General features: G+C 42.4%; 1 protein-coding gene and 1 pseudogene across 1 annotated transcript; both read left to right on the top strand.

Annotated features, from left to right (window-relative positions):
* The first annotated feature begins 50,121 nt into the window (after nt 1–50,121).
* LOC147451117 (uncharacterized) lies at nt 50,122–56,426 on the top strand (annotated as a pseudogene).
* A 13,554-nt stretch (nt 56,427–69,980) lies between these two features.
* Nucleotides 69,981–106,213, top strand: LOC147451116 (uncharacterized). The gene is made up of 11 exons (XM_086520083.1): nt 69,981–70,229; nt 101,980–102,118; nt 102,297–102,322; nt 102,499–102,631; nt 103,343–103,431; nt 103,512–103,634; nt 104,495–104,685; nt 104,775–104,869; nt 105,190–105,385; nt 105,556–105,594; nt 105,924–106,213. Exons 2-11 carry the CDS (start codon nt 102,040–102,042, stop codon nt 106,015–106,017), a joined length of 1,065 nt encoding a protein of 354 aa, XP_086376209.1. The 5' UTR covers nt 69,981–70,229; nt 101,980–102,039; the 3' UTR covers nt 106,018–106,213.
* The last annotated feature ends 37,966 nt before the right edge of the window (nt 106,214–144,179 follow it).

The following is a 144,179-nucleotide window of genomic DNA, read 5'->3' as shown; positions in this document are numbered from 1 at the left end:
CCCTAAACACCTGAGCAAGGAGAAAGAACTGTGGGTAAGAGGTAGATGAGGGTAAAAGAAGTACTTTTCAAGCAAGAGAATTGGTATTCCGTATACACTTACTCAAGGGCAAGCTCTTAGCATAGCTTATCATAATAGAATAGCATAAATAAAGAAGAAGAAGCTTTCACTTATGTGGATTTTTATCCATAGCCAAGTGCTTGAGCATAAAAACCACCCCTTGAGCTCCCATGTGTGAGGAAGGAAGAAAGCTTGCCTTTTTTCCACTCTTAGCACTTGAGATAATGATAATGAGAATGAAAAAATGAGAGAAAGGAGAATTCAACAAGCTTTTCCTTTTGTATTCTTGAGAACTTGCTAAGAGTATTGAATTGGAATGCTTACCACATGTACCAATGCGAAGTGAACACTCTAAAATGCAACTCATGCATGCTCAAACACTTGTCTCCATTTTCAAAAGGATCTTCAAATGGAGTGCTTATTGGTTGAACCAATGAGTATTAAACATTCAAAAGTGGAATATTTTTCCATAAGCTAACACTTGTATTCTCCTTGCCCTTCTAATTTTGCAGAACTGATCCCCTCTCCTTTTTAACTTGAAATTGGTAAGGTAGCATTCACACGCGCGCGCATACAAACATATACACACACACGCACTTGCTAACTTCCCCAAAGGTAGGTGCAAACTACTTTGGACATGTGGCATAGCCAAACTTGGTAAAGAGGGACTAGAGCCAACTTACTAAAATTGGCAGGGTTAATTTAGATTTAGGCTTTTAATTTTTCAAAGTATTAATTAAAAACCATTGACTTACCTTTAACCAAGAAGGCAAGCCTGGTTAAGCCTGGTTGAATGTTACACGAGACCAAGAAGTAATGATTAGGATGATGCTTGATCACCTAAGCCAAATCATTGGCCAGCCTAAGACGCGCTCTCAAGAAGTGGATGAAGCCAGAGCGTCCTTGCTCAAGAGTATCAACAAGAAAATCTCCCAACTTCAAGACAATCTTCTAGAGATGGCCTTCTCTAAAGAGGAATGCTTGCTTGCTTTGCAAGATTTTGGCAAGGAGAAGTCCCTTGGTTGGGATGGTCTGACCACTGAAGTCTTAAGGCAGTTATGGGACAACCTAAAGGCCCCACTAACGTGTATGGCTAATGGGGATTTTTTCAAGGGGTCATTGGATCTCATTGTGAAAAGAGGGCTTATCAAGCCTATCCCAAAACAAGTTTGTTGCTCACAGCTTAAGTTCGAGCATCCCATAACTATGATGTATGTGGCATACAAAATCATTGCTAAAGTAATCGCTCTTATAATGGCCCCCCTCCTAGATAGAGTCATCTCCCCTCATCATCACGTGTTTATCAAAGGAAGGTCTATACATGATGACAACATCTTAACAACAATGGTTGGCATTGAGTACGTAGCCTTCAGGAAATAGGAGTGAATTTTGTTGCCACTAGATCTGGACAAGGCTTATGATAGAATCATGTGGTCCTTCATTGAAGATGTCATGAAATCATTGGGCTTTGGGCCACGATTGCTTACACACACTCTGGGTAGGCAGCCAATCTGAGCTCTTATTCAATGATAGAATTGTGAGCTCCTTTGAAGCCAAAAGATTGATCAAGCAAGGATGCCCCCTAACCCCTCTTCTCTGTCATATTGGGTTGCATCCTCTTATATCGATGCTTGAAGTTGCTGTTGCGCGGGCGGAAATACAAGGGTTAACCTTGTCAGGTAACGACCAGCTCTTGGCAAATGCAGATGAGTCCATTATCTTTTTGAAAGCTTGCCCTTACGTGCTCAGGAAGGCCCTTTAGATTGTGCAGTCATTTGTTGTGGCTTATGGGTCGAATGGTAGTATTGAGAAGTCAAGACTGATCTCCCTGACAAAAAATGACTCACTTGACGAGATTGTGTCTAAAGGTAGGACTTTTCGACATCTAGGGGGCCCTTTAGGAGTGGATGTTACTCACAACCAAAGGTTCTAGTGGGCCCTAGAGAAGATCCAAAGGAAAATGAAAAGGTGGGAGTGTGTGTCGCTTCCCTTCTAGAGTCAAGTCAGAGTGATCAACTCATTTATGCTTCTCCTTATATTGCCTTCACTAGCCAGCTCCTCAAAATAGCCAAATGTAACTAGAAAGAGTTTTTGGAACATGTTAAAAGATTCCTATGGAGGAAAAACACTAAAGCCTCATCGCCATGGCAATGGGAAAAGTGGGAAAATATTGCTCGACCGTTGGTCCAAGTTGGCCTTGGAATTCTCAACCCTTCTATTCATGTTGAGGCCATGTGCGCCAAGTTTGTGGTCTCAATTGCAAAACAAGACTAATATTGGGATATCATGACCAAGGATATGATAGACAAGGAAAAACTTTGCTCTGAAGGTGGTCATTAGAAAGGGATCAAGGTGCATGACAAACTATTAGCCCTGAGGTGGGCCAGCCTAAGACTAAATGGCATCATGAGAGAGCTGGTCCAAAAGTGCAATAGAGCAACATGGGCACTGGAACGGGGTGAATTAACCAGATACTTCCAGAACTCCATCGCACACTGGTCTTGTTGGCTGTTTAAAGCTGTTGGAATTATCATGAATCCTTATTGGAGAGAAACTGCAAGAAGGATGAACAATAAAGAACTTCAACAACTGAGCCACTTCTGGGATAAAAATAGCAACTGCTGGAAATCCTCTGACGAGGTGGCTGCCCATTTTCAACTCAATGGCACTGAGATGGTACTTGTCAACAGGGTTGTAGAAGGCATGGCAAATGTTTTGATGTCGATCTATGAACCTACCTTTGAGTGGAAGGCTTGGAAATGGCCCATGAGTAGCCGATTCTCTAAAGCCCATACCAAGGGCATACCAAGTGTTACTACACAAGGTTGATTGGTTTGCCCCTTTAAACAAGCAGTGGAAGAAGAAAAGATCAAAGGCTTGATGGGTAGAGGTCACAAAGAACATTTGGAATCCATACAGTGGCCTTAGCTTATGAAGATATTTATGTGGAAGGTACTATGGGGGGCCTTGCCAACAGGAGTCAAGATTCAAGAACGTGGTATTGGGCCCAATAGATGTTCAAGGTGCAAATTGGCTAGCAAAGACCTTGTCCACCTTTTCATGGAATTCCCGTCTATTAGAGGCTTGCAGGAAAGACGTGCAAATGGATACAAGGATCGTAAAAGATAGGGTTCTTCAAGAAGGATATGTGCCTTGATGGCAAATAGTTTTGAAGTTCTACACTCATTAGGAAGTGAATGGGGTATAGGAGGGCCTCTTTATTTGGCAGTTTAAGGGAATGCTTAAAGTTTAAGCCAAGTTTGACCAAGCCTAAAAGAGAGGGCAAAAAGGCTTATGCTGAGATTTTAAAAAAAGCCATTTCCATATTTTGAATTTGAAAATAGTTTATTTAGTAACCCAAAAGAGAGGGGGGTAAATAAATTTTCAAATGTCCTTTTCCCACCCCTCTTCTCTCTCTAACATATAGAACACTCTCTCTCACTTAGAACTCATTAAAGGAGACACTTTTTAGCCCCCTACTAAAAAACAGATTTTTCACATTCTCTCATTGCATTCTCTCTCTAAAATATGAGCCAACTCTCTCTCTTTCTTTCCCCCCTTTTCTGTCATGTCACTTCCTCTTCCAATCATTAAGAAACATTATTGGTGGCTGCCTCTTTCTGAAAAAGTGCAGATCCACCAAGGTTGCAGATCTGTCCTCTCTCCCACTCTCTCTTCCTTTATTCTCTCTCTCTCTCTCTCTCTCTCTCTCTCTCTCTCTCTCTCTCTCTCTCTCTCTCTCTCTCTCTCTCTCTCTCTCTCTCTCTTCATGCTTCTCCCACTCTAGCTCCAGCTGAGTGTAACGGAAAACTCCATTACCTCTGTGTGTTGCAAAATTTCTCTCTCTACAGTCATGATCAACAATTCAAATTCAAACTCCATTGAGCTGCACTCCCTCTCTTTCTTCCCTCCACAACATAATCTTTTTCTCCTAACTCTGAGTACTCTCCATTTCTTTCCTCCATAGCCACCTTCACCTGCTTGTTGCAGTCACCATTACACATTCTCACTAATTTGATTGATTAACTAACACAAATGTCATTCAATCCCCTACCACTGCAAGACATGAATAAAAAATCAAAACGATATCGATTAAATGCTGATTTAGAGCAGGAGTATGCAACTGTGTGACTTGGTATATCTAATCCCAATGATGGAGACCAGCTATATAGAACCATGGATGCAAGGCAATCAACTTGTGGGTTGATGGCCATATTTACCTTGGCGATCCAATGACCAATGCATCACGGCCTTGCTGTAATGTCACTAAGCTATTGCGTTTTATTGGAGATGGGAGAGACGGACTGCTTGGCTACTCCTGGCGATTACATTCAGCTTTTTTCAATGAAAGGGAAGCAAGAAAACATCTCTGTGCTGCCTATTCATCATTGCAAGAGAAGTACGTGAAAGACAATCACCAAGTTAGAGAGGAAGCCAATGAGAAGACGAAGCAGCTTCATGGCAAGATGTCAAAGCTTATAAAAAAGGTAGAGCATCAAAAAATGGAGCAAGAGCATCATCTAGACAATTATGTTCAGCTACAACACACTACATGTAATATACACAAGCGAATCAATCATCTCACACAGATTTCCATTGGGCTATCACATTCGCAAGTGTAAGAGACATGGGATGTCTATGCTATCTTCAAGCAGTGGAGCTCGAAAGAGACGTATCTATCAAACTCGGTAGGAATACAAATGCAAGCTTCTAATTTCATACATATTTTGTATGTTGCCGTAATATTATTTCAATATGTAGGAACTTGGCTCGAACAATGATGGGAATCGAGTCCAATGCTGAAACGATCAGACATACTTTGCTGCAGCATATCATCAAACCAAAGGAGTTGGTGGAGCTATTGGATGATCCATCCAATGCTGGCATTGCTAAAGTTTTGCGCCAGAAGTCTATCAATGAGCTAAAGAACATTGTTTCACCTCAGGAGATGATGGAGGGGTGTGACAGTACATGAATAAGCTTCAAGGCCTACGAAGCTTTGTATAGACTTGTCACACTAGGTCACAGAGAAAAAGGTTTGTTTAGGTTGTTGCCAACACCTTACAGTGTTAGCGTCGCAAAAAGGTGCGCCAATAATGATGTTTCAAACTTGTTGGGTGGATTTCAATATGTGGAGGATGTCCTGCCATTAGAAGAGAACAAATCTTTTCGTTACAACAAGTAATAATGTCTATGTTGACTTGTTGAAGCTCCAGGAGTCAATGATTAGATTTTATGGGTTGACACAGGAAGAGTGTGATGGCAAAGTTATATTTGTGATGAAGCTTGATGAGTGCCAGATTGTCAAAGGTGAACGGCTTGAAAGGATAAGTGTTACGCTTATGAACAGAGCCTTGGTGGGCGTTGGTGTTGAGCTAAATGCCAGGGAGAAGGGAAACCCCTGTTTAGGTGTTCAATCCGAGAAGAATATTTGGTGGCTGGCAGCTTTTCATCTCCCACATGAGACACATGAGTCTCTCAAATGGTATTTTAATCACACCCCAATCATTGACGTCATTCGGCAACAACAAGAAGGACAAGGATTGCAGGTTTAGGGTCTGGGTACGTTCCAAGTGGAGTGGCATTTGGCAAGAGACTTGAAAACTCTCAAGTGTATGTTAGGATGCAAGCAAGGTGCAATGACCCTCTTTCCATGCATTTATTGCTGCCACAGTGAAGTCTCATTAGGAAGTGAGGGCAAGGGTAAGGGTAAGGGGGGCAAAGCTATAGTCAACTCTGCGAAAGGTAAGGGTAAGTGTAAGGGTGGCAAAGTTGCAGTCAATTCTGTGAAAGGTGTGACCACTACACAAAATTGGGTAAAGCACTCCAACAATGGTTTCAAGGTATCCTCAGTTGTAACCAGAGTGTACCCCCTAATCGAGACATGGACGATCCAAATTGGGATCCTATTCTACCGATTCTTGTGATAAATGTGCATGTGTGCACTCTTCATGCCGGTCTACGAATTCTTGACAAGTTGCTGATGCTTCATATTAATTATGATTGGAATATGGAGCCTGTAGAAAGAAGGGAAGAGTGTATCAGAGAACTTGAATCTATTCTATCAAGCGTTGGCCTGCATGGCAGTGTAGTAGAGCTATCAAAGGATAGGAAGGCATTTGGAAGTACATAGGATCTTCCTAATAAAATTGTATGGGTGGTAGTAAAGCTAGGCATATGCTTTCAGACTATTCTAACTCCCAAAGTCCCAATGAGTTCCAACTGTGGCAAAAGGTGTGTGACATTACCACCTACAAAGGTAACGAAGCAGCCCTAGGAATTAAGCGTGCTCGTGTGTGGCAGTATGTAGATAAAGTTTTTTGTTTTCTTGAAAAGGCAAATCTAACTTCTGCTGAGATATCCATTTTAAAGTTTGTAATCAATAGTTTCACAGCACAAATGGTGGATGCCTGGGGGGAGACACACATAACACATTACATGGTGGGTTGAACACTTTGTCTTTGGAGTAAAAACATGCCTTTGTGAAAAGATTTGCAAGGTTGTCCTGTGTTGGCACATTAGCCAAGCTGATCTTTCCTGTTGAGAGCCTCTCCCTGACATAGTGGTAATGCACCTCAATGTGCTTTGTGCAAGCATGAAAAAATGGGTTCCTCGCAACTGCCAATGCGCTCTGACTGTCAGTGTTGGCAGTGTCCTGCATGTCCAACACCCAAATCAGCCATAAGACGTTGTCAGGAGTTTTTTGGAGCAACGGATTGCGCATATGTACATACACATGCATGGTGCATCGAATAAAGGATTGCCCAATTTCCATAGCCAGGTTACGTGGGGCCCACGTGTGTACAGGTAGGACAGGGTGTACATAGTGCAACGATTTTCACTATTATCAGCACCAGTGTGTTTTTTCTACAATAAGGAGGAGTTGGTAGCGCATAAAACTTCTCGAGGAAGCTATCCGCGGGCCGACGACATGAGGTAAGCAGGTGCGTCAGATGGCATCTAGTGGCGTCAGGAGGCCGAACGGGGTCAATACTTGCACGTGGATGAATACGGACACAACGTGGGTGTTTTCTTGTGAGAGTTATGCAGGACGGTCATCATTAGGACCACTTTTTGGGGCCACTTCACGTGGTTTTGAGACGCATTATTGAAAAGAAATGAGTGCCAGGTGTGCGCATGGATGCAGCAGGGTGACAACTATGCACTACGAGGTCAGTTTTTGGCATGTTCAGGGTCCGTTTGAGGTCATCTAAAAGGCCAAGGGTGCCCAACTAATAAATCTAAGTGTGGGAACTAAAAAAACATGGAGAAGAGAGGAGGAACAGCCGCAAGTGTGTTTTTGCTATTTTTGGAGCATTTATTGGCCCTAAACTGCTCATCCGAGGTCGGATTTGAGCACTGTGACATTGTAGGGTGGGGTTTTTGGGCGTTCCGGACGCAATGGAACTGTCCATTTTGCCAAATTCCTCACAGATTTTCTATTGTTTTTCTGTGTAATCTTCTCCGGTGAGTGAAGCCTCTGCTTAACTTTGTGGTTGTATCTGGTGTATTTACTCAATACTGTGTAAACTATTTGCCCCATTGGTGTTGGGCTGAGCTTCATTGAGCTGAATTGAGAGTGTGTGTGTAAGTGTGTATGTGTGAGTGTTGAGTGGGCAAGTGGGAAATCTCTCTCTTCTCACTCTGTGTGTTTCCTGTCTCAGCCAGCCTGGTTGTGTAAGCCGAGTGGTGCCCCATAATGTGTGTGTGTATCATCTCAAGAGTGTGTGTCGGGTCATTATAGAGGCGTTGTGTGTGTTTCCATCCCGCTCACATTCTTTTGGCGCCCCCACGGAGGATCTTCTTCGAGTACCTTCTGCTTCGAGCTTCGAGCTTCGAGATTCGGGATTACAGGTTGCAGGTTGTAGATTACAGGTTACAGGGACAGGTACAGGTACAGGTGATTCACACAGATACAGGTAGCTGGAGTACAGTGATATACTAGCATTGGTGTCACTTGCAGTTGTTGTGGGTATGCATCACTTGGCGCCTGTTTGAGCGCATTGTCTGTTGGATTGTACGTTACTTGTGGAAACTTCCATGGTACGCCTTTGTGGAGCCATATATGGTTTTATTTGGCAGTCCCAGCCATTTCTGAGACTTGGTCTGGAAGATAGTCATTTCTGAGACTTGACTATACGCGATTTGCATTAGCCTTCGTGTGAGGGTCGATAGCGTGAGGTTTTATTGAGCTGGGGGATTCTCAAATGTGGAGATCCTTTCGGTGATACAGGTAGTTGGAACACCCTTTTCGTGACCTCGCCATAGGCTATGTACTAGTGAGTCCTATTTGATGCTCGGGTTCTATTGTTGACAGTTTATGCATACATATACAGTCTATATTTTGGGTTCCTACTACTCTACTTCTAGGGAAACTCTACCAAAATTTTTCCAAGTTATGATGGCTGGTTTTTTCATCTTTTGAGCCATTTATGTTGTTATGCTGCTGAAATTGTGGCAAAATCAGAGGATAAGACAGGTGTTCGTTCTTGGGAGCTGCATGGTTGACTTTAATGGATGATCAAAATGGACCTCAGTTCACTCCTTTTCATTTAACTCAAAGAATCCAGATTAATGTTCATGTGTCCAGGAAGATTTTTTTCCAACAGCGTATAGTCTTTATGTTCGGACCAAGAAGATTAAGGGAGATACTGGAATGTCCTTTGCCTGTTGTAATTCCGATGATTAACTATGAAAACTCATTTGATGTGCATGTGTTTGTCCTTATCTAAAGCTGAGCTCCATTGAAGTTTCTGGGGATTGGGTAGTGAAAAGTTTTGGGTTCTTGCACGTGTGTTTGAAGGGGTTCTCAAAGCATTGTAACTTGGGTAGCCATGGCTTTCTCTTATCCGGAGTTTCATGGAAGAAGTGATGAAGATGTGGAAGAATTTTTGGAAAAGATGGAGGTTGCCTGTATTAGCAACCAGATTCATGACCCGGCACAAATGTTACGTCTTCTCCAAATTTGTTTGAAGAGTGATGCAAGGGTTTGGGTCCAAGGCATTTGAAGAGGAGTTGCGTATGGCTCATCCACCTATAAGATTGAGTTGGGACAATCTAAGGCATGGATTGGAAGTGGAGTTTGTGAAGATAGAAGATCCTGACAAAGTGTGGCAAGAAGTACAAGGTTTGGTGCAAAAGGAAGGTGAGCCAGTAGATGCGTACATACGTAAGTTCTCATTGGCATGGGAGCGGATGTGCAAGGCCTTAGCACCACAAGTATCCCCGCCTAACATGATGAAGAAGGACAGGTTCTTGGCTAGTCTTTGGGAGAATATACGTTGGAGAGTGGAGCTAAAGAAGCTTAGGACATATGAAGATGCACTAGAGGTAGCAAGGAACAAAGAGTGGAAGCTGAGGAAAATGAGTCAGCTAGGGGTGGAGTCTTCATCCAAGAGGCCTGAGTTTCAGCCTATGGATTCTTTACAAGGTCGCATGCCAGGGGTTCATCATGAACCAGTGGTTCCTGTTACTACTCAGGTTATGCCAGCAGTGGTCACTACAGCAATGCAAGATGATGGGCTAAGGCAAGACATGAGGCAAGTGGTAGATTTAATGAAGAATCTCAGCCTAAACATGCTAGGTCAAGTGGGAAATAATCGAGGTCGAGGGAGGTATGCAAATCAGCCAGGAGGTGAAGAAAGACCTAGGAATTGTGTTGGACAAAGCAATGGTAGGTTTTGGAGGCAGACGCCCACATGTTACAATTGTGGAGAGTTGGGTCACATCAGCCCGCAATGTGATAAGCCACCAAGGATGGAGGGAGACATGTATCCATTGCCAAGACAGGTGTTAACTAGGTCAAATGATTATGGCATCGAAATTAAGGGAGATGAAGGAACCAGTGGATTAACCCAAGAGGAAAAGGGAAAGACAAAAGTGTTAAGTGTAGTCACCTTGGAGAAGGCATCAAAGCTAGAGGATACATTAGTGATGCCTATTGGGAAGAGGACCACAGAGGAAAAGGAAGGAAGAAGTGCCCCAGGTCCTAGTAAGAAGAAAGGAAAGAGCCATGAAGCCGAGGATGTCAAGGCCAAGAGGAAAAGGAGAGCTCGTCGAAAGTTTCATGTTTCAGATTTTCCACTAGGGGATGGACAATTAAGCTATGACTTGAAGGAGGATCTGACGAGCAGGAAGGCAGATGTTACTTTTGGGCAGCTTATAGAGATGGTGCCTAAGCTAAAGCGATAGTGGAAGAGGATGGTTAACCCAATGGAGAAAGAGCCAGAGAGAGGTTCAGTAAAGGTGTTGGCAATGGATGAGCTACCAGACATTTGTCCAATAGTAGATGTGTGGCATAAAAGGAAAAATTTGGGACAAGGTTATGTGGATGGCAGAGCCCAAATATGCGTCATAACACACTCATGCATTGAGAAGATGGGTCTCACAGTGGCTGGGGTGTCAGGTTTTCGGATCAGATTGGCAAACCATCAAAAAGTAAAATGCTTGGGTGTTGTAAAGAGCTTAGAAGTGGAGGCATATGATGCAAAGGCAGTGGTTGATTTTCATGTGATGCCAGCAGGGTTGGGAGCATATCCTATTATACTAGGCAAACCATGGTTACGTGCAGTGGGAGCTGTTCAAGATTGGCGACATGGTACGATTAGCCTCTATGGAAAGACAGGTACCAAGAAGCTTTATAATATGGACACAAGGAAACGATTAGAGGAGCTTTATGAAGATGAGGATGAGTCTAGTGATGAAGACTCTTCCACGGTGAAAGATGAGGACAGTGATAGCACTACTAGCAGTGATGAGGATGCTGATGTTGCATTTCTTTTGATGGACAAAGAAATCCAGGAGTTTGGTTTAGTTACATTTGCGAATGAGGTTGAAGATGAAAGTGAAGGGCCTTATGAAGTGATTGAAGGGCTGATGCAAACCAAGGTTGAGTTGTCAAAGAAGCAGGAATTGATGACACAAATGATCAGTGGAGACCTCTTAGCTATGGAGAAGGATATATATTTGCACATGCTGGCTAGTTTTCCTGATTTGTTCATTACTTCATATGAAGAGATCAGAGGGTTCAAGGGTGAAGAGATGCATATAGAGCTGAAAGAAGGTGCTAAGCCAGTGCGGCAAAGGCTAAGAAGGATGGTTCAAGAGCAAATGGAAGCCTTGCGGGTAGAGGTGGACAAGTTATTGAAGGCAGGGTTCATAGTTCCAGTAGAGACCACAGAATGGGTGAGTCCAGTAGTAGTCAGTCCGAAGAAGGATGGGAAGTGGAGGATTTGTGTAGATTTTAAGCCCTTAAATGCAGCCACTAAGAAGAACCCATATCCTCTTCCATTCATCGATCAGATCTTGGATTCAGTGGCTGGTTATGAGAGGTACAGTGTGTGTGATGGTTTTTCAGGCTATTTTCAATTGAAGATTTCTCTTAAAGACCGCACAAAGACAAATTTTATTACGCCATGGGGCTACTATTGCTACACAGTATTGCCATTTGGGTTGTCAAATGGACCATCTTTCTATCAAGAGAGAGCAAATTGGGTATTGGAACCATTCATTGGTAGTTGTGTTAAAGCTTTCATGGATGACTTCTGTGTCTCCAGCGGTAGGGTTGAGCATCATGAGAAGCTGCAGATGGTATTGGCTCGATATAATGAATGTGGAGGACAACTAAATCCAAAGAAATGTCATCTAGCACAGCCAAGGGTGAAGTTATTGGGCCATATGGTGTCAGAAAATGGCATTGAGGCTGATCCAGATAAGGTTAAGTCTATTATTCTTCTTCCATCACCTACGAGTACGAAGCAATTGGCAACTTTTATACACAAAGTGAAGTACATGGCACGGTTTATTCCATTTTCTTCGCAACTTCTTTATCCATTACAGCAAGTAGCAAAGCATGATCCATTGCAATGGGATGACAAGTGTGAAGAAGTGTTTCAAGAGGTGAAAGCAATGTTAGGGGGGTTGTCAGCCATGCAGGCTCCTGATTGGGAGAAAGTGTTTTATGTAAATCCATCAGTAGGGGATGATGCCATTGGAGCCATGCTATTGCAAAAGGGGAAGGGCAGCCATTATATGAGGCCAGTGTATTGTGCAAGCCGAGTGAAGTTGGTAGCAGAGAGAAAGTTCTCGGAAGTAGAGCTAGTGATGGCCAGTGTAATATTTGCTTGTCGACGATTTCATCATTACTTGCTACCACGGCCTTTTTTTTTCTTGACGAGTTATGCCTTTTTGCCACAATTAATTAATGGTACTAACATGTCAAATGTGGTGAAGAAATGGGTAATTGAGCTGCAAGAATTTGAGTTCTCTTTTCTAGTGGAAGATAGTACAAGGGCTACCCTAGCTGATTTGTTGACCTACAAGGAGAATCCCCTTATTGTTAAGGAAGAGGTGGTGAGAAAGGTAGTTGAAGAAGTGCCATAGATTAGCAATGCACATGTGTTGTTCTTTGATGGTTCATACAGAAAGAGCCATGATGCGGCTTCAGGGGGTATAGCACTTTATGATCCAGAGGGGAAGCTAGTATGCAAGAGAGGGTTCAAATTGGATGCTCATAGTAACAATGAGGCTGAATATGCTACTTTGGAAGCCGGATTACACATTTGTTTGAAGCATGGGGTTCGAAGGTTGAGCATAAAAGGTGATGCCTTGTTAGTGGTGAAGCAAGTGCTGGGTGTGTGGAAGAGCAAGAACACCTCATTGAAGGAAATGTGCTTCAGAATTAAAGGCCTGTTAAAAAATTTTGAAGCATGGAGCATCAGACACATTGAACGTGCTCTAAATGGAGAGGCACATGAAGCAGCTCAAGGCATGATTGGGGAGCTATTCGTGTTGAGGACCACTTTACCTCTTTATCATGGCCGGGAAAGTTTGGCTCAAGAAGAGGAGTTTTTGCTAACAGGAATTATTCCAAAGGAGATTCAGAAGTCTAAGAAGTATGGTTTTGTGCATAGAGCATACAGGTACAAATTGATTGGTGATGTCTTATACATGAAAGGGATTGATCTCGTGTTGAGACGTGTACCTTGGCGAGAGGAGCTTTATAGAGTGTTGGAAGAGAATCATGAAGGCGCATGTGGTGGCCATTTTGCAATTAAGATCACCTTGCATAAGATTTTGCAAGAGGGGTATGTATGGCCTAGTTTGCACAAGGATGTTCACCATTGGTGTAGGTCTTGCAATAGGTGTCAAGCATTTGGGAAGAGAGTGTTGAAGCCAGAGCTACGAAAAACCATTATGGCGTTTGATGTGTTTGAAAAGTGGGGGATTGATGCAATAGGCCCGTTACCTATCACAAGCAGGGGCAAAAGCTATATTTTGACTGCAGTGGACTATCTCTCTAGATGGGCAGAGGCTATAGCAGTAAAACAGATCACTGCAAAGGATGTGGCAAAATTTGTGTATGATGAAATATGTTGCAAGTTTGGGGTGCCACTGGAGCTACTTTCAGATAAGGGGCTTGGCTTTAGAGCTAAACTGCTAGATTTTTTATGTGCAAAGATGAAGATTAGGCACCAGCATACCACTCCTTATTACCCACAGTGTAATGGCTTAAATGAAAGATTCAATGGTGAGTTGGTACAGATTCTTTCGAAAGTGACAGAGCACCAAGGAAAGAATTGGGATTTGGAATTGCCTAGTGCATTATGGGCTTACCGTACTTCGGTGAAGACAGGTACAGGGTTTACTCCATTTCATTTGGTGTATGGAAAAGAAGCATTATTGGCTGTGGAAGTAGAGTTGCCTACAGTAAAGATGCTAGAGAAGTTGCTTGGGCCGCCTAGTGATGCATTCAAAGAGAGGCTCTTGCAGTTACAAGAGGTCCAGTTGGATAGGATGAGCGCATTGGAGCATTATGGGCAGATGCAGGATAAGGATTTGGCAAAGATAAATGAAAAGGTCAAAAGTAAGGGTATTAAGAAACATGACTTGGTTTTGCGCTACAACAGTAAGCTGGACAACACCTTCCAAAAGAAGTTTCAAATTAAGTGGGAAGGCCCTTTCAAGGTAGTGGAGTGTTTCCCGAATGGTACATATCAGTTGGCTGACCTGGATGAGTTTCTACATAAGTCAAGGGTAAATGGATTGCGTCTTAAATTGTATCATGCCAGGTTGATGATGGTCGAGCAAGATGAGCTGTATGTGGATCAAGGAGTGTTGGTGAAGGATGAGGAGACTTGTGACGCTGCGAGTCTCATATCGCTTTTTGCTGCTGCTGATCATGAATGATCTAGCAGGCTAGGGGATGGGCAAATTATGTCAGGAGTTTTTTGGAGCAAGGGATTGCGCATATGTACATACACATGCATGGTGCATCGAATAAAGGATTGACCAATTTCCATAGCCAGGTGGTTACGTGGGGCCCACGTGTGTACAGGTAGGACAGGGTGTACATACTGCAACGATTTTCACTATTATCAGTACCAGTGTGTTTTTTCTACAATAAGGAGGAGTTGGTAGCGCATAAAACTTCTCGAGGAAGCTATCCGCAGGCCAACGACATGAGGTAGCAGGTGCGTCAGATGGCATCTAGTGGCGTCAGGAGGCCGAACGGGGTCAATACTTGCACGTGGATGAATACGGACACAACATGGGTGTTTTCTTGTGAGAGTTATGCAGGACGGTCATCATTAAGACCACTTTTTGGGGCCACTTCACGTGGTTTCGAGACGCATTATTGAAAAGAAATGAGTGTCAGGTGTGCGCATGGATGCAGCAGGGTGACAACTATGCACTGCGAGGTCAGTTTTTGGCTTGTTCGGGGTCCGTTTGAGGTCATCTAAAAGGCCAAGGGTGCCCAACTAATAAAGCTAAGTGTGGGAACTGAAAAAACTGAGAGAAGACCAGAAAAAACGTGGAGAAGAGAGGAGGAACAGCCGCAAGTGTGTTTTTGCTATTTTTGGAGCATTTATTGGCCCTAAACTGCTCATCCGAGGTCGGATTTGAGCATTGTGACATTGTAGGGTGGGGTTTTTGGGCGTTCCGGACGCAATGGCACTGTCCATTTTGCCAAATTTCTCACAAATTTTCTGCTATTTTTCTGTGTGATCTTCTCCGGTGAGTGAAGCCTCTGCTTAACTTTGTGGTTGTATCTGGTGTATTTCCTCAATACTGTGTAAACTATTTGCCCCATTGGTGTTGGGCTGAGCTTCATTGAGTCTAAACAACAGTAATTTGCCTCCTTTGAGCTGAATTGAGAGTGTGTGTGTGTGTGAGTGTGTATGTGTGAGTGTTGAGTGGGCAAGTGGGAAATCTCTCTCTTCTCACTTCGTCTGTGTATTTCCTGTCTCGGCCAGGCTAGTTGTGTAAGCCGAGTGGTGCCCCATAATGTGTGTGTGTATCATCCCAAGAGTGTGTGTCGGGTCATTATAGAGGCGTTGTGTGTGTTTCCATCCCGCTCACAACGTCTAAGCCATACACACTCAACTGTAGCTGCGAAGACTGCCCCGTACTCAGCCTCACAACTTGAAGTGGCCACAGTAGGTTGCTTCTTGCTCGACCATGATATACATGAATTGCAAAGCATGAAACAGAAACCACTTGTGGACACTCGCATGTAAAAACAACCAGCCCAATCTGAGTCCGAAAAATCATGTAAGTCTGGCGGCAATGATCCCCCCTTGGGATTAAAAAAGCCAAGATGTAAAGTGCCACTAAGGTAGCGGAAAATCCTCTTGACATCCTGCCAATGCTTAGACCCTGGGCTATGCATAAATCTGCTGACCCGTGAGACTGCAAACTGAATATCCGGCCTCGTGTTGCATACATAAATGAGACATCCAACAACAGTTTGGTAAAGAGTGACATCAGCAGGATCACCAGCCTCATGTAGACTCAACTTCAAACCTATTTCCATGGGAGTGGCAATAGGTTTGCAATCCTCAAGTCCAAACTTACATAGCAATGTCCCTATGTAACTTTTCTGACACAAGGCAATACCACCATCAAACTGCTTAAACTATATACCCAAGTAATGATGCAACAGTCCCAAATCTTCCATCTTGAAAGTAGCATTCAAATCACCCTTAAATTCAGCAATATGTCTCTCATTTGGTCCAGTGATCAACAAATCATTGACATAAAGAACCACGATGAGAAGTACATCACCCTCACGCTTTACATACGATGTGCTTTCTATTGGATTGTTACGAAAGCCTTGTTTGACCAAATGAGTGTCAGCTTTCTCATACCAAGCACGAGGAGATTCCTTTAACCCATACAAAGCCTTCTTACATATGCACACTTTATCCTCTTGTCCTTTCTTGACAAAACTGCGAGGTTGCATTACATAAACTTCCTCAAATATGTCACCATTCAAGAAAGCAATAACAGTGTCAGATTGATGTACATCCCAACCAAAATGAGCTGCCAATCCACATAGAAAACGCACAGTAGTCATACGAAAAGTGGGAGCAAAAGTCTCTTCATAATCTATGCCTTTTTGCTCTGCATAACCCTTTGCAACAAGTCGAGCCTTATGGCGATCAATCTCACCACCTGGTTTGCGTTTTATCTTGTAAACCCACTTCATACCAATGGCCTTTTTGCCAGGAGGCAAATCACATAAAGTCCATGTGTCATTTTCTATAAGTGCATCATATTCTGATTGCATGGCAGCCATCCAATTTTTTGAATTCCGTGCGTCATCAAAAGAGAGAGGTTCCTCAATATCATGTAAGTTACACATAGCCAAAGCATAACAATCTGATGCATAAGATGCATGGCGAGAGCCTGAACGAGTACGACTAGACAAAGGTGCATCCAATTTACTGTCACGCAATGTATGCACCAACCATTCTGGCATACCTCTAGCGTGGTCATTTTCAACCCTTTCCTCATCAAGTACATTTGCATAAGTGATAGGTTGATCTGTAACATTTTTGGAAACCCCCATAGGCTGTACATTTGCCTCATTGGAATTTACATTCGTATTTCCACCACTGAAAAGAGGCAACAAAGTGTCATAAATGTCCTGTGAGCTTACCGTTACTGTCTTTAGTACATGACAACAAGGCCTGAACAGAATTTTCCACAAACAGTACATCCCGTGAAACCAAAATACGCTTTGTTTGTGGATGATACAATTTGTAACCTTTGCTTTCAACACTATAACCAACAAAAGTACATTTGACAGCGTTATCATCCAATTTTCTACGTTGCACTTGTGGCACTAAACCATAAGCCAAACAACCAAAAACACTCATGTGCTCAATAGATGGCTTTCTATCATGCCATGTTTCATATGAAGTCATAGACTTCAACGCTTTCGTAGGACACCTGTTGAGTACATAAGTGAAACACATGATAGCCTCGAGCCAAAACGAATGTGGTACAACTTGACTCTTGAATATACATCTTGTCATTTTCGTAAGAGACCTGTTTCTCCTCTGAGCAACACCATTTTGCTGAGGCATATACGGAACTGTACATTGGTGTTTTATCCCACGACTAGCCAGAAATGCATTAAATTCATGAGACATATACTCCCCTCTCGATCGGAATGGAGGGTGCCCATAGTACATTTAGATACATTTTCAGCCATAGCCAGAAATTGTTTGAAGCACATAAAAACTTCGGACTTCACTTTAAGCGAAAATACCCATGGCATACCTGGAGTAATCATCAATGAAAGTCACAAAGTACAGGTAATTACGCAAGGATGGAGTTTTCATGGACCCACAAACATCACTATGCACAAGCTGCAACCTGCATGTAGCCCTAACTGAACCATCCTTTGGAAACTTAGAGCGCTGCATTTTACCCAAAATATAGCCTTCACAAACATGTTTGACAGGTGCTTCAAGAGGCAGCAAAGAAGCAACCATATCAGATTTCTACAAACGCAGCAAACTGACACAATTCAAATGACCAAAACGTGCATGCCAAAGTTTTGCATTTAAAATAGCCCTTGAATCTGCAAGCGCATTTGCAAAATTTTTTCCACACTTGTCATACAAAGTGAGCTTATACAGCCCACGGCACAAAAGCCTAGATGCAACAATTTCATCACCAAAATTGAGATCATGAACTGTACATCTATCATCCACAAATTTGACTACAAGTCCAAGTCTAGCAAGTGCAGATACAAACAAAAGATTCCTCTTAATCCCAGGTACCTAAAGTGCATCAACAAGTGTAAAAGAACTGCCATTTGCAACAGTAAGCACAATCTTTCCAACTCCCTGAACCGGATAAGAGGCATTGTTGGCACGAGTGACTGATTCCTATGAGGGACAGACTCGAGAGGTGGGAACAATTCATGATGTGAGGTAATGTGCTTTGTATCACCACTGTCAAAATCACATGTGAATCTGCAACAACCGATAAGCATGCATCATGAACAACAAGATTGTAAGTGCACTCTGCACTAAAAGCCCATTCTGCATCAACATTAACATCACAGTCTCCTTTTACAGAAGAGTCAACAATGGCTGCATTTGTAGTGGAACCAGCATTTACAGTGGAACCACCCTCTTTCTTCTTAGCCTCTTTGGCCTTCAACTTAGGACACTTCTTGATCAAATGATCATTGGCTTTACAATAATGGCAACGCATCTTCTTTTTGCCCTTATTACCAGAATTTCCAGACGAATTGCTACCAACAGAAGCATTAGGAACAGAATTTTTGCCACTCGTAGCAAAACCATAAGAAGTGGCTGCATTGCTATTACCACCCTTTCTTTGAGAAACAATAAAAGCATGTTCAACTGCACGCTGCCTAGTCCTGTTTGTTCTAGAAAGTGACTCTTGCAAGAGCAATGTGCATAATGCATCAAACTTGACAACTTCACGATTTCCTTGGGTCATAAGTCTCCAAGTATAGCAAAAGTCTTGTAAGAATCTGGTAAGGCATCAAGAACAGTCTGCACAAGGGAACTTTCTGAAATGACTTCACCTGCAAAAATAAGTTGCTCATTGATATTGTTGACACCAGCAAGGAAAGTGTCCATATCATCTTCCTCATGCATAATCTTCGACTCCAGCTCTTTACGCAACAAAGTAATTTTAGCTTCATTGCGACTTGCATAAAGACCAGCCAAAATATCCCACGCCTATTTTGTAGATTTTGTTGTACAAATGTGAGGAACAATGGTGCGCTTCATAGACAATGCAATCAATGCATGAGCATGTGCATCCTTGACATCCCAACGAGATTGTTCTACCGTAGGCAAAACAACTCTAATAGCATCAATTCTTGAAGCAAGACCTACTATATCCTCAACATTGCCTGCATCCTCAGAACCAGGACGTACATCAATGTCGTGCACAATATTCCAGACGCCCTTTGACACAAGAAGATGTTGCATCATGTAAGCCCACATAGGGTAATTGTCCCCATCCAATCTGTCCTCAACAGCAAACATCTTGAACACGTCTGTGTTGTTATTAGCCATGGTAAATGTTAAGTATGGAGCCTGATTTACCCCTTGTAATGTTTTGTGTTAAAAACGCACATTTATAAGGCCCCCATTATGAGGAGAAGCCATCGTGCTTAAGAAAAATAACTCGCCGAAAATCAAAATTTTCACCGGAATATTCCTTTTCGCCGGAATATTATGGCCAAACGGCGATCAGAAAGTGGTCGAAAAACGATCGGTCGGTTGGCCGGTTGGCCGGTGGCCGGTAGTCAATGGACGATGGCCGAATTCAAAAGCGGACTTGTCTTCTCAAGGCCGGCCACACATGGGCGGATTGGAGGGTCCTATTTGGACTTATCTACACAAGGGCGGTTACACATGGCTGCCTCTCATGAGAGAGGGCAGCCCTTTTGGCCTATAAAAAGAGGCCATTTCTACACACATTTAACAGTGTGAAGTTGATGCAACAAGGTGGGTGTGAGGTGGTGAGAGTGAAGCAAGGTGGGAGCTCCAAAAGGGTACAATCCCTTTGTAACCTACTTCTTGTTTTGAAGTACTAAAGCCATTGAGTGGATGCTTTCCCGTGGACGTAGCCCACATTGGGTGAACCACGTATATCGTGTGTACTCTCTCTCTCTCTCTCTCTCTCTCTCTCTCTCTCTCTCTCTCTCTCTCTCTCTCTCTCTCTCTCTCTACTCTATAATCTCTTGTGTGCTAAATTATCTCTCTCCATTAAGTAATCTACTCAATTATCTACCATATTTCCTAACAACTGGTATCAGAGCAAGGTTTGCTCGTAGCTAAATTATCTCAAGAAAAGGATTCCTTGAATTGAGTGGGAGTAATGGTGGAGGAAGGAAAGCTCAAGATCGAGAAGTTCACGGTAAAAACTACCAAAATTGGAAGATGCAGATTGAAGACTATCCCTACTAGAAGGACCTTTATTTGCAACTAGGCAGTCTTGCAAAGAAGCCCGTAACGATGGCAGATGAAGTATGGATTTTCCTTGACCGAAAGGCACTTGGAACAATCCGGTTAAGCTTGGCGTCATTTGTGGCCTTCAACGTCTCGGAGATGAAGACCATGGAGGACTTGATGAAGCCACTTGACGACTTCTATGAGAAACCATCGGCATCCAATAAGGTATTTCTCATGAAGCGCTTATTCAATCTAAAGATGGCAGAGAATGGTTCAGTTTCAGAACACCTAAATGATTTTAACACAAACAAAGTCAACTTCAATCGGTTAAAATCAATTTCGATGATGAAGTGTGAGCTCTCCTTATACTATCATCTCTACCGGATAGTTGGGACAACCTTGTTATGGCTGTAAGTAATTTTATATCTAACACAAATACTCTTAAGGTTGATGATGTTGTGGATGTTCTCCTAAGCAAGGAAATGCGAAGGAGAAGCACAGGAGACTATCAGTGGAAACAAGAGTGAGGCCTAAGGAGAGGTACAAAAATCAAAAGGGTCGTGATTGCTCAAGGCGGAGCAAGTCACACACAAAGTCAGTTCTTGAATGTTGGAACTACGGCAAGAAGGGCCACGTCAAGAAGGATTGCTGGTCCACGAAGAAGAAGGAGTCGGAGTCTCAAGATAACAAGCCAACACTGAAGGCCAATGTGGCAGGTAAATTAGAGCAAGATGCTCTAATTCTCTCATTAGACAATGTGTCTAATTCTTGGATAGTAGATTCCGAGGCTTTCCATGGAACACCGCATAAGCAGTATTTCCAAGATTACACCAAAGGTAATTTTGGGTATGTATACTTGGGAGATGATGAAGCTTGTGAAATCTTTGGCAAAGGTACAGTTTGTGTCAAAACTGCTAACGAAAATGAATGGAAGCTTAAAGATGTTAGGCATGTTCCTCCTCTTCGCAAAAATTTGATCTCTACAGGACAATTGGACGATGAAGGTCATAACATTGCATTCAGAAACAAACGGTGGAAGATCTCAAAGGGATCTTTGGTGGTTGCCAAGGGAGAAAAGGTCGGTACACTTTACTTGTGTACTGTCAGCACGCAATCTTCAACTTGTGCAATAGCTACAGAAGTCGACAGTGTGGTGTGGCACTATCGGCTTGGGTATATGAGTGCTAAAGGAATGCAAATCCTTCAAACAAAGAAGCTTCTATCAGGTTTGAAAGAAGTGGACTTAGAGTTCTGTGAAGATTGTGTTTATGGTAAACAAAAGAGGGTAAAATTTCAAAAATCTGGAAATGAAAGAAAGTGATCAAACTTGTACTCTTTTATACAAAGAGAAAATCTTTTATAAATTCAAAAAATGAACTTTTCTCTAAATAGTTGAGTAAAAACCAATCCTTTCTCTCTCTACTGGATGCTAGTTTCTCCCCCCCTCTCTCCTAAAAGGGGGTCCCTCCAAAAACGTGATGATCATTCCCTCCCTCTCTCTCTATTGTACCATCTCTCACTTCTCTTCACTTCACCTTGTTTCTCTTTCCTTCCTTTCAGTTTTCCCTACCAAAAGCTTTGTAGCAGAAGTTTGAACCTCCTTTCTCTCCTCAAGCTTATTGCATTCTTGAGGGCTGCATTCTCCTCAAGCTGAAGTTGTCCATTACTCCATGGGCTTTACTAAACACCTCTAGCTAAAGCTAAAGTCTACAGCATATCCTTCTGCTACATCATCCCTCTTTCTCTCCTCAACAGGTTTCTTTCTCCTTCTCCATTAAGCTCTCTAGAGAGGATCCACTTCCATCTCAAGCTTTGCAACATTATCTTCCACATTAAGCCAACAAGCAGGTTGAGTAGTATAGCAGTAAGTGGCATCCTTCATTTGTACCATCAAGATTCTTGCTCTTTATATAGCTGAGGACATGGATGTACAATGTCTAATCATAAGTGTTTGTGTGCAGGTTGTGCTACTATTTCCCATGGCATCATCAGGTACTCGACAACGTAGGAGTGTCATTGACTCCATTTCATGCAGCAATGTACAAGACGACAATGGGTATTGGGTGATGATGAAGTTAAAACAAATGATGTGGGTGACAATGCAGCCCAGCTCAAGAGGTGCACACAAGGTCTCAAGGAGACACATGGATTCTTGAGCACACCATTGGAAGGGAAGAATCATGGAGTTCAAGCAAACACAAGATGACAAGAGGCTTGCAAAGGTGCGGCATGTATATGTTGCTTCACAATTGAAGCTAGAGACAACAATGGCTCCATCCAGGTTTCCTACAAAGTGTAAATTTTACTCCTCTTGCAAGTTTTTCGGTTATCTATTTAGTATTTCTGCCTTTGTGTTGCTTTTGATGACTGTAAGATTTCCATCGCTTTTTGTTCATGTTTACATATGTTTTTCCATCCGATTTTGTAGAGTGGGAGCCAATAGAGTCCTTCAAAGGAACTTTTGAAGCCATCCACACTGAGCTTGGCAAGTTGCTCTATGCTGGTTGTCAGTTCTCTGAGCTTGCCTCACGTGACATTTTTTTTTATAATCATACTTATGTCACACCTAGGTGAAATGGATATGGTAACCTATCTCTGGTTCACTCGCCAACCTTGGAGAGTTTGGAATGGCCTAAGCCCGACAGTGCCTTGATCGCAGCAACCAAAAGGAGAATCGAGGTGGATGTGCAAGTAGCAATGAAGTGCACCTATGGTTCCCATAAAGCCACGGTAACATGGTTTATGTCTCTTCGTGTGTTTGTGTTTATATTTTGGCTTCAGAGTGTTCACAGGACACCAACAACGTGGACTTGCAAAGAGAGAAGTGCGATCAACGGGTTTCTTGCAGCTGGATGGGAAACTAAGGTGGTCAACCACCAAGGAGATAGAATCAAGTGCTCTGTAGTTGCTGACAAGGTGGTGTTCAGATACCATATTGGCGAAGCAAAGCTTGTCGATGGTCTTTCCCAATAGAAGATGGAAGCTCACGGTGGGAGAATGGGAGGCACTAGACTCTGAGTTGCTACTAGAGAATCAGTTGATTTGCAAATACATCTCCACGACGATGCAATGCACCACATTACAGTGAACAATGACTGGCATCTTAGTCACCTTCATGAGTTTTAATCTCCGATATACCTTGCCCAAGAAATATCTCTTTGTAATCAATGAAAAAATTGTTCGCTCCAGGAAAGAGAAGAGCTTTCTGTGTGAGAATGTTCCATTTTCACGATGTATTTTTGTAAAAGCTTGTAACTGACATGGATTTTGTCCAAATTAATACATACGGTGTTTTGAATCTTGTTTCTGCGCATACTTGTTTATTCTCAACTTGTTCAAGTTTTCGATTGAAACGTGCAATTTATTTGTTGTGGAGCATAAATGTTTTCAATGTTGGTGTCTTTCAATGCTTTGTCGCGTGATTTTGTTTAAAATTAAAGTTTTATGTTATTTTGACATTAATTTAAATGCTTTTTAAAAAGTGACTTTGGGTATATAAGTGACTTTCTAGATCTTAAACTTCATTTCTCACATTCACAAAACTCTACCTCTAAGCTCTCTTTGCATCTTCTTTGCGAACGAACCCATGGCAACATCTACTGATGCACTTCTCACACAATTAGAAAAGGTAGGACTTGCAGATCAAGCACATGAACTACTTAGTGTGTTCGAGGGGACAATTGATATGCAGGCCACTGCCAACTTCATGTAGAGGTATTCATAAGCTTTCTTGACTACATGGCACAGCACATGGAGGAATATGCCATAATCTTCGAGGGATCAGACATGGCGTGGTTGGTAGTGGATTTCTTGAAGCATCTCTATGTGGCTGACAAAAACTTTCGGTTTTGCTTGTTGAGGTTTATTAAAGGACTCACAAAACGGGACTTCAAGATAGAGGATGAGGATGATCTCATGGATTTGGGCATGGGGTGCATAGGCATCCAATTTATTTCATGGGACATGGTTCTGGCATTACTTGTGCTTGAGGGCATGGACAAGGGAAAATCAAAGGAAAAGTTCAACCAAAGACCTCATGTGACCATTGTGGAGGAATCAAATGAAGTTATCGAAGAGATAGATGAGCAAGCCGAAGCATCTATGACACTCGTACTCTTGCAAGATCCTAGCAGCACTGAGGAGGAAGATCGAATGATAGTGGAGATGAGGTGATGGAAGAGGTCCCGAACCTCAAAATTCTAACTTTGCATCCAATAGTGGTGGATGATCGTCAGTTTTTGTTCCTTGACGACATTGCCAAAACGTTAGGACTCAGAGAAGATGAGTCTCTTGCAGTGCTTGCTATCTATGCGGGCATGAAGGATCCCAGTGGGAAGGAAGAGAAAGTCAATTTTCAAATTGATTTCAAAGACCAAGATCTCCCAGCAAGCCTCTCTTTCCTCCCCAGTGAAAACGAACAACAGTTTCTGCAAACAGTAGCAAGTACACTAGTGGAAATAAAATCATGTGCCTCTTTCTACAAAAGCGTGCCAGAGAGCACATTTCATCCACACAAACCACTGATTGCAATTGGTAGAGATGATCGATCTAGCATTGATCTTACAATGAAAATTATTGAAGAGAGGGATGAAGAAACTGAGGTAAATAAATATTGACCTGGTAGAATTTCTAGTATACCTTACTACAAGTGTTAATATCAATTAAAATGCTTTGCAGACGGCTTATTATGTTGATAAGTTCGCAATGCAAACTGGAGGTTTGCACAATGTCTCCACGGGTAGGGATAGCTCTCTTTGGCACTACGTGAGCCATCTGGGGCATCGATTCTTAGAGTTGCTCACACAGAGTTCTCCAAGAATGGTTCTGCAGAGCTGCTAAAGTGTAAGGCATTAAGTGGCATACTCGTTGAAGATTTTCTCACCTTAAACGCTCACAAATGTATATTGGTGGACCGAGAGGCAGCATTGTATGCCTTTACAGGCAGCCACCCAGGCTCGGTCCTCTTCCACTGCGCCTTGAGCCTAGGTCAAGGGTTGACAAACCGAGAGGAAATTGTAGAATCCCTTGGTGTCAAGTCAGCCATTCGCCCAATACCCAAAGATGTAATTCGTAGGAAACCAATCGACCATGATGTAATATTTGAATCAATAAAGAATAAACGTTTTTGTCAATGATTTTTGTCACCATTCAGTAATTGTTTTTTTATTCATATTGTCCACTAATTTCCATTTTTGGTTGTCGATGCACACACGTGCACAGAACCTTGAACATGCAACGGACCAGGCGACCGAGGGGAGCGTCTCGAAGATAATTTTGCAAAACGGGGCGACGTGGGGGACATATAGGGTCAAGAAGGACACGTGATGCATTGGCGGTGCCGGACGGGGCAAAAAAAGCCCCTCACGGCACGCTGTTTTGCAAAATTATCTCCGACCCCGTCATGTGCTGCCGATGCGTCACATGTCCTTCTCGACCCCGTATGTCCCCCACGTCGCCCCGTTTCGCAAAATTATCTCCGAAACTCTCTCCCCGGCCGCCCGGTGGGCTGCATGTTCGAGGTTTTGTGCATGTGTGTGCCTCGGCGGGCAAAAATGGAGCCATGGTGGTGAACTTAAATTTAACATATCCAACAATTCAAATACTTATAAAAAACAATGTACAAATTAAAATTGAATAATTGCACGGAATGGTAGAAATTCGCCATTTGATATTATAGAAAAAGATTACAAATCTCATGAAGAGAAAGTACATGGGATAAACTACATCTTATGAAGGCATCCTTCATTTATTGTTAAGACTAAATCTGTATTTTTTATAGCTACACGCTTTGCATGCGCCATACAAGAGATGCCATCTTGAAAAAGCTGCACCAAAATGTCTTCGGTGGCATCCTGTAGGGCCAGTAAAGCTGCACATTGTATTCTTGTAACGGAGTCACTATATTTATCGATCATCTCTCTCACCACCCGAGAGAAGGCCACTTTGGGTATGATTGGCTCAGTGCTCTTTTGATATTTTCCGATCTCACGCAGAGTCATTGTGCTTGGCCTCCGTCTCCGCTTTATTTGTGTTGTTGATGGTGGTGGAGGAACCGCCTGCCTAGCCCATTGAGGAGGATCATCTTTGTATTTTCTCCTCCTCTCCTCTTGGGTTTGTTGCTCTTCTGGTGTCACCTTGTCCCTTTTTCTTTTTGTACATTCACTACAAGAGGTTGTGTGCTCTTGTGACGCTGTTAGCAACGGAAATACACTGGGTTTTTATAACCCCCGGCGTCGCTAATAGCGTCGCTACGAGAGCGTCGCTATATGCGTCGCTATATAAAGACGCTCATAGCGACGGTCATATCGACGGTTATAGCGACGTTTACACAGAAGTCTATAGTGACACTCATAGCAACGCTCCAGAGCCATAAATAGCGACGGTTATAGCGATGCCCAAGAGAATTTTTTTTTGGGTGAAAGGGCATTGAATGCCCTGCCACCCATCAACCATATTGTACTTGATTCATTTTTAAAAAAAAGTGCAAGGGTAGATAATAGACCCAAAATAGTCACCCACAAGACGCATTGTTTGCAAAATTGACAAGCGTAAAATTGACAATTGTACACATCATAGGCAAAATGAATTGATTGGCAAATGTAATAATGACAATTGTACAACATCATAGGCATAAAGAATTGATTAGCAAAATGAACTGCCGTGACAAATGTAATAATATACATGGTTCAAAAAGACGTATAAAATCTGTCTCATGATACATAAGCTATGAGAAACCCTAAACTAATGTTATCTAGCTACGGCTAAACTGACGTCGTCTAGTCAGACGTCTCATCGCGTCCAAGCGGCGTATCTGTCGGATTCTGCAAAAAAAGACAATAAGACAGCTTTCAGTAAGTATAAACATATAACGACATTTATAAAACAATACAAAAAATAGAAAAGAGTAAACCCTAATACTAACCATGCCGCCGCGAGAACTGAGAATGTCCATCAGGGCGTTTAAGCCCTTCCTGCCTGCGTACTCGCGCTCGTACGGTGTGGGATCACGTCCTGTCATCGACCACTGTCAAAACATACAAAGAATTCATTATGTTAGAATTAAAAAACTCATAAACCCTAAACTATCGAACATAAAGAGCAATGCGAAAACACTTACAAAATCGGCCTCAAATGATGCCCATCCACCGCTCCCCAAGTGGTGCGAGCTCCCTGCCTCTACTCGCGCTCTGGCTGCATCCTTTTATTGCTTCCACTTGTCGGGATTCTCGCGCGCTGCTTTCTTCGCATTCTTCCAATCTTCTTTGGCCAGCCAATCTGGCCTGTTCCACCCATGCTTGATTGCTTTTTGCACTTCGGAACGCTTGTGTTTGCAGTATTCGCGCATTCAAATCTTCATCAGGTCTTCATTGAAGCGCTGATCCCGTGTTGGAAATGGAAACTCATCATGAAGTATGCTGATGACTCTGTTTTTTAAATCACTTGGTACTTCACTCCATTTGTTTAGTATGTAGTGTCTAAACAGCTGAGAGCAAAGACCACGCATGCGCGAGATCACCTTCTTGCCGTCATCATCCATGATGATGCCGCCGCTGTAGTCGACGGAGTAAGGCAAGCCCTTTGGCCGGTGACGCGTGAACTTGGGTGTCCCGGCAGGGGTCTCTAGCGGCGTGTCGATGGGGGTACGGACGTCAGGTGTCTCCACCGGCGTCTGGGCCCCGAAGCGAGGAGTGTCGAGTGGGGTGGCTCCTGGCGGAGTAGGTAGAGGTGTGTAGCTGCTAGGAACAGTCAGCCGTGCAAAACCTGGCGTAGATGGCGATGTTGTGGCTGGTGTGGGGGCGGGCAAAGAAGGGGAGGGTAAAGAGCCTCGTCGAACACGAGGCGGTGTGGAGGCATCGGTGGCGGAATCCCCACAACAACCACCACCGCCACCACTAGAGCGCCGGTGTTTAGACGATTGTGAAGCTCGTCTCGTCGACGCCGAAGCTTCGGAGCGCGCCGAATGCTCCGAAATAGAGGGAGATGCGGATGGAGTAGGAACGCGCGATGATGCGCCAGAGCGATGACGCTCCACGTACCACTATCTTTGCTGCGGTGACAAAGAAGAAAGAAACTCCTCATCATCCATACCTGCATTAAACACACAAATATTTAAACTTAATATTGAATGAATAGAGTAGACAATGACGCAAAGACCATTAAATACAATGACGTAATGACGCATATAAATACAATGACGCAATGAATTGAGTGATAGAAGAGGCAAGTCGAAAACTCGGAATTTTCAATCAAAAGATGTGAGCGCGAGTAGAAAAGAGCGTTATACACCATGGAAGGTACTTAGAGAGCCAGAGCTTTTACAACACGAAGCAAAATTGTTCAAATACAATATTTGTGGCTTTAAGAGATCTCTCTCTCATCCTCGCATAACTCCGCATAACTTCCTATATCTATATAGAGCTCTCCGTTTAAACACATATCCTCTGTTTCATTTTGTAGCTCCTCTGCATGCACCCCATATAGAGTATTAGCATCTTGATGCTCGTCTGGCACCACCGCAGCGGCTTCTGATTGAGCATCTTCTCTGATCTCCTCCATTGATGCCGTTGTGATTGGCACATGGTAGCCTTCATACGTCCTTGCACTACGAGGGGCTACCTCTATGACGTACCACCAGTTTGATGTAGACTTTGTAGGATGAAATATTACCTGCCAGAGCCACATAACTTACATGAGAGCTTTCAAGCACATAACTTGTAAAAGGGGGATGTTAACTATTTACATACTTACTTGTTCACAATGCTCGGGTAGTACGAAAGTGTCTCTTAGGTCAGTCCATTTCTTAGTAGAATCCACCTCAAGAAAACCAGAGTCTCCTCTACGCACGGTAGCGTTGCGACCCTCCATGATTATCTTGAACCATTGCACGTCGAACAAGTCGACAAAAAATCCTCTGTAATCGATCCTCAAAATCTCTTGCAACGTGCTGAAGTAAGTGGGTTCCGCCACCACAGGATCTGCATCAGAGGAACGTCGTCGACTAGACTGTTCAAATTTTGCCATGATTCCACAATCTTGAGTAAAACGCTTTTTGTCAATTCGTTCCACCCTAAAATGTCGACCTTTACACCATGCTGCTGTGTATGACTTATACTACAACGAACAAAGATTATGAGTGGCCGTTCAAACGTTTAGAAATAAAGTCACTAGCTAGTCGTACATTGCAATCTTACCTTGGTCGCGCAACCCCGAGAGTACTCCCACTCTTCCTCAGTCACTTCGTCACCGCATTGTTGTGCGCTTTTCAATTGGTTGTGCAGCCATCTTAAGCTCATGAAGGTTGGTAGGCTCTCCAGAACCGTCGGATAGTGCATCGGTGGTCGTCTTCCCCGTCTCCACTCGATTCGTGCCCTTTGTCACTCTTGCTTTGCATCCTCATATTGTGAAATCAACTTTTGCATCACTGGATTGTGAAGCATGCAAAATCGGTTGATTTTAGCCTCTAGATCTTCCGTCATCTTCTTCTCAACACCGAGATTGCACATGACAATCCCAGATATGCGCTCATCATCTATGGTTCGCCATAGCGTGTCCCGGGCTTTATCAAATCCGTCTAGCCACTCTCCAATGTACACTAGGGACTCTGATACCAACCAACCTTCTGCCATGCTACCCTCCGAACGTGCCTTTTGACACACATATCCCTTAAGCGTTTTCATGAAACGTTCTAAGAAGAACTTCCATCTGGAATGAACTGTGCCAGCTATTTCCACCTCATCAACTATGTGAACAAGAAGATGCACCTGAATGGTTAGCATGGTAGTAGGAAAATGTTTCTCAAACATGCACACAAGCTCCGCAGCATTTAGTTTGGCGAATGGTATGGAGTCTACGTTGATCTCCTTTTGTGAGATCCATTGCACCAGCTTTGCAAGTTTGTAGATTGTGTTACGGATGTCGAGAGACAAACATCCCTCTATGGCAACCGGTAAAATAAACTGTAAAGTATGTGCAGCAATGATATTAAAGTCCACATTTTATACAATGATATTAAAGTCCACTATGAACGTACCTGACACATTTTATGCCAATCGTGCGACTTCAAACCGGTAAGCTTTCCTTCTTTAGTAAAACACGTTCGGAGCGAGTGCATTATGCCAGTGGGGGTCCGCAAAGATCGAATGGTCTCTTTTACTTTGCGTTCTTGGGCTCCTGTGAAAATCCATGGTGCTTCAGGGAGTTTTATCGATCCATCAGACGCTGTTTGCGGCCAATATTGCTCCATACGATCCACATTTCTAAGGTCAACTCTGGCTCCCAAAGTATCTTTCTTACCGGTCAGATGGTCCCATAGTAGATTACCCACATTCTTGAATATGTGCATTGGATCGAGCAAGTGATTGATCATGAGTCGGGGCCAGTATGGTAACTCGTACCATAGAGATAGTCTCTTCATCCCTGGAGGCAATCCGTCATCGCACATCTCCTTCTGCTCTAACCATGCTTGTGCAGACATCCTTGGTGGCTCTCTTCCCAAAAAGCCGTCGCATAACACATGATTCTCTGGAAGATACGCTTGATGACCTTCGTAGATTTGCTTCTTCAGTGAGGGCCCCCTACGTGCATTCAGTCTAGGTCCACATGTGACACATGCTCTGTATCCGCTTGTTTGAAGCCCTGCATGTATACACATGATAATAGATCAACTATGGGAAAAAACAAGATTTACAGTGTCTGAGTGAGGAGTGTCAATAGATCACCTGAGCATTCTGTTAGCCTGGGATAGTCATGCATGGTCCACATTAGAATGCCTCTTATCAAAGCATTCCGTCGTCCTGTGTGTCGGCTCATATCCACCACCTCTATGCCAATCCACAATTGTTGTAGCTCTTCCAATAGTGGACGAAGATACACATCCATATTCCCCACTTTATATCGCCCTGGCACAATCAAGCTTAGCCATAGGTGCCCCTTCTTCGTAGTCAACCACGGAGAATGTTGTAGTTGACGATGACAACGGGCCATACACTGTAAGATGTTGATCTTTGACCAAATGGATTTACGCCATCCATAGCTAGGCCTAAGCGTAAATTTCGAGCTTCCCTGGCAAAATCCGACCATGTTCCATCTATATGTTTCCAGGCTGCGCAATCTGCAGGAATTCGTAGCACACCATCCGAAGATTTATTCTCCTCATGCCATGATGCTAGGGCGGCCATGGACTTACATTCGAAGAAATGCTTGATGCGAGGAAGCAGAGGAAAATGTTGCAAAACCTTTTGTGGAATTTTTGTCCCGTGGAGATCTACTCGATATCTTTCGGAATCACATTTCGGACACTTCTCCATGTCTATGTATTCCCCTCTGAAAAGAATGCAGTCATTAGGACAAGCGTGGATAGAATTGTAATCCATCCCCAAGTTTCGCAAAATCTTTCTTGCTTCATCTCGGGAATCTGGCATCACATTGTCAGCTGGTAGTATGTGCTCTTTAAGCAATCTACACAACATAAAAATATGATACAGTCGTGTAAAAATCTATCAGATCATTATACATTTAGAGTTTTATTAAAGTAAACTAATTGTAATAGATCACCTGAAAAGCGCTGTGACGCTAGTGTCACTCCATCCAAACTTTGCCTGCATGTTGAGAAGAACCAGGAGTGCTTTCAATCTAGACATACATGCTCCATTATACAATGGCGTATCGGCTTCACTTTTCATATCATCATAGATAAGCCTTTCTGAATCCATGATCGTCTCGATCATTTCATCAATCTCGGGCTCAAACATTGCCTCGTTGGGAATGTGCTCTGCATGATCATCCCCCGAGCTGTCAGAGGCTACACCTTGTGGCCTCACATATGCTGCTTGACCAAAGCGCCTACGAACACGTCTATTGGGTTGCAAGATTGCTGCTTGTTGGCCAGCGTCAGAGTCCGACGAGTTATAATTGGCAACAACTCGATCTATAATAGATGGATCGAACTCGCCAAATTCGCGATCGTGCTGCAAAGAAACACGTCTTGTCCGTCGCACAGCATGCTTGCATTGATTACAAGGACATAAGACCCTCGTTGAGAGATAGGTGTTTCGGTTGGACGGTCCCACATCCTCGTCACTACTCATAATGAGGATAAACCTAAATCTAATAACCTGGACAACAAATTTAATATTCTATTGGCATTCTTCGTCTTATCTCTCTCTCTCTCTCTCTCTCTCTCTCTCTCTCTCTCTCTCTCTCTCTCTCTCTCTCTCTCTCTCTACCTCACATTCTCTAGTCACGTCCAATCCCCGCACACCTCGGTCTAGAGGTGCACGGAGATCAGAACCACCGGGTTATAATCTCGTCTTTATTGGTCAATACCTATATTTGTGGTTACAAGAAATCTACAGACCCACGTCTACATGATACTGCATGTAGTGGACAAAACCCCTTTGCCTCTTCTCTAGCTGTAGTACTTCACAGCATTTTAACATCTTTTCACAGTAGATCTTTTCACTCTTCATCTAACTCTAAACCCTAAACCATAAGTAATTCTTGCGTGGACTCGATCTAACGTAAATAAGCGTAAATTTAAATAAACATAAATCTAACTAAAAATAAACCTAAATCTAATTTAACGTAAGTCTACATCTAACCTAATCTTTAACGTCTTTTGGAATAGTTTCCTACGACGTTAAAACTCTCTTCTTCTTGTGTGTGTGTGTGTGTGTGTGGGTAAACCTAAATAAACCTAAGTCTAATTTAATATAACATAAATCTAAATCTAACGTAAATTATGCTATATTAAAAACAAAGAACTAAACTAACAGGGATTATATGAACCTTAAAACTGATTTAACACATAATTTTTCACATAACTCGGCAAGAGTTGGCATTCTCATCACTAAAGATGTGAGAGTTAACTTCCGGCGGTGACGCTGCCTCATCTCCATCCACATCTGACGACAGCAATTGGCCCTTTAGACCGTTCTTGCTCTTGTTACTAACTTTGAAGTTGCTGTTGAATGACTAGAGGTTGTCTAGATGGTCATTGTGTCGGGGATGTAGTGACTCTTGCCGCCCTGAAGATCCACCTTCTTCCCTATCTTCTGAAGACATTTCACCAGTACTTTTGGATCGACGGAGCCCACCATGAGTGAAGGCAGCAATACCCTATATTCCATTGAGGGCTTTCTTCACCCGCTTCATGCAGGCATCGCAGTCTATGGAGACCTAAATCTAATCTAATATAATGTAAATCTAAATCTAGCGTAAATAAACGTAAATCTAATTAAAAATAAACCTAAATCTAATCTAATTTAACTTAAATAAACCTAAATCTAATTTAACGTAAGTCTACATCTAACCTAATCTTTAACGTATTTTAGGATAGTTTCCTACGACGTTATAACTCTCTTCTTCTTGTGTGTGTGCGCGTGTGTGGATGTGTGTGCCAATAAAAAGAGATAAATGGTATAACCTTTCTATCACCCATGCCAAGTATGATAGATTGGTTATGCCATTTCCCTCTTGAATAATAGGTCTTGAGTTCAACTCCTCCTCGTCTAGATCTTTAGGTCTTTTAATTTTAATTAGTTTCTTACGACGTTAAATTAGTTTCTCTCTCTTTCTCTCTCAATGTGTGTGCGTTTTTTTGTTTATGCATGTTTTCTCTCTCTTTTCCTCTCTCAATGTGTGCGTTTTTTGTTTATGCATGTTCTCGGCTTGGCACTGCCTTGGTCGACATCTATGCCAAATGTGGCAGGGCCACGGAGCCCTGGGCTGGGCTGTTTCCAATAGATGCAAAGTGAGGGTATCTCTCTAGATGCAATCACCTATGCTTTTGTCTTGAAGGCATGTGGCAATGCCTTGATGTCCGCAATGTCATCTTTGCTAGGAAGTTCTTGCTGGCTATTTTCAGATGCAAAGCAAGGACATTTATCTTGATGTAATCACTTATGCTTGCATCTTGAAAGCATGTGGCACTACATAGGAGCAATGATCATGTATGCGAGATGTGGTGTACTTGAGAAAGCACCAAAAAGTGCTTGAGTATGCTTTTTTCTTGAAGGTAGGTGGCACTATGCAAGATACTGATATGGGAAACAAAATTCACGATGATATTGTTAGTCAGGGAATGTTGAAAACAATCCAGACCTTCCTGGACCCTCAGTGCCAAGATTCCTGACGAGATTCGTGTCTGAAATGTTGTCTCTTGGAACGCGTTGATCGTGGGACATCCCCAACAAGAGAAGGGCCAAGAATTTTTGGGTTGTTTTTAGCAGATGAAAGCGAGGGCATGGAATCACATCTGCTTGCATCTTGAAGGCATGTGGCACTACGTAGGACTCGGCTGCCATCTCGTGGGGCACATTAATTGCAAGATATGCCCCTCATGGCTGAGGCAAGGAAGTTGTGGGCTGATATTGCATGGAAGTCAAAATCCAGATGCAAAGTGAGGGCCTCTCTCCAGCTGCAATCACCTACGCGCAGGCATCTAGAAGGCATGTGGCTCTGTAGCGCTTTTTTATTCGTTGCAGTCAAAATCCAGATGCAAAGTGAGGGCTTCTCATGATGCAATCACCTACGCGCAGTGAGGCACTACGTAGGACTCAGCTGCCATCTCGTGGGGCACATTAATTGCAAGATATGCCCCTCATGGCTGAGGCAAGGAAGTTGTGGGCTGATATTGCATGGAAGTCAAAATCCAGATGCAAAGTGAGGGCCTCTCTCTAGCTGCAATCACCTACGCGCAGGCATCTGGAAGGCATGTGGCTCTGTCGCGCTTTTTTAATCGTTGCAGTCAAAATCCAGATGCAAAGTGAGGGCTTCTCTCATGATGCAATCACCTGTGCAGGCATAGATGCAATCACCTACACAAGCATCACATGTCGCAAGTTTTTTTAATCACACGTCGATCACAAGCGTTGACGACTTTCAAATCTATCATTCTCCCTATTAGGTGTTTTGTTTGCAATGTCAGCAGATGCGAAGCCAGGGCCTCTGTTTAGATGCAATTACCTATGCATGCATCTTGAAGGCATGTGGCTCTATGCAAGAAAAAAGATATCGTGCTTTGCACTCTCTTCGTCGATATGTATGCTAAATGTGGTGTGCTTAAGAAAGCACAAAAAGTGCTTGAGGAGTTTCCTGTCCGGAATGTCTCTCCATATGCAATTACCTACGCAGGCATAGATGCAATCACCTACACAAGCATCACATGTTGCAAGATTTTTTAATCACACGTCGATCACAGGCGTTGACGACTTTCAAATCTATCATTTCTCCCTAGCAAGTGTTCTGTTCGCAATGTCAACAAATGCGAAGCGAGGGCCTCTGTTTCGATGCAATCACCTATGCATGCATCTTGAAGGCATGTGGCTCTACGCAAGATGCTGATATGGGCACAAAAAATCAGAAGTATATTGTGAGTCGAAGGCTATTGAAGAAAGATGTCGTGGTTGGCACTGTCTTGGTCGATAAGTATGCAAAGCGAGGGTCTCTCTTCGATGCAATTACCTTTGCACGTATCTTGAAGGCATGTTGCTCTACACAAGATACTGATATGGGTACAAAAACTCTGAATTATATTGTGAATCGGAGGCTATTGAAGAAAGATGTTGTGCTTGGCAGTATTGTCTTGGTCGATATGTATGTCAAATGTGGTACGCTTGAGAAAGCACAAAATGTGCTTGAGGAGCTTCCTATCTGGAATGTCGTCTCTTGGAATACGCTGATTCGAGATGTGCGCAACAAGAGCAGGGCCAGAAAGCCCTAGGTTGTTTCCAACGATGCAAAACAAGAATCCTTCATCCACGTGGCATCGACCATCCAACGGCAATTGCTTGCTCACTTTTTTTATGGCCTTCATCAGTCTACTTGTCAAGACGTGCAGCTATTTAGCTATTCCTGCTCTAAACTGCAGTTTCGGCCCTCTGACGTCTTTCTCATCACAAACTGAGAAATCGTCAGAATTACAGCCTTTCAATGAAAATAGGAGATCGGCTTCCTTTTTTCTTTCTTGGTACCTTCACACAAAAACCACAAGATGGGTAATCACTTCGAATTGACACGGGATGTTGGCAAGGAAGCTCGTCAAGGCTGTTCTAAGCATATGCAAGCAGAAGGCCTTTCTCCAATGCAATCATCTATGGAAGCAAACACCTATGCTAGCATCTTGAAAGACTTCGTAATATGCTACCATAGGTGAGAGAATTTATGATGAGAGTGCTAGTTAGTCACAAGCTATTCAAAAACAGGTTGTTCTTAGCAGGGATTTTCTTTATATGTATGGAAAAAATGTGGTGCCCTTACAATGTCCACAGAAAGGCAACAAATCCACCAACAACTCTAGAGAAGAAGCAATACTCGTGAAACACATCAAGCAGACTCACAAAACATGAGAAGTTCTCATGTCCGAACAGTCATCACTATTACAGATAAGCCCAACATTGTTGTTTCAAGGAAGTACTTTGTTGTTCTCAAGGCCTCTTTCCGATTGTCCTAATGCAATCACTTACGCTTACACATTGGAGGTGTGTGGTCTTATGGAATACGTTGACGGACATGGATGAGAGAATTAATGATGAGATTACTAGTCACGGGGTGTTGCAAAAAATTATCGTGCTTCCTGTGATCTGGAGTGTGGATGTAAGATTTTTCCCACGGGGGCAGGGCCACAAAGCTATAATTTTCTTTCAACAGATGCAAAGCGAGGGCCTCTCTCCAGATGCAATCACCTATGCATGCATCTTGAAGGCATGTGGCTCTACGCACGATGCCCAACATCATTGATGCAAGGAAGTGCATCAACGAGAGACATTCGATCCCGCGGTGAGTAAGCATTATCATTTTTTTATTTTTGACACTGAGAACACAGTTAATGAATGCACTAAAAATTGCACGCTGTCGTGGGAATGGCGCGTTCCCTATTGGGGAGGATTGTGCAAACTCCCCCATGTAAGGAGACTTGCATGTTTTCTTTTCTTGAAACATAAAAATGGAACAACAAACAATTAATAACGTTGACCATACTCATCATTGATGCAAGGAAGTGCATCAACGAGAGACATTCGATCCCGCGGTGAGTAAGCATTATCATTTTTTTATTTTTGACATTGAGAACACAGTTAATGAATGCACTAAAAATTGCACGCTATGGTGGGAATGGCGCGTTCCCTATTGGGGAGGATTGTGCAAACTCCCCCATGTAAGGAGACTTGCATGTTTTCTTTTTTCGAAACATAAAAATGGAACAACAAACAATTAATAACGTTGACATCTTGTATGGTCACGGACGTTGAGCTTGATAAAATTCTAACCCTCCATGTGCTTTTCTGCGCGGTACCCTTTTGAAGCACTACAATCGATATCCCATTTTTGCAAAGAACACCTATGAACCACAACAATCAGTATCCCAAACACTCTCAGGTAAACAAATCTAACACGCTTTGATGAAATCTCTCTCTGTGCTTCATTTCTTCTCGGATAAAGAAATCAAACACCCTTTGATGAACTCTCTCTCTCTCTCTCTCTCTCTCTCTCTCTCTCTCTCTCTCTCTCTCTCTCTCTCTCTCTCTCTCTCTCTCTCTCTCTCTCTCTCTCTCCCCTTCATTTTGAAGTCTCTCCTCCCATTTAATAAATATCTTAAATATATTCATACCATCAAATAAACGAATTTTTTTTCCATTTGGGAAGTGTTGAAATGGCATATATAGTTTTCGATATTTTACTTAATCTTAATTCGATACGAACACAACTAACGAAGCACTCTAGTCTTGATAGGGCTTTTTTCTGCTGACTCTTGATCATGAGTGTAGTGATCCATGGTGGCTAGGAACTCAAGGGCTCCATGTGCGAGGTTGTAGTGGTTCAACAGTTGAGCTTGGACCGAATCATCTATAGGAGCAAGGTATACGAGAGTGGCATCTATCTCCACCACCTGCATCGGATTACTACGACCCCCATCGCAATGGCGTGAATTAGGAAGCTCCATACCTGCATTGATGTAACGCCCAGGGCGGGATGACCCCGCAAACAGGATTGATGGCAAGTTGCTAAGCCGAAAAGCAAAAGCTACGTTGTGGGGGTTCTGTTATTATTTGTGAAATTGTTAAGATCCCCATTCTATGGTCAAGATTGAGCTAACTCGCTCAATACCCTGGCCTTCTTTGAAAAAAGGACCTTGGCTCACCAAGTAAAAATCACCTTCAATGTGAGGAAAACACAAAGGTCTTGGTAGAGCTTATTAAGCCACCATATTTTCATTTTCCCTTCAAAAGATCCTTGTGTATAGGCAAAATCATGATGCCAAACACAAGGTATACGATGGATGCTCCAATGATGAAAGGTGCCACCCTGAACCTGAACAACACCAAAGGGACATAGATTGGCTTGGGGTTTCCACCAAGGAAGAGAGCCTTGTCACAACGCACCCCTTGACTACCAAGCTAAAACGTATTGCTACAGTTGTCACTTTTTTCTAGCTATTCGTTTTAGTAAACTCGTTGTGGTGGTCGAGGGACCTGTAACCTTTGCCAAATGACTAGCGAGGTCTAGATGTTGGTTTTGCAATCCCATATCCTTACAGACCATCTCTGTCTTGTCCCGCAACTCAACTCGAGGGCAATCAGCCACCTTGCCATTTCCATCAAGGTTGAAAGCCTGTAAACTAATCGACTATGGCTTGTCTAAGGGGTTGTCCATCTACATAGGTTTATCCTGCACCTCCCTAGACGGTCTCTCAATCTCCTTGCTACTCCCATCAAAAGGTCCAACCGGGGCATCTTGTTCCTCTTGTAGCTCCATTGCATTGTCATCCATCTCCTTATCCACCTCGCCACCTATCCCATCCTATTCTCCGGTGTTTGCTGACATCCTTGTGCCATCAGTTGAAGGCTCAACCTCTCTAGTGACCTGCCTCCAAGTTGTCCTGGTCCTATGAGAAGGGGTAGTTACCATCTATGGGTAGTCTTTTGCATAGTGCCCAATCCTAAAGCACTTGTAACAAGCATTCGGAAATGATGTGAATGCTAGTTCTTGTCAATATGCACCAATACTACCCATGCTCAAATCCAGATACTTGGGGATAGGTTTACTCATATTCCACAGTATGCATACCTTAATGTCCAAGCCAGACCTTATGCGCTGCAGTTGTGGAATAAACAATACCCTGCCCAGGATACAACATGATCTTCGAGCCATAAAGGAAAACCCTTGAACGTGACCCACATTGGGCAGAAGTCCATAAACTCTTTGTTCGAGTAGAACTCGGGCATCCAAAGCATAGCATAGGCAAAGTAAGAAGCACCCCATATGCCTCCTCTCATGACCAAGTCCTGAACAATCTGCTCAGAAGTGCATTCTGCCTCATAAAAGTATTTTCCAATTGCAGTGAACTAGCAAATCGTATTTCTAGTTGCCGCTGCCGCCTACTCCCATAATCCATGTGTAGACATTTGTTGGCCCATAAAGTACAATACAATTGAGTGAGCACAACACAACTTTATGCTCCGAATCGTGGCTTCTGGATTAAACAAAGTCTGCATCGCCTACCCATCTTCCACCTTGTTCTGACTTTATTTGATTGCCTCAAGAAGGATTTCTTCTAATAAAGAACGAGGGCCAAATACAATAGGCTTCAAAATCTTCTCCCCTCTATAATGAATACAAAATATTTCCCCCATTCATTGGGATCTGGTGGCCCCCTACCGCCTAGATCCCTTGACATCATCACGTCAAGTACCATACCAATGAGCCCCCCCCCCCCCCCCCCCCCCCCCCGGAGGGAACCTTGATCCCGCTCATGAAAAACCACTTCGAAGACGAACACAATGTAACAAGCACTCTAATAGCAGTTCACAACCACTTCACAAGGTCTAGCTCAGATCTTGGCTACCTCATACCTTACCCTTCGCTACCTCAGACCCTCAGAATTTATCCTCCCTTCACATTCTATATATCCTCTCCACTAGCCACTAGGGTAGATACGTTAGTTTATTCAATATATTCTCCTCAGATTCTCCCAAACTAGTCGGCCTACCTTTCTGTCATGTCAACTGTTCACTGCTCTTACAAAAGAATGTATCAATTGTCCACCCTTCGGAACGCTCTTGTAACCACTCCAACAGGGACGTCGAAATGATCTTCTCCCCCCACCTAGCAAACAAAAAAGTGTTGCCTTCGCCCTCAAACTCTCGGCATCCCTTGCTCAATTTGCCTGCAGCTTATCCTCTTTTGCTCTGCCTGTTGTGTCATCGACACCAACCTCTGAGCATCCCCTGATCATCTGCGCGCGTTCACCTCATTTCATCTCGCCCGCACCTACAGCTCATCCTCTTTTGCTTTTCCTGTTGTGTCGGTCGACACTCGCCATTTTTCTGATCTCGATGAATCTCGCTAGATTTTGCTTTTTGAATTATATAAGGAGTCCTTAGTCAAGGGTGGATTTTGGGTGCAAATCTGGACCATTGGAAAAAGCTTATCGATTATGCCACATGACAAGCTAATGATAATTTTAAATTATTTTTTTAGACCCTTGTGAGAGGGTTTTGACATTTGTGTACCTATGTCTTTAAAAAGGGACATTGAGTTTTGTGTCAAACATTATTTCTTATGCCTTTGGAAAATATTGTAATGTAAATAGTTCATTGTTACACTTCTTTTCAAAAAAAATAATAGTGTATTGTGACACTAAATGTTTAAAAATAATAGTCACTTTGTATTTTTCTCAAAGAAGCTTTTTATTAGGAAATTCTTGTCAATAGCCTTATCTAGGCTATAGTGAATTTTCACCTTGTTTAAATTTCTCCAAGTTGGTACCCCTACTCGGGTAGTTTTCTTTTTGGACTATATAAATAGTCCTTAGTAATGCGTTAGATTTTTGGTGCAATTGTGGACCGTTGGATAAAGCTTGCAGATCACTCCACATGGCAAAAAAATTCTATTTTAATATTTCTTCTAGGTTTTTGTGAGAGGTGTTGACATTTGTGTACCTCTCTCTTTGAAGAGGACCACTAAATATTGGTTTTAACATTATTTTTTATTCTTTTTGAATATATTGTAATCTAAATAAGTCATTGCTACACTTCTTTCAAAAATTGTAATACTCTATCGTGAACAAAAAAATAATTTAAATACTAGTGTCACTTTTTCATTTTTCCTCTCACAAAAAATCATTTTATTATTAAATTCCTCTCAATAGCATTATCTACGAGGCCATAGTGAACTTTCACGTTGTTATGAAATTCTTCTCAACAGCCTTATGTAGGCCAAAGTGAGTTTTCACCTTGTTTTGTTTAAGCTACTACTCTTGCCACCTCTCAACCACGAAGTTGTGTCTTCTTTCAAGCCAATTGATGAGGCCACGTGCCCTACACTCTCCATTCCCTCCTCAGCACTGAAGGACTCCATGCCATGTTTTGCTTGTTGTTTCGCTACCTTTGCTACCCTGCCTTGTCTTGCCTTTAGTCTCAACCTCGCTTTTTAATTAGAGAGAGAGGGAGTCACATGAGATTCCCCTTTTAAAAAACACATGTAATATCATACCCACCTATTCCCTTTGTTGTTGGAATAATATATTTGTTCATAGTCCCCAAAGAGTTGGTCTAAAGGTAAGGTTTTTTGGCCTCTCAACCTACCAATTGTGGGTTCAAATCCCCCATTGGGTCATCTCTAGAGGGACACCTTGTGCTCACTTGTGTTCACCTTGCTAGGGATCTTGCCCTTGGACACTTGAGTGCATCCTCCTCCTAGGGTGGATCAGCAGAGGAGGAGGTTCCTAGCTAGTTGCGATGAGTTCTCTCTGTCGTTCCTAGCATGTGGGGCATCAATTAAGTGGCCAAGGTGATTCCTATGTGTGGCTCTTATTGGATGGTACGCAACCCTTGTCCGACCATGTTTCAATAATATTTGGAAGGGATAAGCACTTCCCCCTACGAACCCTCTGGTGCGTCCGGAAAAAAAAAGTTGTTCATAGCTTTAAATTAGGCGATGGAAGGTGGCTAGAAGCTACCATCATTGTCAGCAATCAAGACTTTTTATGCTAAGTTTTCAACCGCATTGCTTCAAGGTCAATGGGGAGCTATATCAATACATTGGGATCTTTGTGTCAGGTACTATGAGGCACTTGGTTTGCAATCAGGCTACAGACATATGCTTTAAAATTATTGGTGATAGTCTGTCTTGACATTATCATTATTTTGTATTGCTCTATGTAAGTCAGGTTGTGGCTCCTTGCCTTGAGTCTATGATTGTATTTGGGTATGGGCTCCCTGTAAAAGCCTGTGTTTGTTTTGGAATCATGCATGTATTTCTTTATGGACTCTAAAGTTCCCTATGCAAAGGATATGCCAGGGTTTATTGTAGTTTTTTGTGATTAATACAAATCAAGCTCTATAGAGCACTTTCTTTTTATAAAAATGATGAGTGATAGTTCATGGGCTATTGCGTTTAGGGAAGGCCGGTGGTGTTGGAGCATCCACTACCCTGGAATGCAGGGCATGTAATATTTGGAAGAAGGGTTGCAGGGTTTGTGGGTCAGATCTGGGAGATGAGCCTGATGGTTGGGAAGGGCATGTTGGTGCCCTGATCTGAAGAGGTTTTTGAGTTACTCCTCTTGGTGGCAACCCCTTTCCATATTCACCTTTAAAAGGTGAGTTATAGATCTTGGATAATGACTAGCCTATGTCTGGGGCTTTGTAGTTTCTTGATGTATCATGTGATTCCTCAAGGCTTGGCACGAGCTTGAGGCTATTTTGTATTTTTCTTTATGGAAATTTTAATATATCCACTCGTAATTGTGACTTTGGGAAAACAAAAAAAGGACATTCCAGTTTTAAAAAAAGGAGGACATAGAAAAGGATCCATCTCCTTCAGAACATTGTTGTGCTATTACCAATAAGTTCTAATATTTGTCAAGGACAAAAACCTCTCTTTTTTTTCTTTTCTTATCTTTGGTTTTTCTTGTGGTGTTTTCTTTTTTAGGGGTGGTGGTGTTTTTCTTTTTTTTTGTTTGGGGGGGTGGTAGGATAAAGGATCAAGTGATGCCATTTGTAGTGGGTGGTAGAGCAAGCCACTAAAAAGTTGATGTTGAGTGTTTTCGCAGTTTAGGGGTGAGGACAACTAGGGTTATAGTACCTTTGGGTGGCTAAGATAGTGTGGACAAGTAAGCCATCACTATATAGTCTGGCTGTCAGGTGTTACCTTCATCATATTAGGCATTGTGCATAGTGCACTCTCTTTCCCTCTTTGGTCGGGGGTGACAACCACAAGCTCCTCTTGTTTTGCTTCTCTCTTATCTTTCCTTTAGGGTTTCCTAGGGCTTGCGAAGGTGGAATTCTTTAGAATTATCATCTTATTTAGTAGAATTCATTTGGACAATCGAAGGTCGATGTCTACTACCATCAATATCGGCTTAAGGTGCTTCTCTTACACATTCAAGGGGAGTTGGCCTAGCGTTAAAAGAGAAGGGCTTTAAGCACATCCGCTATGGTTCAACCCTTACAACATGCGGGTGTGGGTGTGTGGACACAATCCCATAAAATTAGCTAATGCAGAGCATCAAATTGAAAAAAAAAGTGCTTCTTGTATACAAAACAGGAAAGCATCCCGAATATGGATCAATGCATCAAATTGAGGTGTTCGTCTACAAAGGGAGCCACCCCAAACCAAAGTAACAAGGAGAGGTATTGTTTCTTCTATAGTTCTTTTCTATAGTACACTCTTATGGATAGTTAGGGATTTCCAAAAAAATCTACAAAAACATTACACATTTCATGTAGAAGCTACATCAAGAAACCTAGGGATGCTTGTGACCAAATGTATTATGCGTGCACCATATGAAGATGATTTTGAAAGTGTACTTCTTTCAAAAGAAGGATTATGTATAATGAATGCACCACATGAAAATGATTTTGTAAGAATGTTCATGAGCACTTTGCAAAACTTCATGGATCATTTTTATTTTTTTTCCAAAACTCACAATTGTGAGTGATTGTATTAGAATGACACCAAGAAATATACAAAACAGCCTCAAGCTCATGCCGGGCCTTGAGACGGCAGGTGGTAACATCAGAGCCTAGTTAAAAGTACCTATTACCAGAAGTCCAGTCTTTTACACAGCAAGGCTCAACCGGATGACGAGAGTTGCCCTAAGCCAATCATCCGAGTTTTCCCTTTTACTTATCACAAATATTACTCCTTACTTTCTTGTACAATCTCTAAGAATCTAGCCACAGAGAGGTCGTTATCAAACACACGGTAGTTCCTGGCTTTCTATATCTTATTGAAGAAACAAATCTGACAATTTGAGTACAGATTAAAAGTGCAAGACTTCAAATTTTTTTCCCACCAAGGCACAGATCCTTCTTGAAAACCACTATCTTCCACGTTCTCTGCATCCAATTGCACACCTTCCCTGCCAAGCCTCTAATTGTCGGGCATTCCATGAAAAGGTGGGCAAGGTCCTCATGTAGTAGCAATCTTTGATATCTTTCAATACAAGTCATTCAGAACATAGGCATAGGAGAGTAGTGTAGCCAATTTGAATTTTAATGTATATTTTTGACATTCTTATGGAAAATGAGTATAAGCATTCACCTATGCAGACCCCTTTTGAATGGTATGAAGCGTCGATGCCTAGGGCCGAAACCATATATCACAACTAACAAGATCCTAGCCAAAAGCCCATTGTACCGCAATCACTCCCTAGTTTGCATCTTACCATGCTTTTGAATCCCTAGAGGCCTTCAAGGATTTGTGCCCCATGTGGGTTGATTTTGTCAACTTACCAATTTGGTTGTGGGATAACCTCAGAGGCCTTGCAAGTACCTTGGGTATTCCTATGTTCATACCAGCGCACAAAAAGTTGGGGGCTGTGGAAAATAAAGAGTGCATTTGATGGGATGTACATAAACCTCCTCCAGAGAGCATGGTAATCAATGTAGGTGCAGATCTAAAATTGATCCCTCTTTTTTTGGAGCAAGTTTTAAGTGCAATGGGTTCGGCCACTTTGTTAGAGACTTCCATCTGAATGGTGGGAAGTTAAAGAGGATAAAGTTGAACAGGCACAAGCGACCTCTTTCACTCAAAGAACCGTCCAACATGGAAGTTGAAGTTGCAAAGCAAAGAGAAGGTGGGAGTAGCAAGGATAATGAAGTGCTCGAGTTTGGCAAGATGGGAACTCATAAGGACACTCCCCAAGAACTTTTGACTGTTGAAGTGAGCCCAATGTTAGCAGGAGCCAAGCCACACCAAGTTTCCAATCCGCTGCATTCCCTATGATCAAACTTCCCATAAAGCCTCGTCAAAAATTTTTCTTGCCCTCGGCCCCCAGGTCGATGGATGAGGGCTAGCAACAAGTCTTTGTGATCACGTGCAAGCGAATAAACACATTAGCGTGGAGCAACTTCTACCGCAAGGAGAACTCTCCAGATAATCAAGAATCTCCCATTGATCTAGGTAATGTCTTTGAGGTGCTTCACAAAGAGCTTTCTTACCTTGGAGCTTTTCTAATTGTAGCGGAGGAGGACAACGAAAGAGAGGTGGCGAGATATGGTACTCCAAATGTGGAGGAGTTTGTCCCACTCTATAAGTCCCTGGAATGTGAAGGTAAAATGTAAGGACATGGGTCCTACGGGAAGGCCACCTGCACGGCTGTACAGTGTGTAAGCTAGGGGGAGGCTTTAAGATAGCACGGTTGGGTGGAGACTAGCACACACATTACCACCATCCTTTCACTGGTATTTGAGCTATTTTTGGGAAAGGGGAAAAGTGGATTGCCGCAACCGCCCCACCTATGCCGTCCACAGCGGGCGACCAAGGCAAAGTCGACCGGCAACTCTACGGCATCGAGACTCTGAAGGCTTCCATTGGATGCACACGTAGGAAGGCCCGCTTAACCCTTGCATGAAGGCGGGTTGAACCCACCCCATGAGTGTAAGAGGCCAATATTTTACTATCAAGCTATTGAGTCTTGTTGTGTATAACAAGGAAAGATAGCATTCTTGTGTTGACAAGAAAGCTAGAAGGAAAGGGAAAGCTTCAAAATTTAAGGAAGTAGTTTCACCCTTCCTTTTCACTTCTTGGAGGAAGGCAAGTTTTCCTCCCAAAAAAATCTTTTTCCCTCAAGGAGGTAGCTTCAAAGTGAACGAAAGCCTTCACAAAAGTGACGAGTTTTTGTGAAGAATCCATGAGGGTGTTCTTACGACGAATGACACGTGAAGCGCTACAATTTTTGCAAGGTGAGGTTCGCATCCGACGCAAATCGCCAAGCATAAAAACCACAAAGACTTAAAGCTTTACAAGGTACAAGTTGATGTTTTTTTTTATCTCTTTACATTAGTGTGTGTTTACCATGGCCAGTGAGGATATCCCACCTACACACACTTTTGATTTTGAGCACATAGATCAAAATCAGGACACCACGGGTGCTGCTGACACTAATATGCATGACGATGATGATCTAGGAGGTCATGGCCTTGTAGATATGGCTGCTTTCAAACTTTGGAAAATCGCCAAAGCGTACTTGAACACACCCTCTCTGCACTCAATGCAAATGTTACAAATCTTTCTGAGCTACTTGTGAAATTTATGAATTCACAGACGGCTCAAGGAGTCACAAGTGGCACGGTTCAAGGAAACCAAGTTCGCACGACTCAAGGAGTCCAAGAGACAAGTGCTTCAGAAGATGCAGAAGGTAGCAATGCATTGCTTAAGAATATCACCATTCCCGAGTTTCACGAGGAAGAGCGTGATCGCAACAAGGATGCGGTCAATATGTTTTTACACAAATGGAGTGATATTCTTAGGTTGACACACACCTTGGATATAAAGACGGCTATGGAAACAAGTCTATCTCTTAAAGGCAAGGCCTATAAGTGGTGGATGAAATTTCTAATAGATGCTCGTCCTCCGTCTTGCTTGGGCTGTGTTTCAAGCTTCTTTCTTCAAAGAGTTTTTGGACTCTAATAAAGAAGATAAGGATTGGTTAGCATGGGATGCATGCCGCATGTTTGGCCTCTCTCACACACAATACCTTTTGAAGTATCGGAAAATCATATTAAAACTAGAAGGTCTTTACTTCTTATGTGACCACTAAAGATCATGTTCGGCTAGGCAATGGGCAGACATGTGAGATCTTAGGTGTTGGAGATGTTCAATTGAAGTTTCAAAATGGCTCTTCTTTCACGCTGAAGAATGTGAGACATGTTCCCGCAATTACAAAGAGCTTGATCAACACAGGTTTACTTGATGATGCTGGCTACGTCACCACTTTTGGACAGAACATGTGGAAGATATCCAAGGGTTCTATGACAATAGCACATGGAGTAAAGTCTGGAGGACTTTACATGATTTATGTATCAAATGTCTCTAAAAATGTAATCAATGTAACCGAGCAGCCGAACGTTTCTTTGTGGCATAGCCGGTTAGGACATATGTCCAAGAAGGGAATGGAAATCTTGTCTCGTTCTGGTTATTTGCTTGGCTTTTCATAACCCAAACCAAATTAAACAATTATCAACAGCTCAAAACAATTGATACAAAATTACTTGTTTAAACTTACCGCTTGTAGTGATCCAATCGCCGCGTCGAATTTCTCGCGAGAGATGTGGTTGTTCTCGAACAACCATCGCCAAGTATCAAATTATGTATGTTGCTTTCGATACTTGATCATCTGTGTGGTTGGTGGACTAAGAGTGATATTTTCCTAAGTTCGCAATAACAATAACAAATCATCAATTAGAATCTTTAAAATCACTGATCAATGTTATAATTTAATCAATCTTACATATTTGTCCTTCCACGCTGCCTTGCCTCCTAGGCCATAGTGCGTGGGAGTTTGTGTGGTGCGAGCTTCGCGTTGTTGTCGCCGCATGATCGCTCTTTTCTTGCAGTGCCCACTCCCACTCCGCGTCTGCCATGTTCCACTGCGATAGCTCCTGTCTGGATCTCTAACCTGGTTGGCTGCTCGCGCCGCACACTGGATTGCTTGTTTTTCCAAAAAAAAAATATGTAGCCCTCCAACCACTGTTGTGAAAAATGATAATCGTGGGCATTTGGAACTCTAGCTAGCAGCGCGTCCTTAATGTAGTGTGCATGATCGGGCATTTGGTCTCTAAACTTTACAAAACATTTCTTATACGTTGAATGTATAAGAATTTGTAGATGGCGTCGAAATGCCCTGCCCTGTGCTGTACAGAAGTCCACCTCGTCACCATATCTAGCCCTGTAGTAGCGCCCATGCGTGTCTGGCATGGGTCCATTAGTATCCTTGTCCTCTGCATCAGGGATGGCATGCTCTGAAAGTGGGGACTCCGTTCTCCCACCACTACCAAAATAGGCAAAGCCACAAGATCTGTTGTCGCTTTGTCTCTCACGGCGCTCCCTGCCTTGAGACGAGCGTCGACGCGCGTTGCTAGAAGAAGTTTGTCGACGGTGTTCTAGCGAAGCAGGAGTGGAATGGAGTAGCTAGGACCCTGTGATGCGATGGGAGTGGGACCCTACGGTGGAAGGAGAGTAGGACGATAAGAAGGGGCCATAGACTGAGGTGTCGTCGATGTGAGGCTCTATATATTTGTATTTTTTTATGAGTATTTAATTTTGTAGTACTTTTAGATGTTTATTAATTGCATTTTCTAAGTCCACCTTATGTAAAAATAATTTTAGCACATTGTTGTTTATTCTCTTTGAATTTAATTTCGTGTATTTTTTTAATTAGAATTTAGAACTTTCTCTGCGTGTGCAAGACATCGATTGGGATAGACGTGGCCCTCCTGGAGGCCTTGAGCACGATCGATGGCTCAAGGAAAAACTCCCTTGTCCTTGCGCCAAGTGCAAAAGGGCAATCCCTCGCTTGAGGTGCATTGCATTGGAGCACGTGGAGAACTAAGGACTTTGGTATCCTCAAAAAAGCGCTCGGAGAGACGAGAGCACCACTCACCCATCGCTTGAGGAGGTGCCCCATTGGTCTATGTTCGGTGGTGGTGCACAGGTGCGCAAGGCCGAACGATAGAGGCAAGAGCTATTGGACGATTTGGGTGCACCGCATGGTGATTCTCCTATTGGCTCTACTTCCACAGCTCACACTTTGAGGCAAAGGATGAGCATGTGTTTGACATGTGTGATGAGTTACTAGCTCATGAGCACGACAAGTGCGAGGAGGATTGTCAGCCCTGCACTCAACGGGCAATGGCAACGGAGGATAGATTGATGGCGAGTGCCTGAACACCTCTTTGCGACGGTGCACAGTACTCGGTGCTTCGGGCATCGTGGGAAGTCCTCAACTTGCAAGTGAAATTCGGTCGGAGCAATGCAAGTGTCGATGCACTCCTTGGGTAAGTATGAAATATGGTTTTTTATATACTCTTCACTCGCTATTCCTTGCCGTCTCCTAGCAATTGTACCAATACATGGTTTGTTGTAGTTTGCTAGGCAAAATGTTTCCAAAAGATCACCACATGCCTCCAGATCGTCGACGAGCTAGATTGTATGTCACTGCACTTGGAATGGAGTATGAGCATATCCATGCATGCGTCAATGATTGCAAGCTATACCGCAATGAGCACGCACATGCTACCTCATGTTCCATGTGCGGGGAGGCACGAAACAAGACCGGAGTGAGCGGGTTGCGCCTACCTCGCAAGGTATTGAGGCATTTTCCATTAATTCCTCACATTCAACACATGTTTAAAAGCAGGTCTACCATGGAGCTTCTCGCGTGGCACACCAACCACCCCTCAAATGAAGGAATGATGCATGTCCTTGGCGATTCACCTGCATGGAGACACATCGAAACTCAATGGCTAGAGTTTGGGTTGGAGCCAAGACACTTGAGGCTTGGGTTAGCAAGTGATGGTGTCAACCCCTTCGGCACTAAGCCTACTTCATGGAGCACTTGGCCTGTGGTGATCGTCAACTACAATATTCCACCATGGGAGACAACCAAGAAGGGCATTATGATTCTTTCCTTACTTGTGCCAGGAAAGTACAAAGTGTCAAATTTTGACGTCTACCTCAAGCCCCTCATCGAGCAATTGGAGGAGTTATGGAGAGGCATTCCTATTGTTGATGTCTCACTTGCAAAGGGGGAGAGAGAAGCCATTGTGAGGGGAATCCTTATGTGGACTATGCACGACCTATCCTGGGCTTGGCGAGATTTCTAGTAACCCCCTCATGCTCTCTCTCTTTTTCTCTCTCCCTTTAGTTCACTCGTCTCCCTAACGATATGATATGTATGCAGGGTTGTCCACATCGAGGCACAATGCATGTCCTACTTGCGGGCCATCGTTGGAGACAGAGAGGCCCGATGCTTTGTGCAAGGTAATCTATCCAAACAACCATCATTTCTTACCCCAAGGGTATAGCAAGCACAAGGCTCCTACAAATGGGAAGACCCCTTTGAAGCTCACGCTGGGAGATTAGGCAACCATTTGGGAAGAGCACCACAACAACAATCAGACTCTGTGTCCTCCACCAAAAGGAATATCAAGGTATTCCATATTTTGAAGGCTTCCATATTGGAAGGACTTAGAAATACAACACCTCTTGGATCCCATGCACATATTCAAGAATGTAGCCCAAACACTATGGGACCACATTATTGGCAAGAAGGACTATTTTGGTGTGAGGGAGGATTTGAGGCTTTTGAAACGTCTCCCTGCCTTTTCTACTCCAGACTGTGTCCCCAATGGAAAGATTGTGCTTCCTAAAGCACCATGGATGCTAGCCAAAGAAGAATTAGACAAAGTGAAGGGTACCATTGCTTCTATTCGCACACCAACAGGATACATGAGGTCGCTAAAGGGAGCTTTCACAACAGCGAAGAAGGGTGGAAGCGTTTAATTGTATGGGTTGAAGTCCCATGATTGGCACAAGATGCTTCAGGTAATGTCCCTATCCCTATTCTATCTATAGTTTGTGTGTATGACTTTCTCTCACTTTCCCTTCCCCTATTTTACATTGTAGTTCATTCTTTCGGTGAGTATGTGTATATGTCGAGACAAGAAAGTCAGGGATGCTATTTTTAAACTTGGAGAGCTAGTAAGGTACACCATAAGACTCCACTCAGCTACACCTTTCTTATATACACAATAATTTCAAACAAGCACTAGTGTATCTTTGTGTGTTTTCTTGCAGATTTGTGAGCTCCAAGAAAATTAAAATAGATGTTATCCCTACTACTCAAACACTTGCAACAGAAACTGTGTATGCCATTCAGGATGCATTTCCTTGATTGGTCCTTCTTAGTCAAATTCACCTCTTGGTTCACGTGGTGGAGGAGATCTCTATATGTGGAGTAGTGCACGCACGATGGATGTTCTTCTTAGAGAGGTTTTTAAAGACTCTCAAAGATTTTGTGCGGCTACGATCTCAATCAGAGGCATGTATGGCCAAAAGGTGGGTTGTGCAAGAGGCATTTGTTTACATATCAGAGTATTTGGCACAAGTTGATCCTTCAATTCCTCGCATGTAGTCAGACGAGGAAGATGCAAGGCTGACTTCACACTTGCCAAGTGGAAAGGAAAAACTACTTAACATGGATATGAATCTATCCCGAGTGGTCAATAACTTTTGTATTCTCAATGCAAAGATTATGACCAAGTAGGTGGACTTGTGGACAGTGTCAAAGGCAAGGCGTTTGCAAGAGAGAGAAGCATGGAAACAAGCACATAGAGGAAGGGGGCACCCCCAGGTGCCTAGACACCTTGCATGTTTCCCATATCTCATTAGTGCGGAGGAGTGGATTCATGAGAGAATGACCGAAGCAAAAGCGCGCGGAGAAGACATCAGCAACAAAGAATGGGAGTATGCACAAGGTTGCGTACCAAAGGTAGAGTACTTATATATGTAAACTATATTGTAATTTTTTTTGTGTTATCTTTAATTTTTATTTGATAAAATATATTTTCCTATTTTGTAGTGCCTTTCCTTTAACTCTATGTGGTCAAAGGGTCGTCACTTTCGTATGCGCCACATTGATGAGCGTAGAACCACCATGGATTGTTCCATCATTGGCAACTTTGACACAGACGATGATGAAGCCAGGTACTATGGAACTATTGAAAGGATACTAAAGGTTAATTTTAGAACCTTTCATGCCTTCATCTTCAAGTGTAAGTGGTTTGCAAACGTGTCTAGACGACATGAGAATGGCCTCTACATGGTGGAATCTAGTGTGCATCACACAGGGACGTATGACAATTTAGTTTTATCGCACAATTGTGAGCAGGTGAGTGGCATGTATCTTTTTTATTATTATTTGCTTGTAGCATTAATTATACCAATGTTACTCACTTTGAGCTTCTCTTTTATAGGTCATCTATATCCCAGCAATCCACCAACCAAAACTTTGGTTTGTAATTCCCGTAACACCTCGGGGGAGAACCATTTTTTCCACTAATGAAGTGGAGACCATCTTTGACCCTCTTCCACCTCCGACTTTGGATGAGGTGGAGACAGAGGAGAGGGAGGTCAATGAATCAAGTCCGACAGCGGCAAGTCTTAGCGGCGAGGATGATTATGATGATGGAGATAATGAGATGAAGGATGACGAATTCGAAGATGATGAAGCCAACGCATCCACAAACGACAATTCCGTTTCTCTCTTTATTGATTTAGGATCCATGGGCTTGGAATTGGATGATGCCTCATGTAGGGATCTTTTGGAAGAGATTCATAAACATTTTGCATTATGAATTTTCTTGGTTGTGTAATCCATTCATCTATCTCTTCTCCCTCTTCCTCTCTCTAATTTTATGAACATGCTCAATTATGTTAATCAAGTGACAATGATTATTTTAGCTGTAACCAAGTGTAATCTTATTATCACCTCCCCCCCCCCCTCTCTCTCTCTCTATCCCTCTTTCTCTTTTCTTTTTAAAATTGAAAATTTCATACAATATTCTTTAATTTTTATTAAGAGGAGGGAAACACCAAAATTTTAAGGGGGGAGGGGGATGTTTAAGCCAAAATTTGAAAGTTTAAGCGCTAATTTTTTTTCAAAAATAAACGCGGTAATAGAAGCAGTAATAGATGAGGTAATAAACGCGAAAAAACTTGCGATAATAGTTTAAATAGAAGGAAAAAAAAACCGCCCTCCTCTGTCTTCCTTCTCCAGCCGAGTTTAGACCTTCTCTCTACAAAACGCGATAAAACAGCACGATAAATACTTAGAGATTTTCATATTGATCAGTGTAACTGATCACAATGGATGCATCACTATTCCCAAAAGCATAATTGTAAGGTAAACCCCAAGGTCTTCATCCACTCATGTGTGCAAGCCCTCTTACACCTTGACAACCATGTGTAACAAAGCCACAAACTCTATGCATGTGATGACACCTAAAAGCCCATGTGTTAACCTGTGTGTCAAAAAGCTACACCACCCTCCATGCCTATATATGAGGGTGTTTGTACATGATTTCTAATCTATAGAAATTTCATCCTTTTTATCATAAATAATTCTCTTGATTTTCCACCCTAGACCTAACAATTGGTATCAGAGCGTGTTAGGTCCTAGGCTACTTAGGCATAATCTCCCTTCTAGATCATCTAGTTCTTCTTCTAACTAGGGGATCAATTCAATTTCTTTATATTATCATATAAGGTTGGTTGCATATTTTTCCAATTTTTGTTTAACTCTAAGTGTGTGGAATATGTACATGTACCACTACCCCCATTTGGAGAAGAGTTAAATTGGGAAGAAAATATTATTTTTGCATTTGAACTTGACACATGTCCAGTTAGTGCACAAAGTCTAAATTGGATTTATTTTTTATCGGAGTGTTTTGACACCTTCACGCTTGCTTTTCAAGCCTTGGAAATTGGCACCAATCCCTATTGTCCAATAGCCCACGTTGTTGCATGTGCTAAAGCCAACTGTTAAATTTTATTGGCAGCCCTATCCAAGACATGCTATCCTTTGCCACATCAATTTTTTGATGCCCAATACTGCCAACGGTTTGCCTACCTACACTATTTTTTGACCGTGTTTCCCTTGCACCCACTGCGATCCATCAAGTCAACCCTTTGCATTGTTGCTCAGGAATACGACGATCAATTGTCATTCAGAGCTCGGCTTACACCAGCCCAGCTCTGTCAATCCGAGCCTGGCTTCACCAATTCAACCTGCGCTGCAACTCGCCACTTCACTGGCATGCATTTGAAGTTGGACCTGAGGCGGAAATAATCCTAGTTTCTGGTCTCTACATACCTCTTTCTCATGCTGAAGCCGAGCACACCTTGGTATAATCGAGGGGGCAATCCACTCATCACTTTTGGCTTTTACCAATGATTGCTCATGGCCAATGTTTATAGCCCACGCAACAGGCTCATCGAACATCGCCAACCAGGCCAAGCCGGTAGTTGCCATCCCACATTCCTGCTCCTATGTCAGCGTGTCACAATCCAATTTTCCCGCAAAGCACTCAGCACTTTAAATCACTCCTACGGCGTCATCAAAAAGGCTTTTAAATCTCATGATGATTATTTTTATGGCCAGTAGCCAACACTTACAAGATGGGGATTTTAAGAACTCATTGAAGTCAACTACCATGAGTCAAGATGATGATATGGAGATGTCAAGTTGTCAGCAATGCCAAGGATGTTGGCATAGCAAGTCAACTTCTCTACAACCACCACTACAATAATTTTAAAGAGATGTGGCCACCCGGTTTTGAACCTAATGAAGGAATCAACAAAAACGACATCAACCAAGCGCATAGGGCGTCTGCACAAAACTTGTCAATAAAGTAATATATTTTTAAAACAGTGTAAGGGTTTAGACATTGGTCCATATGGACTAAGACCTACCCTAAAACCCTATCTTATGAATGTATCCAAGTGTGAACTGAGCATGATGTATCTATGTAGAACCATGTCTTGATGCATCCAAATGTGATCTCATGTGTCCTAAGAATGTTCTTCTGAACCATGAGCTAATGTATCCTTTTTTGAGAACTAGCCATGATGTATCTGAACATACCTAGGATGAATCTGGGTTTGGGGGGCGATTGTAAAGTAAACCCCATCTTCATCCACTCATGTGTGCAAGCCCTCTTACACCTTGATAGCCATGAGTAACAAATCCACAAACTCTATGCATGTGATGACACCTAGAAGCCCATGTGTCAACCTCCTTTGTGTCAAGAAGCTACACCACCCTCCATGCCTATATATGAGGTTGTTTGTACATGATTTCTAATCTAGAAAAATTGCATCCTCATGAATGGCTCTCTTGATTTTCCACCCTATACCTAACAATAAACACTTGTTGTTCGCACCTTTCAGATAGTTCAAGATATGCTTCACTACTTCCCAAAGCTTTCTACCAGGATTTGCCATAAATCTACTAACCACTCCCACACTGAAAAAGCAATGTCCTGTCTCGTGGCTACCATGGTGTACATTAGACTACAAATTGCTGAAGAATATGGAACCTTGGCCATTTTTTCTTTCTCAGTATCAAACTTGGGAGAATCATTCTCGCTAAGTTTTGCCTATGCTTGCATTTCAAGGCAAAGCGACCATTTTACTTTGTTGTGTGATATAAATAGCTCACATGTGCTAAAATGCTATGGAACTTCTTTTGTTTAGCTCATGGAAAGGGAGAACATGATGGAGCAGGTGGAGTCATTAAGAGAGCATTGACATGGGAGCAACTCAAGGTAGGTGTAGCTATGAAATGTGCCAGAGACGTCGTGGCCTTTCAAAGGCTCAAGTACTCAGGTTCAAATGGAGAAGGTGGGGTTTTTTGGGAGATCAAAGAAGGGGATGTAGACCGTGACATTAGTGGGATTGTGAAGCTATTCCTCAATCTTGCTCCATTCGTAGTGTTAATGGATACAATCCTCACAATGCCCAAGTGCTTAGGTTTAGGTGGCTAGCATGATTCTGCACTTGGTGCTTGCAAGAGGCTTGGAGAAGATGCCAAACAAGGCTTATGTTGGAAGCTAGATGTATCATATTATTGTCCCCATTGATGCATTAGGTAGTGATGATCAAGAGGATGTTTATGAGCCCTTGTACGCAGGCCATCATGATGCTTTGAGTGATGTTTTCAGAGTTGGAGACAACTTTGCAGTCAATGTAGAACCAGACAATGATGAAGGTGCAAAGTTTTACGTTCCCAAGTGCATTGAGTCAAAGCAGAGGGCCAAGACACATGTAATATGGATGGGAAAATGCTATTGATAGGGGGTCCTATTTTGTAACGGGGATGTTCTATGGAGTAGTTGATGGAAGAACGTACACCCTCCTCCGGCAAAATCCACTTGCTCTTTTATACTCAAATCTTGTGAGAGCCATAAAAGTTTCCATGGAAGAAGTGGATAGTTTCAATAGTCTATATAGAATGTCATCAAAAGTTTATGAGGTGGTATATAACAGCATGCCAATACATCTTGAGCTACATGATAGAGTGGCTGTTGAGGAGGATGAGTGTTGAAAATTATGGACTATGTATTCAAATTTGTTCATAAGAATGTAGTAAAATAGTATGTTGCCTCTTATCTTCTCAAACCATCTCACTGTTTCTCAAATATGTGCACTATTTTGTCTCCAAACACCCTCCCCCTTCTTCTCTCTCCTCTTTAGTGTAGCCTACTTGGGAGCAAGAAGTCAAGTTCCTTCATCCTTCTGGAACACTTTCTATAAGTTTCAACTGGTTTCTACCATTACCAAAATGGTTTCTATTGGTTTCTATTTTGGAAATTGATGGTTTCTCGGAGTTTGACTTTGGAATCCATTTATACTTGGGTTGAGTTGATGGAGATTTGATCCACTTTGTGGATTTGTTCTACCAAGTATAACTGCTTTGAGTTGTTACTGTTTCTTTTTTACTGTGATTGGACTAAATTGGAAGACTAATTTGAATGTATTTTCTTGGGTAGCCATATCTGCTTTGATTTGGTCACCATTATTGATTTCTTTATCCAAACTTGTTTGATGTGTTTCCATGGTTTTGTGTAGATGGTTGTTGATTCCGAGTTGTGGTACTGGTTGTGATGGATGTACGTTCCAAATATGATCTGTATGTGCCAAGGGAGTGACATATACGGCGTGCCCTTAAGGTTATACTTCAGAGTGTTATCTTGCCAATCTCGCACAGCTTTATAAGTTCGCATCCATGAGACTCTGAATATGATTGATTCATTAAGATCAGTGTCTGCCATGATGTGAAATTTATGTGAATGTTGATTGTCTTTGATGCTGATTGATGCATTGGCTTGTCCCAAGCTGACCATTGTCCCCTTGTTAACTGCTCTGAGCTTAATTTTATTTGGCGGCACCTTTTTATCTGACGACTTTAGTACGTCAAATACTTTATGGCATTGTCTCATGCACCAGTTTATACAAATGCTCTTTCTATTGTTCCATCTACCAGCTGGATATTGATTCGTACATCTATACATCAAGTCAATCTGGCTTGATTTGAATTGTTTTGATAGGGGGAATTGGGATTTCTAGTTGTCTAATTGGGGATGTGTTTTGTCATTCTTTGTGCTTCAAAATTTGAAACTTTTCTTCCTCCTTGGCATGGCCTTGGATGGCTTGAGCAAACTGCTTCTGTTTCTTTGCTTGATGAATCTTGTATAACATGTCAGTAATGAGAGTAGATGATATTTTTTCAATCTGCAATCATAGATCCAATTAGGCATCTCCTCTCCCTCTAATGTCGCAAGTTTTACGGCTCCACTAAGTGATATATCACTAATCACGAATGGGCCATTACCTTGCTTTTTCAATTTCTTGAAGTGTTGCTTTAAGGTATAGACTAATACATAGTCACTTTTTGGAACTCCTTGTTGATTATGTGCTGGTCATGAAACTCCTTCATTTGTCTTTTTTACGCATATATGGTAGCAACAGCCTTGAGTCACAATTCATCTGACCTGGTTAGTTGGACAACCCTAACCAACAATTTGTGTGCGATCCATCCTAAGTCCTTGGCTACTCGTAGTGTAAGAGCCAAGAATTCTAAGGGCAATATAGCATTGATCACAAACACTAAATTGAAAGGTTTTGTATCCAGTTTTGTTTTGTATGCTACCTTGTATGCCTAAAGAGTTGAATGTAGCTTTGATCCCAGTCTGCTCTCGACTTCCTTGAGGGGATCACTGTGTGTAAATTATGTATATCGTGTGCGTTCAAGGACTATTTCTAAAACTCCTTATCATAGTCATGAACACTCCACTACATATGAGGCCAATACACTTCAAGTCTCATCAATCTCTAAAATGTTTGCATTTTTACATTGTGAATCCCCATCTTTTGTACATGATCCCGCCTCAAGTACACCCTTTTCTCCATTGGCTCTATACATAGCCTAAGTATTCTATCATTTCCATGCTTATATAGCTATCTCGCTATTAGCACAAGTGAAGGTGTTTGCTCAATGCCTAATGGTTGCCTTTCAATCTGAGAACCAATGATGAACAATGGTATTACATGTCCTAGTGTGGATATGTCTGGAGCATCACTATCTCAATGTGTGGTCATTGGAACACTCGAACGACGTAAGGATCCCATTGGCTAAGGTATAGAAAAGTGTGGTCAACTAAACAAATCTTCCATTCTAGTACTCACAGGACTCGCTCTTTCGGTTTCTTGCATCGACTCTAAGATAGTTGGTCAATGTGTGCTAGGAGTGACATAGTACTAACAAAGCGGTCCTCCAAAGTACGTATATCTCTCCAGGTCTTTACGATCTAAGCAAAGTATCTCCGTCCATAAATATCAAACTTTATGACTTGAGTAACTCTTCCCTCTTCATATGTGAAAACATACAAGCAATTCTGCTCCGATAACTCTCAAATGTTGGGCTTGTCACACTTATAGTAGAGCATTTGCTCTCCATTGTCATACTTCTACAACCATACATATGTATTGGTGGTGTTGACTTGAGTGGCCATATTCACTCGCCTAAGCTTGAATTAGGGATGTCCAGCTTTGGCGGCTTGTCTTTAGGATTTACATCAACCTTCTCCTTGGTGCTTGTTAATCCCCATTTGTCCATGGTATAGGGATTTTGCACAACTAAGTACATGGTTCCCTCATTGTCAAACTATCGATCACCACTATAGTCCATAGGAACTATGTCCTTGAACTCGCTTCGTCTCTCTTCTAGTGTCCCACAATAGCGATCCATACCATCCTTGTAGATTTTTGTACCTTCTTCGCTTTCAAATTGATGATAAAAGTCATATAAATAGGTGAATGAACAATAAGTTATCAATTGTGCTTTTGGAGACCAGCGAAAGAAATGGACTTGACATTGCGATTCAGTGAAGCACATAATGCATGAGTGTTTTCTTAGAGAGTGGCTACCTTAGCATTAGTTTGGTAACCTGACAGGACATAAAAGTGTCCCTTTTAGGGTTTTGGAAATAAAAATACTCAAAGCTAAAACCACACTTTATGTGGAAAAAAAACACTCACAACTCTTGACTATATGGTCATGAGAAGCTCTCAAAGCCAAAGGAGTGTTCAATTTGTCCAGATATTTGTTAAGTGAACCCCATTTTACACAAGGTACAAAAATCTCTAGGCAACAAGCCTATTTTTTTCATAAACATCAATGAGTTCTTGTCCAAAGCCTATGGTTGTTGTAAGCCCAAAATTTTTCTTTTAAACATAGAATTCAGTACAAAAAGAAGTGCATTTTTTGCATTCTATTAGCCTATCATCAATGTTTCCATGTGTACACCTATCATTACCTTTATAAATGCTTCCAATTTATACACCAATTCTTTATTTTCATGTTCAAGCACATATACACTCTCTGTTGTGTGCCTTGAGCTTCCTTCGTCTTCTCCAAGCTGTGTGTGTTTTCCTGCAACCCTAATTCCAACAATCACTATCAGAGCAGGCTACGTCCTCCAGGCTTAGTCGCCAACAGCTCCAGAACATGCCTGCTCACTTTCTCCAATTACAGTGAGCTTTGGCGAGCGTTCATTTTGGCCTCCGTTTCCACTACAGGTAGTACTGCATAGGCTATTTTTTCATTTTGTCCAAAAATTTTGTCAGTGTCATTTTTTTGCATAACATGTCCCTTATAATCTTCTACGGTTTGTGCTATATAGCACGCGTTGTTCCTGCTTCATTTCTCCTCTTTTCAGACAGTTTTCACATCAAGTGCAGCATTTACCATGGTTGACAACAACACAGACGTGTTCAAGATGTTTACTGCTGAGAACAGATTGGATGGGGACAATTACCCTATGTGGGATTATATGATGCAACATGTTCTTGTGTCGAAGGGCGTCTGGATTATTGTGCAGGGCATTGGTGTACGTCCTGGTTCTGAGGATGTAGGCGACGTTGAGGATGTTGCAGGTCTTGTTGCAAGGATTGTTGCAGTTAGAGTTGTTTTGCCTGCAACTAAGCAAGCTCGTTGGGATGTAAAGGATGCGCAGGCTCATGCGTTGTCTGTGAAGCGTACTCCTCACATTCGTTCAGTGAAATCTACAAAACAGGCTTGGGATATTCTGGCTGGCCTTTATGCAAGCCACAATGAGGCAAAAATCGCATTGCTTCGTAAAGAGCTAGAGTCAAAGATTGCGCATGAGGAAGATGTTCTGGACACTTTCCTTGCTAGTGTCAAGGATATCAATGAGCAACTTATTTTTGCAGGTGAAGTCATTTCAGATAGTTCCCTTGTGCAAACTATTCTTGATGCCTTGCTAGACTCTTACCAAACTTTTGCTAGTACTTGGAGACTTATGACCCAAAGAAATCCTGAAGTTGTCAAGTTTGATGCATTTTGTACATTGTTGTTGCAAGAGTCACTTTCCAAAAAAAAGGGACTAGACAACGTGCAGTTGAACAGGCTTTTATTGTTGCTCAAAAAAAGGGTGGTAAGAGCAATGCAACCACTTCTTATGTTTCTTTTGCAAGTGGAAAATCACTTGTTCCTAATGCTTTTGCTGGCAGCAATTCATCTGGAAATTTTGGTGATAAGGGCAAAAAGAAGATGCGTTGCCATTATTGTAAAGCTAATGATCACTCGATCAAGCAGTGTCCTAAGTTGAAGGCCAAAGAGGCTAAGAAGAAAGAGGGTGGTTCCACTACAAATGCTGGATCCACTACAAATGCAGCTATTGTTGAGTCTTCTGTGAAAGGAGACTACGATGTTGATGTTGATGTAGAATGGGTTTTTTGTGCATAGTGTACCTATAATCCTGTTGTCCATGATGCATGCATGTCAATTGTTGCAGATTCACATGTGTGGTATTTTGATAGTGGTGCTACAAAGCACATTACCTCACATCGTGATTTGTTCACCTCTCTTGAGTGTGTCGCTCACAAGAATTCAGTTACTTGTGCCAACAATGCCTCTTATCCGGTTTAAGGAGTTGGAAAGATTGTGCTTATTGGTGCAAATGGCAGTTCTTTCACACTTGTTGATGCACTTTATGTACTTGGAATCAAGAAGAATCTTTTATATGTATCTGCTCTTGCTAGACTTGGTCTTGTAGTCAAATTTGTGGGTGACAGATGTAAAGTACATGATCTCAGTTTCGATGATGAAATATGACATTTTATGCTGTGGACTATATAAGCTCACTTTGTATGACAAGTGTGGGCAGAATTTTGCAAATGCAGTTGTGGATTCAAAGGCTATTTCAGATGAAAAACTTTGGCATGCACATTTTGGTCATCTAAATTTTGCCAGTTTGTTGCGTTTGCAGAAATCTAATATGCTTGCTTCTTTGCCACCTCTTGAAGCACCTCTCAAACATGTTTATGAAGGCTGTATTTGGGTAAGATGCAGTGTTCAAAGTTTCCAAAGGATGGTTCAGTTAGGTCCACATGCAGGTTGCAGCTTGTGCATAGTGATGTTTGTGGGCCCATGCAAACTTTGTCCTTAGGCAATTACCTTTACTTCGTGACTTTCATTGATGATTACTCCAAGCATGCATAGGTATTTTCACTTAAAGAAAAGTTGAAGTTTTTATGCGCTTCAAACAATTTCTAGCTATGACTGAAAACGTCTCAAAATGTACTGTAGGCACACTCCGTTCCGATCTAGAGCGGGAGTATATGTCTCATGAATTTAATGCATTTCTGGCTAGTTGTGGGATAAAACACCTATGTACAGTGCCTTATACGCCTCAACAAAATGGTGTTGTTGAGAGGAAAAATAGGTCACTTACGAAAATGGCATGATGTATGGTCAAAAGTCAAGCTTTGCCGCATTCGTTTTGGCTTGAGGCCATCATGTGTGCCACTTATGTACTAAACAGGTGTCCTATGAAAGCTTTGCAGTTTATTACTCCATATGAAGCATGGCATGATAGAAAGCCTTCTATTGAGCACATGCATCTTTTTGGTTGTTTGGGATATGCTTTGGTGCCACAAACACAACACAAAAAACTGGATCATAAGGATGTCAAATGTATTTTTATGGGTTATAGTGCTAAAATCAAAGGTTAAAGGGTGTATCATCCGTAAGCAAAGCGTATCTTGGTCTCACGGGATGTTGTGTTTGTGGAAGATTATGTTCAACCCTTGCTGTCATGTAATAGAGACAGTAATGTCAGCTCATAGGACATTTATGACACTTTGTTGCCTCTTTTCAGTGGTGGAAGTACGAATGTAAATTCCAATGAGGCAAATGTACAGCCTATGGGGGTTTCTGAAAATGTTGCATATCAGCCTATTACTAATGCCATGTACATGATGTATGAGGAAAGGGTTGAGAATGAGCAGGCTAGAGGTATGCCTAAATGGTTGGTGCATACTTTGCATGACATTAATTTGGATGCACCTTTGTCTAGTTGTATTCATCAGGTTCTCACCTTATGCATCAGATTGTTATGCTTTGGTTGTGTCTAGCTTAGATGATGTTGAGGAACCTCTATCTTTTGATGAAGTACAGAATTTAGAAAATTGAATTGCTGCCATGCAATCAGAATATGATTAACTTATAGAAAATGACACATGGACTTTATGTGATTTTCCTCCTGGCAAAAAGGCCATTGGTGTGAAGGGAGTTTACAAGCTGAAACGCAAGCCGGATGGTGAGATTGATCGCTATAAGGCTCGACTTGTTGCAAAGGGTTATGCACAACAAAAGGGCATAGAATATGAAGAGACCTTTGCTCCCACTTGTCGTATGACTACTGTGCATTTTCTATGTGCATTGGCAGCTCATTTTGGTTGGGATGTACATCAGTCAGACATTGTTACTGCTTTCGTGAATGGTGACATATTTGAGGAAGTTTATGTAACCCACCTTGCAGTTTTGTCAAGAAAGGACAAGAGGATAAGGTGTGCAAATTTAACAAAGCTTTGTATGGGTTGAATCAACCTCCTTATGCTTGGTATGAGAAGGCTGACACTCATTTGGTCAAACGAGGCTTTTGTAAACAGTCCAACAGAAAGCACATTGTATGTAAAGCGTGAGGGTGATGTACTTCTCATTGTGGTTCTTTATCTATATGATTTGTTGGATCACTGGACCAAATGAGAGACATATTGCTGAATTTAAGGCTGATTTGAATGCTACTTTCAAAATGAAAGATTTGGGGTTGTTGTATCATTACTTGGGTATACAATTTAAGCAGTGTGATGGTGGTATTGCCTTGTGTCATAAAAGTTACATAGAGATATTTCTATGTAAGTTTGGACTTGAGGATTGCAACCTATTGCCACTCCCATGGAAACAGGTTTGCAATTGAGTCTTCATGAGGTTGGTGATCCTACAAATGTCACTCTTTACCAAACTGTTGTTGGATGCCTCATTTATGTATGCAACACGAGGCCAGATATTCAGTTTGCAGTCTCATACGTCAATAGATTTATGCATAGCCCAGGGTCCAAGCATTGGTAGAATATCAAGAGGATTTTCCGCTACTTGAGTGGCACTTTACATCTTGGCTTGAGTGTCTACAAGTGGTTTTTGTTTCATGCTTGGCAGTTCATGTCTATCATGGTTGAGCAAGAAGCAACCTACTATGGCCACTTCTAGTTATGAGGCTGAGTACAGGGCAGTCTTCACAGCTATGGTTGAGTGTGTATGGCTCAGACGCCTTATGGCTGATTTGGGTGTTGACACTGCCAACACTATCTACACTGAAATCAGAGCGCATTGGCATTTGCGAGGAACCTAGTTTTTCATGATCGCCCAAAGCACATTGAGGTGCATTACCAGTATGTCAGAGAGAGGCTCTCAGCAGGAGAGATCAGCTTGGCTTATGTGCCAAAACAGGACAACCTTCTAGATATTTTCACAAAGGCATTGTCTTGAAGCTTTCCGCAAAGCTTTGTGCTTTCTCCTCTTTGTGGATTGATCATGTCCTTAGGGCATGGAACTTCCCTTTATGCATGTGCCAGCTCTCGTTCACCGTATCACTCCAGGGGGGATTTGTTACTATATACATGTGGTAGTGATGTGTGTGAACACACTTAGGACCACCGGGGCATTTTTCCCTCACTAGGAGGTTTTCCCCTCCATGCATTGTATATACACCCATTCATTCTAGGGCTATCTATCTTTTCATTACACACTCAGTAATACACTCTCTGTTGTGTGCCTTGAGCTTCCTTCGTCTTCTCCAAGTTGTGTGTGTTTTTCTACAACCCTAATTCCAACACACTTGGAGTGCCTATTAAGCTCTTTTGAGAGAGGTTTTCTTTGAGCTGGGGTATTCTCAAATGATGAGATACCTTCAATGATATAGGTAGTTGGAGATCTCCTTTACAAGGCCTTTCCATAGGTTATTTATAGAGAGGGATGTGCGCATTTGACGCTAAGTTGGTGGTATATTTATTTAGTTTTGACTTGGTTTATGCATAAATTACCTTCTTGTTAGTTTATGGTTGATTTTATGTGCATTTTGGGTTGGTTTTTTTCTCCCATACAGAGGAGACTTTGCCATATTTTCTTTGTTGCAAGTTTGTTTATGTATTTTTTTGACATTTTGAGTTTTGGTTCGACTTAAGATTCTTCTCATGTTACAAAGGAGATTCTGCCAAATTTTCTTTAGGTTTCCTGCCATAGTTTATTGACATACTTGCCATAGTGTTCAATCCTTGCAATTGTGGTCCCTCTTCTAAGAAAAAAATTTACAACATAAAGTAGCTCGATGGCATGAACTTTTCTGTATGGAAAGAAGTAGATTCAAGACGTGTTAATCCAAAAAGGTTAATTGGAGCCAATCTTTGAGCACTGAGAGGGCGATGGGTATGTGACTGCACAATAGAAAATGCTTCATGTCAAAGCTAGGTCCACTATTTGCCGACATCTTGCAGAGTCTATGTACTTCATTATCGTCAGTGAAGCTACTACTAAAGCCTGTGCAATACGTACAAGACCAAGAGCTCAAGTAATAAGAATTACTTGACAAAGAAGCTATTAGATCTTCACATGGAACAAGGTAACACAGTTTTTGAACACTGAGACACGTTAGATTTTCAATCAATTGACGTCAAAGGACTCGATTTTGACAATGTACGATCTGTCTTCTTATTGTGCTTTGAGCTCTGTACCCTCGTCATGGGAATCTTTATGCACAACCTCTAAGCCTAAGGGAAAGTTGGTCTATGATGACATAGTTGCTAGGTTACTCAGTGAAGAGATTCACAGGAAGTTTATGGAGCCTGCCAAAGAAGGTTTTGTGAATATTGCTAGTGGCACATGACAGAGCGGTCGCACTCATAATCATGCTCAAAGCAAAGATCACAAGAGCTCTCGTAACAAGCCTTACAATGTAGAGAGCAGTAGTCAGTGTTGAGATGATCTAGTAGTAGATCCTCGCATCCACCTGAGTGGATTTAGGACTTTGTCATGCTGATTGAGTGCGATGAGCCATCTTGTTATAAAGAAGCCATGTAGATTGATGACAAGGTCAAGTGGGAGAGGGCCATGCAATGAGAGTATAGCTTGATTGTCAACAATAAGACATGGACTTGGTTGAATTGATAGAAGACAAGCAGGCCTTACCTTGTCAATGGGTTTACAAGAAGAAGTTTACATATGATGAATTTACACCTAAGTACAAGGCTATATTGGTTGCAAAGGGATTCAAGGAGTCAAAGGAGTTGATTTTGGCAAAATCTTCTCACTCGTGGTCAAGATGATTACACTAGATGTAGTGCTTGGACTAGTAGCCATTGAGTACATGGAGCTTGTCCAAATGGATGTGAAGAAATCCTTTTTTCACAGGGATGTTGAGACGGGAAATGTGGTATTCTTAGGAATTTTATATCCTCAAGGTCTTGCAACGTTTCATTATGCGGGGGGGGGGGCAATGAGTACCCCACTTCTGTCATATTTGAAACTAAGCAAGGAAGATTCTCCCAAGTCATATGTTGAGAGAGTAGAAATGGAAAGTGTGTCATGTTCTTCGGTTGTAGGCAATCTCATGTATGCTATGGTAGCTACGAGGCCAGACATTGCATTTGCAGTGGGACTGGTTAGTCTGTATATGGCTAATCCTGGTGGTAAGTAGCATTGGATAAGAGTGAAACATATCCTTAAGTACTTAAAGGATTTAGCGAGCAAGGGTTTAAGGTCTGATAATATCGATGCATCTATTGTTGGTTACACGAATGCGGATCATGTGGGTTGCAAAGGCAGTACGAGATCTACATATTCACATTTGCAAGAGGAGCTATTTCTTGGCAATCATCTCTCCAAGATTGTATGTCTTCTTTCACTATAGAGGCTGAGTACATTGTAGCATTAGATGCTAGCAAGCGCGGTATATGGTTGTCACATTTAGTGGGAGACTTAGATATTTAGCAGGTTCTAGTTTTGCATTATGATAATCAAAGTGTCATTTCTTTGGCAAGGAATTCCATGTTTCACTCCAAGTCAAAACAGATTATGAGGTATCATCTCATTTGGTATGTGTTGACGAAAAAGCGATTGCTTATCAAGGTCCACACTAATGACAACCCAACAAATGCTCTTACAAAGAGCCTAGCTACAGAGGGATTTGCACATTGCATCAAGTTAATGGGTGTAGGGTGAATATAGTTGTACAAAGGTGAAGCTATTTCACTTCACGATTGTATATACTAGCTATGGCCATAGCCCCATCCACATTGGCCTTCAAGTGGGAGAATGTTGGGTAAAGGGCATAGTGGCTGCGTACCTTGCACCACTAGCACTAACTCCATTTCACTCACTTGTCTTATCTATCAATAAAGGAACACACACACACACACACACACACACACACACACTTCTTCCCAAGTGTGGTTCCCTCATCTTGGTCTCCTCTCTTCCCTTCCCTCTGTGCACACATGCATGCAAACATTGCACATAAGCATGCCTACACTCGAGATGTCATGAAGGATATTTTGATCGGTGCAATGTTGTTAGTTTCATGAGCCACTTTGTTGTAAGTACTTGAAAGTATATGTTTTGAAAATAGTGCTTTCGCAAAAGCCAATAATTTTGTGAAAATCCTCACTATAAAAACCGATTATGAAAATCTATATAAGCTCCGCGATGCTCTTCAAATTCACTTTCATTGCACGTTCTCTCTACAAGTAGCATAATCTAATCATAACATGTTAGAATCCCTAATACAAGAGATCCCATGGTAGTGGACATGATCAATCTCCAATGTCATTCTTGCCATAAGCCACCTCCTATTGACTCCACTTCGGCCAATGTTCTATGTGAAGAGATAAAGAGATGACTACATTATAGCTCAAGGAAAAAATCATGAGTTGGAGGTGAGGTCAACTAGAGAAAGTTTCAGGCATAGATGACATTGTGGTGCTCGGAACCTCGATGTTTAATCTTTGGGAGGGCATGGGGTATATAGAGCCTCAGCTATGTGTACTCATGAAGCCTCCCAAACGAGGCGACAAATTTGCAAGACATCCTCAACATAGATAAGTAGATGCTTAGAAGTAGAGATTGATGTAGATCTAGAAGTAGGCAATGTTCAGAGTATGACAATAATCTTGGTTGTGATACTGTTTTGTTCACCCAAAATAAGTAGCATTATAATGACTCTCTCTCTCTCCCCCCCCCCCCCCCGCGCCAAATGCCTCTCTTTTTCTCTCTCAAATAATCTTTTGAAAAAAGCTCACTTGGTGGCCAAAAAGCACTCACTAGGAAATGCTTCCTGAAAATGGTGGTTTGTAGGATGATGGGAGTCATAGGAGAGCTTCCCCCTGGGGCATAGGCCCTCTAGAGCTTGTCTATGAACTCTTTTACAACCCTATATACACCATACAACATGTTTCAATTCTCTACCAATAGAGAGCATTGCCTCTAGGTAGAGGTTGCTTAAACCACCCACTAGAATTCAATATGCCTCTTGAATGTAAAACTGATTAATTTATATGTGATCTCATTTAAAAAGTGCTTAGGAAGCTTGCTACTTAGGTGAAAAAATGTGTTATTTTTGTCAAGGTTTCCTAGTTCATAGGTTTGAAAGCTCACGAAGGTGGAGTTAAAGGATGATGTGGAGGCTAACAATAGCCCTCATTCATGAGTCGACCATAGGCCATGGGGGAGCTTTCTAAGGGTTTACACACTTGACACCCAATTACGGGTAAAAGGGTGCAAGATGGCGTGGATATCACAAGTCAAAATATGATAGGGAGTCCAATATGTGGGGTGGACAAGGAGCTCGGTAGCTAATAGCCAAGGTTGGGCATGCCTTGGAATGCACGACCCCTCACCAAAAATAACAGTAATAGATATCTTTGATTGTTCAAATTCTTGCTTGCTAGTAAACTTTTAGTATTTTTAAACGTCGCTTGGCGCATAAGGCTAGGTTAAGACGAGCCTTGCAGAAGCTTGCACACGTGTCAATTCTCGCCATGCTTCTTGTTCACAGGAGGTGAGGTAACATTATATCGGGCATTCTATATTAAGTGAGGATGAGGATTGTATCCAATGCTCGGTGGTTAAGGCAATTCCCTTGGAACCCCCATGACATGTGATGAAGATGTGCCACCCCCCAAGTGGCAAAAATTAAAAGATGGGAACGTGTGGGGGTTTACACACATAGAACCATTTTCTTCGGTCACCATCAAAAACATTTGATTGGTTGCCTTGCCCACATCATCTATTGGAAAAGACGACAGTCAAGGATTGAACATCAAGGCTGAATTTTCTGTTGAAAAGCCTAACATGGTTTGAGAACATCCATGTGCCCATGCCTTTCGTAAGGGGGGAAAATCGCCCTTCCAAACTGCTTGGGTGGGTGTGATTGGGCTCACGCTAGTAGCCCATGAGTGACGTTTGTGAAAGCTTCATAAGCAGACATTCGTATTGTGGCATCATTCCATTGGATGTTCCTTTTGTTCAACAGAATTAGGTGGACGTTTGTGAAAGTTCCCTAAGGGTCCGTTCAGACTGTGCACAAAAGGAACCTCATCGCCCCTTTTCAAGCCTGCAACTCATTAACACTGCTAGACGTGCAAACAGATTATAAGCTTGCAGATTTCCAAGCAACAAATAGAGGTGAAGTTGTTGGTAGGCGATGTGTGCCACATTTGCGAGGTAAGAGGATCAATGTGCAAGAGCATTTCCCACTGTTATGTCCATGGACTGCATTTTGTTCCAGGGTTGAAGGCCGCATGTAGCATTAGTGGGTCCAGACTATGTCGTTTGAGCATATTGTATCTCACCACGTCAACAATACGCTCCTCTTGCCCAACTCCATGTTCGAGGCAGCCTGAACGCTGCCTAAGTTGACACCCACATTCCAAAAGGGTTGGCACAACGGAAAAATGAGGACTTTTAGGGAGGTTCAAAAGATCCAAGTGCTGCAAGAAGGAGGACAAAGCACGAAATTTATGTAAGTGCAGTGTGCACTGCCCCCTTCGCCGACAACAGAACTTAGAAGGGAGCGAGAGAGTGAGTGAAAACTCGTTTCTGCTCTCTTTCGCTCCCTCCCTGGTCGCAGCTCTGGTCTGAGGCCGCAGTTTCCCATGGATGAGTACGCGCGCGAGATGATGGACCTCAAGACGCTCGTCACCCGCACTCTTGAGAAAAGAGGTGTCCTTGCCAGAATCCGAGTACGCTCTTTCCGTCCTCCTCCATCTGCCGTGCAAGCTATAAATGGATCTGTATTTTACTTTCTGTACTTCTCATTGGGTTGCTCTTAACTTCTGCCCAATGACGTTTTTAGGGTTGTTTGTGTGTGTGCTGATTTGTGCGTGTGTGTTAGAGACAGATCAGAAAGGCTCACGGAATCTCTCTACCAGCATACTTTGTGCACCTTTGTTGATCGCAGGATTTGGTCATAAAAACATGATAAGTTTATAAAGCAAAGCTAGCATCATGCCTTTTGCAAGGACTTTGTATATTCTTGCTATTGGTAGTTACACAAATTTATAAGTTAGCAGACCAATGTCTTTCTTTGCCTTGTGTCATTGTTGAACTTTCTTGTTTATAAAGGAAACATACAGAAGAGTGTATATTAAAGTGAATGTTCTGTAGCACCATGATATTTACTGCAAACGAAGTGATGATGATGATTTCAGACACATTTTTATGGCCTATTCTAGAAAATTGAGGATGGCTATACAATTGAGAGGCTGTTAATATAGTGGACATACTTTTAGGATGTTTGGCAATGCGTATCCATGCCAATTGAGGCTATCTCAACTTTCCTTGAAAATGTAAACATTGATTATATTTCGACATAGAGTGTGTCTTGCTTTAGTCTATCTACATATGTTTGAGTTGCTGTTTTTTTGTAGTTCTAATCTAGGTTTTAGATAGAGTAAAAACCTAAATGCGAACCTAAAAATTTCAAATTACATTTGTTAGAGTTTACCTTTCTGGCGTGTCTTGGTGGAATTGCTAGTGCCCTAATTTCTCCCAGGGGCTGATCATAGGAAGTAAGGGTTGTTTTGTGGTTGGGCCAGCCCTGCCTATGTGAGGTAGGTTTCTCATTTTCAGCCTGATTCTACCATTGTTTTACCCACTGTGTATTGTTGATGGTGTTGTATAGTTTACGGCTTGATGGCCCTTGGTTTAGGTCAAAGCCCTATGCCATTGGTTTGCACTTATGGGTCTGTTTTCCTAGTTATGATCTATTTTTTGGGTAGTGGGATTATTGGGGGAGGTCGGGTATTGGAACAGCTCCTTACATAGGGAGGGGGAATGCTGACCCCTCGTATATCAATTTGTTCATCAACAGAGTTTGCCACTGTTTTGGGTCTCAGCAGGGTTTCTCTCTCAACATGTTTCTTTTGTGCTACTGTAGCTGTAATGGGAGGGCACCACGTGCCAACGGAAAAGAATAGACTAAACAGACTTTAGTCACTTCAAAACAATTGAACTGAAAGAGATGCACGACACACGAGACATGGAGTGGCAGAGTTCCCAGCCCGAGAGAGCACTGCCCCAAACCTTGGCGCCCCTTGCGGTTTTTCTTTATATTGTTTGAACTCAGTATAGCACTTGTGGCTTTGCTTTGCTTTTGCTCCCGCCAGAATGCAAGGGAGAGAGCCCAAAGTTCATATCTAAAGGTCCCCATGCCATCTAAAAGTAGTTTACATAAAAAGCATAAAACCCAAAAGCATTTGGTCCAAAAGTTGGCGCTCAAAAACTGCTAGCGAGTCTAGAAATCCGTACAATTGCCATGTCAACAACGTGAAATGCGGATGTCCATACAGTCTTCCACGTCATCATGTCAGTGCAATTCCTGGGTCGTCTGTACATCTGCCACGTCATCGGTTTTTATGCAAGGCATTTTGTGTGTCTGTGTGTGAGTCCTTTATTTTTAGGCCTCATCGGACGGGGTTCCATAAGTTAGCTGGGGGTTAGAATTATAAATCTTAACCCAACTTTAATGCTTGGCCACTCGGCGAGGATATGTAAGTTGGTAGAGACTTCTTCTTCTGCTTCCGCTAGAGTTTAGGCCCCTTGACCGGGATGTGTAGGTTGGCTAGGGTGCCCAACCCTCTTGGTCTTCAGCGGCTTGACACGTCACTAGTTTGTGACATCCCACCTTCTTGAAAGAAGAGTAATTGTCTGCGATTACACACCTGCAAAACAACTTAAGTTAGCTCAAAAATATCCAAGGGTCATTCCGAGTGTCACCAGCGTGTGACTACTATCTATCCTTTTTGTTGATTTCTTTCTTATTATCTATTTACTTTCACTTTTTGGAAACACCCCTCGGGAAATCTAACTGCCCTGCATTGCATAGCTAGTGTGGAACTGTCCAGAGGGAGTCCAGGCCTGAGGGCAAGAGAGCACTAAGGTTGGACAAGGACTATGGTTAGCCAAGTGGGGTCATTGACTAGCCAAAGTGGAATCCTTTGCTACAGAGGCTACATTTCAGTTTTGGATGTGGCCGCAGTGTACAAAGAGGGTCGGATGACCTAGAAAGATACAATGGCAGCATCTCCTAAAATTTAGGGAACTGCTATTTTGGGACCTGAAAATGTGTTGGCGTCATTACCTCCGGAATGACAAAGGGAACATTTTCTTACTCTGCCGTGAAGTCAACTGGGCAACCGGTTGGGATATTTTTAGGCGGCAACCCCGAAACGGGAAAATGCTTGTAAATGTGCCAAGTGGCACATTCTGGTGCACTTGCCTTATGCAACAAAAAGTGGCGCTGAATTTGAAGAGGGGAGAGCCCCATTTTCAGATTTTGTCACAGGTTAAGAGCTATGGAGTGCTTGCTTTCCCTCTTATGCACAGTGCGGTGCCAGGAGTGATGCCCTGCACGCTACGCACTGCCCTCTCTCTCCCCTTTGGCAGTATGTTATGCCCCTCTAGTGGGCTCTTCATTTGACCAATGTACAGTTGTGTGGGTTCATGCGCGATTGCCGAGGCAAGAGCCTCTTGCACAGGTACTGGATTAGCTAGCGGCTAATCCCCCCGCAGGTACAGGTGAATTCGGAGAGGTTTCACGCCAGAAATCTCGTCCGATTCAAAGGGCAAGTAGCCCTACAGGTGCGGGAGCTCGAGGACTTGCTAGGGATGCGACCAGCACGCGAAACGGAGCCCGAAACAGTGAATTACAGCCTGCTGTGTATTTTTGCAGGTTTAGGGTTTTGGCCCTAAACGGACCCTAATACCCCCAGGAGGTTCGGGGATGCAAGGGGACCGCTGTACAGGTGATCTGGCGCAATTTCAGGGCTGAAAACAGAGAATTCAGCGTGCTGCAGATTCTCGCCAGGTTTTGCAAAGTGCCCGTATGCGTCGGGAAAGTCAGTCAATGCGTGGGAATACTGACCGTGAAGGGTTCTAGTACAGTTATGCTGCCGAAATCGGGCTGGAACAGTGGAAATTCATCCGAGTTTGTGCGGGGCAGCTTGTAGGAACCACAGCGTTTATTCCCTCTTTTGAATAATAAAGAAATACCGAAAGGGGCGCCTAAGTTAGGGGCCAATCTGGTGTCTGTCTACTCATACAGGTGCAATCTAGCAGCCTGTATCCCTCTCCCCTTTGTTGTGTCTTGAAAGTACAGGTACAATTAGACGACTAATAATGGGTGAAAGCTAAATCAAGGTTTAAAGTAAAGTCTACCGCCCTTTTCGGATTGAACAGGCCGGTTTCATGGTTCCATCGACGGGATTTGATCACTTTTTCCCATAGAAGTGAGCCTTGGTCAGTTTTTGGGCTTGAAGACACAGGGGATCATAGACCAGACACAGGGAATTGCAATTATGGTTGACAGACCAGATGATGTGACTGAAGAGGTTTCCTCTTCACAGGGTCAACAGACACATGAAGTGGGTGAGTCCTCAAGACCACCACAGACTGATGATGATATATTCAGGACCCAGTTGGTTACTGCTGTGGCTATGTTTACACAAGTAATGCAGAATCCGAGGTTTTTAGCCTTTCTGCAACCTCCTGTTCCGTCTCAGCAAGTTGGGTCACTGGATCATATTCAAAAGCCTGTTAAGGCTCGAGCACAGGTGATTCATACCGCACAGTCGATGGAAACACCTGTACACTTGACGGAGAACATGCAGTCTCCACAACGTATGCCTAAGGTGCAAGAACAGGTGGCTGAGATGCCAGTTTTTCAAGCTGTACCAATTCAGCCCGCCACCTTTCAGCAGCCTATAGCTGGTTCTAATGGGCAGGGAAGCAACCTACAGGCTATGCAACAGGTCTTCCCACCACCTTCAGTACACCCTGGCTATTTTGGAGGTGGATCGGTATTTCAGAGCATGGCTGGTCATGCACCTGGAAATCAGTTTTATACGCCAGGAACAGTGTTCGGGGGTGCTCAAACGATGATGCCTAACCCCATGTACAGTGTCATGGGTATGCAACCAGGGTTTCAAAGCACTCAGGGACAATTTGGGATGCCACAAGCAAGTTTTGGTATGGCTGGAATTACAAATCAGCAGCCAAATATGGCATTTCCAGGTCAAGTTAATAGCGGCCAAGGAACACAGATGAACCTTAATAGTGTTCCCATGTTTCAGTCACTTCCATATGACAATTTAACGCCGCTGGAGAGGCCAACTCCGTACAAAGAAGGTGGCAAAGGAGTGTCATTCACGACCTTTACAGGGTTTGATGACAGGAAGAAGGCTCTTTCATTCCTCCAGCAGTTTGACAAGGCCTATGCAGGGGGAAACTTTACAGAGGCTTCAAAGGTCCGCAAGGCAGCCACTTTCTTGACAGGGAATGCGGGACAATGGTGGACAACTTTATTGCTTCAAGGGCAAGCTCCGTCCACATGGATTTACTTCAAGCAGATTTTTGCAGCAGCTTGGTTATCTGATGATTTCGAAGCAGATGTCATGACAGAATGGCACCAGCTTAATGCTGCCGCTTGCAGAAATCTGGATGATTACAATCGGAAGTTTTGGAAAGCTCTACTTCCAGTAACTTCCTATAGGTTTGTGCCATTGACAGAACAGATAGAAAAATACTGTTGTGGCCTACCCAAAGGATTGAGAAAATACTGCACAAAGACCAAAGTCACTACTTTGACGCAGCTCATCGAGGTAGCAAACACTGGCAATGGTTTGCTCAAGGGAGAAGATTGTGAATTTAACACTGGCGTCAAGGCAGGATCAGGCAAGAAAAATTCAGCCAAGAAGCACGTTCCCAATGAGGCTCCTAAAGGGACTCAGGAGTCGGCCAACGCAGGGAAAGACAAAGCTACGGCTGAATCAGAAAAAGGACCCGCAAAGAAATGGAAAAGACGTTTTCCTCGCAAGTCAGAAGAGCAAAAGAAGGTCCTGAGGACAGAGAACAAATGCTTTATATGTGAGCAGCCTGGCCACATTGCTTACAACTGTCCTACAAAGAAAAGGCCAGCTGATTCTGAAGACAAGGAGGACAGGAAGGGAAAGAAGCCCATGGCTGGTCTAGTGCCAGATATGGTGGGCGACAAGCCAAATTCAGATGCAAGTGAGCTTTGCAGAGCATGGGGAAAGGTTAGGGATCAAACAGTGCTTATCTTCTTTGATCCAGGTGCCAAAGCCAACTTTATTTCCCCAGAATTGGCTTCAAAGTTGGGAATCAGACCTGAAGAGATGGGGTATACAGCAGAGGCAGGTTTGGCATGTCCTGGCCATACAGAGGCTGTGACACCCATCATTGGAAAGTTGCGTCTACATATCCAGTCCTATGTAGATGCTGAAGAATTTTACATCATGCCACTGGACGGATGTGATGTGTTGTTAGGTATTCCTTGGTTGTTTCGTGTACAGGGAATCATGGATGCCTACAACAAAAAGATCACTGTACAGAGCAGGGGAAAGACTCACATTCTGGATGTAAAGCTTAAAGGGGAGTCTATTCCTACTGTATCAGCTTCTGCTATTACTTCTGTAATGAAAAAGCATCTTTCTGCGTACTTGGTTTTTGCACGTGAAGTGTCAGATTGTGATGAATCAAATTTATCTGTGCTAGATAAAGAAAGGTCAATGTTTTTACAGCAGTATAGTGACTGTTTTTCCGATTCATTACCGTCTCAATTACCGCCAGAGAGACCCGAGGACCATGCGATAGATTTGGTGCCAGGCTCTAGCCCACCAAACAAGCCTCCGTACAGGGTTAGTGCGGCTCAGCAGAAAGAGATAATGGGCCAAGTACAGGAGCTGTTAGAAAAGGGGCTAATTCAGCCCAGTTCATCTCCATTCTGTTCTCCAGTGTTGTTGGTGCAGAAAAAGGATGGCTCATGGCGTATGTGCATCGACTACCGTGCACTGAACAAGAATACCATCAAGAATAGGTTCCCTATACCTAGAATTGATGATATTATGGACAAATTAGAAGGAGCAGCTATGTTTAGCAGGATAGATCTAAAGAGTGGGTATCATCAGATCCGCATTAGATCAGAGGATGTGCACAAGACTGCTTTTAGAACAACGTTTGGCCTTTACGAATTTTTAGTGATGCCCTTTGGTCTCACAAATGCTCCTGCTACGTTCAATAGGATGATGGACAGAATTTTCCGTCCACACCAGCAGTTTGTTGGTACATTCTTTGATGACATGATAGTCTACTCAAAGAATGAAGAGGAGCATAGGCATCACTTGGCCATTGTGTTCAAAGAGCTACGCAGTCATAGGTTGCTCATCAATGCAAAGAAAAGTGAGTTTTTTCTGGAAGAGATTCACTTTCTGGGACACATTGTCTCAAAGGACGGTGTCAGAATGGATCCTGCAAAAGTCGAAGCGATCAAGTCATGGCCAAATTTGAAGACGGTGCATGATGTCCGAAGCTTTTTGGGACTATGCTCCTATTACAGAAGGTTTATCCGAAATTTCGCTGAGATTGCTTCACCTTTACATGCTCTTCAAAAGAAGGCAGTCACCTTTAGATGGACACAAAAAGAGATTTCAGCTTTTAATCTCTTAAAGGAAAAGATGACTTCGGATCCAGTCATTGTGTTGCCAGATCTTAGGAAGTCATTTGTGGTCCAATGTGATGCCTGCGGTAGTAGCATTGGTGCTGTGCTAATGCAAGATGGCAGGGTAGTAGCCTATGAGAGCAGAATTTTGCAAGGGCCAGAGATGACCATGCAGGTCTATGAGAAAGAGTTACTGGCTGTGATTCATGCGCTCTTAAGTTGGAAACACTACCTGCTAGGTGCAGACTTTGTTGTCCAAACGGACCATCAGACCTTGCGATACTTCTTGACACAGACAAAGTTATCTGAGAAGCATATGCGATGGGCAAATATCTTGTCCATGTTCCATTTTCAGATTGTGCATGTGGAAGGCAAGAAGAACGTTGTGGCTGATGCCTTGTCAAGGAAGCCACAAATTTCAGCTGTGTCGATTCCTTATCATCATGAACTTGATGATATGAGAGAACAGTATGCAAATGATGAAGATTTTGCAAGGGTCTTCGAGCAACTAATGGATGGACAACATCATGAACACTATCTTCTTAAAGATGGGTTCATGATGATGCATGGCAGATTGTGTGTCACAAAGCCATTGCGACGCAAAGTTATGGAAGAGAGTCATGTCCCACCGTATGCAGGGCATCGTGGTATCGATGCTACAGTTAAAGCGGTAGAGACATTCTTCTATTGGCCTACATTGAGAAGGGATGTGGATGCCTTTGTGCGAGAATGCCTAATATGCCAAAAGGTCAAGTTTGACAGGCAAAAGGCACCAGGGTTATTGCAACCACTACCTATTCCAGATAAACCATGGGAAAGTATTGCTATGGATTTTATCTTTGATCTTCCGAAAACGCAGACAGGAAATGATGGTATTTGGACCATTATTTGCAGATTCAGCAAACAGGCTCATTTTATTCCTGTCAGGAAGAAGATAAAGCCAGATCAGATGGCACGCTTGTTTATGAGCAATATTTTCAAGTATCATGGCATGCCACAGTCGATTATTAGCGACCGTGATCCACGCATGACTAGTTTGTTCTGGAAAGGCTTGTTTGAGAATATGGGTACCACACTCAAATTCTCTTCGTCATTTCATCCTCAAACAGATGGGCAGTCAGAAGAGGCAAATTCTACTGTCCTAGATCTGCTGAAGTGCTATGTGTCAGAGCATAAAGGAAAGTGGGAGCAGTATTTGCCATTGGTGGAGTATGCATACAATAATACAGTGCATTCATCAACTGGCAAGGCACCTTTTGAGATAGTTGAAGGTGGCAAGAAAGTTCCTCCCATACTGCATACAAAGGACAAGATATTTGAAGCAGATAAGTATGTTCAGGACATGGATGAAATGTACAAGAAGGTCAAAGTGGCCTTAGAAAGGACTCAGGCAAAGCAAAAGAAAGCAGCTGATCGTCACCGTCGTGAAGTGGTATATTCACTTGGTGATTGGGTGCTTTTACGCTTTGAAAAGGCAAGGTTAAAGAAGATGAAGGGCAAGGAAAGAGTGTTTCCAAAGCTCAGCATGCGTTACTATGGGCCTTTTCAAGTGTGCGACATAATCAGTGATGTTGCATATAGGCTGAAATTGCCTGACAGTTGGAAGATTCACAATGCGTTTCATGTGAGTCTTCTCAGACCCTATGTGGGTGATGTGCCAGAAGATATGCCAGCTGAAGATCAGCCGGAAGTCGAGGAACTTGACGAGATCTTGGTCCCGGAACAGATTTTGGCACACAAAGAAAGGAAAGTGAAAGGCAAGGTTGCTAGGCGTTACTTGGTAAAGTTCAGAAACTATCCACCAATGGATGCTAAGTGGATGGAAGAAGGTGAACTTGCAGAGTCACCAACTGTGTTATCACTTTACCTGGAAGCCTTCGATTTGCAACCTACCTTGACCCCTTGAGTTTCAAAGCTAAATGGATTGTCAGTGTGACAATGGCTTCTGAAACAAATGATGTACATGGTATTTAAAGTGAGCTCAAATCAAATACCTGTTACATGAATGTTAGAGCTGTACAGATTGTCAGTTTGGCAATTGCTCTTACGGAATGTCCAAAAGTTTGATTAGTGCTATAGAAGTGAGTATTTCTTGTCAGTTTGTCAAGGATACAGTGATTGCTTCTATTGAAGAGTACATGTGTAACTGCATTCTTAAACTGTCGGTTTGGGTATGCTCGAAAGTGTTATGGGATCCAACGTGTACTATAAGACAGTGGCAAAATGTGCAACTACCATTTTGTCATTGGAAAGTTAGTGACTCAAAGCAATGGCACAGTGCGAAGCTACCACTATGTCATTGGGACAGGGTTCACACGCAGGCAATACATGAGTCGACGAGGTGTTGAATACACCAGGGTTGACAATGAGCATGTATGTGTCGACAGGTGTTGAATACATCAGTGTTGACTAGGAGCATGTACGACATAGATGCAAACGAGGACGTTTGAGATTTCAAGAGGGGGGTATGTCACCAGCGTGTGACTACTATCTATCCTTTTTGTTGATTTCTTTCTTATTATCTATTTACTTTCACTTTTTGGAAACACCCCTCGGGAAATCTAACTGCCCTGCATTGCATAGCTAGTGTGGAACTGTCCAGAGGGAGTCCAGGCCTGAGGGCAAGAGAGCACTAAGGTTGGACAAGGACTATGGTTAGCCAAGTGGGGTCATTGACTAGCCAAAGTGGAATCCTTTGCTACAGAGGCTACATTTCAGTTTTGGATGTGGCCGCAGTGTACAAAGAGGGTCGGATGACCTAGAAAGATACAATGGCAGCATCTCCTAAAATTTAGGGAACTGCTATTTTGGGACCTGAAAATGTGTTGGCGTCATTACCTCCGGAATGACAAAGGGAACATTTTCTTACTCTGCCGTGAAGTCAACTGGGCAACCGGTTGGGATATTTTTAGGCGGCAACCCCGAAACGGGAAAATGCTTGTAAATGTGCCAAGTGGCACATTCTGGTGCACTTGCCTTATGCAACAAGAAGTGGCGCTGAATTTGAAGAGGGGAGAGCCCCATTTTCAGATTTTGTCACAGGTTAAGAGCTATGGAGTGCTTGCTTTCCCTCTTATGCACAGTGCGGTGCCAGGAGTGATGCCCTGCACGCTACGCACTGCCCTCTCTCTCCCCTTTGGCAGTATGTTATGCCCCTCTAGTGGGCTCTTCATTTGACCAATGTACAGTTGTGTGGGTTCATGCGCGATTGCCGAGGCAAGAGCCTCTTGCACAGGTACTGGATTAGCTAGCGGCTAATCCCCCCGCAGGTACAGGTGAATTCGGAGAGGTTTCACGCCAGAAATCTCGTCCGATTCAAAGGGCAAGTAGCCCTACAGGTGCGGGAGCTCGAGGACTTGCTAGGGATGCGACCGGCACGCGAAACGGAGCCCGAAACAGTGAATTACAGCCTGCTGTGTATTTTTGCAGGTTTAGGGTTTTGGCCCTAAACGGACCCTAATACCCCCAGGAGGTTCGGGGATGCAAGGGGACCGCTGTACAGGTGATCTGGCGCAATTTCAGGGCTGAAAACAGAGAATTCAGCGTGCTGCAGATTCTCGCCAGGTTTTGCAAAGTGCCCGTATGCGTCGGGAAAGTCAGTCAATGCGTGGGAATACTGACCGTGAAGGGTTCTAGTACAGTTATGCTGCCGAAATCGGGCTGGAACAGTGGAAATTCATCCGAGTTTGTGCGGGGCAGCTTGTAGGAACCACAGCGTTTATTCCCTCTTTTGAATAATAAAGAAATACCGAAAGGGGCGCCTAAGTTAGGGGCCAATCTGGTGTCTGTCTACTCATACAGGTGCAATCTAGCAGCCTGTATCCCTCTCCCCTTTGTTGTGTCTTGAAAGTACAGGTACAATTAGACGACTAATAATGGGTGAAAGCTAAATCAAGGTTTAAAGTAAAGTCTACCGCCCTTTTCGGATTGAACAGGCCGGTTTCACCGAGGGTCATTCAGTTTTCTCATGGGAGCTCTTGATATTCTTGCGTAGCAAAATTAGCCATCACACCCATACCACGTTGATCTGTAATGGGTATCTCGATGCACTAAATTACATACTTAGGCAATCGCATTCAATTAGGAATATTTAGTGGTTGGCACATCACAATGCAACACAGATGCTTACATATGCATGTTATAAGACACAAAAACATATAGTCGTCGATGCAGACTCCCCCCGCAAATAACCATCCCGGTCCGAGCCATGAGCTATACAATGACTCCTCATCACTCCTCCCGCAAATAACCTAAAGAGGTTTGGGCCATGAGATATAGAGGCCTTTACGACCAAACACTCCCCAAGCCGTAGCTTGCGTCTCTTGGAGGTGCTGAGAGCAACCACTGCTTAAGACTATTCTTCAATACCCCACTCCCCCCGGCGTAAATAACCATCTAGGTCTGGGCCATGAGTAACAACAGCACTTTACAAACATTGAATACTCCCCCCGTAAATAACCACAAGTGTCCGGGCTACGAGTATGTACAGGCATTATCAAGCATCCATTCTCTTCAGTACCCCTCCGAGGAGTAAAGCACAAATCATTGAAACCGCATTAGATGAGAAGCAACCAATTTCCAAATCGCCACCAAGGCCATATTCTCATACAATTTCTCAAACAGATTATTAAACAAAGTTTAAAAAAAGAACATTTGGTTAGTTGAGTTCAATTACCATCCTGAGATTTGCATCAAAGTTACGGTTAGATTCCTTTCATAAGGCAATTTCTGATTTGAGGGAAAGGTAGGAAGGCTAGGTATCTTGACTGGTTGATCACCTATGTTCGAGTAGAACTGGGACCAATCTCCCCACTTGTTGACAGGTGCTCCATCATGGATTTCCTCTCGTTGTACTTCATGAAGGACAAAGTTAAAATTAGAATCATCATCCCCCTCCATTGTGTGAGAACTTGGGTGTGTGACGAGGCTAGGTCGAGGTGGATGAGGGGAAACCTTCAAATCAGCCTACTAAAGCTGAAATCAGCCCCAAACCAGAGAAAAACGGAAAACTTTCTCTTTTTATTGCGAAATTTCAAGACAAAAACTCGCACAAATCACCAATGCCTCTCGAGAGCACGTCGTGGCTCTGATATCATAAAAGGGTGAATAATGGATCTCGGATCTATCTCGACAGATCTTCTTGGACTTGACCTCCTATCGTGTATCGCCCATTGTACAGGCACGCGTAGCCAATATGCAAATGAAACGTGCAACAGAGGGTGTTAGCACGGAGGGGAAGAGAAGCTCTACAGAGAGAAGCGATCGTCGCTTGTAGAGAGAGACATACATGATGGGTTTGTGACGTGGGGGCAATTGCATAGCTTTTGCAATTTTCAAGATCACAAACCTTTTTTAAGGTTTTTCGACAGATCTAGTCTTCCTGCTTACTACCTTAGGATATAGACTAGGTACTCCATAGATGATACTAGATGCAGGTCATGAGTTGGATTTCTGCCACCGAAACAGTTTTCACCACAATATGTAGCATCACACTTTGGACCATGTGGAAGGCTTGTTGTGCCCACATTCTAGGCTCTCAATCCTCTCCTACTTCCACGGTTTTAACAACCATTTAGATAGAGCTGCTGCATACTCTTCGCAGTCAGTGGGATTCCTCAATGGACTCCTCTAGGCAGCGGAGCAACGTCGATGTTGCGTCTTTCTTCACAGATGGGCGAGATCGTTAGTTATTTTCCATCGAGATCATGGCCACATCAGATGGCATTATGCACCTCGGTCCCCCACAATGGTTCCTTTAACATCAATCATATAGGTCACCTTGATGTATATATAGTTCACACCTTGTTAGCCCACTTTTGTACAGGTCTCTTATGTACACAAAAGACAATCCCTTTGAGAGAGAGAGAGAGAGAGAGAGAGAGAGAGAGAGAGAGAGACGTGGGTCATTGAGAGCGGACCTTGCACTTAAGGACCGGCCAATCGACGTGAGGTGGGAAAAAGCAACCTTGGTGTGAGCGCAAGGCCACCAAGGGGTGCGCCCGCGGAAAAGAGCAGTACTCGGGTGAAGAGAAGATCCTTCTTGAACACAAATTGCAAGCGAAAGAACCGCAAGAACCTCACGAACCTCAAGAACCCAAGAACCTCAAGATCCCCAAGAACCTCAAGAACCCAAGACCATAGTTACCGGGGAACGCCCCCTAGCCCCCGTTCCGGCGTTCCGGGGGGCAGTTCCCTTCCCGAACGTCCCGGAACGTCCCGGAATGTCTGACGTTCTGGGTGGCCAATGCAATCCGGAACGGCCGTTCCGGAACGTTCCGGAACGCCTCCGGACCGTTCCGGAATGCCCCTGGAACGGCCAACGGCTACAAACAAATTTGGCAAAAATTAAAAAAATTGAAGTAAATGTTTGGGCTTCTTTTGAAAGTGTGCAAGGTCTCAAGGACTCATAAAATGCACCCCCCTCCCCCTTTCTCTTCACAAGCTAATCCTCAAGGCTCAAGCTCTCTCCCTCTCACTGTCAAGATCTCTCCCTCTCAAGACTCACTCTCTCAAGGCTCAAGGCTTCAAGCCTTCAAGCTCTCTTCCTCTCCCTCCCACTCTCTCAAATCTCTCCCTCTCCATCTCACTCTCTCTCTCTCTCTCTCTCTCATCATCTAGTCATAGCAAGGTTGAATGGTCTTCAAAACGAGTTTTTTGTGAGTATTAGAGTCGAAGCACTCTAATACTCCTTGTATTTAAACACAAGGAGCTAAAAATTGCACTATTTGGGTGTTTTTTATACCTCCCGTTCCGTGACGTTCCCGTTCCGGACCCCTAGCCGTTCCCCCGTTCCGCGGGGATCCCGTTGCCGTTTCCGTTCCGTGTTCCGGGTAACTATGCCCAAGACCCTCTAAGACCCCCAAGAACCTCAAGACCCCCAAGAACCTCAAGACACTCAAGAACCAAGACACGCAAGAAAGTTCGTCGTGAACTTAAGAACCCAAGATCACAAGAACCCACAAGAACCCAAGACTTCAGTGGATGGTCATCACTCGAAGCGGAATGGATACTCCGCTTGGAAGTGATGAGCATGAGAGAGGCGAAGAAGAATTTTCCCCACCAGGAGGTTTTTCCGACCCTCCCTCTTCGCCATCTACGCCAAGGATTGCAACAAATCTTATGGAGGCGATGGTCAAGTCGATGTTGGAGATGATGGCACAACAACAAGAAACGAATTGCGTTGCGATTGCACAACTAGAAAGAAACGCAGTAAGACAAGAAGCCTTGGAGCGTGAACGCCAACTCAGACAAGACACCTTTGAGCGTGAGCGTAAGCAACCGCGCTTGGTGGCTAAAGAACGATAGGCAGAGTGTGCGGCACAGAGTGAACAACGTATGCAAGAGTTGGTCCGATATGTTCTCGCCTTGAAATCCGAGCCAGCCAAAGATGTTGGTAGTTTCTCAAGTGGCGCAAGCCGAGATTCGGACCCCAACAACCTAGTCACAGAGAAGATCTAGTTCAGTAAGTATGATGGTAAGATGGATGCTACGGTTATTCATTCTTGGTTGCATCAATTTAATGCTTATTTTGCGACAACTAAGAAAACAGGCAATAGCAAGGTTTTGACGGCAGCTATGTACCTTGCCGGTGACGCCATCAATTGGTACCACGCATGGCAAGAGGCGCAGTTAGCCGCGCACCTAGAGGAAGCCGATGAATTCACGTCCCTTTCCTTCAATTGGGCCGATTTCCAAGACAAGCTCAAGGCGCGGTTTATGCCACCTCAGTACCTCGCACGATTAGTACCTCGCACGATTGAAGGACGATTGGCGCGCTCTCAAGCAAAATGGTATGCCAGTTATGTCTTTCTCTAATCGAGTTTTGCAGCTAGGTACCCAATTACGTAAGTCGGATGATGAGCGCAAGGAGGCATTCCATTATGGATTGGACGAGTATATCAAGTATGATGTCAAGGTGCTCGATGTAATTGATCTCAACAAGGGGGTAGTGATTGCTCTCGCATAGGAGATGAAGCACAACAAGGGAAAGCCTAAGGAAAACAAGACTTTGACAAGTACCTCTCAGATCTCTCAGAACCTTCAGAACGATAAGAATGGTAAGAACGGTAACTCTTCTAATTAATCTTCCAATAGTATCTCAGAAAAGAACTCTTCCAATGAGCCTAAGGGTAAAGCTAACACAATTGCTAAACCTAAGCTCACTCCAGATGAAAAAGTAGCACAAGGAATTGTAGGAGGATACATCACGTTGGAAGAGCAAAGCACTTATTCTAAGGAAGGTCGTTGTTTTCAAGGGTCACATAGAACATGTCCGAAGCTTGACTCTAATGAATCTAAAGAATCCACAGAACCCATCACGTTGGAAGAGCAAAGCACTTATTCTAAGGAAGGTCGTTGTTTTCAAGGGTCACATAGAACATGTCCGAAGCTTGACTCTAATGAATCTAAAGAATCCACAGAACCCACTTCCTCTGTCAATGCAATAAATGAGAACACGAGTGTGCCCCAAGTTTCTCATGACCCTCCCATTGGTGAGTCTCTTATTAAATGTTATGGTCATATGACGGGGCAGCGTTTTGTCATATTATTTGACCCAGGCAGTATGCATGATGTGATTGGTCCCTCTCTTGTTGAGAGAGCCCGCTTAGAGGTTAGTCAAAAATCTCCTCTTGAGGTCTTTGGTTTCGTCCTGATATGGACTCTCGTATCACGAAGGAGTGCCTTGATGAGTTGTTTACAGTTCAACAAGCTGCTTTTCGTAAAAAATTTTTAGTCTCTCGTCTCTCAGGATGCGATATGATTTTGGGCATTCGATGGTTTCGTGAGCATAACCCTCTCATTGATAATACGTTCACTTTCAATGCCAAAAGTGGCTCTCCCATTGTCATTCGTGAAGAGCAAGTTGTTCATTCTCCATCTCTCATTTCTAATGTGTAGGAGAAGATTATAGCAATCACGCTTAAGAGTATAAATAAAAGGAAAGGATTCAGGAGGAGGAGACTCTTTCAGTCTCGTCTTCTCCAAAGCATGATGCACAGGATTTGTATAATGATACGTATAATGATTTGAATGATAAGGATAAGCATGAAGAATTGTATGATAATGACAAGCATGATGATTTGCATGATGATCAAGATGTGATTGTTCACAAGGATGATGTGTTAGTTGATACTTTCTCTAGTGAAGCTAACCTCATTGCAGATTCGATCAAACACGAAGAACCGATCTTGGCTCTCGAGCCTAGGTCCAAAGAACCCCCACAGGAAGTACTATGTGTTCGTATGATCAGTCAGCACGCATTGTTCAAATGTTTCATTCGTAATCGTTTCCTATATTTTAATCAACTTCTTTATGTGATTCCTTTTCCTAGCATGACATTGTACGTTGAGCATGTTTCACTCATGAATGAGCACGGATGTATGTGGATTATTCATGAAAAGCTGAAAAGTATGCATTCAAGGAAGTCACATTTCATGTCTCTTCCTTTGCATGACACAGTTGTAGACAGAGCTCAAGAAAGTATGAGCACCAAGCATGGGTATTTCCGTTGTGAGTTGCCACAGTTGATTGATTTGGATCAACAGAGAAAGATTCGATCTCATTGTTTGCGTGTGTGTGGTGAACGGTTTGGCACTCCATCTCTTTGTTCATCTACATTGCATGCTCAATCTTTAGAAAAGACGAGAGTTTTTCCAGTCACTTTACATGGAACAGGTATATTCATGTTTTGCGGTTGGAAGCGGTTTCAGGAATTTTTAGCCTTGGAGATTCTTGAAGAAGGTCGACCTACGTCCATAGACAAAGTTGAAGCATTGAAGGAGCTACAAAAGCCTTTGTCGCTTTCGGCGCGGCCCAAAGAAGAAAGCTTTGCAGACCTTTATGAAGTTGAAGTATCGCACGACCCACATATCAGAGTAGACCGACGAAGACTCCTTTCCAGGATTCCGGATGTTACCAGTACCTCACTTTGAAAAGGAGGGGATGTCACGTGACACATCCAACCCTATGTGTCCGTGGACAAGTTGTAGCATGATTAGGGTATAGTCAGTCAAGTCAGTCTAGAATAGGAAGTGATCTGGGACTATTGTGAGTCTGCTCGCAGACCGTGCATGACCAGTCACATAGAGTAAATGCATATCCTCCGGTTGCAAACAGCATGATCATCAAGATTCCCATCAGAATCCATCAGGGGAATTTTCGAGAGCATTTTCCCTATTTTCCCTATTTTTGACATTTTTCACTTATTTATCAAGTGACTTTTGTTGGGAACTAGGTAGGGCAATTTTGCTAATGGAATATATAAGCAACCTAGCACTAGCACTATCTAGCAGAGGAGGCAACATGAGCATTGCTCGACAGGTCCACTCTCAGCAAGAACAAGAACCCAGCAGCCCGGCGTTTTCCACGAGGCCACTTCAGCGTTTTCAGCCCTGATCCTTGGCGTTTTCAGCAAGGGTTTTCAGCCAGCAAAAGACTCGGCATTTCAGCATTTTTGAACCAGCCAATTAGCGTTTTTAGGCCAGCCTACTCGGCGTTTTTCCAGCCTGTAGTTGGCGTTTCCTACAACAGCATTTCAGCCAGCATCCTAGCGTTTTCCACCGGCATTTCAACACCTGCATCATCGCATTTTTGCAGCCCATGGACCACGTTTTTGACAAGGACAACATCAGCGTTTTACGGCAGCAAATTCAGCAGATAGAAGAGCAGCAGATCCAGCGATTCCAAGCAAGAAGGGCAGTGTTTGTTGCAAACAAAGTCACAGTAGCAGATAGCGTCGTCGTCATCGTCATCGAAGCATTCAGTTTTCAGCCATAGTCTTGTCCTTGTCGTCCACACCGTCGACCTCGACATAGCACCATTAGATTTGCATCAGCCATTGTACTAGATTGTGCAATCAATAGTAGACCACTCTCGCCATCGAGAGTGGGGCCCTTGGAGGAGGGTTTTACGTCTGTGGTGTTCTATTCTCTTCTCTCTCTATCTCTCAGTCTCATGCACCTTCATGCACAGTGTCAATTCACTTTGTTTGTGTCCATTGCACTTTCTCACTAAAGGAACGAAAGGCTCTCCCGTCCGCAAGTAAAAGGAACCCTTGAGCACAGTTCGGAGCACTCATCTTGAGCAAAGTTCAACATTCACTTCCGTTGCACCTTACAACTTGTTGTGCAGCTATCCACAAAGGGAGACACACAAGCATCTGCTGGCTATCCTCCACCTTCGGGTGTGCTCCTTAGCCTCTCTCTCTCTCTCTCTCTCTCTCTCTCTCTCTCTCTCTACTGTGCGTGCAATTTTTTCTGCTAGAGCCCCTAGAGAGAGAGCGCTATCACTTCCTTATAGCAAGTGTGAGTAGAATTCGCTAGATGGCCATACATGAGAGAGAGAGAGAGAGAGAGAGAGAGAGAGAGAGAGAGAGGGCTTGTATAATTTCCAACACTGACTTCTTTCAAAAACTCACGCTACATTTTGTTTTTTTAATCGTTTTTTAATGTTTTAAAATTTGACCTCTTTCATACTTGCGTGGCCACTTATTTTTAAAAGGTTTTAAACCTTAGGCTTAAATACGAGTATTAAAGGGTAGGTTTTGGGCCAATCTAGAGCATATTTGATCTTGTTGTTTCCACATCCTCCATACTCGGTCTATCGGCTCTTGTCGAGATGCTGTGTCCGGATTGCCACTTTCATGGGCAGCCACAGTGAAGTTATTAAATCGTGACTTTCGGAACAAAACTCAGGATATATCATCTTATTCATGTGCTTGTCCTTGACACGGTCTGCTCTGTTTCCGGTTTTTGTTGGGCACTCTGTCAAGACCTTATTCCTCAACCCTTGTGTAACACATCATGGCTTTTTGCAGTAAATAAGCTTCCTTCAGAGCATAGCCTACAATTGTCTCCCTACTCTGCAATTGGTCAAAGTTGTCTGCGAAGTCTGGATCTATAGCATACTCATCAATCACGTCTTCTAAGTTTTGATGGTGTATCGCTGAAATAGCCGATACCTATGGCTTTCGAGACAAGGCGTTTGCCATCAAATTCGTGACATGGACAATTTGAAAATGGAACTGCGAAAAATGTTCGCCCATCTCATTTGCGTATTTCAAAGACAAAAAGTACCTCATACTCTGATGATCGGTGAACATTGTGGAATCTACTCCGAGCTGGAAATGTCGTGTGACGGGTTTTAGGGTTAGGGTTTTTGTGTCGAGGTCATAGACGCATTGGATCATTACGTTCGTTTGGCCCGTCATAGACTCACTTCCCCTAGGAAGGTGATCCATGCCAATCTCTTTGTCAAAGCCAGAATCCACTGTGCCGTCATTAGTTTCTTTGTGTGATATTTACATCTATGATCCTCTGTGAGCACCAAGAACATCTGTGTGACCCTCAGGTCTTGGACTAACTTGACTTAGTTTTGCAGGAACGGCCAGAGGGGCCTAAACCCAATAAGAAGAAAGAAGGAACATAAGGAATTCCACTTATGAAGTCTCGTTGAGTGGCCCAAGTTATAAAACTGGGTTAGGGTTTTAGTTCTAACCCCCAGTTGACTTATAAATTCTTGCCAAGTGGCCTTAAATTACAATAAAGCTACACTCTCACACACACACACACACACACACACACACACACACATTTGTGTAGCCAAAAGGTGACGTAGCAGTTGCTATACGAAAATTTTGCCATTTGCGTTGAGCATGGTGACGTGGCAGTTGTTGTACGGATAGCCCTATGCGCACTTGCTTTTTGAACTATATGATTTTAGACTTGTTGCTTTTCATGAACATGCTTTTGAGTTTGGCAAAGGGCCTTTATATTTGTAACTAGGGATCTCTCTTTGGTATTCTCTCGTGTGGAGAAGTAGAGGAGAGCCCCCAACCATTGTCCATTTGTAAATTAATAATAAAGAAATATCGAAAGGGGCACTAGTCTTTGGGGCCGGTGTCGCCTTGGGGTGGAATTCCGCACTCCGTGTCTTGAGTGGTTTTCCTCTCTCCCTTTTTTTACAGTTGGTTTTGACGTACTAAAAGTGTTGCTAAGTGTATATATTGTAGTTACCTTTGTGTTTTTGTTCGATCCCTCATCGGAAGTGATTATAGTGGTATCAAAGCACAACCGACTTCATTCAAGTTCATTGCCCTCTGCAAACCGAAGCACGATCCTCACATCATGGACGAAGCACCTCAAAAGCACACGGCTGAAGGTGGAAATCCACCTAGTCCCTCCACTCAGAAGCAACCAAAGGAGACACATGCCCAATATGTGGTTCGACAATTGGTGTATCTAGCCAAACAACAAAAACAAAAACAGAAACAAATAGATGAATGATTGACTCGGAAGCTTTGCACATTTATTTGGGCACCTTGTATCCTCGTGTTAACCTTGTTATTCCTTTTTAACCTTCTTAGATCTACTCTTCTCTTCCTCTCGACCCTTCTTGAAATCCCTTAGTTATGTCTTCACGACAGAGCTTTGGAGACGTGTCTCAGTTTCTTGGAGGCATTTTCAAGAAGATGGCTTTACGAGAACACCGCATGTAGCTTTTGAAGCACCACTACCTTGCACCTTCCCCCTATATTCCACCACCACTTACGACCACTACTCCCCCCTTCTATTCATCAAATGGGCACCATCATCACTACTATTATTACTCAGTACCTCCGATGGCAGATTTTGGTCAAAAACCCTAAGGATGGTAGTGCTATAGTTAAGTTTTTCACCTTCTCCGACGTCCAAGATTCTCACAATGTTCTCAAGTTCCTACAACAAATGTGGCACTCATGGCCATATTTCCTGAATTTGCCTGGCAAACGTGAATAATAAAAGATCACTTCCATGTGAAAACATAGAAAACAAGAAACTGGACCCTCAGTTGGATTAATTTCTAACTTGAGAGATGTTCCTATTGTTTACACATCCAATGAACCATGTATTGGGAAAAGTTAAAGATCAAGATGCTCTTATCCTCTTTGATTCAGGTTCCATGCAAAATTTTATCTCCCCACAACTAGCTGCAAGATTAGGCATGATGAATATGTCAAAGGAACACAGATTGAAGCACAAATGGCTAATAAGACTTGCACATCATCAACACCATTGATTGGATCACCTCTGCTTCAAGTTCCAGACATTTGCAGATCCAATTGACTTCTATATTATGGAATTGGGAGGATGTGATGTTCTATTGGGCATGCCTTGGTTCTACAAGAACGATCCAATTGACGCACAGAAACAAGGAATTATTGTTGGACTTCAGTATTTCAGCTAATCAAGGAGTGACGACAACCTAGAAATAAGAGAATTGAAGAAAAGTACCACGAGTTTTGGAATTTGTATGAATTTATGATGAATGCCGATTAAGATTATGATCTTGAGTATGTGATCGACATCCTAGCAAGTTTTTTTTTCCCGAGAAAAAGATTCTTCTATTAGTTAATGAAATTGCCCATAGGGCTACTGTAACAAACTTGGACACTCCAAGTCAAGACTCAAGAATCTACCGCGACAACACAAATAACCACTGCAAAACAATTCACAGTTCATAATTGATTCGACACTGGCCCGACGGAGTTCTGTGCCTAGAGATATTGGCCCCAAAGACTGGCGCACCTTTTGGTATTTCTTTTAATCTCTTAGATTAATTTGTGTTCAAAGTACAAAGTGCGGGCAGGCGCTCACACTCAGACTCCGCGTCCAGATGCTTTGAGTTGTGAGTGGCCTGCTCACATATTTAAAGATTACAAGGGATGCCAAAAGCAGAGCCCCAAAAGCTGAAAATCAAAAGCCTAAAATTCCAAAAGCTTTGAAGAATAAAGCCCTCATAAAATAAAGCAGAGGCTTCTTCTTTGTCTCTTTTATGCTTTTATAAAATAAAGCAAAAGAGTTCTCAATCTCTCTCTTTCTATTTGTGTAGAATAAAGCCAGCAAATAGTGTAGGAAAAGCTTCAAAATCTGCCGCAAAAGCTATGCCCAAAAACTGCCCGCAAAAAGCGCCGCAATCTGCGGGAGTCCGTACAGCCTGCCACGTGTTTAGTCTTCTGTAATTTTCGAGACTGGTACAGTCAACCACGTAAGCATTTCAACGACTCAGCATTACTCCCGGCTTGTGTACACACCTGGGCAGCCACGTCATCACTTTGTGACATACCCTCCTCTTGAAAGCATTGTAATCGCCCTCGATCACGGCTACAAAACAAACAGAAGCCATAAACTGTCTTAGCAGACACTGACTGTTAGTACCGACGCACCAGGAATACACATCTAGTACATGTACCAATCGACAATCACATCATAGGACATCACAAGACATCACTTGACATCACATGACAAATCACATTCAACATTCATTCGGATCTTAGATCATGATTTATCGGCAATGCAGCTAGCAATCGCGCCTAGGTCCAATCGGGACCTCATAGATGCCCGATTAACTACCCCCTATTGCAACCATGTCTATTCGAGATCATTTAGACCAAAATGCTACAGTCATTTCGTCTATCAGTTCCTACACTTAAAACAAGTCAAGAACAAATCAGTTTCATATTCCAGAATTTCATTTCATAAAGTCATACAACAGAATACTGTCAGCTCTCAGTATCCCTGAAGCTCAAAGAGACATTAGTGACTCTAGTATTCAAAAATCAAGGCATTTGTTGACGAAGGAGCGGAGCAACTCCCCTCTTGTGCATCCCACTACACCAGATCTGTGGCCAAGTTGAATTTTGGGTTCCATTTGGAATAGACTATGCTAAACCAAAAGCTTGAAGGTAAAGTTTCACAATCTGAGGAGTATCTGCTAAGTCCTCCTCCTCCATCCACTTCGCATCTAATGCATGATAGTTCTTAAATTTAACCAAGAACAGCCTTCTTACTTTACCCTTATTCTTTGTATCCATGTGCCAAAATCTGTCTAGGAACAAGGATCTCCTCGTTTTCTTCCACTTCGGGTTGCTCATCGGGCTCCCCCATCTTCAGGCACATCACCTTTAAAAGGTTTTAAGAGACTCACATGAAATGCATTGTGAATCCTCCAAGTGTCAGGTAGTTTCAGTCGGAAGGAGACATCATTGATCTTTTCGGAATTCTGGAAAGGTCCGTAGTATCTCATACTAAGCTTTGGAAAAAACCTCTCCTTTCCCTTCTTCTTTCTCAAGCGTGCTTTCTCAAAACGTAAGAGCACCCAATCATCCTCCTTCAATTTCAAATCGCGACGATGGCGATCCGTTGCCTTTTTCTGTCGTTCTTGAGATTTTTGCAAAGCCTCGCGGACCTTGGCAAAAGCCGTGTCTAAGTCGCGCGTGTACTCATCAGCTTCAAAAATCTTATCTTTCGTGCTTAGGAAGGGTGGAACCTTCACGGCACCTTCAATAATCTCAAATGGTGCCTTCCTCGTCGAAGAGTGTATCGTGTTATTGTAGGCAAATTCCACCAAAGGTAGATACTTTTCCCATTGAGTCTTCTGATCCGAGATGTAAGACTTCAATAAATCTAAAACCACTGAATTGGCAATCTCAGATTGCCTGTCAGTTTGCGGGTGGAAAGATGACAAGAACTGCAACCGCGTGCCAATGTTCTTTCAAATTGCCTTCTAAAACTGGGGTCCCTATCAGAGACAATCGTCTCAGGCATGCCGTGTAATATGAAAATCTGGGCCACAAACAGTCTCGCTAAGGGATCCGACTTGACTGTTTTCTTTATTGGAATGAAATGAGCCTGTTTGCTAAATCTGTCAATAACAGTCCAGATACCATCGTGACCACTCTGTGTTCTTGGGAGATCAAAAATGAAATCCATTGCAACTTTCCCAGGGGCGGGTGGGTATGGGCAAAGACTGTAACAATCCCTGTGCTTTATGCCTGTCAAACTTGACCTTCTGGCATACCAAGCAACCGCGCACACACTCGTCCACATCCTTCTTGAGTCTTGGCAAAAGAAATATCTCTCTACCCCTTTCATGGTGGTAGCATTGCCGCGATGATCGGTAAAAGGCGGACAGTGGCATTCAGTCCTAACCTTTTCCCTCAACGGTTGTGTAACGCACAACATGGTTTTCCTCATCAAGTAGCCATCCCGAATGGAATATCGTGCTACTGTCTTCCCATCCCGTATCCGTGTGAAAACGTATGCAAAATCCGGATCTGTGGCATATTGGTTGACCATATCCTCGAAGCTCCTATGATGTATCGCGGAAACAATCAGATTCAACGGCTTCCGAGACAAAGCATCTGCCACCAAATTCTTCTGTCCTTGAAGTTTGAACATGGACAATCTGGAAGTAAAAGTGTGACAAGATGTTCGCCCACCGCATTTGCTTTTTCGATAGTTGCTTCTGTGACAAGAAGTAGTGTAAACTTTGATGGTTTGTAAAGACAGTAAAGTCCGCTCCGAGTAGGTAATGTCGCCACTCAGTAAGAGCATGGATAACCGCCAAAAGCTCTTTCTCATAAATCTGTGTTCTCAGTTCCGGCCTTGAGAACAATCGTCTCTCGCAAGCAATGACATGGCCTTCTTGCATTAAGACCGCACCCAGACTACGACCACAAGTATCACAATATACTTCAAATGACTTCTACAAATCCGACAGTCAAAACTGGTCCCGTAGTCAATTTCTCTTTCGAAGTCTGAAAGCCAATCACCTCTATGGGTCCCCGCGAGAAAGGGACTCCTTTCTTTGTAAAGATATGCAAAGGGGAAGCAACCTCTGCAAACTTTCTAATGAACCGCTTGTAGTACGAACACAGTCCCAAGAAGCTTCTAACTTCATGGACATTCTTCAAATCGTGCCAATCACAGATAGTCTCTATCTTGGCCGGATCCATTTGCACTCCTGCTTCTGCTGACACAATGTGTCCCAAAAAGTGTTATCTCTGGTAGGAAAAATTCACTTTTCTTTGCATTAATCACTAACTTGTGATCTCGTAATGCCTGAAAGACTTGAAGCAAATGATCTCTGTGTTCTACCTCATTCTTGGAGAAAACAATGATATTGTCAAAGAAAGTGCCAACAAATAGCCTGTACTCTCGAAAAATCTTGTCCATCATCCGGTTAAATGTCGTAGGAGCATTGGTTAGGCCAAAGGGCATCACCAAAAACTCAAATAACCCAAAAGTCGTTCGAAAGGCTCTCTTGTAGACGTCTCTTGACGCGATTTAGATATGATGATATCCACTCTTCAAATCAATTCTGCTAAAACACGAGGATCCTTGTAATCTATCGAGTATATCATCGATCCTAGGAATCGGAAATCTGTTCTTGATGGTGATTTTGTTGAGAGCTCTATAATCGATGCACATTCTCCAAGATCTGTCTTTCTTCAAAACCAACAACACTGGAGAGCAATACGGTAAGTACTAAGCTGGAGAAGACCCTTTTTCAAGAGGTCTTTCACTTGGTTCATAATGGTCTTTCACTTGGTTCATAATCTCTTCGTTCTGTGCTCGGCTCACACGGTAAGGTGGCCGGCTCGGTGGTGTGCTTCTAGGTATCAGAATAGTATGATCTTCAGGACGAGCAGGTGGTAACTCGCGTGGCAGGCCCTTTGAGAAGCAATTGGCACAAGAGTGGAGAAAATCTTGGCGTTCTTTATCCAGTTCAGACATATTTGTCCTATCCTCATCACTCAACTCTTTCAAAAAGATCGAGTAAACAAACAGACTGGATTTCATTAACTTTGAAATGGCTGAAGCCGATACAATAGGGACAAACTCGCCCTTAAGTCGCGTGAATCTTCGTTGTGATCCCCCCCCCCCCCCCGCATCTCTGGATGCAGAGGGAGTCGACTGGTCCTTGCTTGAAGCCATAGGTGTTGCGGAATTTTTTTTTGGGGATCGGATTTCCCGTAGAAGAGAAATCGGCCGTGCTCTGATATCACTGTAACAGACTTGGACACTCCAAGTCAAGAATCTACTGCGACAACTCAAATAACCACTTCAAAACAGTTCACAGTTTGCAGTTCACAATTGATTCGACACTTTCCGTGCCTAGAGATATTGGCCCCAAAGACTGGCGCCCCTTTCGATATTTCTTGTGTTTAAAGTACAAGAGTGCGGACAACCGCTCACACTCAGACTCCGCGTCCAGATGCTCTGAGTTGTGAGTGGCCTGCTCACATATTTAAAGATTACAAGGGATGTCAAAAGCAGAGCCCCAAAAGCTGAAAATCAAAAGCCTAAAATTCCAAAAGCTTTTGAAGAATAAAGCCCTCATAAAATAAAGCTGAGGCTCCTTCATTCTCTCTCTTATGCTTTTATAAAATAGAGCAAAAGAGTTCTCAATCTCTCTCTTTCTATTTGCGTAGAATAAAGCCAGCAAATAACGTAGGAAAAAGCTTCAAACTCTGCTGCAAAAGCTATGCCCAAAAACTACCCGCAAAAAGTGCCGCAATCTGCGGGAGTCTGTACAGCCAGCCTTCCACAATTTTCGGGACTAGTACAGTCAGCCACGTAAGCATTTCAGCGACAGCATTACTCCCGGCTTGTGCACACGCCTGGGCAGCCACGTCATCACTTTGTGACAACTACAACCACCTCTACTAGAGGGGGCTACAACAATCACAAGGGGAGACTCTCCCAATGAAAAAACAACATATATACAATGAGGGCTAAATCAAGAGATGGGAGGAGGGAAAAACCGCACAGGTGGACAGTAGTACCATCTGAAGCACACCCTGGACCATGGTGAAGAAAGGCCCAGGGTGCCAGAGTCGAAGTTCGCATGCGGTCGGAGCTGCCATGAAGTCTCTCGAACTGTCCTTGAGAGTATGGATCAACTCCAGCCAAAAATGTCAAATAGTCTCCGCCGGTGGCACAAGGCGAGCCCCAAAGATGCAGAAGCAGCGGGCCCGCCAGATGAACCAGAGTGTCAAGCTACATACGATCTCTCGACACACCTCTCTCTCATTGCACCACTCCTATGGAGTAAGCTCTGTAGTGCAGGCTAGAGTATAGGTTGACCCCCTTGTATCACTATCATCCTGCCTGTGGAGGATAGCTCAAACTGTAATGCAGGGCCCGTGAGAGTGGACCAAGCAGCTGCCCCCCAAGTGTACTGCACAATGTGACTCGCCGCGGCTGTCTGGCATCCCACCTCCTCGTCCAAAAAGTTGACAAAAACTCAACTGTGAGACCCTTCTCCTGTGAGGGAGCTAAGGCTGCAAGGCGCGCGAGGGAGCAGGGGCCGGGCTACAGGGAGCACGAGAGAGCATGGGCAGGGGTAGGGAGTGCGAGGGAGCAGAGCGGGAGCAGGGGCTGCAGGGAGTGCGGGGGAGCAAAGCAGAGCGGGAGCAGGGGTTGCACAGAGAGAGAGAGAGAGAGAGAGAGAGAGAGAGAGAGAGAGAGAGAGAGAGAGAGAGAGATTTTATTTGAAAAGACAGTACTCATCTGTGACTTGTCCCGACTACCAAGTGTGAGCCGCGCTCTCTCTCTCTCTCTCTCTCTCTCTCTCTCTCTCTCTCTCTCTCTCTCTGCTTGGAAAAGTGAAACACGAGCAGGCCCACTTGCAGGTAGCCCCAACCATGGCGGTATTGCCTTGCTACCAACTCAATGAGCTCACGTTCTGTGAGTCCTTTGTTGCCAATGTAGTAGTCCACATGCGTTGTATGCTGCACATGCCTTGTGTAGCATTATAGGCGATCACACCATACAAGGGACCCTTCCCTCGATCTCAAGCCTTGCTTGCCTGACGAGGTAGCCTTGGACTGCCTTCTACGCATGCCACTTCAAAGACATTCTAATTTGCAGGCAATGGAAAGCTCTGGGGGTGAAGAGCCCCACCTTCTATAGGGAAAGGCAAATATAGTGGGGCTACACAGAATATAGCTATGCCTGCTTCATCCGATGACTGGCCTTATTGCTTTCGAGCGGGAGCCTTTGACTTTTGAATACCTAATCCCACCGTGCACAGTAGATCTATGCTACACCTTCAGTGGCTGTTATCTTTTGCTTGCCCTTCACCTTCCCATGTTGGAAATCGTTCGGTGGCAACAACAACTGTGGCAAGTCCGTGGACAAACTTTCGGTAGGATCGGCACCATATGCCTTTAGTGGCTGCCTTTTGCTTGCAAGTGTAATAAACCAAAATAAATACAGAAAAGCACTTTAATATCATAGATCAATATTCTAGTTGAGTGAAAGATGCATACCAAACCAGCTGTAATTAAATGGAGGGAGAAATCCTCCTTGGTTGTCCAAGAATAAAAGCGATGTCCATTGGTGAGAAGGTTGGCTGATGAATAATCATGTGCTCCTTAAGTTCAAGTCCGAGCACTTTTGTGTACACATAGTACATATGTTTGCATGCCAAAAAGGATTTGTTGGTATTCTCTCGCTTTTGAAAATCCGGACACGTGCATGTTGGACTCTGTTTTATATGAATCTCATAACTATTTTCAGTGAGAACTCGGAAAATTACATGCTCTTGAGACCAACCCACATTTCCCATGTTAGCAATCGTCAAGTAACAACACCTGTGGCAAGGCCGTGGACAAATTTTAGTACGATTGGCACATGCATGAGGTTCACAGAGCTTTGGCAGTAGCACCAATAGCACAACCCGCACCTCCCAAGGTGGGACATCCCGACACCTCCAGCAATAGAAGATCATGCACCTCTGGCCGCTGCAAGCGAAGGAGAACACTAACACGTTTGATAGATTCTTGCAGTAGCATAGCTGGCAGAGCAAGGCGTATCTTTTAAGCAGCTAGTGGAGCTATTCCAAAGATAAGAAGATCCTTGCAACAACAACTTGGGCAACAAGAATGCAACTAGGCTAGGGATGGAGGGTGGCTCGTCAATGCTTGATCGACAAGGATGGAGCTAGATGGCATAACTGATGAATGATAAAAGACTTTAACTTAATCATAAATTGTTTGAAAATGTTAAATTAATAGAATCGTTAAACTATGCAAGTTGCTCCAATTAAAACCCTTCACATGCATGTGCTGCTTGAATTAAAACCTTTGAGCTATACGAGCTGCTCGATAGTTGCACTTTGTGCAATTGATATATTTTGAAGGAACACTTGTGAAAATTAAATGAGCTCATCGACTATTTGATTATAATACACGTTAAATGTTGCACATGTGTGTAACATTGTTGAAGGATCAGCTTGGCCTAGCGTAGTCCTTAACTTGCAATAATTTTTATCTCTAAGGAGCACAAATAAAAAATAAATAGTTTTGTGGATAAATGACTATATTGCATATTCTTAACTGTTACACACATAGGTAATGCTTTTCAAAGCTCAATATGTTTCTTAGTTGTGTGGCGTTTAGAGCCATCGAAGGATAAATGCATTGTCCTCTTAAGGATTACTTTCAAATGTTTGGGGAGGAAGCTGTTGACAAGCGGGCCTTACAAAGATGTCTAGATAGTGTACCCGTGGTCCACGGGGTTGTTGGTTGCATTCTCAAGGCTCGACTCATGGTCCAGTAGCAAGTCGGACACAAAAGAACACCAAGACCATGCAACAAGGGGGAGTAGGAAGTTGTGAACTCACATGGCATGAGACGTGGCTGGATTGGGAAAGATAGTCCACTAGCTTTTAAAACGTATTTCACCATATATACATGCCAGCATGATATCCATCCCCTCTAAACCTACAAATCCTCTCGAAGGTGCCACAAAATCTTTCGCATAATATCTCAATCCTCATTAGGATTTATACATAGTTTTACTTATAAGAAAATGGACTTTTAGATTGATAACATTTCTAACTGTGGATATGGAAGCTTTAGATTCAATGCACATAGATGGCATTGCAAACCAGTACATCACAATCTAAATTATATGGCAAATAAGCTAAGGATGCAAGGCATTACACTAGCAGAGTACCAATAGCATGTAGACATAGCTCTCTAGAGGCTAAAGAGATTTCATCCTAGTACAAGTAGAAAAATGTGCTCTTTTGAGATGGGGGACCTACAAAGAGACTACTTTGGCAACTCAAATGAAGAGCAACTTTGATATCCCTAAAAAGAAGAGATCCACCATTTGGGAGAAGAGAACAATAATAGTTCTTGAGTCTACACCTATGCCCTATTGTACACATCACAAGTGGATAGAGACCTTGCGGAAAAGTCTTTTCACTCCTACATGAGCTGTCATGAGGACGTGGCAGATGTTAACTATGTCACGAGGACGTGGCAACTGCTAACCTTAGTTGTTGGTTTCTTTCCAATGATTTTTGTTTTATTTTTGAGACCCTCTTTTTGAAGTAGCAAACGGTCGGACCTTGTATGGCCAATGTGAACGGTAGTTTCACCCGCAGACGGGAAGTGGTCGGCACTGGAATTCGTATAGTAAGAGGATGTCTAGGCTCAGGGCAAGATCATGTAGGTCCCATTGTCGCACTTAGTAAGTTGGTGGATACTATTCACTCAATACATGCATAAAGTCAAGGTGGGAATACCAACAGTAAGTATCCGATAGTTGGGCCACATTGCACTTTTCGATGCGGTCCCAATGAGGATAGATGGTCAGATGACCAATGGGAGCCCAACGGAAGCATCTCCTAAAAATTAGGAAACTGCTATTGTGGGCCATGAAATGTGTTCGCGTCATTACCTTCGGTATGACAAGGGGAACATTGAACAACTCTGCGGCGAAGTCAACTGGGCAATCAGTCGGGAGATTTTTAGGCGGCACCCTGAAACGGGAAATGGCTTGTAATTGCGCCAAGTGGCATATTTTCATGCACTTGCCTCATTCAGAAAATTAGACGCTGAATTTTAAGCTAGGAGAGGCCTCATTTACTTCCTGTCACAGGTTAAGAGCTATGGAGTGCTTCCTTTCCCTCTCATGTACAGTGTGGTGCTAGGAGTGATGCCCTGCACGCTATACACTGCTCTCTCTCCCCCCCCTACGTGCAGTTATGTGATGCCCACAAGAGGGCTCTTCATTTGGCTGATGTATAGTTGTGTGGTTTCATGCTTTTGTGCTGAGGCAAGAGCCTCCTTGAGCAGGAACAAGGGTAGCTAGCTGCTACTCCAAAGCAAGCACCGGTGAGGGTCGTAACCTCACCGTACAGGTGCAAATTCAGCGCTGTGTATGCGCAGGAAATTGACTGTTTTTCAGCCATATGGATGCCAGAACCCGTGGGAATTGTGCCCCACTGGCAGAGGACAGCTAGGGGACTGTTTGGGGCTGAAAACAGAGCAAAAACCAGTAAATACAGTGTGCTGAATTTACTGTTTTTGGGCAGGAATCAGAGGGTATATGTCAGTGGAAGTGAGTTCTAGCAGGGGAATTGGTTTTACGCAAGTTTTGGGGCTGTTATGTTGCCGAAATTTGGCCAAAACTGGTAGTATCTAGCGGGATAGAGGTAAAGGATTCCCAAAACTCTACTTTGTAATTTACCCTCTCAAAGTATAAAGAAATACCGAAAGGCGCGCCAATTTTGAGGCCTATAGGTTGTCGGTGTCTGCTCGGAGCATTCTAGCTTCCGAACCGTGTGTGTGTTTAAGTGTTAATTCCTGTCACAGGTTTCCTTTGCAAAGTGCTTTGTGTGTGCGTTTAAAGTAAAGAATTTCGGGTAAAAGCCAAAACTTACCGCCCCACGGGCCAGTTTCATGAGCAGTTCCATTGTAGTTTCGAGAGGGAAACTTGTACATAAAATTTGAAGTTTCGAGAGAAAAAATGTAAAGTTTTAAAGTTTGTATCTACAATCTATAAGATTTGAGTATATTCTATAAGTCCTTTCACCCAAACTTGAGCTGAATATTTTTTATTTTCAAGCAGCTCTGATTTGAGTATGTTTTAAGTCCTTATCTAAGTTTTCACCCAAACTTGAGCTGAATATTTTTTATTTTCAAGTAGCTTTGCATAAAGCATGTGCTCAGTCCTTATGCTAAGTTTTCACCCAAACTTGAGCTGAATAAGTTTTATTTTTAAGTAGCTTTGCATAAAGCTAGTCTTGCTTGAGGATTTTGGGCAAGCTCCTTTTTCTTAGAGATTTATGCTCATTATAACTTCAAGATATCTTTTGTGGCTTTAACGCCTGGTCTTAGATACATCTTGTATTGGCAGGCCTTGTGATTCTATCACTTGGTTTTTTTGGCTTTGCTTCTACTTTCCGACCATGGCCTGATGAAAATGAAAGTGTCACAGAGTGCCACGATTGTAACAGAAGAAAGAAGGCAATGTGCAGTGAGTGCCTTAAGGCTCAGTGAGTGACCTTCAGTACATGTGCTTTGAAAGCAATGACTTATTTTTTGGTGCAAATGACTCCTCTAACTGACTTTTAGTCATCACAAATGAGTTGAGCTTTTAGCTGAGTTAGTCTTTTGGGAGGCATCTGTTACCAGACAATGTGGGATACTGACATACACTGGCGAAGTCCTTAGGACCTGCTGAATTCAATTTTCAAAAGGTGAACAAATGCTAGCTCTTCCACTCTAGTTGTTTTGTGGGTGTTTTAAAACTGTTTTTGCTCCTAATTTGCATGATTTTCCGTGTTTATGACTCTACTGGATTTTTCTTTGGTCAGCCCTTTAGTCTACCCTTGATGCTTCAGAACTATCTCTGAATGGTATATTTGAAAAACAGGCTGAGCTCAGAGCAAACATATTCGCGGCCATAGAGGAAGAGGACAGAAGCTTGGAAAGTGAAGAGAATCCTACCTTTGCTCTCTTAGGAAGCTGCAGTGAACGTGCAAAGGAGTTACATGCTTCCCCTACAGGCATGGGTTCAGCTCATATAATGTTCAGGCACAGCTGATTAAACGCTGTGTCTGTTTTGCAGTGACTTGCTATGTGCTTGCATGAAAATTTCTGCTAAATCATTTGTAAGGTGTTACTTTGTCTTCCTCTTATCATTTTCTGTGATTGGATATAATTTCTGCTTAACAAGCAGTAGCTTGCTTTGAGTGTTTTTTGGGATGTTCATCATGCATAGTTTTCTTTCCTGATGTTGATAATAGATCTTGCAGCCTTTTAGTTGTGGTAGAAATGTCTAGTAACTGCTGAGGTTGATTGGATTGCCAGGCGATTTTGTTCCTAGACCCCCAGGGGAAAGTTTCTGGCGAGTCAGGACGGTCATCATGCATGGTTTTCTTTACTGACGGTGATAATAGATCTTGAAGCCTTTTAATTGCGGTAGAGATGTTTAGTACATGCTGAGGCTGATTAGACTTCCAGGCGATCTTGATGCTAGACCTTGAGGGAAAAGTTGCTGATAAGTCATTTAGGTGCCATCAAATCATATTTTCCCCTTAGTCCATAATTCTTGGGAGAATACAAGGCAACGAGCTGATTTGTTGCTGATAAGTCATTTAGGTGCCAATAAACCATTTTTTCCTCACTCCAATTAATTCTTGGGACAATACAAGGCAATGAACTGATTTTTGAACAAATTTCTAGGTCACGATTTTATTCTTTTACTGGTGCTGCAGGTAAGCTTTTGACAGCCCTTGTATGCGATTACTTGGAGTGGTCTCAGTTGGAACATACACTGAAAGTCTATCTTCCTGAATGCAATCTGGTATTGCTTCTATTTGTCACACATTTCTTCTTTGAAATATCACCGTGCTAACCAAAACTGTTGCCCATTGCCTTCATCAGCCTAGAGGATTTTGGAAATCAGAGTTAAAAGACAGATTGGGCCAGAAGGCAGAGACAGGCTCTGGCAAGGATGGAGATTTACCACTTTTAGTTGACATTGTGGAGTCATACTTGAAGAATGAGGTACACATAATCAAAGCACAATCATTAGCAGCTGCAGAATGGTGTGTAGCTTTTAAAGACTAGGCCAAGATTGTATATTTTTCCTTTGAGTGAGAATTGAGGGAAGCATATGCTGTGAAAGTATTAGGATGAAGCCGTCCAGCATTGGTACGTAAAAGGTCGTGCAATACTAAAAAGTCTGGCGTCAGTTTGCGTGATATTCAATGCCATGGTTGCTAATGAGAGCTTCAAATGAGAGCCTAAATAAATACTGTTCAGTCGCCTCAACCTTAAAACTTATGCTTGCTCTTGATTGTGAAGAGATGTGAGCATCGCCCTTGATAATTTTAATAAAGACCAAGGCTTTTCCAAACCTCTACTCCAATCGGCGGTTAGTCATCCCCTTCTTTAAAAAAATTAGAAGCTAGCAGTTTCATTGTGGCAAAGAGTGCTTGCAGAGGATTTACTGTTTTCACTTTACATTAATGTGGGTTGCTATTGTTGCTGTTTAAGGTTGTTTGGTACATTCATGCAGTTGCGTTGTTTTCTTACTTGGACTAAATAATAAAGAATGTGTGAAAAATTTAGCCCCTTGTGGTTGCTTTGCCCTATTTCCTAACCATGCCCCCTTGCTGCTCACAAAGTTTCTGTGCCACCTTTTGCCATCCCAAACCTGCCCTCCTTCCTAATTCCCCTCCCCTTGTCTCCCCTGGCACAAGAAAAGAACCCTTAAGGAAGGGGAGAAAAGCCATCTCCTCTGTTGTGAAGTTTTTACTCTTCTCTGAGTGTGCGTGTACGTACATGTAGCCCTAAGGAAATTTAGTTAAAGAAGTAGGATCAGTGGGTGTGTGTGACACTCATGACACATTTTTCCTCTCCAGCAACAAAAGAATGTTTCAAACTTGACTGGGAGCTTCACCAAATTGGGAGTACGAAGAATGCAAAACGATAACCTCACCGTGACAGCTTCCTCAGATGATACCCAGGCGGATGTCGACAAGGTCAATCCTACCAGGAGATCCTCATCGGCGTCGTTAACGGGAAACCTTCCTCCGCTAGGACGCAAAGGAGGGCAAGTGGCATGTGCTATCTTACTTGCGATTTTCTTTAATACTAATTTTCCTCGGGTTACTTGAGGGTTTTCATGTTTATGCTATCCAGGCTCACACCAATCGTGCAAACACGCAATTCAGCAGCTTCCTCAAGAAATCTTGAGGTCTCGTCCACAAACGATCACAGTGGAGCTGAAGAGCTAGGTAGGTTTTCTTCACTACTCTACTGTTTGCCGTAGTGTGCTCGAAATTAATACCTACATGTCGTTGCATGGAAGGGAAGGGTTGAATAGGTTCGCAAAATTCGATTCAGTTGTATGTCTTGTGACAATTTACAGTGTTGTATGTTCGATGACATAGAAGATTTAGCTGAAAGAGATTTTGTTCAAGTTTTTGTTATTGGATTATGCATTTTGATCCACAGAAATATTTGTTGAACATGTTACTCCTGAAGTACATTCTGCTGGTTTGCAAAGTCTCAAAAGAAAAAAACATTTATCAGCTAACCTTCGCTCTTTTATCAGTCTGGAAAGAAAATAAGAATGGGAGATTGGATATCGTTGAAAGTAATGGAGCTGCAAACAAAATTGGTGGAAATAAATTTCTGAATGGATCTGATAATGATGTCATTGCAAAGAGTCCTGGTGATGCAATGTCTGTTGAAAAGAGACAAGAAAATCAGTCTGAGAATAAGAGTCAACCTTTAAACAGTTTTTGGAGGTATTGATCTATGAAAACATGTTAATTATGAAAGAGCAGAAGCCTTAAGTAAGCATTCGCGCACACCGATCTTAAAAAGGAACTTAGCTTTTGCCTCTGTTGTAGCTATGGTAGCTGTTGTATCACATCAATGCATATATTCACTGTTTTTTGGCTACCTCTTTCTGCAGGCAAAAGGCAGCAATAGGTGAAGATGATGCCTCTTTAGAGTAAGTCTCTTTGAAGCTTCAGTTCAACTATACTACTTAATATATTGGTCTAAATTTGGGTGAAGAGGCCATTACCTATAGGGAAAGGAAGTGTGCACAAGGTATGCACAAGGTGTTGGGTTCTATGTACGTCCGCTGCATGTACTTGCTTGATGATCAATTCCTTACTGTGTCAGATATGAGCCTTGCCATGTTCTTGTATGCTAAAGATTGATGGCTGTTCACGATCCATTGTGACTTTTGTGATTGGAAGCTTTGGGTGATTCACTGCATTTCTAAGGTTGATGTCGTTGTGGGAAGCACTATTGAAGGTCGGATCTTCTGTGCAGGAGTCTTGAGGAAGTCGTCGAGGAAGAAGATGCTTCTTTCGAGAAGGAAAGTTGCTCTTCCGTCCAGCGGGATTCCCTTGAAGATTTGTTGTAATAACTCTACATTTGTGTGCTCTTTTGACGACGCTTGCTTGCTTGTGTGGGAATTGTCAAGGTTCTTTTACCAGATGAAGCTGGTTCTTTGTACCATGGGTAAGAAAATGCAAGGGAATCATGGTGATGCTAACCACTAACTCATCACCAGTGTATACATTTATTTTGTAATGAAAGACCCTTCTCTCTTCAGGAAATTCATCACAAAACCTTACGTACGAACATAAAAGAGTATTTTTCTTTTCTTTGGACCTTCATCGCATACTGCCAACAGTCAACATATGTCAAAAAGGGGTGTCTTGATTGAGTTTCATGAATATTGCTTTACATGTGAAGATTGAGGTCTCAAGTTTTTTTGACGTTTTCTGCATTTCTGGTGGTAAGCAAGTTGTGATCAATCACCTTTGCTGTTCCACAGCTCTTGAGGGTCACGAGCTCTTGCCATGTTGAGTCCTTGTTAAGGTTCTGTCAATAGGGAGGGGGGACTCACGCTCGGGGGGCTCACGCTCCCTCACAGCATTGTGTAGTTCCAAGAGCCGCCATCTGTTGAGTTATTATGCCTTGGTGTAGAACTTATTCTAGAATGGAAGCTGTTTGAGCACCTTCACAGTTTATACTGTGCCCGTCAAAAGGCTTTTATGAGGAGACTTAGGTTGAGTAATTGTGGATCATATTGGTTTCTTGGATAACAATTTTACTGCTTTTATGAGGCATGCTTATCATTACTATCTTTGAATTGCTTGTTTATGCTTGTCCCTTAATAACTATGGCACAAGCTCTGATGGTATTGTCAGCAGTTGTCACAAACTTTTAGCTAAGCTGAATTTAGTAGTTACCTACAAACTACTCGGATGGCTTGATATATTTGTTGGTTGTGTTCCCCCTCCCCCGCGCTAATTTTTTTTCCATGTAGCGTATCCGATATTCATGACCTCTCCATTGGAAAGGTCGAAAACCAAACCACCATGTCTTTTTTACTTTCAATTTTACCTTCACACTGATTAGAAACTGCCATTTCCAGCTTGAATAAGTATTGGTGAAAACCTCTAATGGAGGGATTTTCCAAAAGATAAAGAACGTAGAAAGTTAATTTTGTGGAATGTTTTTATTTATTAAGAATAATCTTGGTGGCATTGGTTGGTCATTAATCCTAAATTTCGTTGAGGAAGGCATCTTCAGATGTAACCATAAGGCTCAGCAAGTCTATAGACAACACATCTGGGCATTGAACAAGCTACCGAATATTCAATAGATGAGTGCTAGCAAAAACTGCCGACAAACTTTATGTAGGAAGTTGAAATAGCATGAAAACCAAAATCACATATATACCTCAGGGCAAATAAGGCTTTTCGGCCATTTAAGAAGAAATAAAGAATTACACAATTCAATATTTCAATAGCCAACTAAACCAATCATAATGTGGCAACCATCAACTTGTCCATCTATTGTCAAGTGAAGACACCAAGAGTGTACGTTGTATATAGAAATCTAAGTATCTTTAAGTTACAATGTAACCCTTTACTTCAAGCATTTATGAATTTCAAAACAACATGAGAGGTTGACACATCAAGAGTGTAATAAACAAGGAATTCCCTTCACATTCCCCATAGAGGAGTCTGATTACATTACTTGCAAAGCCAAAAATTGGAAGCTTGAAGCCATTTTGCATCTCTTTGTTACTACTACAAAGCAATGATGAAAATGTCATACGTAAGAGATTATTCAGTTTTAAATACCATTGCATAAAGGAATGAATGCTAGCCTCCACAAGATAGTGCTATAGAACATCAAAACTAGTGCAAGTGTATGAGTGGTCATTGCTTCAAGCATGTGTACTTTCACAAATGTCATGCAATCCACAAACATAGTCTATGCAACCACTGAACAAGAAAAAGATTTAGTGTCACATAAACTATGATGAATTTGTCCTTAACTTTCATCGGACGTTTGACGTAACCATTGTAAAGGGTCCTAGATTTTCATCCAACCAGTAAGCCCGGTCCAGAATGGAACGGGTCCTGGATAACATCGACGTGATATGCCACTTAGGTACTATTGTGTCTCAAGTGGGATGATCAAAACTAGTCTTGTGAGGCATAAGAGCATCTAGGACATGTCAATAACTTGTGTAACATGAGTGTAAACAATTTCAACTAATGTAGACATGGCAACATGCTTGCTTGTGCTTTATCTCACTCGGTCAAGACTCTCACATCAACATATTGCCTTGGATCAACCTATTTTTGGCTTGATATCGTCACTATTCTTCTTCGTTTGCGCATATACTCAGTGTCACAAGTATAAAGAATAACAAACATCTTTGTTTCATCCACATCCAACAACCAATGTAGCCAACCATCTTTGCTTTAGAAGACTAGTTGCACTCTTAAATTTGAAAAGAAAGTAAAAGTTAACAAGCCCTATCTAGCCTTACGCATGGATCAATGTAAGCTTCCCTAGGTAGGTTTGTAGGCTCTACATGTGCTATGCAAAGGGAAAGTTAATTAACACTAGTTTGGTACCAAAAAGGACACTTTAGTGTCGTTTTTTTGCGAATTTAAATAAAATGGTACATGAAATCTAGAACACATCTCAAGAAATGCTTTTGCAAACTTATAAAATGTTATTCAAAGTACTCATAGAAATTATAATCCCTCACTTTTGATCATAACCTCAATAGTAACTACATTCATGAAAAGAACCTACGCAAAACAGCATTCAATGTTTCATTAAAACTCATACTCTAGCCTAAGAAGAAAATGAGCAGGGTGCATGCAATAATCCGTGGTAACTACTTATATATGTGTTTGATATTTTTGCAATTTTCATGTGAGAATAAAATCCTTTGTGAGTAGAATCAACGTTCACAAATTCAATTAACGATCACAAAAAACCTTTGTTCATCTAAATTTACAATGTCATATGATGCATATATACTAGATCTATGACTCCATTACATAAGGTGATAATTTTTAATGGTTATGCAAACCACATTTGGTGATTTATGGCGTATCCAAAAAATTGCGCATGTTGTTATTATGATTTTTTTAATTTATCAAAGATAAGCCTTAAAAGAAAGTCCACTTTTGGATTTTTTCATTCATCTCACTTATTTGTATACAAATACCTCATATGGACACAATTGCGAGATTTATATACACACTTTCATTAGTTTTACATAGCAATGTTTTTTTAAAAGAAATTATACACTATAATTTTTTTTAAAATGGGCTTAAATTACAAGATGCCTATGAGTTTGAACCCTTGAAAAATGCTTAGTTGATGGGTATTGACCTATAGATACATTATACACCTTAGGTTTTGTCCCATAACCTCCTCATGTTAATGAAAGAGGCTTTGAAAGACCAAAATTTTCCTCTTTGTCAGCATTTTCAAGATTTTGGTCTTTTGATTATAACAAAAATCTAGTGCCATAACTAAGTTATGAAGCTCAATTTCTTGCTAAAATAAGTTTTTTCCTATCCATACACCTTGAAATCTATGCAAAATCTTATTTTGATGAGAAGTATATTCAATTTATGAAAATTTTGTTAAAACTGCACTAAATTTCTATGATTTTTTCATCTTAAAACTTATCATTATAATCTTAATTTGGTATTAATTTTGGCAAAAGTAAAATTTGGCTATGTTCTTCACCTCATAGTTGACCTAAGATATGAATGTGGCCTCTTAATTTTTTTTCTAGATTCACCAAATAATTATGACAAGTTGCTAGAAAAACTGGACACTTTAGTGTCTCAAGACATTTGAGTGTCCAATTACAGAATTAGTGTTAACATCCTCCTACAAGTAAATAGGTGCGTAGAAATTTGACATAGGGATGTAGCTTATAGAATTATGGGGATTATTTTGTATGGATGGAAGAAATTAAGAGTCAAGTTCCTAGATCAGTGTTGAAGTGTGTGTGCTCTGTAACCAGCATGTATAGCTTTTTAGCAAATGGTATTAGGTGAGTTTGGCATTGTGATCAATCAATGATAGCCATGAGGGTTACATGGAGCATTCTCTAGCCTCATTTAAGAAAAACGGTTGGGTCAACAAAGTAAAACGTGGGAATTCTGGTACACTTCTTGTTCATAACATTTAAGGGTTGAATGTTGACTTTAAATAGAAATCCAAAGAACTATATCCTTTTTTTTTGCAGAACTCACAATATGTGAGTGATGTTATATTAATAATCATAAAAAAATGTACAAGCCCAAATCCTGCTCAGAATCGAGCCACGGTATCCAGACAACCAACCACATGACAACACGAGACGACTACACCACACAACACCATAGATCAAGTACATCGGCTGATACAGGGAAGCCACCCCGTCAACCGAACCATATCCTAGTACTTGGCTGAAAAGAGTGCAACCCTTGATACCAGAGAACAACAAAAACTACATGCCAAGAAGGGGTCGGGGCCCATAGTCCCCATCACCCAGCATAGACTCTGGAGGTGCCACCACAGGAGCTCTTCTGCACGAGAGCCCACTATGACTCAAGAGGCCAGAGCAAAAATGAATCAGACTTGCATCCCAAAGACCATAAGAGAACACCACCACCGAACCAGACCGTACCGGGTCTCCACTAGCCAGAACTCGACGGCATCGAACCAGTACCACCTCCAAGAAACATCAACAAAAGAACCAGGTCACAACATGTGAGCAGAGAACCAAAAACCACCATCACCATCCGCGGGCCCTAGTTGGAGCCCAAATACCACCATGCAGGCCCATGCAACAGAAGGGCCAAGCCCCAAACCACACACCGAACCGAAACTGCCACAAAGCAGAGATTTCCAAACCTCAAAACCTGTCAAACCACCACGCGACAAGGACACGAACTAGGCTAGGCAAGCACGATTCTCCCCCAATTGAGGGAAAGGTTACCGCCAAACCAAAAGCCAAAAATGAATTGGCCGAGAAGATCGCATGTGCCGGGAGGCATAGAGTAACCAGGCTCCTCACATGCGAGGAGAACCCCCACTCATCTGTAACACAAATCCTCCCCTTGCGTGTAGAGACGCCTCCATGCCAAGCGTCCCCTAGAACCTCCCACTACCATCCCCTGCAACAAAAAAAATATGTAAGATAGGACATGAATTTAACATAAAGGTGAATTGTTCTTTGTAGAGTTACAAAAAAATATACATACATAAGAAAATTTTAATTTGAAATAGTGAGAATTTCGATACATAAGAGATACTTTCATTATGAAAAGTGCTACATAAGGGAGTTCTTTTTATAAAAAATATTGTAGGTAGGAGATAAAATACACGTGATCTCCCCCTTGATGGCGAAGATACTATTATGCGGGGTCAAGCTTGACATTCTTTATTTGGGTTACGCCTTTGAATTTCCTTATCACAAAACTTTGGTTTGAACATTTGGTTTAGGATTGACCCAACAAGTTATTCTTGCTGCTTTATTTTTTTGGCATAAGTCCAAGTGAACTCAGCGTAACCGCTAAACGTGTTTCAGTAGGCTTGAAACGCGAAACAAGTGAAATGATCGAAACGTTTCACCTTGTAGGTGAAATGCTTGGAACACCTAAAGAAAAAATTCTACTTAGAGAATTTGACCATTGAAAAGTTACTTATTTACCATGTATATGCTATTTCAAGGTTAACATAGCATGTGTCTCTACTTAGCTACTATTCTTGGTTCTTTTCTTCCATGCTCGCTCTCTTGTGCACACATCACATGCATTCATGTATACACTTGTCATATAGAGGGTAATTGGTGAACAAAACGGGAGTATTTCTTGTATCTCTCATCTCTCGTCTTCTCTCTCCCTCTCTCTCTCTCTCTCTCATCCTCTCTCGTCATATGTGACAAGAGACTCAGAGAGCTATGTTGAATTGTAACAGACTTTGATGTACAATTATATATCTTTATTAAGATTCATCATTGGGCATAAATATGTGCACATATACATTGCATTGTGAACACTTATTTTGTCTATACATAACTCTATACATACACAAAATTGGTGTTTCGGCTAGACGTTTCAATGAGGCCTTAGCTCAGAGTGAAACATTTCGGGGTTAAATGCCCACGTTTCTGGTCTCAAATGTTTTGCATTTACGCTGAGTGAACTTGTATGCATACAACACCTACACAAAATATACTCTTCCTTTGCACGTAACACACACGTGATCATTTCATCAAGCTAGATTAGGATAATGTTTATGCTAGCAACTTGCAGTCGTGTGAGCCTAGTAGTAGACCCCCATTTATAAATTAAGAGTCTATTATCTTGCTAGAATTGACTAAAACATTACTCGCAAGCTCTTCGCAAGATGTCCTAGAAGAACTCTTCCTTAGTAGGCTTCACAAACACTATATTACACTACTCTTTTGCTCTAAAGGGATGTTTGAATAGCAAGGGACCGGGCAAGACGAGGCAAGGAATGTGTCCCTTCACATTTCCATATACTACTGTTCTTGCCAATTAAACCTCACCTATAGGACAATGGAAATATTTTGGTATCTATTCTTGCACCATGCCTATTCTCTTTTTTTCCTCTACTCACAATTGTGACTTGAGAGAATTTATATTAACTTTAAAAGAATACAATTTCCCTCAAGCACTACCTGTGCCTTGAGGGGGCTAGGGTTCCAACAAAGGCTTGTACTCAAAGAAAGAGGATACTAAACCAGAGGTTAGAAACCTACCCTCTTGAATGTTCTAATCAGCTCAATGCATTAATTGATTCTTCATCCTTGTCAGCTGACCCTCTTCTTGCTCCTACACCATGGATGAGCTCAGTGCTCATACACACAATATCATCAAAATGAGCTCCACCCAATTTGGCCTCAAATACCCAAAGGTTCCTAGACTTCCAGACTTGGTTCAGGTAGCAAAAGTAATTTGGGTGCACACCAAAATGGCCTGGCTTTGGAATCCATGCCCTCCTAGGATCAGGTCATCAATGAAGAAAATGATCTTCCAAGTCCTCCGTACCCAATTACAAACCTTAGTTGCCAACCCCCCGTGAAGTAGGCCACTTGCTAAACAGATGAAGGGGGTCTTTAGAGGCTGACTTGGAGCCAAAGTAAGTGTCAGAACCGATCCCTCTAGCACGCACCTTAATCCCAGTAGGCAAGGCTCCCCACATGACCTTCCAGATGAATACCATCATATATTTAGGCCATTTAATCGCCCAAATGGCATTAACATTCCTTTGCCAACACTCTTCTAACCAGTTTTCTTCCAGATTCTAGTGAGAGAGGCAAACCAATCTGCTTTGTATACCAACACATTATATGTACTCTGGGTTTTGGGAAGCGATAACACTTTGTCTTTCGGCCAATGTCGAGATCTCCAATCTATTTCTGATCAGCAGACAACACTTCCAAGAGTCTAGTGATCAAAAGCCTTTCGTATCTACCCAAATTCGGCTACAATACTATGAGCTCCACATCCTTCCATCAAAAGCTTCTGTCATCCCAAAGATGAGAAAGTTTAGAAATTCCTTTGTTGTTCACCAGACATGCAACTTCTCTCCATAAAGGTCCAAGGAACCCTTCCAAGTTTGGAGAGCCAAGGGGACCAATTGAGAGAGGAATCCCTGAAGTATTTGAAATTCTCCCCCCATTCCAGGGTTGAAGTTTCTTTGTTACCCTTTCGTGCTAGTTCCCTTGTGCAACCGCCAAGCTTCAGGAATGTCCAAAAAGGTGCCAAGATCTTGTCTTGCACCGTGGCCTTCTTCCATGTGCCCTCTTTCAAGGCAAGCTTTGCTTCATTTATCATATCCTAGGCCATGATAGCCCATTCCTACTTTTGGTCCGTCAAAGAGACAACAAGTTTGGCACATGAAGCGGGGTTGTGGCTTTAGTGTTTCTTTTCCATAGGAACCATTTGATAGGCTTTAAAAAGTCTTTCCAATTGGATTTTTAATTTTAGCAGTGGCAATACAAATGAAATGTATGGGATCATGAAAGCATTAATCACCGTGACTCTACTATGGAAGGGGATGAGCACAAACTTCCATCTTCCCATTTTATTGTTTATTTTGGTCAAGAACCGGTCATATCTTTGCTTATCCATAATTCCCACCCCAAGTGGGGCGCCTAGCTGCTTGAACACAATGCCCTTGCCAATAACTTCTCTTGAACATTCTGCGGGGTCGAACGAGTTGCTTTCTGAGAGAGAAATCAATCTTGATTTCTCAATATTGCACATTGAGCCAAAAGTAGAAGCAAAAAGTTGAACAATCTCGAGGGCTCTTCTTAGCATTTTTGACTTGGCTTTAAGAAAGAGAAAAGAGTTATCTGAAAACAACTTTGCAAGATGTTGTTTTCCTCTAGGAAGCGAAAGACCTTGAATTTCCCCTTTCCTCGCACTGTCCTCGAGTGTGGTCACCATAGGTTGAGAGCCAATTGCAAAAGTAGCGGGACAACGGAATAGCCTTGCTCGATAGAACACTTGACCTCTCCCACTATCTTGTTGTTGAAGAGAAGCTCATAGTAAATTCCTTCCCCGAGCATGTGTACTATCGCACACATTTTGGGTCCAAAGCCCAAAGCCTTCATGATAGCCTCAATGTAAGACCACGAGATTCTATCGTAAGCCTTATCTAGGTCAAGTTGGAGGAGAATACATTCTTGCTTTGGTGAAAGAAGCGTACTCAATGCCAACCATCGCAACCAAGATGTTGTCAGCCAAGATGTTGTCATATATTGACTGCCCTTTGATGAATCTATGTTGGTGGGGGGTGATGATTTTGTTCAAGGTCTAGTCCTAAATGAATCACCTTAGCAATGATCTTCTATGCAACTGTCATGATGGAGATAGTGCTTTAGCATGAGAAACAAACCAACTTGGGAATATGTTTGATCAACCCTCTTTTAAGGCTAGCATCCAATTGCCCTTGCAATAGAGCCATGCTTGTTAGCTCTGCTGACGGGATTTTAAGATCCTCTCGAAATTGCAGAGATTGGCCTCTCTAATTCTTTTGCTTCAGTAGGCAGTATATCACATTTGACTTTACCAAGCAAAAGGACTCTGGCCTCCTCGACCCCCTGAGTGTAGACTTCTGATTGGCCAATAATTTGACTGAGATAACCGAGCATGAGCTTGGATGTAGCATTCTGGTCTCTTAGTACGTTCCCCCTCTCGTTGGTGATTGTTGTAATAGAGTCTTCTTCTTTTGACTTTGAGAGCTGTGAAGAAATGAGCCTGGTTGGCGGGTTCAGGTTTGAGGACAAGCTATCTGGCCAGCAATCGGTCTTATTAATCTCCTCAGCTTGTAGATCAATGAGACGCACTTTGGCCTCAAGCCATCTTTTGTGCTCTTCCTCAAGATCTCTTCCTTCTTGCTTTCTTTTGGAGAGCTCCTCTAATTCTTCTTTCAACTCCCTATTTGTGACCTCTTAAGACTTCTTCACTTTGGGCCCTGCTCTTTTTATCAACAATTGGATTCTACGCACCAAGGAGGGCTAGACTCGAGGGTATGCTGCTTCCACATCTTGTCTTAGCTTGCAAATATACATCTTAGCTAAGGATCTGAAGAGAGGATCATTGAAGGGATGATCCCCTAAGACTAATTTCTTCTTCTTCCCCTCTAGGGAGCAAGCATCATTAGTAGCCATCGTTATGTGATGCTTCAGGGGAAAGTGATCTGACATACTCTTGAAGGTATCGACACATTGCACCACAGAAAGGGAACACCAGTCCGCCTCTGGGAGATGTAGCATCTATCTAGAAGGGATGCCGTGTTGGCGTATTGGAGGCTCGTGTATGTCAAGCCAGGAGAGCTACTCCACAGGCTTGTAGTCCACAAATAAAGGAGCTCCCATTTCTTACAAAGTGCTTGCCATTTGGATTTTTTAGAACCAGCTAGCAGACTAGATGATCCGGTCTTGTTCTTTTGAGCTTCAACCATCTTGAAATCTCCCATGATGCACCAGTTTCCTTCGAGAGGTTGCTCCTTGAGATCCACCCAGATTTGGCTCTACCCTTAGCATCACAGACAACATAGATGTTGATAATGGTGAAGGACTGGCCTGCCCACTTGACCCTTACCCCAAGGACCCTCCCTGAGATGTGGTTAAACACAACCTATGGCTCCAAATCCCTGTCAAAAATGGAGAGAATTCCACTAAACCCTAGAGTGCCATCACTATAGTACGCCAACTTATTCCCTATTGCCTGCTTCCTACAACAAGAAGTGTCAAGATGGTGCTCTTGAATGAGCCAAAAATTCGTAGCTGCTTTATCGACCTCCTCCCATAAGAGAGTGCTTTTCTTTGCTGAAATGGCGGTGGTAATGCGTGTGCTAGTATCCACCCAACCGTGCTATCTTATAGCCTCCCCTAAGCTTACACACTGTCCGGCCGTGCCTGTGGCCTTGCCTGTAGTAGGACCCATGTCCTTATATTACCCCCTCCCCCCCCCCCCCTTTGGAGAATTGTTTTCATCCTCAAAAACAAACGTAGGAAAACGTTTCTTAAGTGCGAAGACATTCTCCCATGTAGAACCTTCTTCAGGTCTATGTAGCCATTTTACCAACACCCGTCGTCTGACGTGATGTCTGGTGCGAAGCTCATGAGAATCCAAAATATTTTTGAGCTAATGAGGGATGCTTGGAGGTTTGATAAGGTCAACTAACACACCTATTTCAATGACATTATCATTCTGTCCTAGATATTTTTGTAAACGACCAACATGAAAATCAGGATGAACTCATGAGTGCTTTAGAAGAGCTAACTTATAGGCCACTTGACCTATACGTTTGAGAATGGTAAACTGTCCACAATAGCATGGTGAAAGTTTAGCAGCTTTTCCCGTCTTCAGACTTTCTGAATGCTCTAGAACCTTGAGGAAAACCTTGTCTCCTTCTTCGAAAGTAGCAAGACGATGATGCTCATCTGCGTACTTCTTATATCGATCTTGAGCTTGCTTAACATTTTGTCTAGCAACTCGAGGCATGTCAAAATAGTCTTGGAGAAAATACTTCACTTGTTGTATCTTCTCCTTAGAACCCCACCATAACGGGTGATCTAGGTTGAAATCCATATAAAAACATAAATGGACTAAACACTGTAGTCACATGCTTTGAACTATTATAAGCAAATTCCAATATAGGTAAGTATTCTTTCCAATTGGTTTGCTTCTTGCTAACGTACACTCGTAGCATAACCTCTAGCACTTGATTAACTCTTTCAGTTTGACCAATTGTGTTTGGATGATCAGCCGTACTTAGATTAATTTTAGTTTTCAAGTTTTGAAACATAGCTCTCTAGAAGTGATTATTGAACTTTCGATCTTTGTCACTAATGATACTAGCTGGAAGACCGTAGAGTCTATATATATACTCTACAAATAGCCGTGCTAATTCCGGTGTCTTAATCGTAGTCTTACTGGGAATGAATCAACCCATCTTTGTGAGACGGTCTACAATTACCCATATGGCATCATGGCCACGATTTGTAGTAGGTAGTCCTACTACAAAATCCATAGAGATACTCTCCCACTTACCTTGTGGAATCTCTAAAGGATGTAAAAGGCCACCTACCTTGAGGCACTCTGCCTTATTAACTTGGCACTGTTGGCAGTTTAGTACGTACTCTTGAACATCATGATGTAGGTCCAACCAACAAAATTACCATCGAACTAAGGCATACAACTTATGAATACCTGGATGACCAGCACTTGGACTATCGTGACACTCAAATAAGATTTGGCGCCTAGTGTCTGAGTCCTTTGGCACACATACTCTATCCTTGTGGAGTAAGTAGCCATCATCAATGGAAAAAATTCTTTCATCACTTAAGCTCTTCCTGAGTAGGGGTGGAGCTCTGTGTGTTGAAGTTTTTATCTGCGCGTGCAAAGACATGTTGATCTGGCTGTACAGAGACATGCGAGTGTGAGGGATCCCTTTTTAAAACTGCACTCCACACTTTAGCATATGATTGATCTCGTGTATATTTGCCATGTAATGACTCCAAAAATCCACTCTTTATTTTTGTGAAAGCAAGTGAATTAATCTGAGGCATCCGACTGAGTGCATCCGCTACTACATTATATCGTCGCTTGCGATATTGAAGCTCACAATCATAACCTTGAAGGAATTTTGCCCATCTAGCTTTACGGCTTCATGGTCAAAAACTACTTCAAACTTGGCACCATATAAGTAGTGTCACCACTTTCGTAAAGCATGAATAATGACATAGAGCTCTCTCTCATAGACATAATAATTTTGTTGAGCTCTATCTAACTTTTTACTTTCAAAGGCTATAGGTCTTCCCTCCTGGAGAAGTACCACACCAATTGCTTTATCACTAGCATCAATCTCTACCACAAACGACTTAAGTGGGTCTGCTAGGATGGGAGCAGTGGCTATAGCTACCTTGAGCTGTTCAAAACTGCATTTTTGGGCTTCTTCCCAATAAAAGGTCTTACCTTTTGCTTTAAGTGATCCATCATAGGAACAACGATTTTGGCATAATCACGGATATACTGTCGATAAAATCCAGCCATGCCTAAGAATATTTGAAGCTCCTCAACCGTGTTGGGATGTGGCCATTGGAGAATGGTAGCGACCTTGTCAGTGTCCATCTTGATGCTAGCATAAGAGTTCACATGGTCGAGGTAATGTATCTCTATTTTAAAGAAATCGCACTTGCTTTGCTTAATATACAGAGCGTGAGTTTGTAGCTCTTCGAACACTAATCGTAAGTGATTTTCCGATACTTCAAAAGGTATTGTGTGTGAGAGAGGCCAAACATGCGGCATGCATCCCATGCTAACCAATCCTTATCTTCTTTATTAGAGTCCAAAAACTCTTTGAAGAAAGAAGCTTGAAACACAGCCCAAGCAAGACAGAGGACGAGCATCTATTAGAAATTTCATCCACCACTTATAGGCCTTGCCTTTAAGAGATAGACTTGTTTCCACAGCCGTCTTTATATCCAAGGTGTGTGTCAACCTAAGAATATCACTCCATTTGTGTAAAAACATATTGACCGCATCCTTGTTGCGATCACGCTCTTCCTCGTGAAACTCGGGAATGGTGATATTCTTAAGCAATGCATTGCTACCTTCTGCATCTTCTGAAGCACTTGTCTCTTGGACTCCTTGAGTCGTGCGAACTTGGTTTCCTTGAACCGTGCCACTTGTGACTCCTTGAGCCGTCTGTGAATTCATAAATTTCACAAGTAGCTCAGAAAGATTTGTAACATTTGCATTGAGTGCAGAGAGGGTGTGTTCAAGTACGCTTTGGCGATTTTCCAAAGTTTGAAAGCAGCCATATCTACAAGGCCATGACCTCCTAGATCATCATCGTCATGCATATTAGTGTCAGCAGCACCCGTGGTGTCCTGATTTTGATCTATGTGCTCAAAATCAAAAGTGTGTGTAGGTGGGATATCCTCACTGGCCATGGTAAACACACACTAATGTAAAGAGATAAAAAAAAACATCAACTTGTACCTTGTAAAGCTTGAAGTCTTTGTGTTTTTTATGCTTGGCGATTTGCGTCGGATGCGAACCTCACCTTGCAAAAATTGTAGCGCTTCACGTGTCATTCGTCGTAAGAACACCTTCATGGATTCTTCACAAAAACTCGTCACTTTTGTGAAGGCTTTCGTTCACTTTGAAGCTACCTCCTTGAGGAAAAAAGATTTTTTTGGGAGGAAAACTTGCCTTCCTCCAAGAAGTGAAAAGGAAGGGTGAAACTACTTCCTTAAATTTTGAAGCTTTCCCTTTCCTTCTAGCTTTCTTGTCAACACAAGAATGCTATCTTTCCTTGTTATACACAACAAGGCTCAATAGCTTGATAGTAAAATATTGGCCTCTTACCCTCATGGGGTGGGTTCAACCCGCCTTCATGCAAGGGTTAAGCGGGCCTTCCTACGCGCGCATCCAATGGAAGCCTTCAGAGTCTCGATGCCGTAGAGTTGCCGGTCGACTTTGCCTTGGTCGCCCGCTGTGGACGGCATAGGTGGGGTGGTTGCGGCAATCCACTTTTCCCCTTTCCCAAAAATAGCTCAAATACCAGTGAAAGGATGGTGGTAATGTGTGTGCTAGTCTCCACCCAACCGTGCTATCTTAAAGCCTCCCCCTAGCTTACACACTGTACGGCCGTGCAGGTGGCCTTCCCGTAGGACCCATGTCCTTACATTTTACCTTCACATTCCAGGGACTTATAGAGTGGGACAAACTCCTCCACATTTGGAGTACCATATCTCGCCACCTCTCTTTCGCTGTCCTCCTCCGCTACAATTAGAAAAGCTCCAAGGTAAGAAAGCTCTTTGTGAAGCACCTCAAAGACGTTACCTAGATCAATGGGAGATTCTTGATTATCTGGAGAGTTCTCCTTGCGGTAGAAGTTGCTCCACGCTAATGTGTTTATTCGCTTGCACGTGATCACAAAGACTTGTTGCTAGCCCTCATCCATCGACCTGGGGGCCGAGGCCAAGAAAATTTTTTGACGAGGCTTCATGGGAACTTTGATCATAGGGAATGCAGCGGATTGGAAACTTGGTGTGGCTTGGCTCCTGCTAACATTGGGCTCACTTCAACAGTCAAAAGTTCTTGGGGAGTGTCCTTATGAGTTCCCATCTTGCCAAACTCGAGCACTTCATTATCCTTGCTACTCCCACCTTCTCTTTGCTTTGCAACTTCAACATCCACGTTGGACGGTTCTTTGAGTGAAAGAGGTCGCTTGTGCCTGTTCAACTTTATCCTCTTTAACTTCCCACCATTCAGATGGAAGTCTCTAACAAAGTGGCCGAACCCATTGCACTTAAAACTTGCTCCAAAAAAAGAGGGATCAATTTTAGATCTGCACCTACATTGATTACCATGCTCTCTGGAGGAGGTTTATGTACATCCCATCAAATGCACTCTTTATTTTCCACAGCCCCCAACTTCTTGTGCGCTGGTATGAACATAGGAATACCCAAGGTACTTGCAAGGCCTCTAAGGTTATCCCACAACCAAATTGGTAAGTTGACAAAATCAACCCACATGGGGCACAAATCCTTGAAGGCCTCTAGGGATTCAAAAGCATGGTAAGATGCAAACTAGGGAGTGATTGCGGTACAATGGGCTTTTGGCTAGGATCTTGTTAGTTGTGATATATGGTTTCGGCCCTAGGCATCGATGCTTCATACCATTCAAAAGGGGTCTGCATAGGTGAATGCTTATACTCATTTTCCATAAGAATGTCAAAAATATACATTAAAATTCAAATTGGCTACACTACTCTCCTATGCCTATGTTCTGAATGACTTGTATTGAAAGATATCAAAGATTGCTACTACATGAGGACCTTGCCCACCTTTTCATGGAATGCCCGACAATTAGAGGCTTGGCAGGGAAGGTGTGCAATTGGATGCAGAGAACGTGGAAGATAGTGGTTTTCAAGAAGGATCTGTGCCTTGGTGGGAAAAAAATTTGAAGTCTTGCACTTTTAATCTGTACTCAAATTGTCAGATTTGTTTCTTCAATAAGATATAGAAAGCCAGGAACTACCGTGTGTTTGATAACGACCTCTCTGTGGCTAGATTCTTAGAGATTGTACAAGAAAGTAAGGAGTAATATTTGTGATAAGTAAATGGGAAAACTCGGATGATTGGCTTAGGGCAACTCTCGTCATCCGGTTGAGCCTTGCTGTGTAAAAGACTGGACTTCTGGTAATAGGTACTTTTAACTAGGCTCTGATGTTACCACCTACCGTCTCAAGGCCCGGCATGAGCTTGAGGCTGTTTTGTATATTTCTTGGTGTCATTCTAATACAATCACTCACAATTGTGAGTTTTGGAAAAAAAATAAAAATGATCCATGAAGTTTTGCAAAGTGCTCATGAACATTCTTACAAAATCATTTTCATGTGGTGCATTCATTATACATAATCCTTCTTTTGAAAGAAGTACACTTTCAAAATCATCTTCATATGGTGCACGCATAATACATTTGGTCACAAGCATCCCTAGGTTTCTTGATGTAGCTTCTACATGAAATGTGTAATGTTTTTGTAGGTTTTTTTGGAAATCCCTAACTATCCATAAGAGTGTACTATAGAAAAGAACTATAGAAGAAACAATACCTCTCCTTGTTACTTTGGTTTGGGGTGGCTCCCTTTGTAGACGAACACCTCAATTTGATGCATTGATCCATATTCGGGATGCTTTCCTGTTTTGTATACAAGAAGCACTTTTTTTTTCAATTTGATGCTCTGCATTAGCTAATTTTATGGGATTGTGTCCACACACCCACACCCGCATGTTGTAAGGGTTGAACCATAGCGGATGTGCTTAAAGCCCTTCTCTTTTAACGCTAGGCCAACTCCCCTTGAATGTGTAAGAGAAGCACCTTAAGCCGATATTGATGGTAGTAGACATCGACCTTCGATTGTCCAAATGAATTCTACTAAATAAGATGATAATTCTAAAGAATTCCACCTTCGCAAGCCCTAGGAAACCCTAAAGGAAAGATAAGAGAGAAGCAAAACAAGAGGAGCTTGTGGTTGTCACCCCCGACCAAAGAGGGAAAGAGAGTGCACTATGCACAATGCCTAATATGATGAAGGTAACACCTGACGGCCAGACTATATAGTGATGGCTTACTTGTCCACACTATCTATACTCTGATATGTAAACAAATGCCTCTTGCACAACCCACCTTTTGGCCATACATGCCTCTGATTGAGATCGTAGCCGCACAAAATCTTTGAGAGTCTTTAAAAACCTCTCTAAGAAGAACATCCATCGTGCGTGCACTACTCCACATATAGAGATCTCCTCCACCACGTGAACCAAGAGGTGAATTTGACTAAGAAGGACCAATCAAGGAAATGCATCCTCAATGGCATACACAGTTTCTGTTGCAAGTGTTTGAGTAGTAGGGATAACATCTATTTTAATTTTCTTGGATCTCACAAATCTGCAAGAAAACACACAAAGATACACTAGTGCTTGTTTGAAATTATTGTGTATATAAGAAAGGTGTAGCTGAGTGGAGTCTTATGGTGTACCTTACTAGCTCTCCAAGTTTAAAAATAGCATCCCTGACTTTCTTGTCTCGACATATACACATACTCACCGAAAGAATGAACTACAATGTAAAATAGGGGAAGGGAAAGTGAGAGAAAGTCATACACACAAACTATAGATAGAATAGGGATAGGGACATTACCTGAAGCATCTTGTGCCAATCATGGGACTTCAACCCATACAATTAAACGCTTCCACCCTTCTTCGCTGTTGTGAAAGCTCCCTTTAGCGACCTCATGTATCCTGTTGGTGTGCGAATAGAAGCAATGGTACCCTTTACTTTGTCTAATTCTTCTTTGGCTAGCATCCATGGTGCTTTAGGAAGCACAATCTTTCCATTGGGGACACAGTCTGGAGTAGAAAAGGCAGGGAGACGTTTCAAAAGCCTCAAATCCTCCCTCACACCCAAATAGTCCTTCTTGCCAATAATGTGGTCCCATAGTGTTTGGGCTACATTCTTGAATATGTGCATGGGATCCAAGAGGTGTTGTATTTATAAGTCCTTCCAATATGGAAGCCTTCAAAATATGGAATACCTTGATATTCCTTTTGGTGGAGGACACGGAGTCTGATTGTTGTTGTGGTGCTCTTCCCAAATGGTTGCCTAATCTGCCAGCGTGAGCTTCAAAGGGGTCTTCCCATTTGTAGGAGCCTTGTGCTTGCTATACCCTTGGGGTAAGAAATGATGGTTGTTTGGATAGATTACCTTGCACAAAGCATCGGGCCTCTCTGTCTCCAACGATGGCCCGCAAGTAGGACATGCATTGTGCCCCGATGTGGACAACCCTGCATACATATCATATCGTTAGGGAGACGAGTGAACTAAAGGGAGAGAGAAAAAGAGAGAGAGGATGAGGGGGTTACTAGAAATCTCGCCAAGCCCAAGATAGGTCGTGCATAGTCCACATAAGGATTCCCCTCACAATGGCTTCTCTCTCCCCCTTTGCAAGTGAAACATCAACAATAGGAATGCCTCTCCATAACTCCTCCAATTGCTCGATGAGGGGCTTGAGGTAGACGTCAAAATTTGACACTTTGTACTTTCCTGGCACAAGTAAGGAAAGAATCATAATGCCCTTCTTGGTTGTCTCCCATGGTGGAATATTGTAGTTGACGATCACCACAGGCCAAGTGCTCCATGAAGTAGGCTTAGTGCCGAAGGGGTTGACACCATCACTTGCTAACCCAAGCCTCAAGTGTCTTGGCTCCAACCCAAACTCTAGCCATGGAGTTTCGATGTGTCTCCATGCAGGTGAATCGCCAAGGACATGCATCATTCCTTCATTTGAGGGGTGGTTGGTGTGCCACGCGAGAAGCTCTATGGTAGACCTGCTTTTAAACATGTGTTAAATGTGAGGAATTAATGGAAAATGCCTCAATACCTTGCGAGGTAGGCGCAACCCGCTCACTCCGGTCTTGTATCGTGCCTCCCCGCACATGGAACATGAGGTAGCATGTGCGTGCTCATTGCGGTATAGCTTGCAATCGTTGACGCATGCATGGATATGCTCATACTCCATTCCAAGTGCAGTGACATACGATCTAGCTCGTCGATGATCTGGAGGCATGTGGTGATCTTTTGGAAACATTTTGCCTAGCAAACTACAACAAACCATGTATCGGTACAATTGCTAGGAGACGGCAAGGAATAGCGAGTGAAGAGTATATAAAAAACCATATTTCATACTTACCCAAGGAGTGCATCGACACTTGCATTGCTCCAACCGAATTTCACTTGCAAGTTGAGGACTTCCCACGATGCCCGAAGCACCGAGTACTGTGCACCGTCGTAAAGAGGTGTTCAGGCACTCGCCATCAATCTATTCTCCGTTGCCATTGCCCGTTGAGTGCAGGGCTGACAATCCTCCTCGCACTTGTCGTGCTCATGAGCTAGTAACTCATCACACATGTCAAACACATGCTCATCCTTTGCCTCAAAGTGTGAGCTGTGGAAGTAGGGCCAACAGGAGAATCACCATGCGGTGCACCCAAATCGTCCAATAGCTCTTGCCTCTATCGTTCGGCCTTGCGCACCTGTGCACCACCACCGAACATAGACCAATGGGGCACCTCCTCAAGCGATGGGTGAGTGGTGCTCTCATCTCTCCGAGCGCTTTTTTGAGGATACCAAAGTCCTTAGTTCTCCACGTGCTCCAATGCAATGCACCTCAAGCGAGGGATTGCCCTTTTGCACTTGGCGCAAGGACAAGGGAGTTTTTCCTTGAGCCATCGATCGTGCTCAAGGCCTCCAGGAGGGCCACGTCTATCCCAATCGATGTCTTGCACACGCAGAGAAAGTTCTAAATTCTAATTAAAAAAATACACGAAATTAAATTCAAAGAGAATAAACAACAATGTGCTAAAATTATTTTTACATAAGGTGGACTTAGAAAATGCAATTAATAAACATCTAAAAGTACTACAAAATTAAATACTCATAAAAAAATACAAATATATAGAGCCTCACATCGACGACACCTCAGTCTATGGCCCCTTCTTATCGTCCTACTCTCCTTCCACCGTAGGGTCCCACTCCCTTCGCATCACAGGGTCCTAGCCACTCCATTCCACTCCTGCTTTGCTAGAACACCGTCGACAAACTTCTTCTAGCAACGCACGTCGACGCTCGTCTCAAGGCAGGGAGCGCCGTGAGAGACAAAGCGACAACGGATCTTGTGGCTTTGCCTGCTTGGTAGTGGTGGGAGAACGGAGTCCCCACTTTCAGAGCATGCCATCCTTGATGCAGAGGACAAGGATACTAACGCACCCATGCCAGACACACATGGGCGCTACTACAGGGCTAGATATGGTGACGAGGTGGACTTCTGTACAGCACAGGGTAGGGCATTTCGACGCCATCTACAAATTCTTATACATTCAACGTATAAGAAATGTTTTGTAAAGTTTAGAGACCAAATGCCCGATCATGCACACTACATTAAGGACGCGCTGCTAGCTAGATTTCCAAATGCCCACGATTATCATTTTTCACAACAGTGGTTGGAGGGCTACATATTTTTTTTTTGGAAAAACAAGCAATCCAGTGTGCGGCGCGAGCAGCCAACCAGGTTAGAGATCCAGACAGGAGCTATCGCAGTGGAACATGGCAGACGCGGAGTGGGAGTGGGCACTGCAAGAAAAGAGCGATCATGCGGCGACAACAACGCGAAGCTCGCACCACACAAACTCCCACGCACTATGGCCTAGGAGGCAAGGCAGCGTGGAAGGACAAATATGTAAGATTGATTAAATTATAACATTGATCAGTGATTTTAAAGATTCTAATTGATGATTTGTTATTGTTATTGCGAACTTAGGAAAATATCACTCTTAGTCCACCAACCACACAGATGATCAAGTATCGAAAGCAACATACATAATTTGATACTTGGCGATGGTTGTTCGAGAACAACCACATCTCTCGCGAGAAATTCGACGCGGCGATTGGATCACTACAAGCGGTAAGTTTAAACAAGTAATTTTGTATCAATTGTTTTGAGCTGTTGATAATTGTTTAATTTGGTTTGGGTTATGAAAAGCCAAGCAAATAACCAGAACGAGACAAGATTTCCATTCCCTTCTTGGACATATGTCCTAACCGGCTATGCCACAAAGAAACGTTCGGCTGCTCGGTTACATTGATTACATTTTTAGAGACATTTGATACATAAATCATGTAAAGTCCTCCAGACTTTACTCCATGTGCTACTGTCATAGAACCCTTGGATATCTTCCACATGTTCTGTCCAAAAGTGGTGACGTAGCCAGCATCATCAAGTAAACCTGTGTTGATCAAGCTCTTTGTAATTGCGGGAACATGTCTCACATTCTTCAGCGTGAAAGAAGAGCCATTTTGAAACTTCAATTGAACATCTCCAACACCTAAGATCTCACATGTCTGCCCATTGCCTAGCCGAACATGATCTTTAGTGGTCACATAAGAAGTAAACCACTCCTTGTTTGGAGACACATGAAGTGATGCCCCTGACTCTATAATCCAGTCACTCAGTGCATTTCCATCAGATGCTGTAAGAAGAGCTGAGTCCATTGTATTCTTCAAGAAGTAGATGTCTCCTGACACTAGACTGTCATCCTTTGCAACAGTGTTTGTCACATTTATTTCTTGAATCTTCACTGAGGACTTGTTCTTCTCACATTGGTCTTCAGCTTTCTCTTTGCCTTTTTTTGCTTTCCATTCTCTGCAGTCTCTTTTCATGTGACCCTTCTTGCCACAATGGTAGCATTCTATGTCACTCTTGCCTTTAGCACTGCGGGACTTGCTACGAGACTGATTCCTCTTTCCACCTTTGTACTTTTCTTTGGACCTTCCCCTGACAACTAAGGCTGTTCCTTTGCCTTTGTCCATTGTCTTTCTATTGGTTTCTTCAGTAAGCAGACTTCCTTCTACACCTGCTATGTTCAAACCATCTGGAGGTGCATAATTACTCAAAGTTGTGCGAAAAGTGTCCCAACTTTCCGGCAATGTGATCAACAGGAACATAGCTCTAACAGGTTCATCAAACTTGACACCTTGAGCTGACAACTGACTATAGATTGTGTTGAATTCATTCAGATGATTGGACATAGGTGTCCCTTCTTTCATCTTCAAGTCAACAAGCTTCTTAAGCCAGTATACCTGTGAAGCTGTACTCTGCTTCTCATAAAGATCACTCAGCTTTAACCATGCTTGATAAGCCGACATCTCGTCTGCTACATTGAAGTAAACGCTTTCTGCCAAAGTCAGCATAATGGTAGAAAGTGCCAATTCATCCATTTCGCTCCATTCATCTTCGTCCATATCTTCTGGTTCTATGCCCTTGAGCTTTATAGGTTTTATCTGCTTCTTTTGTACCAACACGTGCCAAATATGCTTCTTCCACAATGGGAAATTGGTTCCATCCAGCTTCTTGATATTGTAAAGAGCAGTGTCCTGTGATCCAGCCATAGCTACGCTTCACAGTAGTTTACTTTCCTGGGAAAAATTCGGCAGAGTTTCCCCTGTAAACTGACCTCTGAACCAATATCAACCTATCAAATGAACCAAGAAAGCTTCAGATTCTGCATAAATTTCGGCAGAGTCTCCTTTGTAAAGTGGCTCTGGTGTACTAAAAAACAGACCAAAAACAGCTCAAAAAACACTGTCCCTCTGACACTGTAAGCTGTGGGTAAACCTGTCCTGCACCTGTACTGTCTCTGACTGTCCTGTCACTGTCCTGTAAGCATAGACTGCGACAATGCCTCAACGGAAGTAAAGCAAAGATGCAATCCCAACTGTCTAACTCACAGTCAATACATCCTAGCTGCCTATCTAAGGGTGCTCGAGGGATCGCTCCAAGACCTGTATCACCGAAAGGATCTCAACATTCGAGAATCCCCTAGCTCAATAAAACCTTACTCGACCCTCAACAAAGGCTGCAGTAAATCTGACAGTACATAGACTTCCCACAAAGTCATACATCCACAAATTTCCCACTGTATGTTGTAACCGCTGCGGCAGTTGTTTGCTGCGTGACTCACAGCCAACAAACCCTCAACAGACATACATCATCTCTGACAATACATCCCATGTGGAAGTACCTGCAATGTCAGGATGAAATCTGGAATATCAAGCAGCAAACACAAGCTACCTGATGAACTAGTGGATGTCGTCTACAGTCTGTGTGTAGATGCGCCCGTGTCGTATGTGACACGCCTCCAAGAACTGTGAGCCGTCCTTCGATGTGTAGTCAGCCACAAATCAACACTCTGGGAGTGTCGATATCTTCAGCACTTGTAGTTGTAGGCCGAAAACCCCAAATTTGCAGAGTCGGATCTGCACCCGCCGAGACCACGTAGTCGAAAATGGCCTGCGCAGACCTTTGTCGAAGCCGAACGGTGACCGAGATGACTTCAGAATGAAATTCTGAGCACACCGAGTCCTTCGGGTCTGCCCACGAGATTTGGGGCCGTGTCTTCGCCTGTTGAATTTGACTCCAATCTGAGCTGGTGACTCTAGCCTCCTGCAGTGCTGCCCCGAGCCTCGATCTGAGCTCTGATACCAGTTGAAGGAGTACGAGCGGAAGTGCGACGCGAGAGAGAGTGCGAGAAGAAGAGCACGACGATATGGTGAACTTGCTCTACTGTAATGTGTAGAGCATAGTGAGTTCTTATTAGGTTTTTACAAAAGAATATGTGTACATACCTGGCGGCCCGCCCACTTACCTGGGCGACCACATTGGGCTTTATACCCCAACAACCTCCCTGGAAATCTTGTCTCGTTCTGGTTATTTGCCTGGCTTTTCATTTAATGATTTTGAATTCTGTGAACATTGTCTGTATGGTAAGCAAACACAGCAGCCACATAAGCATAGAAGCAGTAGAAGAGATACACAATTGGCACTTGTTCATAGTGATTTGTGTGGACCTATGCCTAACCTATCTCTAGGGGGAGCTTCTTACTTTATGACATTTATAGATGATTACTCGAGGAAAGTATGGGTTTACTTTCTCAAGCACAAGGATGAAGCGTTTAGTGTTTTCAAAACGTTTGTGACACTTGTGGAGAATCAGAGTGGCAAGAAGCTTAAATGCTTACGCACTGACAATGGTGGAGAGTATGTTTCAAAGGCCTTTCAGGACTTTTGTGAGTCAAAAGGTATAAAACGTGAACTTACTGCTCCTTACAATCCTCCTCAAAATGGTGTTGCTGAGAGGATGAATAGGACCATACAAGAGAAGGTCAGAAGTATGTTGTCTAATGCACAACTGCCAAATGGGTTTTGGGATGAAGCTGTATCAACAGCTGTTCATCTTGTAAATAGATCTCCTAGCAAGGTTTTGCAGAAGGATTCAGTGCCAGAGATGGTATGGTCAGGCAAGGTGCCCTCATACAAGCATCTCAAAGTCTTTGGCTGTGAGGCATATACTCACGTTCCAAAGGAATTTAGGAACAAACTTGAGCCAAAGAGTAGAAAGTGCATCTTTCTAGGCTATGGTAATTCTGGTGAGATGGGGTACAGACTTTGGGATCCCGAATCCAGAAAGGTTGTCCACAGCAATGATGTTCACTTTAATGAATCCAAATATCATACTAAACCAGAGAGGGTTGAGAAGATTAGAAGAGTTGTCTTCCAAGAAGATGGACCTGCACGTGCAAGACAAAATGTCAGGGCTCAAGAGGAGCAAGGACAGGATAGATTGGAACCACAGGTTGTGGCTGAGCCTGAGCCACCTATTGTGCGTAGATCTGGACGTGTCACGCGACCTCCTGATAGGTTTGTTCCATCTATGAACTATGTCATGTTGACTGATTGCAATGAGCCTTCATGTTACAAGGAAGCAGTGAAAATGAAGGACTCCGGGAATTGGCAATTGGCCATGCAGTCAGAGATGACAGCTCTGCATAAAAACCAGACATGGAAGCTAGTTAAATTACCACGGGGCAAAAAGGCTAGGGCTTTAAGCAAGAACAAGGCATTGACTTTGATGAAGTCTTCTCTCCGGTGGTCAAGATGACTACATTGAGATGCTTTCTTGCATTGGTTGCCATATTAGATTTGGTGTTGCACCAAATGGATGTCAAGACAGAGTTCTTGCATGGTGATTTAGATGTGGAAATTTACATGCAGCAGCTAGAAGGGTTTGTTGAGAAAGGCAAGGAAGATTGGGTATGCCAGTTGCTAAAGAGTCTTTATGGCTTAAAACAATCACCGAGGGCATGGTACTATAAATTCCACAAGTTTATGCTTTCTCAAGGCTACAAACGTAGTGAGTTCGATCACTGTCTATATACAAAGATGGCTAAGGATGGCAGTTGGCTGATCCTTATTTTGTATGTGGATGACATGTTGATTGCTGGCAAGCACTTGGAAGAAATTTCAGCTTTGAAGTCAAAGATGGCAAAATCGTTTGACATGAAAGACATGGGTGAGGCAAGTCATATACTTGGTATGCGCATTGAGAGAGACAGATCAAAGAAGTTAATTTGGTTATCTCAAACAGAGTATATTGACAAGGTTTTGCAACGTTTCAATATGGAGAAGGGAAAGGCATTGAGTGCTCCATTGCCACCATATGTGAAACTTAGCAAACAAGATTGTCCTGTGTCTAAGGAAGAACATGCTGAAATGGATAAGATTCCATATGCGTCTGCAGTGGGTAGTTTGATGTATGCAATGATTGCTACTCGCCTAGACATTGCATTTGCAGTGGGAGTAGTAAGTCCATACATGTCAAACCCAGGCAAGAAACATTGGGAGGCAGTCAAAGGAATATTGAGATACCTAAAAGCTACAAAGAGTATGCGTATATGCTATGGGAGTCAGGAGCTAAGTGTAAAGGGTTTTACAGACTCAGATTATGCAGGTGACTTAGACAACCGAAGGTCTACGTCAGGGTATGTCTTTACATTGGCTGGTGGAGCAGTATCATGGCGTTCTAGATTACAAGATTGTGTTACTCAGTCTACTACAGAGGCTGAATATGTTGCAGCATCAGAGGCATGCAAAGAATCAATTTGGCTTAATCGACTAGTAACAGATTTGGGAATCAAAGAAGAGATGCCTGTGTTATATTGTGATAGTCAAAGTGCTATACAATAGGCTCGCAATCCAGTTTATCACTCAAAGACAAAGCATGTGGATGTGAAGTATCATTTCATCAGGGAAATGCTCGAGGATAAGCAACTTCAGCTTGTCAAATTTCACACCACAGAAAATCCTGCTGATCTACTTACAAAAGGACTTCCCTCAGAGAGCTTTGCGCATTTTCGCAAGCAGATAGGTGTAGGGTAGTACATCACTTCTCTACATCTCTTGTATATTAGCTTGTATAGTAGCTTCTCTCACACTTAAAGTACCACATTGGACTTTAAGTGGGAGGTTGTTGGGGTATAAAGCCCAATGTGGTCTCCTAGGTAAGTGGGCGGGCCGCCAGGTATGTACACATATTCTTTTGTAAAAACCTAATAAGAACTCACTATGCTCTACACATTACAGTAGAGTGAGTTCACCATATCGTCGTGCTCTTCTTCTCGCACTCTCTCGCGCATCGCACTTCCGCTCGTACTCCTTCAGGTTATGTAGAGTCAAGGTGATCAAACGTACGTGCCTCTAGATGACGACGAGATCGAGGAGGAGTAGATAGAAAAATTTTGTCCAAACTTTTGTAAAGTCCCAATGTGGCACAACGTATATACAACTATTACATTTTATTGTATGGTTTTTAAATAGTTGATCTTCTGCATATTTAAATTGTCAAGGTAAAGTAAATTCAAAACTCTTTGGGTTTTTTGTATACTCTTGCAAAAAACAATTGATGTTTCATTGTTTTATGCAGGTAAAAAATAAAAGGTGCTCATTTGGGCCACCCAATTTTGGGTGGCCCAAATGAGCACCTTTATTTTTGAATGGTCCTTTAGTGGCAATAAGTGCGATAATAGCAATGGCAACAGATGCGATAATATCAACGGGTATATTACCATAGCTACTACCACGCTTATTGTCTTCAAACCACTCCCGCATTCATAGCCGCGGTTATTGCTGCGTACGCAATTTTCTCTCTCCCCATTTTCCTTGGTTTTTCTGCGGAAATACTAGCGGTTATAGACTACTCCTCTTATAGTGGATGCAGGTTATGCACATTGTGTGGATAGTCAAAGATCCACGTCCTGCTATATTTTTCGATTCGCTAGAGCATATGTGTCATGGAGATCATGTCTCTAGGATTATACATCATCTTCAACGGTGTTGAGTATGTGGTAGTTTCTGATGCTAGCAACAAAGTTATGTGGTTAGCTCGCCTAGTGGGAGACTTGGCATTACTCAGACTCCATAGTCACATTGTGATAGTCAAAGTACAATTCCATCAATGACTAACCCTATGTTTCACTCCAAATCAAAACACATGGAAGTCCAGTATCATGTGATATGCGAGACATTGTCTGACAAGAGCATTTGAGATAGTGAAGGCTCATATAGATGACAACTCTATAGATGCTATCACAAAGAGCTTACCGTCATGCCGGTTTACACTTTGCATGGAGATGATGAATCTAGGGTAAAGCCATTTGAATACTTCACAATTGTGCAAATTATACATACATAAGACTCTTGGGCCACATTGGCCTTCAAGTGGGAAATTATAAGGGTGCATGCCAATTGGCTAGACACTTATTACACTGGCCATACTAACCTTATCTATTCTTTTAACTATATAGAACAATAAGGAGAGGTGAGGGGTTAATCCTCATGCTGAGCTCCACCAACACTTTGTGTCTACTCTTCTTCTCCCTCACACTCTGTATGCAATGCACACTTTATATGCAACAAGCGTTGGATTGTTGTACAAAACTTCTAAGACTCTATTGATCAATAACCTTTTGTTGATATTCAAACTTTTTTTGAATCACTAATTGGTTTCCCTTCTTCCATTAGAGGTTTCCATCATCCCAAAAATCAGATGGTTTGGAAATCCCTTTGATATTCATCTTTATGCCCTCCAAAAGGAATTCAAAGCCTCCTCTATCACCCAGAGATTGCTCACTGATGCGATCGCGACCATGTGATTACATTAATAATGTGAGTGATCACACATGAATAAGATGTCATTACATTGAGTATTAACGTGAATCTCATGATAACCTGCAAAAACTATTAGAGCCAGTAATCCTGTTGGGCACTTTTATTTTCTTGACAAGCCCGTTGGGTTTTTTAACTTTTTTGGTGGGTATATTTAAATAATGAGTTGATAGTCAAGGGTTGGATCCCCTGTACTAGTGTAGTGGTATATAAATATCCTTGAAGTCTTGCATTTCACACCATCATAGGTTTTAATTAATGTACATTGTTTGTCACTACACAATATGAGAGCTATAATCCTTAATTGAGTGAAAATACCTTTTATATATTGAATCGAATGCATAAGGGGGGTACAATCCTTGATTGTGTAAAAGTAGTCCTCAATCGTATAATTGCATTGAAAATTTCATAGTCTTGTTTATGCCCCGATTTAGATAGAGAGTGCATTGTGGATTGTGAAAGATTGTTGGTACATGAGATTGAAATCATAGATATTGATGCTTTTGTTTATGTTTTGCAAATAATTATCATCGTTCCAATGTATAAGTTGATTATTCTTTGTTTCACGAGAGAAGAATTGAGCAAATTAAAAAACCCTAAACCTCTATATATATGATGTGAAGTTTCTACATGTGTCTTATTGTCTACAAATTGCAAAGGGTGTAAAACTAATCCTCATGTTTGTAATTGCATTGAAAAATTCATAGCTTTATTGTATGCATAATATCAAATAGAGAGTGCATTGCAATTTGTACATTTGCTCACAATATATGTGGTCGATATGTGGATTGACAAGAGTGCATTGCAAATCGTACAATGTGTAAATTTGATTGCTTTCTTAATGAAGAATTTTATTTATATATATTGAAATAAAAAGTAGAGAATTGTTTTTAGAATCGAATAGTTAGTTGTTACGCGTTCAACATTAATTCAAGCAATGGAGAAAATTGTTGATATAAGTGGTACAAAGTCAGGAAAAAAAAGGCCCCTCGCAAAAAGTGGGAGTTTGCTCAAAACATATGCGGTCAATATATAGAGTAGCAATGTAAATTTTACTATATCGCAAAATCACGCGGGGCTCCATGTATTAAAGAACATTTTTTGGGTAGTCTTACTAAGAATTTTCAAAAATGCAATCATCCTCAGGCACTTGCAATTGCAAAGAGTTTAAGAGAAGAGCTCACCAAAAAGGATGACAAGTGATAGTGGGTAGAGAAATCTATTATGGATGCATGTCAAGAGGAGCCTTAGTTAAATACCAATCATGATAATCATATGGTGACACCAACCAACACTACACAACAACATGAGCAAGGAGATGAAATGCCAAGCAGTGTTTTTTAAGCGCCACAATGACGGTGGGCTTGGAAAAATGCTTCAAAGATCATTGCATCAAAGCTTTCAAATGCAGCGCTAGAAGAAGCACAAAATGCACTTGCAAAAGATTTTTTTTTCACTAGGAGTGTATTAGTCATGGTTGAAAGCCATAATTGGAAACATGCATGGAAGAAAATTGGTGAGTTTGATCCTGGATTTTTAGCCCCTTCGTATCACACAATACATAATGATCTCTAGGACAAATGTTACATCAAAGTAAAAGAGCGTGTTTCCAAAATAATACTTGGGAATATATCACTTTCAAGATGCACAATTGTCAGTGATGGTTGGTTTAATGTTCAAAGAAAGCCACTGATCAATGTTATGTTGGTTTGTCCAAGGGGAGAGACATTCCTAAAAGATGTTGACAGTTCCGATGCTATTAAAAGTGACAAATATATTGTTGAGGTCTTGATTATTGTAATTAAAGAAATCAATGCTGAACATGTCGTTCACGTAGTCATGGACAATGCAAAGAATTGTAAAAATATTGGTAACATACTAACAAAAGTGCTTTCTACACATTTACACCAATGGTTGATGCACACAATTTGAACACGGTGCTAAAAAATTGGTATACTAGTGAAGAAACTACATGGTTCTCCAAAATAATTGAAGTTCATCTTGAAACGACAAAGAGTGCTTGATTTGTACAGGATGTGCATGTCAATTACATTGAAATTGCTTGTAGATACTCGATTTTGCACACAATATTACACACTGGAATCACTCCTATGCAATAATGCGCTATTATTGACACTTTTAACTGCACAAATTTTGATGAATGGCAGCTTGACTGAGTCTAAAAGAGTGAAAGAGAAAATTAATTGTCTATGTGGATCCATAAACAAGGCTGCTTGGTGGAGAAGTGTAATGGATGCATACCACGTAATGATGCTTGTTATATTCATGATTCACAACCTTTCTCAGAAGCCTCGTGGCAAAACACTTCATTTGGTAAGTACAATTTTCTAGATGCAGTCCAAAAGTCTATTAACATCTCGTATAGAAAACCTAATGTATAAATATTGCTTGCTTTTGTGTATGCATCTGCGCACTATGGATCATATATCTCTAGAGAAATCCATGGCCGCTTTGCAAGCTCATGTCCCCTGCTTCCAAAATTGCAAATGAAGATTGAGCCACATTATGTACAAAATTGTTAGATACACGCTTGGCTAGGGTTCTAAGCATTATACCCCAATCAATAATGACAATATGGGGTTTATTTGCAGGAGCAAAGTCTAGCATTACATTGTAGGGATGCAAATCGCAATGCACTATGCCAGCAGAGTGAGTGGCCATGACGCTCGTGTAGCCAAATTTGGTCGTCCTCGAGAGAGCTCAAATGATGGTACATGAATGTTTGCAAGCATATGGAAAAGTGCTTCCGCAGTTATTTGATGCAAGGTACAACTAGCACTGTCGGGATGTATATACCAAATGGAGCATTTAATGGGTCAAATGTAGTTTAGAAACTTTGCCAGGCCGTGACGCTTGAAGATGCCAAGGGTTGGTGAATGTCACCTTCAAATGGTGCTATGATGTATGAAAAATGCTTGCTCGTGTTTGGTGAGTTCAAGGCTATCTAGGCGCTTGAAGGCCAATGCCTATTAGCTCTTTTTTCCTTTGTAAGTGATATGCTCTAGAAAGAAGGATATGCTTTCAATAGTATCTAAGAAGTAGACACCAAATGAGCCTGGTCCAATCCTTGCACCTTCTATGAAGGCTTTGTGAGGGATGACTATCAGATGTGCACACTTGGCATTCAACACTATGCGCATGATTGTGCCGGTGCCACTAGCATTTGATCGGCCACCAATGGCCCCTTGCGCATCTTGCACCATCTTAATTCTCTTGGGTAAAATGGATTGGTCTTAGTCTTTTACCCACTTCATCTTTATCTTTTTCTCCTCCCATTGTTTATCCCGCAGCTCTACTTTGGCCATATCTCTATTGTGAGGGAGGTATTCTTTCAAATCTCTGCAGCATACCTTTATATTGCCAAGAACTATTTTGACCTTGTGGTGGGGGTCAAATTCTCTGATCCTTGATGGCATCAACAACTCATACTAGCCTTTGCCATGCAATTTGTACTTTGCGTTCTCCCCCATAGTCCTAATGAAATCTTTAATGAAGATATCACTCTCATTTATTTGTTATATGCGGCCATCTGCACATAAGGATATTGCCACTATGCACTCCTTTCAAATAACACGCATGATAGTTTTTCCTTGCTTGGGTGTCACTTTCGCACTCGACAATAAAAACAATGAATTAGATACAAATGCATAGCGCACCGATGGTCTCACACTAGTTCGTACAAATCATGACCATAATCCTAAACACTTCAAAAAACTGTGCTAAACTGGATTATTATGGGCTGACAACCATTTTCACTTCAAAAAGCTGTGTTTGATAAAAAAATATGGGCTAAAAATCCTAAACACTTAAGAAAACAGTGTTAGATTGAACAAACGGGTTAAAAACCCTAAGCACTTCAAAAAACTATGATAGACCATAAGAGACGAGTTCACATTTTGCACGTTAACACTTCAAAAAACAAGGTTACAATAGAAGACATGTGCATCGTATTTTCAGTTATGAGGTGAAGAACACAACTAAATTGATAATTTGAACCTTAACCAAATTGGTATTATGAAGGCAAAAAAATGATAAAAATTTGGTGCAATTTATCAAGGCAAAACTTTAGGTTTGTAATGTATCTATTGCCAACATCCATTAACAAAGTAATTTTCAAGGTTTTGAACTCACAAACATCTCAAAATTTAAGCTCATATACTGATATTTAGAGCGTATAATTTCTCCAAATAAAACATTGCTATGAAAAAATAATGAAAATGTGTATATAAATTTTCTAGCTATGCCTATATAAGCTATTTGTAAACAAATAGTGAAAAATTCAAAGGTGGAATAAAACTAAACCAATAAAAATACAACATGCATTTCTTGATAAGTTTCTTATATTTTATGTATCATTATTATAAAGCAACGATGGTTGAAAAATAATTCAGTAGATAGTTGTTATATGATTAAAATTTTCTTTATAAAATGGGTTATGATTAGATATGATCAAGAACACCTAAAAATAACAATTACAAACATTACAAAAAATTGTATATGAAATACTCTTCATGGTTGCGTTGCCGACCAAGTACTTCATATACTTAATGTTGGGGGTTTCCATCGTGGCATAGCTCCAATGACCAAAAAAGTTATCAATCCAAAGGGATGAGCTACCCAGCTAGGGCATGGAAACACTCACACGATTAGTGAGCTAATCATGGCAACACAAATGGTTGACTCTACGAGGGGAGCTTCTCAGTCTATGGAGGAGCTAAGCCACAATGATAGGCAATCTCCACATCTGCTTCCCTTCACCTCTAATCAACCCAATCACACACACTAACGATTGCAAGACGCAAACAACACTAATCCTATCATGCAACACACTAATCACAAGCACACACATATAGATCTATCGAGCACCACACTCCAATCAAACCTACATGCACACACAAGAAAAAGAGGGCAATCACACAAGATTAGAGCGAGATTAACCACTAATTAGTTAAGATCTAGCTAATCAAAGCATCATAGCCAATCATAAGAAGCATGAGAGAGGCATATTGAAAGAAAATTAAGCATTGATTAGTGTTAACCAAGTCACATGAGCAAGGAGAAGCTCAAGGACTCCATAGCCACACACCTCAAGAGTTCTCACCAAAGAGTGCTCTCAACAAATGAGCTTGAGAACCCTCATTTCTTTTACACACTGCCTTATATACCTAGGGTAAAAATATGCAATGTCCGGGTACCCAAGGCCTTTAGGGCTCCACCACTAGCTGAATCTAGCATTATCGGTACCTGTAAATGGTGCTGGCTACCTCTTGGAGAAGAGAGTATTAGCATTGTATCTTCTTTGTAGGCCTTGTGTTGATCTAACCACTGATGTCCAAGGATTACATCTGCAATCATGTCTTTTGAAGGCTTTACCTGAAACTTTACTTGCTCTTCATGATTTTGGATGCTAAGGGTAGCAACCATTTCTTTTTTACTTGTAGCCTTACACATGATTTCTCTATTATCTGGCTTGCCCTAAGTAATCTCTAGAATGCTTTGGATGTTTTTTGCAACCATATTGCAGTTTGCTTCTTTATCTAGTAGAGCATTGCATCTGACACTCACTCCATTTGTATTGCTGAGAATCATAGCTATTCTCATTGCTTGCTCTATTGAAGATTTATATCTTGCTCTTGACATGGTCTCATCTTGATCTAACCGTGTCTCTATGGAGGGTGACTCGAGACTCTGTCTTCCAATTTGACTTGCATCAGGTGATTCAACTGGCAAAGTCTGATTGATCTTTGGACTTTCTATTTCTTCCTGGTTGTCTACAACCCCGTTCTTCTCAACTCCTAGCTTTGGTGGCATTCTTTGCTCAATAGCTTCCGTGGTTGCTTTTTTTTCAGTTTGATTTGCACTTGCTATTGCCTAATTTGCTTTAAGCTCTTCTGAAGTTCTGATTGATGGAGATGAATGATCTTCAATAAGATTTGCTTTGATGTCTGTCTCCATTTTATCTGTGCTTGAGGACTTTGTTCTGTCGTCCGCGGGTGACCAGTCTTGGTCTTCATTCTTGGTTGTCTTTGAAGATTGCATCTTGTTTGAATTATGTATTTCTGACATCATCTGAGTGATTGGCATTCCCATTATGATGTCGTCTGGCATATCTTTTGCTGTAATCACGTGGAATTGAGCTATGATGATTTGTGAACTTACTTCAATGGTGGTGGAGATGATTCCCCAACATTTTGCTCGTTTGTTTCCGGATATGCTCACAAATCTAGGAGCATCTTCCAGCTATGGTTGGGCACATCTTTTCCAAGTGCGAAAAGACATGAGGTTCTTGTCTAGTTGAAAATCTAGCTTTACTTCTCTTGACAACTTTTCTTCGTTCTCACCAATAATGTTGCACTTGATCATCTCAAGATTTCTTTTTCTATTGACTGCTTTTGTTGTGGCAGTATTCTTTGGTTGAGCTTTATTTGCATTCTCTTTGCTTTGATCACCTGCTTCAATTGATGTTGGCTCCACTGGTTGTAATATTGCACATTTTTTGCAATTGTTGAGCATTGTCCTCCTGCATCTGGGTAACCCTTGATCTTAATAGATCCACTGTACTTTCCGATAGAATCTATCTCTTTGGAGGAGATGTTGGTGGTGACCTTTGTGTAGCTTTCTGGGCTTTAGCTTTCATTGACTTTGACTTTTTTGTCACATGTTCTGGCAGCTTGAGGCTTTGCATCATCTTCAAGTAGTCTTTGACTTCAGTAGGGCCATGCGTATGGGTTTGTAGAAGGTCATGATCTTGCTGATATTTCTTACCATGTGCATCTTGATATGCATATGTGAGCTTGGTCACATGTAACTGTTTGAACACTATTGGATTTGTCGGCTTTTGACTTTGACTTTTGGAGATCAGTTGAAACTTTTGTCCATGATAATCTTCATATAAGTATTTGTCTGCAGATTCTGAGGGGATCTGGGTCAATTGGAAACTTCCAACAACCATATGATCTTTGAATGGTTTCTGTCTTGAAGAGGTATGTTGGCTAGAGGCTTTAGGGCTTCTAATTGACATTGTGGTTCCTGTTACATAAGCTGAGCTTGATGGATTTACAACTCCCCCCTTCCTAGGGTGATCACTATAGCCTGCTTCATTGTAAGAGTTCAAAATTGTTTGGCTCTGGTTTAGTCTCACCTTTTGGAATTGTGAAGGTACACTTTGGGTAGCATTGTTGATGTTTGGCTATCTGTGAACTTTCTGCATATTTTCCTATGTATCTCCTTGAAACATGAAAATTATTCCCCAAGTCAAGCTATAAATAGCATTATGTTTGCCCTGATATTGTCTATTCCATAGGTCTCCTATAATATGAGCTTCTATGGTTTCAGGACCCAATGCATCATAGATGCTAGACTCCCGTCTATATCTACGAGTGTTTTGATCAAAGTAGGTGCTCGTTTGGTCACAATGTCGAAGCTTGATCTCCAATGGAGGATCCTGAGTTTGGCTCTGAACGGATTTCTGGGTTCACTCGGGTAATATCCTTCAGCTCTAGTGAGGATAGGCTATAATAGATTCTTTCCTCTAAAATGAACCATCCTTTCTGATCTATCACTGGACGCACTTCTATGAGCTGGTATGTGGATCGTTCAAACACTGGTTGATCCTTTCTGTACAGTTTTCCTTTTTGGTCTACATAGTGTGCATATGAATTATGTGTACCATACAATGCTAACAACATTCTGTTTGATGTGTCCCTTAGACTCGTAAATAATTGCACACTTGTGACATCGGATGCAAAATCATTGCAGATTTAACAGTCTTTTCAATGTTCGGTGATATCTGGACACCTTGACCAAATTCATGCAGGAATTTGTTGTTCAAAGAATCAATTTTAAGCTTTTCACGTGCTTGTGCATCTTTATGCTGATTTTGAACTTGCAGTGCTTTTACTGCTGCTTCTAATGGTAATCTGATTGCATTAAAAGTGACGAGCTAAATGCAGTTACATCCAAATTCGCATTTCCAATTTTCTATGTACCTTGCTTGGCAGTTGATATGTCCCTATTGTCTGGATTTCTTGGACAATCGTCAGAAAAATATCCACCTTTTCGTCCACAATCTGAGCAATATGCCATGACTGGTGGTATTTCAACTGGCTCTATCATGTCAAGGTCTTGCTGAGGAGCTTCTGTTTTTGTGCTTGCCAAGTTGTCGGCATCTTCTTTCAAAACACTAAGCATCAAGCTGTAGACTGCTCCGTCTTGATCTTTGTATCGTCTTTGGCTTGGTTCTCCAGTTAGACTGGCTTCTATTGGTTGATTTGTTGGATCTTCCATTTCTGGTTCTCGACTATAGACTGACCACTGTAATCCATGTACAATGACCCTGATTGCATATGCACCAGCTGTATGTTTTGCTGACTTGTGCAGATTTATGGATAACCACTTTGGTCAATTTTTTGCACTTCTATTTGCACTTCATCTTTGAGCTTGCAATACTTGGCACCACTAAAGTTTGTGAACATCTGGGAGTTCTCTAAATCTCGCTTTACTCTGATCAATAGAATCGTGGCTCCTGTGTTGCTTTACTGCTCATCAAGTATCTATGACCTTCTGTATCTGTGTACAAAAATTTATCCCCATTGTAGCCATATATCTGTAAAATCAGCTCTGTTGCAGTTGTGCATGTGTTGCCACTGCTACTAGTTGCTCTGCTCTACTTGAACTCTCAGATCGAGATGAGTCTATGTTGGCTTGTTATGTAAAAACTATTTCCTAGCAGACTTTGGTGTTGATTAGCAGGATTACTCCTACTCGATTTTGATAAAACTTCTTGTGCCAAAGCAGTTGACTGCTCTTCAGACTTACAAGAGTTTATTAACTCTAGCTTGAAAGTTTCAGAATTGATATTGCCTTTGAAATGATGAAAACCTGGGCCTTGAATAGATTAATCTGTAATCCACCGTGATTTGTGCCCCTGTTCGTCCGATTAGAAGCTAATTCTCAGTGCAATTACTTGCACTTGCCCATTTTCGGTTTACACAATTTTGAAATTTATCTGCCCCTCAAAATAGCTTTGAGTTGGTCTTTTTGCTTGCTTTTTTTGGCCTTTTTTTTTGGGCTGTTTTTGACTTTTTTGCGGTTTGCTCGGTTTGTGGTATGTAATTTTCCCAGCTTCGTTTTTTTTTCAACTTGTTCGCTTTTGCACGGCTTGCTGCTCTTCCGGCTTTGCTTTTTGCTTTTTTGGCACTTTTGACGACTGGCTCGCTTTGCGGTGCACTTTCCGGGTTTTGATTTGCTTGTGTGTGATTTTTTCCGGCGGTGCGTGCATGTGTGTGTGTGTGTGTGTTTTTTTTTTGTTTTTTTGCTTCTTTTTGGCTTTTTCGACGACTTGTTTTTATTCTTCTTAATTTTTGTGAATTTTGAATTTTCTAAATTTTTTAGTATTTTTATGAATTTTTTGGAAAAGTTTTAATTTTTTAATGAATTTTCTTTAAAGTTTTAATTTTTTTAATGAGTTTTTTATTTTTTTGGTAATTTGCCAAGATTTTTTTTGATTTTTTAAGAATTTTCCAATAAGGTTTCTAATTTTTATTTTTATTTTTAAAAATTTTAATGAATTTTTCTATTTTTTGTGAATTCTTATGTTTTTAAATTTTTTAAAATTATTATTATTATTATTTTTTAAAGAGAAATTTTAAAGTGAATTTTTAAACTAAGCTAACTAAACTAGACTAACCTAACTAGTTGGCAGTCGTTGACCTGTGGGCCGCGCATGAAAGAAGGTGGGCAGCCTGCAACTAATCTGCAACGTTGATTGCGTGTGGACAGTGCGGAGGCCCGAGGGTTGTGGGTCCTGGCACGTAGGCAACGCAGCAACAGAGGGAGCTATGACGCAGCACCCAATGCGGACTCGGCAGTAGCGTGCAGCAGCGTGTTGACATGGCAGCCTGTGAGGACGGGACATGACAACGACAGTCAGTGTGCAGAGGCAACGTTCTGGGCACGAGGAGAGAGAATGAGAGTGAGTATGCACCGGGTGGGCAACAGGGAAATGAGGAGAGAGATGGTGTGTGTGTGGAAAACGACAAGAAGAGAGAGAGAGAGAGAGAGAGAGAGGGGTAGAGAGAGAGAGAGACAATGATCGTGCTTTTGCAGTGAGAGAAAGAGAGAGAGATTTAGAGAGAGTGAGAGGGGGAGTAAGAGAATATTAATAATCGCCTTGGGGAGGGGGTGGGGAGGAGAGAGAAAGTTAGAGATAGAGTGAGAGTGGGAGTAAGAGAATGCTAATAATCGCCTTGGGGAGGGGGTGGGGAGGAGAGAGAAAGTTAGAGAGAGAGAGTGAGGGTGTGGGGTGGGTTCACACGGAAAGGAAAGAAGACGAAGAGAATTTTAATGTCGACGGAAATTATCCCAGCAGACCGTAAAGATCTATCCACCGAGGAATTTTATGCGTGGCAAGGCATCGGCATCGAAGTTGAAACCGGTTTTTTATTAATTTTTTATTTCCAAATGTCCAAAAATGCCAAAAATAGGCCAAAAATTAGCCGAAACTCCAAAAAATCGCCAAAAATTCTAAAAAATTGCCAGAAAAGTCCAAAAAATTCTCAAAAATTCTAGGAA

The sequence above is a fragment of the Adiantum capillus-veneris genome, chromosome 9 (assembly GCF_014529385.1).
Source record: "Adiantum capillus-veneris isolate H3 chromosome 9, ASM1452938v2, whole genome shotgun sequence".
NCBI classification, from domain to species: Eukaryota; Viridiplantae; Streptophyta; class Polypodiopsida; order Polypodiales; family Pteridaceae; genus Adiantum; species Adiantum capillus-veneris.
The sequence above is the reverse complement of the archived record's forward strand: the minus strand, read 5'-3'. Positions and strand labels throughout refer to the sequence as shown.

Excerpts from the sequence above, each read along its gene's own strand:
- LOC147451116 (XM_086520083.1), top strand. The coding sequence starts at position 102,040 with ATGAAAATGAAAGTGTCACAGAGTGCCACGATTGTAACAGAAGAAAGA. Across the intron at positions 102,323-102,498 it reads CTGAATTCAATTTTCAAAAG|GCTGAGCTCAGAGCAAACAT; the intron begins GTGAACAAATGC and ends TTTGAAAAACAG. Across the intron at positions 103,432-103,511 it reads ATCTTCCTGAATGCAATCTG|CCTAGAGGATTTTGGAAATC; the intron begins GTATTGCTTCTA and ends TGCCTTCATCAG.